The following is a 122,103-nucleotide window of genomic DNA, read 5'->3' on the forward strand; positions in this document are numbered from 1 at the left end:
AATACTAACTTTAAAAATACTGCAATCTCTCAGACTATAAATACATTTTTTACATAATACATTTAAGAATTAAGGAAGATAATATAGGGATATCTCATATAGAACCATGAGAATTATACGGATTCGTTTTCTATATTATGACCAAAATCTAAATAGAATAGCATTAATTTAATTAAGAAGAAGACTATACGACACTCCGTCACCGAATTGAATAAAAAACTTTGTGAGTATATTTAATATATAACTAATTTGTGCAAAGCAGCAAGACACACCATTCAATCGTTTTTGAGAAAAAAAAGCATTTAAGTTAAAGTTTCGCAAATACCTTAAGAATCAAGAGACACGGTAGTATCTCGCACCAAGTATACGCGCAGCATTCGCGCAGAGCACAGCAAGGTACACCCCGTGTATCTTAACGTGAGTCGAATAGTTAAGACCAGTGTTTTCCGTTATTTAGATAAAATTATCTAGATTTTCATCTAGATGCAATTATTGTTTATTTTATCTTTTATCTATATAATTCAAGTTTGTGGTATCTTTATCTGTATCTCAGATATAAAAAAGTGGTCTTTTATTAAAAGATCTAAGATAATGTAATCAGTGTACACTGAGTACAATTTTTCCAAACCATAGCAATTTACTGGCCAGCTACTCTAATCGGTCAATTTCAACCGTAATCGAGCCCACAACCTATGTAATACGGATTTAAAAGTGATCCACTTAATGATCGCGACACTCGTAAACATGATGTGTCTTTGTTTAACTTTTAGCAAACAACAAGGATAAGATGATTCTGCGAGCATTGCGATCGTTAAGTGGAACGCAGTCATAATCACATTGGTCGATTGACATTGACATTGTGGACACGGCCGATACTCGTTATTGTTGTCAAATGAATACATGCTTATTTTCTGTAATTTTTTGTCTCGAATGTATTATTTTTATATATCCTAAATTGTTTTGGTAATTATGCACTTTACGGATGACTTCACCGATTTCAATGATCTTAACATATGTTGTCAAGCTCACTTTCTTGAGTAAGTATCAAAAGGTTTTAAGTGTCGCTCACTATTTATTAGAAAGTTATTAACGAAAAAGTTTTACGAATTATGTGCAATTTTTAGACATTATGTACATTTTAAGAGTCAAGATGAAATGTACATGTGTGGATACAGTGTGTTCCGCCCCCCTACGGGGGGGCCCCACTTTCGGAAAATATAACCTAACCTAAACCTATTTCTGATTTAAAACTAAAATTTGGTTTGAGATGAACCTTGCTTCGCATGAAAAGTTGCAAACACATGTAAACTTCGTTTTATCTTGCAAAGTACATGTTTGGAGACAGTAGGTTACGTCCTCCCGTAGGTAGCCATAGGGGCCGTAGCAAGAAGGCTTCATTTTTAGAAGATATAACCTAACCCAAACCTATTCTAAAAACCAAATTTTAATTTTAAATCAGAAATAGGTTTGGGTTAGGTTATATCTTCCGGAAGTGGAGCCCCCCATAGGGGGGGGGGACCTATTGTCTCCAAGCATGTACTTTGCAAGATAAAACGAAGTTCACATGGGTTTGCAATTTTCACGCGAAGCAAGGTTCATCTCAAATCAAATTTTAGTTTTAAATCAGAAATAGGTTTGGGTTAGGTTATATCTTCCGAAGGGGGGACGGAACCCATTGTCTCCAAGCATGTACTTTGCAACACAAAACAAAGTTTACTCTACATTTAATGATGACCTTTGCTATATATTAAATATATATTCCATCAAATATATCTTCTTAAACGTACATGCTGTGGCAAAATCATATTATATTCATTAAACTTTTTTCGTTAACAACTTTTTAATAAATAGTGAGCGACACTTAAAACCTTTTGATACTCAGAAGAGTGAGTTTGACAACATATGCCAAGATCATTGAAATCGGTGAGGTCGTCCGTAAAGTGCATAATTATCATTGTTTTAAATATTATCTTATAAGTATCTAGATAAAATATTTAACTAATTCATCTTTTATCTAGATACACTCAAACCGAATTATCTTTATCTTATCTGAGATATATGAGTATATGATTTATCTAATCTGTATCTAGATTATTTTAAGTTATTTAAGCGCAACACTGGTTAAGACCTTATAAAATTATCGGATTTTAATAGTGACTGAACCGATTAAGTTTTTAATAAGCTTACTGGATAGCTTGAGTTTCATTTATATAAGAAAAGTATCTTCATTTTTGTCCTACGTATTCTATGAAAGGAGATATTTTGATGTAAAGTCTGAAACAGAAAATATTTATTGGATTAAGAAACGTGTTCGTCTCCGGACAAGATAATTATTTACTTATACGGATCATCTCCCGATTTCAATAATTCCTACATTTGTTAAAAAGATCATCACTCTGAGTAATGTTGTGAAGATTTTAATCGGCGGTCATTGTTTATTAAAAAAATATAAACAAAAGAAGTTTGATAAGTAAGAAGTTTATTAATACATTTATCGAAAGAAGAGTCAATTGTTGCATAATTCCACATAGATTTGTAATTTTCTATGCAAAATGAAGTGTATCCCGCATCACAAACACGGATTGGGTTGGGTTAGGTTAGGTTATATTTTCTGGAAGTGGAGCCCCTCGCAAGGGGGCGAAACATACTGTTTGTAACCATGTACTTCCTAAGATGAAGCAAAATTCTTAACGAAGATTAAGATTAAGTGAACTTCGCTTCATCTTGAAAAGTACATGCGTAGACACAGTGTGTTCCGTCCCCCTGCAGTGGGCTCCACTTTCAAAAGATATAACCTAATCCAACCAATGTCCGTAGTATGGGATATACCTCGCTTTGCATAGAAAGTTATAAATCCATAATATATGTACACGCACCGGCAGAAATGGTGTCCCGGTATGTCTGTGTGGCGGTCGACGTCATACGCAAAGCGCGCACGTACGTGAGCCACGAATTTATTCTTCATTAAATTTTATCTTTTTATATAATTTAATTATTATTTAATTTAATAGAATGAATGCCGACTTTTAGTGCACGCGGTTAAGCCGCATTTCTTAAAGAAAGAAAAGAAAAGTATGCATATCGATACTAGAGCGCACGACACACGTATAGAAACAGCGCGGTGTCTCGCGCGGTATATAGCTGTCTCGCTCTCTTCGAGCGTCGAGTGAGAGAGATGGTTATTGGACACCTCTAACTATCAAGTCTTGTAATGCTTTCTCTCTCGCTCTTATGTGCGCGAAGGACGCAACATCGAAACGCCTCCCACTACTTTACCCCCACATTCTCTTTCGCTGCCCGGCCCACGTACATGCGCGCTTCGCTTATGTGAGTATGACGTCTGTGAGCGTCAACACAAGCATACCGGGACACCATTCCTCCCGGTGCGTGTACAAGTAATAATATATATACATGGTATCCGAAAAATATGTTCTATATGTTTCATAAAGTTTCTTTTGTTTATAACTTTCAAATAAACAACGAGCGCCGACTAAAATCTTTTGAATGTTACTCAGGGTCATTACTTTGACAATATACAGGGTAGGGCAAAAGTTCCGGAACGGCTAAATATCTCAGAAAATACTAATTTTTTGAAAAAATGGTTTAGATAGAAAAAAATGGCTTAAAAAATCTATTAGCTGATGGTATTTATTTGACCTTGGGATGACCTTGAAAAGCGCAGTCAAGGTCACCATAAAAATCTTAAATGGCAACCCCTATTTTTTATTACATATTCTTATAGCTGAGGTCGAGAGCTTTCCAAAACACTATAATTAAGTTAGTTTTTATTAAGTACTTTTTGAGTTATGAGGCTTGAAATCATTTCTTAATTTTACATAAACCATAAAATATCTTGTAAAATATTCATTTTTCGATTATCTTACCTCAATACTTTTATGTACAAAATAATGAGAGGAATCAATTGGTGTAAAGAAAACACAGTTATTTTTAAGAAAAAATATGTAATTGTTAATAGTTCTATAGTTCTAGATAAGTTTCAAAAATAGTTCTGCTCAAAATACTACAAAAATTATATTTAAAGTTCTCGACTTAGAAGACGAAATGGCGATAACTTTTACAATTTTGGTTTTAACGCTTCGAGTCTTAAAAATAATCGTTAGAACTCGTGAGGGGCTACCCAGAATTTTGAATAGAACGTCGAATATCCGAAACAAATTTTTCGATCCGAGAAACAGAAATTTTCGACTTGAGAAACAAAAATCGGCGAGAACTCTTTTAATTTTGATTAAAATTAATTTTAATTAGCGCTTCAAGTCTTAATAATAATCTTTAGCACTCATGAGGGGCTATCCAGAACTCTAAATAAAGAATCGAATTTTTGAAAAAAATTTTTCACGTCTCGAGTCAAAAATCAATTTTTTTGGAAATCCGATGTTCTATTCAGAGTTCTAGGTAGCCCCTCATGAATTCTGACGATTATTATTAAGACTCGAAGCGTTAAAACCAAAATTGTAAAAGTTCGCGCCAATTTTCGTCTTCTAAGTCGAGAACTTTAAATACAATTTTTGTATTTTGAGCAGAACTATTTTTGAAAGTTATCTAGAATTATAGAACTATTAGAAATCTACCCAGAACTCTAAAGAAATTTGCTTTTTTCATATAAGCGTTGCGAAGTTAGCCCCCCATTTTTTAAATGGTTCTTTACTTTAAATGACGGAATTCTTTCTAAAATGGACTGGGAACTCTAGAACTCTACAGGGGGCACCCAAAATTCTAATAATTTTTTATGTTTCACTTAATATAATATCGAGAAAATAATGTGCATATATATACATATATACATATATATATGTGTGTATATATATATTGTGACGTGACGCCTTTTGCGCTCCGTCACAGTGACCCCGCCGGGGGGAGGAAGCGTACGGAGGGTCGTTCCTCGCACCTGAGGGGAGCCCCTTATCCGATCCCGTGATATATCTTTGTGTAGATTTTTGTGTTTTAGATTAACTTTAAGCGAGCAGAGCGCGGCAATCTGAGCGAGCGGATAGTAAGATAATGTACAGCAAGATCCCGGAGGTGGCAGTTACCGAAGAAAGGAGGAGGAGAGTAGCGAACCGATGCCTCCACTTCAAAGAAAGGTCATGTATCGAGATCCCGCTCCGCCGCTATCCATATGTAACCATTGTGTTGATATCCGCCACTTTTAGAGAGACGACGACGGGAAAATCCGGACGAAGAAACAGCGAACACTCTCTCAGACTGCAGACTGAGGAGAGGAGGTGCCTCTGGAGACGGACGAGGATACGGCCTGGCCAGCCCGACACGTCCGATCTACCGACAAAACCATGTCGACCAGACTACCGTCAACGTCGGATCTTGGCCCCTACAGAAGAGCAACCCGCCGTGCGGCAGGACGAAATTCGAGGGGGCGGAGAATATCGACCCCTTCTTGTCGAAAATCGATAGGGTGCGCGGAAAATCGGCGCGGGACTCGAGGGCCTCGAGGAGCCTTTATCACAAGTCACTGTTCGACGAGCTGCGATAGCGAAAGCACGATTCTCCGTTCAGGCTGCCGTATCGAGAGCACGACCGCAGCGAGAGCACAGCGAGGACCCGGACACCGAAGCTAGACTGTAAGCCATCGCTCAGGTAGCCGTAGAATTATTCCCGGATACAGCTGGCGTCGTACCTTTTCCTGATACCGTCGCGACGGTGATCTCGTTACCGAATTGTTGCAGAAGCCTGCGTGCTTTTCTCGCATTTCGTTGCCGGACGCCAGCTGGGCCCCGGGTATCGCGGATCTGTCCCTCTCAGGGGGTTCGTCGCCGACAGTCATTATACCGTATCGTTAGTGCCGTACCGTATCGTATCGTATCGTATCGTATCGTTTCGTTTCGTATCTTGTTATATCGTTGCGTGGAGCGTCGAATTTCGAGAGTATTAGTATGGTCACGAGATTCCGACACTGTCGTATTGCGTAAAGAATAGCGGGGTTTGCGTGAGATCGTTCTTCGCGAGTGAGAGTTACCGTATATCCGAAATCTACTCAGCAAGAATTGGATAATTCACGAAATCTCTGTTCAAAATTTACGTCCGTTAACGTTCGTGTTGTTTGAAATTGCGTGAGAGTCGAATTTGTTTTCGCCGAGAGCGAAAGGTCGTGAAGATACCGGAAAACATTGCGAGATAATACTTGTGCCCGCTGACATGGAATTACCGTTACTCATAACCGTCGTTACATTTGAATTGATTGCCGCAGATTACCGCTGACTATTATGGGAAGTTTAATCCGATTTATATCGTGATCTTTTATGAGGCTCGTGCCTTTTGGGGATTTCCGAAATCACATCCGTATTGTTACATTTTGTCGTTATATTTGATTTTTCCGTAAATTACCTGTTGACTTTACTCATCGCTGTCCGTGAAATTATATTCGTTATCGTTCCGATCTCATAATTATCTTTTAGTCGCGCGTATTATATGTATTCGTTCCCGTATAGATGATAATCGACCTTCGTATCTTTCGTATAACTCTGATGTTTCTTTTCTTTCGAAATTTATATTATCGATCTCGTTACTTGCGTATCTTCTACATTTAATCTTTTCTATTTTCCCCGTACCTTTAACCTTTTCTATTGTACTCATATCGTCTTTGTTATATACTTTGTCCATATACTCTATAACTGTTAAATATATTTATAATTATACTCGAAGGAGTGTCGATCATTTCTCTCTCCCGGAAGTTATTTAGCGCTCTCTCTCTAGCCTACAAAGAATCCTACCCCTCTGCCATCTACTGAGCTCTGGGTTATCGAATCCTTCCGTTACCGTAACAATATCGTGACGCAGGAGACCGCGCCTGGCGCCCAATACCGCTCTTCCTGTGAGAGCTGCGAGATACCGTACGCTACCGTATTCTGAGATACCGTTTTTTTTTTTTGTAAACCAGCTATTTTCTCTATCGGCCAAAATTGCACGCCGCCTCCTCCGGATCGGCGTTCCGAGGCGGACAAAGGCGTTGCAATATATATATATATATATATATATATATATATATATATATATATATATATATACAGGGTGACCCATTTTAACTTAGGCAGCCAAATAACTCGAAAAATAAGCAAGATAGAGAAAAATGTTTTAGACAAAAGTTGTATGGTTTCGAGGGGGCCATAAGATGGTATCATTGGTTTGACCTTGAAGAGTCATTTGAAGGTCACGTGAAGGTCACTTCAATTTTTTTAAATGGAACATCCTATATATTTTTGTACATTCTTGTAGCTCATCTCGAGAGCTTTCCAAAACACTATAATTAAGTACATTTTCGTTAAGTACTTTTTGAGTTATGAGGCTTGAAATAATTTCTTAATTTTACATAAACCGTAAAATATCTTGTAAAATATTCATTTTTCGATTACCTTACCTTAATAGTTTTATGTACAAAATAATGAGAGGAATCAATTGGTGTAAAGAAAACACATAGTTGTTTCGAAGAAAAAATATGTAATTTGCAATTAACAATTCCATATTTTTTCTTAAAAACAACTATGTGTTTTCTTTACACCAATTGATTCCTCTCATTATTTTGTACATAAAAGTATTAAGGTAAGATAATCGAAAAATGAATATTTTACAAGATATTTTACGGTTTATGTAAAATTAAGAAATTATTTCAAGCATCATAACTCAAAAAGTACTTAACGGAAAGGTACTTAATTATAGTGTTTTGGAAAGCTCTCGAAATAAGCTACAAGAATGTACAAAAATATATAGGGTATTCCATTTAAAAAAATTGAAGTGACCTTCACGTGACCTTCAAATGACTCTTCAAGGCCAAACCAATGATACCATCTTATGGCCCCCTCGAAACCATACAACTTTTGTCTAAAACATTTTTCTCTATCTTGCTTATTTTTCGAGTTATTTGGCTGCCTAAGTTAAAATGGGTCACCCTGTATATTGCGGGTTTGTCAAAAGTGTGGAAACCTCTAAATATCTCACAAACGGTGCATTTTAGAAAAAAATGTTTCAGGCAAAAGTTGTTTGGTTTCAAAGGGGCCATAAGACGGTACCATTGGTTTGACCTTGAAGAGTCATTTGAATGTCACGTGAAGGTCACTTCAATTTTTTTAAATGGAACACCCTATATATTTTTGCACACTCTTGTAGCTTATCTCGAGAGCTTTCCAAAACACTATAATTAAGTACCTTTTCGTTAAGTACTTTTTGAGTTATGAGGCTTGAAATAATTTCTTAATTTTACATAAACCGTAAAATATCTTGTAAAATATTCATTTTTCGATTATCTTACCTTAATACTTTTACGTACAAAATAATGAGAGGAATCAATTGGTGTAAAGAAAACACATAGTTGTTTTGAAGAAAAAATATGTAATTTGCAATTAACAATTCCATATTTTTTCTTAAAAACAACTATGTGTTTTCTTTACACCAATTGATTCCTCTCATTATTTTGTACATAAAAGTATTAAGGTAAGATAATCGAAAAATGAATATTTTACAAGATATTTTATGGTTTATGTAAAATTAAGAAATTATTTCAAGCCTCATAACTCAAAAAGTACTTAACGAAAAGGTACTTAATTATAGTGTTTTGGAAAGCTCTCGAGATAAGCTACAAGAGTGTGCAAAAATATATAGGGTGTTCCATTTAAAAAAATTGAAGTGACCTTCACGTGACCTTCAAATGACTCTTCAAGGTCAAACCAATGGTACCGTCTTATGGCCCCTTTGAAACCAAACAACTTTTGCCTGAAACATTTTTTTCTAAAATGCACCGTTTGTGAGATATTTAGGGGTTTCCACACTTTTGACAAACCCTGTATACATGTATATATCAACGTATGAATATTTGGATTTAATTTCTATACGGTTCACTTGAATTGATTTAATGTATTCTTATGTTATATTTAATGCATTAAAATCCAATGATAATTAAACATTAATTTTCATGTTTTTTCAAAATGAGAGTGCAGACCGATTCTTCTCTTTCAAATATGATTTTTTGAAATACATAAAAGCGCGTACATGGAAAGTACTGATGAGAACTACAGATTTTCTTTTTCTTTCTGTTTTATATCTTTTAAATTATCTTTTCAATGCAAACTAGAAAAAAAATAAGAATGGTAGCAAAAATATATAAAATTTTGTAACACTTAAGATTAGTACTTTTCTTGTCAATAAAAATATATTAATAAATATAAAAATATATTTTTCAAAAATTTAACATCATAATGATTATTTTATATACAGCATTGATATATTGTATACTTTTAAGTACCCTTATTATTCTCGAAATATTTGCCTTATTGTATTATCTGTTGATATATTACTGAATAGACGTTGTATCTTTGTTTATAAAATACGCAGCTTTCATGTTTTTTCTGGCATTATCGCCGTTTCGCCGCTTTATCGTTTGCACGCGTGTGATCGAGACTTCGAGATCAAAAAGTTTTCTTCTTCTTTTTTATTGTTAGACTTGCGGTACTGTGCATTTTCTCATATTTCCAATTTTTATTTATTCTTTTAGTTTTTGATTATATTTTTTTGTTTTTTTTCCTTCTTGTCTTTCCAATTTGTCTGCGTCTCCCTTTTATCTTCGTTTTTTGTGATCTTTTTGACATTTTATTTATTTATTTTATTCATTTTATTTATTTATTTATTTCTTTTTATTTTATTTATTTATTTATTTATTTTATTCTTTTTATTTTATTTATTTTATTCTTTTTATTTATTTATTTATTTTATTCTTTTTATTTTATTTATTTTATTCTTTTTATTTATTTATTTATTTTATTCTTTTTATTTTATTTATTTATTTATTTATCTTATTCTTTTTTAATTATTACTTTTCTCTAATTTTTTTAGTTAATATGGAAACACCCGATGAATTAAAGAAAAGATCAAAACAAACATTCTCGCTAGCTTGACTCAGCGATGATCGTTATAAATCTTGGATTCGCCAAACATCAGTTGACACGCTTTATTTTTGTATAATTTGTAATAAAGCTTTTTCATGTTCATCGCGTGTTTCCAGGCATGCGGATTCTGCGTGTCATAGAAAAAATAATGAAGAAGGTCTTATACATACTGATGACAATGTACAAGAAAAGAAAGCACAGTATAAAAGAAAATTCAGACAGCAATGGCTAGATATACAAGATTTTAAATCATGGTTACGCGAAGGACCCGATAATATTAGCCATTGCTTAATTTGTGATAAATTTATTGACAGCACTTTACATCATATATATCGACACGCAGAATCCGACATGCATAAAACAAAATCAGAGAAAAGTAATATTAATGCGAACAAATCGAATGAGAATTTAAATGCGCAAACTGATGAATCTCTGGGTGCCTTCCCCTTCACGCATTGAGCGCATAGTTCGCAATCAGTGTGATGCGCGCATTAATATCGTTCCGTTTCTATTAATGCGCAAATATAGTCTTGGAAACGGAATGACTTTTGATGCATTTAATGTGAAACAGTATGGCTGCTATCGAAGTAAATGACACACACATGTATCACATGTGTATATACACGAGGTTGTTAACTCTCTGCGCATACTCGCATTAACTTCTTCGGGTCCAACCTGTAGTAGCTGATGCGTTGTTGATGCGCTGGAAGTGGAAGGATTCTAGGAAATTCTATGCGCTATCAATGCGCGCATTAAATGAAACGGAATAGTTTTCTCTGCAGCTTATGCGTTTTATGCGTGAAACGGAAGGCACCCTCTTTTGACATTTGATGAGCGGAAAAAAATAGCTGAAATAAGATATGCGGCATTGATTACGGAGAAAAATATCCCTCATCAAACAGCAAAAAAGATTCTCAGTCTTTTTCAAGACATAAGAAAAGATCCTAATGTCTTGAAAAGCATGAATATGGGTCGAACAAAATGCAAAAATATAATTTCCAGTTTTATGTTCGGTTGAGACGGAACGTGTTGTTAATAATATCCAAAACACGAGATTTTCCATTTTTATTGACGAAACATCGGATATTACTAATAAAAAATGGATGACGTTTCCCCCCTCGTCTTCAACGCCGATTTAAACACGCAACTAGCATTAATAGTGGTCGATGATAGTCTATTTCTTGTTTTTGTTTTTAAATTGGAAAGGACAGAAAATGTTCTTTCAGGATCCGCGTTAGAATTTGGCAGTGATCTTACTGCATTTACAAGTGATTTTAAATTCGGATATTTAGGATTGCTAATGGATTGACGTTTCAAAATTTCCTTCCACATGTTATCAGAATTAATTTTTGAAAGATTTTGTTTCTCTTCCATAGTTAAATCAAAATATAAATTTCGATTGAAACCATTCTTTCTTTAAACCGTCTTGATCGAAGCCGTTAAAGGTTTCCGCGATAAGAAAAACATCGTTAAAAGATGTTTCTCTGTTATTATTAAATAAAGCTATATGTGATTGAAATACTTGTAATTTATGTAAAAATATATTATTAATAGGTAACCTCTTTCTAATTTCTTCAGCCGCAGTAATATAAAATTGCAAACAGTTTTGTCGAATAATTGTTATAACATTTGCATGTCCTTCTTTTACTAATTTACAAAGATATTCTTCACATTCTGATCCTATAGTTACGTTATCAAGAGACTTGTAATTTTCCTTTTCATGAAATGAAATATTTGTAAGTGAATGTAATAATTCTGGCTTTAAAAAGTGTTCGGAAATTTGCACAAGAAAATTAACGGATTTCGATTGTAATAAATGAATCCTAGTTTAATAAGCTTGGAAAAAAGCATTAAAAGAATTGAAGAAATTTAAACATATTTTAAAAATAAATAATATGCTTTTATATCTATATTTTCCATTAGAGATAATAAATATTCCTCAGATTTTGTTTTCTCGCTCACGACTATTTCATTAAGAAAATATTTTATTGAATCCCATGACTCAAGAAGTCTCTCAATACATTAATAATGCGAAAGCCATCGAGTATCACATAACTTTAAAATTTTGCGATTCGTATCTTGAAAACATTCTCAAAATTCGTTAAAAATGGCTAAACGTTTTGGACTGCTGTTAATGAAACTTGCAATTTTTCTCAGAAATTCTTCGCAACATTCAGGCATCTTAGCGCATGCAGCGTGTGCAGCTAATGCAGCAGAATGGCAAGGACACGAAAATGTTAATAAATTTTTGCATTTGGATTCTAGATTTTTTTTAAAAGATAAATGTTTTCCTGTCATGACGGATGCATTGTCGCATGACAGCAATAATATTTAGAAATGGAATCTGTAGTTTAATCATTTCTAATTCAAAAGCTTTAAATAATTTTTCTGCGCTACAATCTTTAGCATCGATATTAATTAACTTTAAACTACCTTAACTTTTAACTACTAATTGCGTTCGAATATCTAAAGTTTCGGGATCAACATGTCTAACGAGAAACGTCATTTCATAAATGTTATTAACTACAAATTAAGTCTTAGCTGGACATGAAACTCTTTCTGATCTTTGGTACATACATGTACCCTCACATTATACACATGCACACATATATACACATACGCACACAGGTAAAGGGGGTTTGGAGTTATTAAATACTGTGGGAGTGACGAACCACGGGGTCCTGATCTTTACCTGTAACACTTTTTGAACTTTGTATACTCATATTATTAAACGCTAAAATATGAAACGTTCTATTTGTTCGTTATCGTTTTCTCTAAATTTCTTGGATTAAAATTTCATCTGAAAAATAAAATGATATCCGTGTTACTCAAAACAGAGAGACTTTTTACTTCTAGGGTGAAATTTTTCAATTATGAAAATTCTACTCACTTTGTGAATGAAGTTTTTCACGCTAGATGATGCAATACAGAATTTTCTCGAAAAAGTATGAAAAATTTAACCCTTACCGTGTAACGTCTTTTTCGGCACCTTAAACGTGTAACGTCGGGTATCTCGTGTCCGATGCTTAAAAAAGTACATTAAAGTGTTCTAAAAAATCTGAAAAAATTCATGTTACCTTATTAACTATCCTACTTTAAGGATCAATTGATATATTGCCGATTTTTTCATTTGTTTAAACAATATATTTATATAAACAAATAAAAACGTGAAAAATATTTTTTTTTTTTCAAAAAATCGTAACTTTGGCAAAAATTAATACATTTTAAAAATTCGAACGGGAAATTAAAGCTTAAGAATAGTACTTTAAAGAAAAAAATAGTAGAAGTATGTGTAAATTAATGGGATGCTTAAGTTTTGAGCATCAAAATCACGTTTTTTGAAAGTACGTAAATAGGTACTGTTGAGTTTATTGCGAGGGAAGGTGCCCTTTATTCTAGAAGGGTATTTGGCAACAGAATGTAGCAGTACACTATTTAAATTCACTCTTTTATTATAGAAAAGCGTTTAGAACAAAAGAAGTACATCGACTAACAATACGTAGCGAACAACGGGGAGACAACCGCGCCACATATATAACTAACAGAACGCTATCTATCGGTTTTCTGCAGTAACTACTGGCGCTAAGACCCTCAAAAAGATACCGGACCTTTTAAACCGGCTCGAGGTCACAAAAGATATATCTACATTCCCCCACTTGAGCTCGAGGCAAGAACGACTAATCTTAGTTAAAGCAAACCAATATATTTGTTACAAAACTTATTTTTCTCTAACGTTACAGCTTTAGTTAGCACATCTGCTATCATTTCATTGCTAGGGACGTAATTGATTCTTATCACATTATCAGCAACCTTTTCTCTTATAAACTTATATTTCGTATCTATATGTTTCGATCTCGCATGATAATTATCCGAATGCGCTAGTTTTATTGCACTTTGGTTGTCAGAATGCAAACGAATTGGCTCGCGAACACAAGAGTTGTCTATATCTTTAATCAGTCTTTTTAACCATAAAAGTTCTTGAACTGCTAATGCAATCGCGATGTATTCTGACTCGGTGGTCGATAACGATACAGTTTGCTGTCTTTTTGAGCACCAAGATACTGCACAATTTCCTAGCAGGAACACATATCCACTGGTGAAACGACGGCTGTCAGTATCACCTGCCCAGTTGGCATCACAGTATCCGACTAGCTCCATGGATCCAGAGTCGTTAAACTTCAATCGTAAATCCTTGGTCCCTTTTAAATAGCGCAACGTGCGTTTGAGCGCATTCCAGTGCGCCTTTCCAGGATTTTCAGCAAATGAACTCAGCATTGTAACTGCACTGCCTAAGTCAGGGCGTGTGCCTTGATACGCGTACATGAGGCTGCCAAGCGCTTCTCTGTAAGGAACACCTTCCATTTCCTTCTTCTCCGCTGCAGTTTTTGGTGACATATCTTTGATTAAGGTTTGGTTAACGTCCAACGGTGTTCTCACTGGATTGCAATTTTCCAGATTAAATCGACGCAGAATATTTTCTATGTATTCCGTTTGATCTAGGAATATTTCTTTGGTTTGCCGATTTCTGTGTATATTGATGCCTAAGATCTTCGAAACCGGTCCGAGATTTCTCATTTTGAATTTTTCTTCCAGCTGGTTTATGATTGTCCGCTTTAGTTCTTGATTATTCGTAAACAATAAGAGATCATCCACATATACTGCCAGATACACGACGCTCCCATTGTTTTCTCTTTGTATATAAAGACTTTGATCTTCGAACGTTTAAATCCCAGCTCAGTCAATACATCATGCAATTTCCTATTCCATGCATGAGCTCCCTGTTTAAGTCCATACATGGCTTTCTTTAGCTTGCAGACTTTCCCTTCAGATCCTCGTTTAATGAACTCTTCGGGTTGTTCCATATATATATATATCTTCCTCTAAATCGCCGTTGAGAAAGGCCGTCACCACGTCCAAGTGATCTATATCATAATCGTACTTGACAGCCACTGCAAAGAGACATCTAAGAGTATTAAATCTTACAACAGGGCTATAGGTTTCATGGTAATCAATACCTGGAATTTGTTCGTATCCTTTTATTACCATCCTTGCCCTGTACCTCGGCGAACCATCCTTGTGGCCTTGTTTGATCTTGAAAACCCAGCGTGATTTTAACACTCTTCTATTTTCAGGTGGACTACATAATTCCCATGTTTGGTTTTGCATGAGTGCATCATACTCGTCTCTCATTGCTTGCTTCCACTCCTTTTCATGTGGACCTTTCAACGCTTCTTGAACATTTATGGGTTCGGTTTGTGCAGATTCCAACGATGTATTATATGTGATATAATCTTGAAACTTCCGAGGCTTTGGCATACGACTGCTACGACGAATTGCTGTTTCCTCTTCTCTACGTAGCTGTGAGTCATCTACATCATCGTCTTCTTCTTCAGGTGAACTTTCCGATCCATCAGGTACAAATTACAGTAAAATACACATTTTATTCATTTTTAATCAATTTTATTTATGAAAATGACATCAAATACAATTATTTATTACAAAATTTAAAAAAAATACAAAAGTATGAAAAAATTATAGTAATATCGAGGCTAAATTATTGCGCACAGTCAAAACATAACTCGTATCTGTGCTCTTCACACACAGGCATTCGGCATTTGGCACAGCAAAGCAACGTTTTTTTTATCCTTATTGGAATCGCAGACAGCACAGCGCTTTCTTTTATCCATTTTAGTCGGCTGAAGAGTATTATTCACAACGTCGTTTTCTCCCAAGATAATCCGAATGTTTGATTTCGTTGCTTTAGGCAGTCGTGTTAGCTGCATCCGATCATTCAAATGAGGCTTTATCAAAGCAAGACTTAATTTAGCCAAAAAAGCGCTGCGATTCAAAACATCGTGATTAGCTAGTAAATTCCATAAAATGCAGGCATTGACTCCAGCTTGATCGATAATACCAAAGAATAAACGCAACGGCCATCGTGATGTTTTTCGTGCACACGAATAATTACCGCACATCTGGTCGAAAACATCTGTCCCACCTTTATTTTTGTTGTAATATAAAATAGGAAACTCTAATAAATTGATATTTATAGATAACTAAGATTAATTTATCAATTCCTAATGAAAGAACATAAATTTTTAGTAAAAAAAAAACATCCAAATTAAAATAAACATTTTACTCACCTGCAATTTTAAATCAACGTAACATGTAACGTCGGGTCACTTGTGCACTTTTAAAATTTCGGTTGGCTCTCACGACTGCTGTTTACACACTAGACCGTCGGCGCTTGGGGAGCTAGTAGCTTAGTAGTATACAATTTTTTTCAGTATAGTTTGGTCCCGCCCCTCCCACCCCCCTTCGAGCTACAGGGGACAGTCACTTTTGCCAGGGCACGAGTGACCCGTCGTTACACGGTAAGGGTTAATAATGAAATAGTTTGAAACATTAGTTTATATAAATTGTAAATTTCCTCTATAGGTGTAGTTAAATATTTGTTTTAAAAAAAAGTGAAAGGTCAGTTCTTCGGAATAGTAATATTATCACTATTGCATCAAGTAAAGTCTCATTAATTTCGAATGAAATTTCACTTCAAAAAATTTAGAGAATTTATGTTTTACTTAACATAATGCAAATTTCTTTTAAATTTCTATTAAAAAAGAAATCACATATAGCTCTCAAACAATATAGGGAATACTCTCTCTTTTCTTTTAACAAAGATGTTTTATTTAAAATTATAATTTTATACACTACATAATGTTTAGTAAATTAAAAAAAATTGTTTGATATAAGAAGAACAGTTTCAATATTATTTCTTACATCTTTATAAAAATTATGTAATTTACAATTTTAAAGTTGACTATATTTTTATAAAAATAACATGTACCGCCGATTTTAACGTTATATGATATGCACTGTATGAAAATTTGTTCATTCAAATTATACATGTTTATATATATGTATGTTTGTGTATATATATATATATATATATATATATATATATATATATATATATATATGTATATTAATTTATATTATATATATATATTTGCATACATATTTTGAATTATATTAGCCTGCATTTTTGTAAAAGTGATTCTCCGATTTGCTAGTTTTTTCATCAAATGAAAAAAATAAAGAAATAGTCACCGAAATAATAATATATGAAGATAGAAGAGTTTATAGATGGATTCGTGAGAATTGTATAAACTCCTCTGCATTCTTCTGGCTCTAGATTTATACACAGTCTGTAACTTTCCCCAATTGGCGGAAACTGCATTTATTTTCTGTGTCCATTCTGCCACGTCTATGACGTGAGATCGCACCACGGTGATATTGACCACATATGTACACATACACACACGCGCGCGCGCGCGGGGGGGGGTGCAAGGGGCCCTTCGGCCCCCCTCCCGCAACCACCCCGCCGGTAGATAAGGTGGACAATCGCAACGTGGTCAATATCACCGTGGTCAATCGGGACTGTGGTCAATATCACTGTGGTCAATATCAACGTGGTCAATATCATCGTGGTCAATATTAACGTGGTCAAATGGGGCGCTCCCGTCCCAACCACCAACGGAGCAGCGGACGGGGTATTCACTTCGGCGAAGAAGTCTGACGGGGGTGCGAGAAGGAGCCTACGGAAGGCAGCCTCCGCAAAGTTCTCCCGCCTCAGCAGGGTTCGCGGGGGAGGGAAGAAGGTCCATTTCGAGCCTGGACCTCCTCTCCATCCCGGAAAAGAACCCAATTACAGTGGGGACCCCCCGAAGGACTAGGACGGCATTGAAGCGATCCGCCTCTGAGAGGTCACCCCCGGGATCGACGTCTAGGACGTCGCAGCGGGGGAAAGAAGTTGTGAGGATGGGGCCGGGACGTCTCTGCAGCCAAAGACTGAGGGCGCCCCGACCTCTCCCCCACCGGAGAAGAAGAGAGACGCAAAGGGGAGGTTCAGGGCCAATTTAGTGGTCCCGTCCCTCCCGCAACCCGGTTTAGGTGTCGGGGGGGGGGAGACCGGTGGATTGTTCGGCCCACCGGTCTCTCCCCTCCGTCAAGAGGGCGGATTAACCGCCGCAAGCCGACTGGTTCGGGATATTGTGATAAACAGGTGCCCGGACCAATCAGTCATGGTAAGGGTTGGCAGTGAGAGGGGGTGGTTTTAGTTGGTAGACCCGGCATTCCACGCCTGGGGGAAGGACTAGCCTTCCCCTAAGGGCCGGGGAGTCCAACACTACCCCCGACGCGCCGAATGCGTCGAGGGTGTGCATAATGCATTTCTACCTCCTTTGCAAAAGAAAAAGGGGTGCGCGGATGCGCGGTCAATCGCGCCGCTACACGATAGATTTCGCAACGCCCCGCGACACGCCGTATCGGGGATCGTACGGACCCAATAATTTAAATTTTCCAAATTTGTGGCGACCCTTTATCGACGGTCTTCTCCAGCCGATCTTTTGTCTCCGTGTCTCGGAGGGTAGCGCCGACCAGGTCCTGTAATCCCGGGCCTAGACAGCCGTTTTAGGGATGTTCGTCCTCCTTTTGCTGAGGCGAACGCCATCCATGATTCTGTGCTGTCCTGACTCGAAGATCCTCGGATGCTATCTCCGCATTTGAATCTCCGGTTGGAATGGAAGTGCCGTTTCGTCGTTGTCGTGAAAGATTCCTCCTCGTCCTCTTCCCGATATGCTCTGACGGGTTGTCTAATGTACAAAATGAATATAACACAAAAAATAACAATTAAGAACGCAAAATAATAATTATCGCTCGTCTCTCCGGAGATTTTGATACTCTCGCAATCCCATCCGGCGCGGCCGCTCAGCTCGCGGCCCATTAGAATTTCCGGAACGGATGGACGCGCGTCGGGACGGCAACGTCATTATATACAGGGTGTCGCAGACCACCCGTATCAGCCGAATATCTGAAAGAAAACATACAGTTGTTTTTAAGAAAAAATATGGGTTAATTGCAAATTACATATTTTATCTTAAAAACAACTGTATGTTTTCTTTACACCAATTGATTCCTCTCATTATTTTGTACATAAAAGTATTAAGGTAAGACAATCGAAAAATGAATATTTTACTAGATATTTTATGGTTTATGTAAAATTAAGAAATTATTTCAAGCCTCATAACTCGAAAAGTACTTAATGAAAAAACGTTCAATTATAGTGCTTTGGAAAGTTCTCGAAATAAGCTACAAGAATATGCAATAAAAAATTGGGGTTTCCATTTACAGAATTCAAGGTGACCTTTACGTGACCTTGACAATACTCTTCAAGATCATACTGAAATCGACATGTAATGCGTTACTTGAAACCTTACAACTTTTGTCTGAAATATTTTTGTCTCCCGCGCTCAGTTTTTGAGACATTCAGCTGACGGGTGGGTGGTCTGCGACACCTTGTATACAGGGTGTCCTAGACCACCCGTACACCCCTTTTCTTTCAAAAACTAAGCATTTTAGAGAAAAACGTTTTCGACAAAAATTGTATGGTTTTGAGGGGAACATAAGATGGTGTCATTGGTTTGACCTTGGATGGCATCGTTAAGGTGAGGTCAAGGACACCTTTAATTTCTTAAATGGAACCACCTATTTTTTATTGCATATTCTTATAGCGTATGTCGAGAGCTTTCCAAAACATTATAAGACTGTAAAGAAAACACTGTAAAGAAAACACATAGTTGTTTCGAAGAAAAAAAATGTAATTTGCAATTAACAATTACATTTTTTTTCTTCGAAACAACTATGTGTTTTCTTTACACCAATTGATTCCTCTCATTATTTTGTGCATAAAAGTATTAAGGTAAGATAATCGAAAAATGAATATTTTACTAGATATTTTATGGTTTATGTAAAATTAAGAAATTATTTCAAGCCTTATAACTCGAAAAGTACTTGATGAAAAAATACTTTATTATAGTGTTTTGGAAAGCTCTCGACATAAGCTATAAGAATATGCAATAAAAAATAGGTGGTTCCATTTAAGAAATTAAAGGTGTCCTTGACCTCACCTTAACGATGCCATCCAAGGTCAAACCAATGACACCATCTTATGTTCCCCTCAAAACCATACAATTTTTGTCGAAAACGTTTTTCTCTAAAATGCTTAGTTTTTGAAAGAAAAGGGGTGTACGGGTGGTCTAGGACACCCTGTATATACAGGGTGATTCAAAATAAAACTATTGTCCTTGAAATGATACATTCTTGAATCAATTCTAAGACGATTTTTTCTTTGGCAAAATTTTGTCCGACGCTTAGTTTTTGAATTCTTAAAGAAAGTAATTAACTTATGATGGGTCGGATATAAGATGCAGGCAAGGATCAGAGCTGCTGGGACGTAAACAACATGCAACACGTAGTGGAGGGGGTAACAGACATGTGAGCGTAAGCGTACGTGTGAGCTCGGCGCTTCGGCTAGCTTCGGGTAGTAGAGGAAGACAGAATACAGTTTTCTGTCTCCTTCCTACCAAGCTGACAACGAAGGCGATGGCGAGGGGCGACGCTGCTTACTTCTCGATATCTCGATATGACCCACAGCGTTGAATGTTTGTCTCTTACAGCTTTTTATATTATATATTTTTTCATATAAAAAATCAAACCATGTAATATTTATAAACGAACACACACACAATAAACAGGGTGTCCCATTTTAATGTCCCACCCCAAATAACTTTCTTATTTTTAATTTTAGAAAAAGATGTTTCAGACAAAACTTGTATGGTTTCAAAGGGGACATAAGGTGGTGTCATTAGTTTGACCTTGAATAGTTACTTGAAGGTCATGTAAAGGTCACCTTCAATTTTTTAAAACGGAACTGCCTACTTTTTATTGCATATTCTTGCAGCTCATCTCGAGAGCTTTCCAAAACACTATAATTAAGTTAGTTTTCATTAAGTACTTTCCGAGTTATGAGACATGAAGTAATTTCTCAATTTTACATAAACCATAAAATATCTAGTAAAATATTCATTTTTCGATTATCTTATCTTAATACTTTTATTTACAAAATAATGAGAGTAATCAATTGATGTAAAGAAAACACAATTATTTCGAAGAAAAAATATGTAATTTGCAATTAACAATTACATATTTTTTCTTAAAAACAACTGTGTGTTTTCTTTACACCAATTGATTACTCTCATTATTTTGTACATAAAAGTATTAAGGTAAGATAATCGAAAAATGAATATTTTACTAGATATTTTATGGTTTATGTAAAATTAAGATATTATTTTAGGCCTCATATGCTCGATGTACATAATTGTGCGCATCAACTTTTGCGCATAAAATGCTTTCCATTTATTGTATTTAAGGTTACTAACTCCAGTTAACATAAGTTGACACAAGCTAACACAAACGTATATAGATGGAAAGCACCCAATATATAAAATAATATTATTTATGTAGGATGTTATTTAAGAATATAATTTATTTAAAGTAATATACAACGGAATATGTGTAGTTACAAAGTTAGGGTACGGTAGAGCGTCGTGATTCTTTGAACGATCGTTAGGAACTATCTGCCTGAGCTGTCTTGCTACAGCTCATGCTCGTTCTTCCGTCGTACATACGTTAGTTATAAAATAATCTTAACGCGCAGGACGTTCTAGGAGCTGTGCGGGGCGTCCCAAAAGGTCCACACGCGGAAGACATAACGCCGCGCGGGATGCTTCGTGTTTTAGTACTGTGTGACCGTGCACAATACGCGATCGGATGGTCAGCACATGCACTCAAAATATCCTACATTTATTCAATTTAAAAACGAAAAATTATTTAAAAAATAATAAATTTTTAAATCAATTATTTATCACTACATAATTATATTTTATTGTACACAATACAAATTTTAACATGAAATTTCTGATAAAAGTAAAACCCTTTTCAACAAACGTGCTCAATAATGCGTTCACAATTCATTTATATATATATATATATATATATATATATATATATATATATATATATATATATGTATACGTATGTATATATCGTTTTTAAATATTATATAGTTTGATTTTTTGTACGTAAAAATATATAATATAAAGAGCTGTAAGAGACAAACACTCAACGCTGTGGCTCATATCGAGATATCGAGAAGTAAGCAGCGTCGCCCGTCGCCTTCATTGCCCGCTCGATAGAAAGGAGACAGAAGATAGTATTTTCTCCTCTTTTACTCTCTTACTCTTTTACTTAATATATAATTAATCCGAATTAATATATAATTATAATTATACATTAAACTTTCTTTCTATACGTATATATTTATAACACACAAACGATATACAAATGTATACTATACATACGTTTACGGCAATTTTTAAATTATAAAATAATGAGTGGTGATTTTCCACACCACCCATGGGGTATCACCAGTGACGCGTTAGGTTTTTATATGTGGACCTTCGCCTGAAGCCCTATTATACCACGTTATATTGTATTAGATAGGAAGAAAAAATATCTAGGAAGAAAAAAAGATAAAGGAAGAAAATGGGATAAATAAATATTTCTTGAATTATTATTTTTTGTATAATTTATTTTTTGAAATATTTGAAAGAATAATTATATTTAATAATAGTAATAATTTTTTATTACTGTGTTCCCTCCTCTACCTCGGCCGTCTCTGCCTCGACCTCGGCCGCCTCGAACTCGGCCGCCCCCTCTGCCTCGGACGCCCCATCCGCCCCTGGTGCCCCTATTTTTTTGGTACCAGCGGGCACGGGACCGTCCGCCTCTTCTTTTTTTTGTTTGTTTTCTAAAAAATAAAACAAATAATAAATAAATTATAATAATACATATATATAATTTGAAAATAAAATTTAATATAAAAAATAATATACTATTTTGCTGCTGCTGCTCCTCCTCCTCTCCTCTTCTCTCCTCTCCTCTTCTCTCCTCTCCAATCCTATCCTCTCTCCTCACCCCTTCCTTCTCTCCTCTCCCCTCTTCCTCCTCTCCCTTCCTCCCTCCTCTCTCCCTTCCCTTTCCCTCCTCTTTCCTCTCCCTCCCCTCTCCCTCCCGCCTTTCCCCTCTCTCCTCCTCTCCTCCTCCTCCATATATGTTTGCAGCTGTTGATGCAACAATTAATTTTGATGAAACAATTGTTGCATCAGCTGCTGCATATTTGGCCTTTCTTGCAGCACCAGCGCATCCATCTCGGCGTTTATATCTTCTATAAAATTATTAATAAAGAAAAAATGATAACAGAATAATTAAGGATTAAAGTTTTTAAATATTTGTCTACAAATAAATGATTTACTTACGAGACATGTTGCTCTTCGATCTATCACCGTGCTTCGACCTGTCACCGTGAACTGACACTGCGGCATTTATTTGTTTCATGCCGTTTCATTTGTTTTATGCCGTTCATTTGTTTCGCGGCGTTTTCATCAGATAATCTTGTCGCCTTGTACACTCAAGTAAATGTATTTTTTTATACGTGCTCTAAAATCTTGGTGTTCAAGAAACTGTCACAATCCCGATTGTGAGTTCCGATTATTTAAAATATCTATATATATCTTTATCTTTTTTCGTCTTTACCTTCTTTTATCCACTCTTCTTTGATTCTTTGATTCTTTCTGTCCATTTTTTGTTTCATAAAAATGTGTGATTTGTCAAGAAAAATACTTAAGCGAAGCTTTTCAAACGCTTGGCTCAATGACGATCGAATTAAACATTGGATACGCACAGTATCTTTAGATGAGAGCTTATATCATTGCATTATATGCAATAAAAATATTTCATGCAACACACATGTTTTAAGACATGCGGATTTTGCGTGTCATAAAAATAATATTAAAGAAAATACTCCGTCTTTATTAAATATTGATAATAAAAATTCAAATAAAAAAATATCCGCAACAATTAACATAAATTTAAAGAAGAAAGAACAATGGTTAGATGTCGAATTATTTAAGCCATGGTTACGCAAAGTGTCACACGATGAAAATTCATTTTTTTGTTCATTTTGTGATAAATCTATGGTTGGTGGTATATCGCAAATTTATCGTCACGCAGAATCCAAAGCACATATAGAAATATCTAAAAAACATGAAACAGAAATAAAGAAGGAAAATATAAATATAATAAATGATTGAGTTTTGTCGTTTGATGAGCGAAAAAAATCAACAGAAATTCGGTATGCGGCATTAATCGCTAATAAAAATATTTCGCATCAAACTGCAAAAGAAATCCTTAGCTTCTTTCAAAACATAGGAAAAGATCCTAATGTATTACAAAACATGAGCATGGGCAGGACGAAATGTAAAAACATTATTACAAATGTTCTATGTCCAGTTGAAACAGATCGTGTTGTCAATAAGCTTCAACATACAAAATTTACAATTTTTATTGATGAAACATCTGATATAACAAATAATAAATAGATGACATTTCTTGTTCGATATGTTGATCCAGAGACATTAGATATTCGCTCACAATTAGTTAAATTAATCGACATTGATGCTAAAGATTCAAGCGCAGAAAAGTTGTTTCTGGCATTTAAATGTGAAATGTGGAAATTACAGATACCTTTTTTAAATATTGTAGCCTTATCATGCGATAATGCATCTGTTATGACAGGAAAACATTTATCGTTTAAAAAAAAATTGGAAGAAATATGTCCACATTCATTAACATTTTCATGCCCATGTCATTCCTCCGCATTAGCAGCGCATGCTGCTTGTTCTAAAATACCTGCATATTGCGAGGAATTTCTAAAAAAAATTGCTACTTATCTCAATAGCAGTCCAAAACGTTCGGCTATTTTTCTTGAATTTTGTGAATGTTTCCAAGAAACAAATCGCAAAATATTGAAATTATGTGATACACGCTGGCTTTCGCATTATTTATGTATCGAAAGGCTTCTTGAATTTTGGGATACAATTAAATACTTTATTACTGAAATGGTTGTGAGCGAAAAAATAAATTCTGGAGAATATCTACTGTCTATGATGGGCAACGTAGAGATGAAAGCTTATTTTCTGTTTTTAAATATGTTTTAAATTTCTTTAATGCATTTAATGCATTCTTTCAAGCATTAGAGGATTCATTTATTACATCTAAAATCTGTAAATTTTCTCTCCCAAATCTGTAGAAATTTTTTAAAAGAAGAATATTTAAAACCATTTTCTACAAATATTACATTCTCACTGAAAGAAAATCAAAAAGCTATAAATGAAATTATTTTGGGATCAGAATGTGAAGAATATTTAAATGAATTAACGCTGAAAGGTCACATAAACATGGTTAGAATTATTCGAGAGAATTGTTTAACATTTTATGTGACTGCTGCGGAAGAAATTCGTGAAAGATTACCTATAAATAACATATTTTTATCAAAATTATAAATTTTTCGGCCATACATAAGTTTATTTGATAATAATAGAGAAACATCATTCAATGATATTTCTTTTATAGCTAAAACTATCGGCGGTTTTGACGAAGATGGTTTAAAAAAAGAATGGATTGCCCTACCATTAGATTTTACAATGGAAGAAAAACAAAGTTTTTCTAAATTAAATTTCGACAGCATGTGGAAAGAAATTTTACAAAATCAATACAATAATTTTGTTAAATATCCCAATTTAACAAATGTTAAAAATAATATTAGATCGCTTCCAAATTCAAATGCCGATCCAGAAAGAATGTTTTCTCTTTTAAATAATTTAAAAACGAAAAAACGGAACAGTTTTTCGTCGGCTACTGTTAATGCAATTTGTGTATTTAAATCTGCATTAAAAACGAGAACAGCTATGAAAATGAAAATTGACGAAAAACATTTGTCACTTATGTCAGCGGACAAATTATATGCTCCCGCTGCTAAGAAAGATGAAAGTATTTTAAGATTACATGCTGCAGATACTACTGATATAGCTGGTCCTTCATGTCATAAATAATAAATTCTGTCTGTGTAACAGACAACATATTTGTAAAACATAAGTATGTGAAAAACATCTTGTCTGTATAACAGACAACATACATATTTGTAAAACGTAAGTATGTGAAAAATATCTTGTCTGTATAACAGACAACATATTTGTAAAACGTAAGTATGTGAAAAACATCTTGTCTGTATAACAGACAACATATTTGTAAAACGTAAGTATGTGAAAAACATCTTGTCTGTATAACAGATAACATATTTGTAAAACGTAAGTATGTGAAAAACATCTTGTCTGTATCACAGACAACATACTTGTAAAACGTAAGTATGTGAAAAACATCTTGTCTGTATAACAGACAACATACTTGTAAAAGGTGTATCAAAGGTAGGTATATCATAGGTGTATAAAAGTTTTGTCTGTATAACAGACACACTTGTAAATGACGAAACAATACAATATAACGTGGTATAATAGGGCTCCAGGCGAAGGTCCACATATAAAAACCTAACGCGCCACTGGTGATACCCCATGAGTGGTGTGGAAAATCACCACTCATTATTTTATAATTTAAAAATTGCCGTAAACGTATGTGTAGTATACATTTGTATATCGTTTGTGTGTTATAAATATATACGTATAGAAAGAAAGTTTAATGTATAATTATAATTATATATTAATTCAGATTAATTATATATTGTAAGATTATTCTACTGTTTTTGTCAGGAAATAAACAGATTTCAAAATCCAAGTAATACGCGTTCTTGATTACTATTCAAATTAATATTTACACTATATACACTGTAGTTAGATATATTTATTCAATACAATGTCAGAATAATCGCTAATTAACAATTTACGGCCGAGGATGAATACTCAGCGATAGACGAAGCCGCAAAATCTAATTATAGTAACCGCACGAACAAAGGCAAGAAGCCTGAACAAAGTGCGAAGGCAATTTTAAAGCTTTTCTAATTTGCGTGTATGCGCGAAGACTTTTCGGCAAGCGAATGCTCCCCGATCCGTTATCGGAGCTCGAACGACCCCAGTTTGTAGATCGATGGTGGGGATGAGCAAACAGGGATAGATGGCCCATCGATCAATTTGCTGCCGCTTCTTACAGCGCGGATTCAAAATTCTTATAGCTTCGTCCATCCTGCATCAACGTTCGTCTCGAATGTTACGGAATGCCGACGTCATATTACATCAACCTAAATAAAAGAAAAATTTATTAACAAAAGACAATTTCTTAACAATGTTTAATGACAAAGGTATCCGCTTATCTTAAAAGAACACATAAACTATTTATTATTTTTTCTCCACCGGTTTTATCCACGGTTTCAATTTATCGGGTGAGAGAATAGAATTGTAAGGTTTCTGTGTAATATTAAATCCAGGAACATCTTTCACCACATAACGATTTTTGTTTAAAACCTTCGCTATCATATACGGTCCTTTGTAATTCGGCCTTATTTTCTTACTAGTTCCAGTTTTCGCCTGTAAGTCTCTAATCAAAACAAGATCGCCCGCTTTGTACAATGTTGGTTTCTTATGATGCTTGTCATAATAAATTCTATTATATTCGCGGAGCTTGTTGCTTGCTTCCACGGCAATACCACGTGCTTCCTCCCTTTGTTCACTCGGATTGTTATCGATCTAAATCAATGTGTCAATATAATTCTTAATGTTTTTGTCACCGTGACTTCGCTGATTATATCCCAACAGCAGCCTTGAAGGAGACGTACTTATTGCCGAGTTATGAGTGTTATTTATCGCGTACTGTACTAAACTCAATTGACCTTCCCAATCTTCATCCGAATTTACGGCCTTTGTCAGGCTGCTTTTAAGATATCTATTTACACGTTCTATCATTCCGTTAGCCCAAGGTGACGCTACCGCGACCTTTCTTAGTCGGATATTTAAGTTATTTAGAAATTCGTTAAATTCTTTCGAAGTAAATGCTGTACCACGGTCAGAAACTAATGTAACGGGTGTACCGAAAATATTAAATAAAAATTTTAAATGATCACAAACTTCTTTTGTATTAGTGGTTTTCGTGGGGAAAAGCCAAGTATAACGCGTGAATGCATCGATCATCGCAAATATATATTTAAATCCGTTAGCCGATTCTTGGAGGGGACTGAAATGATCTATGTGCATTAACTAGAACAGAAATGTGGGAGGAGAACTTTCTGGTTGTAATTGTCCTTCAAATCTATTTGACGATGAGTTTGCAAATAAGCAAGTGACGCAATTTTCTAAATAGTCACGAATGCGTTTACGCATATTAGAAAACCAATAGGAACCATGTATTCCGCGAAAAGTTTTTTCAAATCCACAATGCGCCATGTCGTCATGGTACACTCGTATTATGTTATTTACCATTGAATCCGGTACCGCGAAACGAGCACGATCTTCTCCTTTTCGATATATTAGACCATCGATCATCTCAAATTTATCGTTATCTCCGAATTCTAAATTATCTGCTATCTCTTTTAATTGCACATCTTGCAGTTGCCGAAATTCTAACTCGCGTTCTAGGGGTAGTACCTCTAGATAACATACTTGTCGGCTAAGGGCGTCAACATGCGCCATTCTTTTTCCGGGGCGATGTGCGACTTTAAAGTCATAATTTTGTAATAATAATGTCCACCGTGCTATTCGCGGATTGAGATTAGCTTTATTTATAGCATATACTAATGCATTACAATCTGTTATTATCGTGAAATTCATGCCATACAGATAAATGTGAAACCGTTCGACTGCGCGTACTATGGCAAGCATCTCTAACTCAAAACTGTGATAGCGTGTTTCTGCTTGATTCGTTGCTTGACTAAAGAAGGCTATCGGTGCCCATTTCGAATTTGCCTGTTTTTGTAGTAATATTGCGCCGAGCTCTTGAGAACTTGCATCCGTATGTAATTCCGTGGGAGCTGCCGGGTTATATAAATGAAGTACTGGATACGCGGTCAATTCCTTCTTCAATGTATCGAAAGCTGTGATACAATCTTCGTCGAATTTAAATTCCACCGACTTTTTTAACAAATTATGCAACGGTCTAGCTTTTGTGGCAAAATTTTGTATGAATTTACGAAAGTAACCGGCTAAGCCCAAAAAGCGTTGTAACTGGTGTACGCTTTTCGGAACTGGAAAATTTTTAACAGCTTCCGTATGCCGATCGCTCAATGTGAGTTGATTGTGCGAAATTATATATCCTAAGAACTCCACTTTTTTTCTCAGAAAGTTACACTTAGCCAGATTCAATTCGAAACTGTATTTACGAACCGTTAACAGTACCTCTTTTAAGACACTCAAATTTTCTTCAACCGAACTTGATGCTATTAAAATATCGTCTATATATACGAGAATTTTATTCCCTCTAATAAAAGACTGCAATATTTGAACCCCCCGTTTTTGGAATTCCGCGGGTGACTCCGAGTAACCAAAGGAAAGCCGCACGTACTCAAACTGTCCGTCGGGCGTCGCGAACGAGAAATATTTCGTGTGTTCTGGATTTACTTTTATTTGGTGAAACCCATCTTTTAAATCTAATAATGAATATACTCGCTTGTCGCTCAATCTCGCGAGGCAATCCTCTATGAAAGGAAACGGATATTTTTGCTTAATCACACGCGCGTTTAACGGTCGCAAATCAACGCAGAGTCTCAGTTTGCCATTTTTTTTCCTTACCGGTACGATTCTTGCGCAGTACGGCGAGGTACTTGTTTTAATAATGCCGCGTTCTAATAAATTGTCTGTTATTTCGCGAATCTGTTCGCGTTCTTTTAAAGCGAATTTTCGTGGTGCGTACGCATACGTGGAATTATCTTTCAAATTTACGCTTACACTGTAGTCGTCATCGACAACACTCACATCTGCTTGCGAACATTCTATTATTATTTCTTTGAGACGCTGTTTTTCATTTTTATCAAAATCTATCTCGCAATCATCTATTATTGATTCTATACTTATATTAGTGAAATAAACGTTCATTTGCATAAATAAAGGTTGCATGAACGTGTCCGAGCTTACTTTAGACGGTCGAAAGATTAACGTTAATTCGTGTTGTTCAATAAAATCGCAACCGATTATCAAGTCTAGATCCGAGAAGTCTGATTTAACTACGTGTAATGTAATATCGAAAACACGATCCGGGAATTCTCTGAATTCAATTCTAGATTTTATTTTACCGAGCACATTGATCGGAGTTTTAGGTAACGCGTTAAACTTTCGATCGACTGGATCCAAAGAATCAATTTTTAATTTAAACATTTTACTAAAATTCTTTAAACTAATAAACGATACCGGACTTCCGGTATCTATCAACGCGCTAAGATTACTATTTATATTATTGATACGATTAACAATGACTATAGAAGTAGAAAGATAAAACTTATCATTTTCGGGCTTCACGACTGCTACCGTCGCTGGCTGCGACGAGGACGATGCCTTAGCTGAGGATGTAGTTGTCGCCGTGGCTTGCTCTTTTCTCCTCAGGGCCATGCAATTCGCCTTCCAATGGCCCTTCTTCTTGCAGTAGTTGCACGTACTCTCCGTCGGCTTACCATCGTGCTGCCCTGTCGCCTTGTCATCGGTTGCCTTGAGACCGTCCTTGCTGCGGATGCTCCTGCTCGGATGCTGATTTTTCTTATCAATATCACCCATCCCAAAGGTGATTCTTCTCATTGCCTCCAAAAACTGATTCACAGAATGTGTGGGCAGAGTCAATGCTGTTGCGCGCAGCGAATGCTGCTGGATGCCTCCGATGATGAGGTTGACGTCGGTCGCAGGGATATCCAAACGATGAATTAGAGTCAACTTATCGATCGCATACTGATCGAATGATTCATTCGATGAATTCCATTTTCGGGCTTCAATACGCTGCATCGCGGCCGTGAATGAGATGCGTCGATCAAACATCTGGATCAGCGCTTGTCTGAGCGTAGGCCACGATTCCAGGACCTGACCTGATTGCATCTCATACCATTTTTTAGCGAGCTTGGTTAACTTGCTGGAAGCCGCTAATAAGGTTACGTCGTCGGACGCTCAATGCACTTGAGCAACTCTGTCTACCCGTTGTGCCCAAATTTGTATATTTTCTTCATCCGTGCCACCAAATTCTGGGATTTGCGGCGACAACAATGAGACGGCTTGCGCCGGTGACGAAGTGCTGATTGCCGGGGAACGCGGAGGTTCCTCAATTTCTCTCTCCTGCGGAGCATCACTCAACACAAAAGCTTCTCTTCGAGAGAGAGCTCTAATTTCCTCCAACATTTGCTGCTGCTGCTCCATAAACACACCTAGTGCTGCAGCGATACGATCCAGGGATCCTTGTTGCCCTGGAATCTCAGAAGCGGGTGCCGTCGCTTGCTGCGACGGGCCCGGGAAAACTGCTTGACTGCTCTCTCTTCTTGAGCGAACGCCCTGAGTGCGCGAACGCTGCATCGACTGGAGCATTTCTTCTGGCGGATTATTCCGCTCAATGTGACTCATTATCGCTTCAATTATTAGATCTCGATCGGAAGAGGCTGCCGCCGGTAGCTGATAGCGTAGTGCTTCTTGCTTGGACTCTTCCAAGGTCATGGCTTCAAGCCGTTCTCGCTGCATTATTATATTCTGTGTCGACTTGGCTCTTGTTCCCACCATATATGTCCACTCGTTCGTTAATTAGAACACACAGTATATTCGCTTTTGAATATTACCACTGCGTATATAACGCGTGCGTCAGAAAAACAGCGAGAGGTGACTTTCGAAAAACTCAGAATCACACAAACACCGGCTTGCCTCGTTCGAATTCCAACGGTAACGTTGATACGTATCCCACTTCTGATATATTTAACTGTAAGATTATTCTACTGTTTTTGTCAGGAAATAAACAGATTTCAAAATCCAAGTAATGCGCGTTCTTGATTACTATTCAAATTAATATTTACACTATATACACTGTAGTTAGATATATTTATTCAATACAATGTCAGAATAATCGCTAATTAACAATTTACGGCCGAGGATGAATACTCAGCGATAGACGAAGCCGCAAAATCTAATTATAGTAACCGCACGAACAAAGGCAAGAAGCCTGAACAAAGTGCGAAGGCAATTTTAAAGCTTTTCTAATTTGCGTGTATGCACGAAGACTTTTCGGCAAGTGAATGCTCCCCGATCCGTTATCGGAGCTCGAACGACCCCAGTTTGTAGATCGATGGTGGGGATGAGCAAACAGGGATAGATGGCCCATCGATCAATTTGCAGCCGCTTCCTACAGCGCGGATTCAAAATTCTTACAATATTAAGTAAAAGAGTAAGAGAGTAAAAGAAGAGAAAATACTATCTTCTGTCTCCTTTCTATCGAGCGGGCAATGAAGGCGACGGGCGATGCTGCTTACTTCTCGATATCTCGATATGAGCCACAGCGTTGAGTGCTTGTCTCTGACAGCTCTTTATATTATATACTTTTACGTACAAAAAATCAAACTATATAATATTTAAAAACGATATATACATATGTATACATATATATATATACGAATTATGAACGCATTATTGAGCACGTTTGTCGAAAAGGGTTTTACTTTTATCAGAAATTTCATGTTAAAATTTGTATTGTGTACAATAAAATATAATTATGTAAAGTGATAAATAATTGATTTAAAAATTTATTATTTTTCAAATAATTTTTCGTTTTTAAATTGAATAAATAATATTATTTTATATTTTATTTGATAATAACAAATTAAAAAATAAATTTAATTAGAAATAAATAATTATTTTTTTTATTAAAAATAAATTATTACAATACAAATTTTAGCATGAAATTTATCATAAAAGCAAAACCATTTTCGACAAACGTGCTCAACATGTATTCTCACAATTCGTATATATATATATGTATATATATATATATATATATATATATATATATATATATATATATATATATACAGGGTGTCCCATTTTAAGTGTCCACCCCAAATATCTCTCTCATTTTTGATTTTAGAGAAAAATGGTTCAGACATGTTTTGTATGGTTTCGAGGGGGCCATAAGATGGTACCATTGATTTGACCTTGAAGAGTCATTTGAAGGTCACGTGAAGATCACTTCAATTTTTTAAAATGGAACACCCTATATATTTTTACACATTCTTATAGCTCATCTCGAGGGCATTCCAAAACACTATAATTAAGTTAGTTTTCATTAAGTACTTTTCGAGTTATGAAGCTTGAAATCATTTCTTAATTTTACATAAACCATAAAATATCTTGTAAAACATTCATTTTTCGATTATCTTACCTTAATACTTTTATGCACAAAATAATGAGAGGAATCAATTGGTGTAAAGAAAACACATAGTTGTTTCGAAGAAAAAAAATGTAATTTGCAATTAACAATTACATTTTTTTTCTTCGAAACAACTATGTGTTTTCTTTACACCAATTGATTCCTCTCATTATTTTGTGCATAAAAGTATTAAGGTAAGATAATCGAAAAATGAATGTTTTACAAGATATTTTACGGTTTATGTAAAATTAAGAAATGATTTCAAGCTTCATAACTCGAAAAGTACTTAATGAAAACTAACTTAATTATAGTGTTTTGGAAAGCCCTCGAGATGAGCTACAAGAATGTGTAAAAATATATAGGGTGTTCCATTTAAAAAAATTGAAGAGACCTTCACGTGACCTTCAAATGACTCTTCAAGGTCAAATCAATGGTATCGTCTTACCCCCTCGAAACCATACAAAACATGTCTGAACCATTTTTCTCTAAAATCAAAAATGAGAGAGATATTTGGGGTGGACACTTAACATGGGACGCCCTGTATATATATATGTATTGTGTGTGTGTGTGTGTGTTCGTTTATAAATATTACATGGTTTGATTTTGTATATGAAAAAATATATAATATAAAAAGCTGTAAGAGACAAACATTCAACGCTATGGGTCATATCGAGATATTGAGAAGTAAGCAGCGTCGGTTGTCGTCGTCGCCTTTGTTGTCAGCTTGGTAGGAAGGAGACAGAAAACTGTATTCTGTCTTCTTCTACTACCCGAAGCTAGCCGAAGCGCCGCGCTCACACGTCCGCTTACGCTCACATGTCTGTTACCCCCTCCACTACGTGTTGCATGTTGTTTCCGTCCCGGATCTGGCAGCTCTGGCAAGGATGGCGCGATTCACCGTCAGACGCGGGTGCTTACGCGGGGCGCCTGCTGCGATCAGCTGATCGCTACATACGATATACACACATGCAAATACATACATTCTCTCTCTCTCTCCCCTCCCTCACTCCCTGCCCCTCTCTCCCTCCCCCTCACCCCTCTTTCTCCCCCCTCTTTCCCTCTTTCTCTGCCCTCCCTCCCTCACTCTATCACTCTATCACTCCCTCTCTCTCATTTGCTCTCTCACTTGTAGTCATTTTTACTGTTACTTTAATTATTATGTACTTTTTATTATTATTTACACTTTTGTTTTAATTATTAAAAAAAACTAATTTTCAAAAATAATAATTAAAGCAAAATTGTAAATAATAATAAAAAGTAAATAATAATTAAAGTAACAGTAATAATGACTACAAGTGAGTGAGCAAATGAGAGAGAGAGTGAGGGAGGGAGAGAAAGGGGCAGAGAGAGAGAGAGAATGAGAATGTATGTATTCGCATGTGTGTATATCAGAGTGAGTCCCGATTGTGCACATTCCCGATCGGACACGACGATATCTCCCAATCGGACACAGTCCCGATCGGACACAGACCCGATCGGACACAGTCCCGATCGGACACAGACCCGATCGGACACAGTCCCGATCGGACACAGACCCGATCGGACACAGTCCCGATCGGACACAGACCCGATCGAACACAGTCCCGATCGGACACAGTCCCGATCGGACACAAACCTATGTAAAATCGTACAATAATAGACCTCGTTTCGCCCTGAAAGCACAGGGCGGTATGAATTGAACTCATTTCGCGTGTGAAGTTGCAAACCCACGTGTAACCGTACAATAATAGACTTCGTTTCGCATTAAAAGCACAGGGCGAAAGCATCTGTCCGATCGGGTCTGTGTCCGATCGGGTCTGTGTCACAGTATATACAGTAGCGCAACTCTCTGTTGGCACCTTTGATGTACGTGTAGCACAAAAAGAAATACGCATGCGCGAAGTCAGGGAGTATAACTAGTACTGCCATCTAAACTTTTATCTCATTCTCTCTTGGCTCATCTCGTCTTGGCTCTCTTTCTAGCACATTACCGCATGTAAAACTATTAATAATATAAGATATAATATATACAATATAAGATAAAAAAATAGAAAATATAAAGTAACATATTATATACATATTAATTAATAAAAACCTACAATAAACTTATGAAACATATTTTTTTATGAAAATTTATTAAATTTTTATATTAATTTTATTTTACAATTAAAAAAATTAATTACATATGTATAATTAAATTAAAGACAACACATTATATTAATTAAATGCATTATTAAGAATTTATTATATTTACAATTTAATTATAATAGCACATACATTAATTACATATAATAATACGTACACACATACACAAATTAAAAATTTAATAAATTTTCATAAAAAAATATGTTTTATAAGTTTATTGTAGGTTTTTATTAATTAATATGTATATAATATGTTACTTTATATTTTCTATTTTTTTATCTTATATTGTATATATTATATCTTATATTATTAATAGTTTTACATGCGGTAATGTGCTGGAAAGAGAGCCAAGACGAGATGAGCCAAGAGAGAATGAGATAAAAGTTCAGATGACGTTACTGAGTATACTCCCTGACTTCGCGCATGTGCACTCCATTTGGTGCTACACAAAATTAGAGAAGTTACGCTACTGTATATACTGTGTCTATGTCTGATCGGGTCTGTGTCCGATCGGGTTTGTGTCCGATCGGGAAATGTCATCGTGTCCGATCGGGAATGTGCGCAATTGCAACGATCTCGTATATCATATGTAACGATCAGCTGATCGCAGCAGACGCCTCGCGTAAGCACGCGCGTCTGACGTTGAATCGCGTCATCCTTGCCTGCCTCTTATATCAGACCCGTCATAAGTTAATTACTTCCTTTAATAATTCAAAAACTAAACGTCGGACGAAATTTTGCCAAAGGAAAAATCGTCTTAGAATTAATTCAAGAATGTATCATTTTAAGGATAATAGGGTTATTTTGAATCACCCTGTGTATAAAATTATTTTTAATTATATATAAGTAGATCGCATTATGCATCCTTTATAATATATAAAACATTTGGCCCAACAAAAATAAATAATAATATAATTTATCTATTTCATATAAAATTTTACATAAAAATTTTATTTATAATTTATACTTGCATATCCCCCCCGAATGGATCTCCACCTTGGCGTGGTGGAGGGGCTTACGGTCGCATCCGGGCCCACCCGCTCAGGGGTGGAGCCAAGCCGCACAAGATCTTTTGACGCAATGGTCTATAGAGAAGGAAATCGAGATAGCAGCCATACAGGAACCATGGTCGACGCTTAACCACGACTACTGGTTCTGTAGCAAAAATGGGCTTGCTGCTATCTATTGGAATAGGGGAGTCACCAAAACCCCGTGTAGACTTATTATGGAAAGAAAACACTCGATTGCGGTTAAATATAAAGAAATTATTCTAGTGTCATGTTACTCGTCACCAAACGTGACACAGACGGAATATGAAGATATGTTAAATGAGATCAGTTTGATTGCACAGAAGGTGAAGTGTGGTATTGTGTTATGCGGTGACTTCAATGCGAAATCACCGATGTGGTCCTCTAAGATCGAGAACAAAAGAGGGAAGGAGCTAATCGAGTTGGCAAATATGTTAGACCTGCGATTAGTAAATGTAGGATCGGCGGCCACATGCGTTCGACCACAGGGAACTTCAATTGTGGATGTTACCTGGTCTTCAGCAGATATGATAACCAAAATTTCTAATTGGAAAGTTGAGGAGGATGAAATCTCCCTTTCAGACCACAGGTATATTACGTTTGATGTGGTCAGACGTAATATTACTCGAAATGAGACCCAATCTAAGAGAATAGCTTGGTCTTCGAAGAAATTTGATATCGATCTCTTTCATTCGATATTCGTATGGGAGTGTCCGCAGATGCTGACAACAGAAACGATAGAGCAGTCCCCTCAGTCTGCCAGTATGGAAATTGATAGAATAATGAAGAGAGCATGTGATGCTGCGATGCCGCGGCAATCGCAAAATTCATGGAAAAGGAAAGCTGCATATTGGTGGTCTTCCGAAATAAATGTAAAAAGGAAAGAGTGCATACGTCTTCGACGAAAATGGAAAAGAGATAGGAGGAAAACGGATAGTGATGTAGAGAAAGAAAGAGAATTTAAAGAAAGAAAGAGTTGAGAGTTCTTATCCGAAAAGCGAAGATATCCGCTTGGAAAGATCTTATACGTACGATAGACGAAGATCCTTGGGGTCTTCCGTACCGTATAGTGATGAATCGTTTGCGTAGGACTGCCCCTGCACTAACTGAAACATTAGAGAAAAGGGTATTGGACGATACTTTATCGAAACTATTCCCTAAATCGCGAATAGATAAAGGTGAACCGATAGAGATGGACATTGACTGGCAGGAAGAATGGGACATCTCTATACAAGAAGTCATCCGATATATTCATAAAAGAACGGCGACGAATACAGCACCTGGAATGGACGGTGTCAAGTTTCTTTACTGGAAGCAGATTACCGGTGATATGATAGCTTGCGTAGCTAAGGCACTTACAATTTGTAGTCGCCACGGCGTCTTCCCGGATCAGTGGAAATTGGCACAATTGGTATTGATACCCCAAAGGGGTATTAAATCCCGAGTGTCCTAAAGTGCGCCTGATCTGCCTTCTTCCAGAGATAGGGAAGATCTTTGAAAGAGTGCTGGCGGAGAGAATGTACACCTGGATGGACGAACACCCGGAATCGTCGTTGAGTCCGAATCAATTCGGATTCAGGAGAATGCGTTCAACGATCGACGCAATAGTGGAATTGCGCGAATTTATCGAGTTTGCACATAAAGAAGATGGAGTGGTTATAGCGGTTGCGATTGATATCGCAAACACTTTTAACTCGTTGCAATGGGCAGATATTATGCTAGCCTTAAAAATAAAGAAATTTCCACTATATATACAGAGGATAATAGATAGCTACTTATCAAATAGATTGATAGCGTACACAAATGAGGACGGCACACAAGTGACTAGAAAAATCGAAGCAGGGGTACCCCAAGGCTCAGTCTTGGGGCCCCTGCTTTGGAATATAACCTTCGATAAGGTATTGAAAGCGAAAATGGAAAATGGATGTAGTCTTCTCGCATATGCGGATGACACCTTAATAATATCTACAGGAGAATCCGTTGAAAGCGCCCGACGCAGAATGGCGGTACAAGCAGCACGAACAGCGAAGAATATTAAGGATTTAAAATTAGAGATAGCTGCATCCAAAACAGAAATTGTGGTATTTACGCCGAAGAAAATACCACCTCCTATAATCGAGATTACGATTGATCGACAGAGAATATCTTCCAAGAGAACAATGAAATATCTAGGAGTTGTCATGGACGACAAACTCACTTTTTCCGATCATATGGAATATGTGAGCAATAAAGTCCGCAAGATCACTCGGTCACTTTGGCGTCTCATGCCAAATTTGCATGGTCCCACGGAAAGACAGAGACGATTATACGCGAATGTTTTATCGTCCGTAATCCTGTATGCAGCCCCAGTGTGGGCACACAGAGCTACAATCAAAGGTAGAGTACACTCGGATTTAAAAGAGATGCATAGAGCTATAGCTCTACGGGTTATCGCAGCATATAGGACAGTGTCCCAAGATGCAGCGGCTATTTTATCACGGATCCCGCCATATTACCTTACGGCGGATGCAAGAAAACGTGCGTATGAAAGGATACGCGATTTGAAGATAGCTAAAGAATGGACTCGTAAAGAGGAGAAGACTATCATTGTAGAAGAAACTGATAAATCTATTAGTAAATGGAAGGACTACCTCTCTAGTCAAAGTACAGCAGGTGCAAGGACACGAGAGGCAATTATGCCCATCTGGCAAGAGTGGCTTGGTAGCATGGTCACATGGAAATATGAGTTTCCACTTGACCCAGATCTTAACAGGTCACGACGTATTTTATTCATACTTGAACAGAATTAAGAAGGCTAACACCGATAGGTGTCCACATTGTAAAACAGGTATGTCCGACACAGCAGAGCATACGCTCTTGATATGTTCAGCATGGGAAAGAGATAGAGCTGTAATGCTAAACAAGACGAAATTAAATGCTAGTACATTTTCTCTCAAGACAATGGTGAAGGTCATGGTCGACTCACGTGAAGGTTGGACGGCAATACAAGCCTTCGTTGAAAAGATCATGTTTGAAAAGGAAGAACATGAACGTCAAATTGAAAGAGGAGCCCCCGAGAGTTCAGATCTCGATGAGGCAGACGACGAAAACTCGAACTAGACAAGATAAAGATATAAATCTCATTAGTATCACAATGAGGTTTGAACCGGACTTGACTCACTATACACTTACATTTACACACATCCTCACACACATTCACACTTACAATGCCATACATACCATAAAACTAATATTTACCTCCGGACTATGACTAGAAATAGGTTCATTACTAGAATCTATTTAGTATTCCCCGAATACAGAGACGCGCGCTGGGTGGTTGGGTGGGCGCGGGAGAGGATGGAGCGCACGGATGTGCGCTAGCCAGTTCGGGCCCGGATGTCATGCGCGAGCGGTTCCCGGGACCCGGACACGAATGGCCCAGGATGGGCACCGAGGGGTTTTAGTTGGTAGGCCCGGCTGACCTTCATTGGTCGGCTGGGAGAGCCCAACATAACCCCGTCCGACGCGAAGGGTCGAGCTTGCCTTAACCGGCCGGCCGACCTGTCGGACGGGGTATCCATAAGGCGGATTTCCCCTCGTTAAAAAAAAAAAAGGGGGTGGAGCCAACGAAGAGGGACCCCCCAAGCCAAGGTGTTAATGAAACCGTGCCGACGGCTGCGTGGCGCAGGGGGTGCTGCGTCTCGAACGGTTCCCCCGGATACCGGGCGATCCCAGGGGTATTTAGTCAAGCCCCAGCCTTTCGCGGCTCTGGTTGGGTGATATCGCGCATCCGCGGTTCTCGTGGGACGAAAATGGACATGACGAACTCACTTACAAAAAATACTAAAGACACCACTATGGACAAAGTCCTCCAGGGCGTGGCTTCCTTAGAGAGCGGGCGGTCTCGTCTGAAGACCACCCTAAAACCCGAGTTAGATTCAGCGGAGCAGCAAGGAGACGCTATAAGAAACAGCTCCAGAGGGAGAGAGAGGCTATTAAAGCCCAAATCGCTCCCCCTGAAGCTGATTCTAGTCCTGGGCCAGTAGCGGTGGAGCCCCGACTGTGGCGCTTAAACGCGCCCGGCCGGAACTAACACCCCTAGCCCCATCGAAACTCGCCAGGGCAAACGACCCAAGATCAATGATCAAGGGTCATATGCCCAAGCGACCAAAGGGTTTGTCAACCCTCATTTTGGAGGGCTTCTCTGACAAGAAGCTAGGAGCCGCGGAATGTGAATTGATCAGGAAGATGATCAGAGGGCGTATCCTCGAGTTACCCGAGGGCACAAAAGCCCCCACATTCTCCGGCTCCTGGGGGAGAGACGGAGCCTACGTTTTCACGTGCGACGGCGAGCAGTCGGAGAACTGGCTCAAAAGCCTATCCTCCGACCTGAAGGTGGGGGGAAACTCCTTACGTGTAGTGCTGATGAGCTGCCTAGGTGCCATCGAGTAGTGGTACACGTGGAGGAGCCAGACTTGTCTGCTGAGGAAGCCTTGAGGCTCCTCTGCAGACAAAACACAGGACTGGCGACCGGAGATTGGATCGTCACCAGGGGGAGTGTGAGTAGGGATGCCACGAGCACCCACTTCGCCTGCCTGATTGGGGATCAATCTCTGAATGCCCTGAAGTCCTGTAATTTCAGACCCTGCTGCAGTCTCGGTCAAGCATCCGTTAGGCTGCTCGAAAGGGAGTGCGGCAGGAAGTCTGAATCCGTGGAAGGGACACCAGAGGGGACTGCTTAATTATGACAGTCTCCACGGTACCCATCACCCAAATTAACTTGCATCACAGCAAAGGCGCCTCGGCTATTCTTGCCAGGAGCACCGCTGCGATGCTCACACACCTTGCCATTATCCAGGAGCCATGGCTCCTGAATAATGCCATCAAAGGTTTGGGCGGCTGTGGAACTATTTTCAGAGCCTGCTCGAACCACAAATTAAGGACATGCATTGCTGCTAAAGGCCTTAATATTACTTTTCTGCATCAGTTTAGCAGCGAAGACCTGACTGTCGTCCAGACGAGCATAAAGGACAAGGGACTTGCTTATAGGGTCAGCTTACATGCCCTATGACTCCTGCGACCTACCACCTCAAGATAACGTTAGGAAACCTAATTGCCCATGCTGAGAAGGCAGGACTCGAATTTCTCCTGGGCTGTGACGCTAACTCCCACCATATCGGTTGGAGGAGCACGAACATCAACCCGAGAGGAGAGAGCCTGCATGACTTCATCTTGGACAAAGGACTTATCATACTAAACAAAGATACGGAACCCACCTTCATGGATGCTAGAAGACAAGAGGTAATTGACATTACTATCTGTACCAAGGGCGTGTCTGAACTGGTAAGAGACTGGAAGGTCTTAGACGAACCTTCAGGATTCGATCACAGACAGATACGTCTCACCCTTCGCCAGCAACCTACGATCTTGCGGAGGCGGAATCGCAGGAGGATTGGGATGGCTTCAGGTTAGAAAAACAGACTAACTACCGTTCCAACCAGATTTCATACCAGCGATAACCTGGAAACTGCCGCGGCTTGTCTGAGCAACTCCATCTCGGATGCTTTTGAGGCAAACTGTCCCCTGAAACTCATACGGTCTCAGACCAAAGTCCCCCCCTGATGGAACAAAGAGCTGTCAAAGCTCAGATCAGAGACCAGGAGACTCTTTAACAAGGCTAGAAACTCCTGCTTGCCTTCGCACTGGAAAGGAACGCCCAACGCAGGTATAGCAAGGAAATAGTTAGAAGTAAACGTAACAGTTGGAGAGAGTTCTGCGAAAGCGTCGAGTGCTCCAGAAGCCTCCAGGCTAAACAGAATACTCAGCTCTGACAATCACACCCAGTTGGGATGCTTTAAACTTCCCGACACGGATTATACAGTCAACCTCACTGAATCTATCGAACACCTTGTGGAGACTCATTTCCCAGGTTTTCGAACGGTCGACAATCTTCCTACCGCTCGTGTGAGACCCAGGGAAGCTTCCAAACCCAGGGATTGGTCACTAGCGGCGAAGATAGTTCATCCCAAGGGCGTTGAATGGGCCGTCAAAACCTTCAAACCCTATAAATCACCCGGACCAGACGGGATCTATCCCGCCTGTTTACAAGAAGGACTGGGCCTTTTGATAAGCCCCCTAGTTAAAGTGCTCAGGGCTAGCATAGCCCTTAGACACGTGCCCCTTGTCTGGAGTGACACCAGAGTCACTTTTATACCTAAACCAGGCAGGAATGGTCACATCTTGGCCAAAGACTTCAGACTCATCAGCCTTACCTTCTTTGTTCTGAAGACATTGGAGACAAAGCTGCCAGATCTCCGCCGCAAGCAACATGCAACGTCGTGGAAGGGGTAACGAGGATGCGAGCGTAAGCGTACGTGTAAGCTCGGCGCTTCGGCTAGCTTCGGATAGTAGAAGAGGACAGAATAGTCTTCTGTCTTTTTCCTACCAACGAAAGCGACAAACTGCTCGCTCCTCGATATCTCGATATGCGCTCAATGTTTCTCTTACAGCTTTTTTATCGTATAATATGTTTATAATATGTATGTGTCTATATATATATATATATATATATATATATATATATATATATATATATACAGGGTGATTCAAAATAACCCCCTTGTCCCTGAAATGACACATTCTTGAATCAATTCTAAGACGATTTTTCTTTTGGCAAAATTTCGTCCGAAGCTTAGTTTTTGAATTATTAAAGGAAGTAGTTAACGTATGACGGGTCGAATACAAGAGGCAGGCAAGGGTGGCGCGATTCACCGTCAGACGCAGGTGCTTACGCGGGGCGCCTGCTGCGATCAGCTGGTCGCTATACACATACAGACACACATGCGAACACATACATTCTCTCTCTGTCTGTCTGTCTCTCTCTCTCTCTCATTCGCTCACTCACCTGTAATTTTTTTTTTTTTACGAGAGAGGGGAAATGCATTTTATGCATACCCACCGGTCGATCCAGTGAGTTATGTGGGACTCGAGTACCAAGTCGAATTACCAACTCGGTACTCCCTACCCACTAAAAACCCCTCTCTTTTCACGAATTTTCTTTGACACACTGTCCCTCTGACTTCCCGAGATCTGTTTTCACATAACGTCAAAAAATAGTTATTATTACCTTGTTCGATGACTTTTGATGTATTGCTGTAATTGCTTGAAGGAGAAATGAATTTTCCGATAGATCGTACGTTCTCAAATTTAACGTAGATATCACGTTGCAAAAGACAAGAAATCCACACTAAATTATTAACTGAAAGTTTTTCTTCTTTCATGAACTGTATTCTTTTATAAACTTTAACGTAATCACATTTATTTACTCACTCGATGAGACGAGAAATTTACTAATGACTCTATCACTAATCACTATTAATCACTGTCGAATAATAACTGTTGGCGATTAAAAATCACTCGATGAAAGAAACACGCGCGGACACGTTACTACACGACGCGACGACGCGACAATGCGACGATAATTATTCGGCGACTGCAAGCAGTTTTTTATCATGGTAGGTTGCGGTAGGTTAAGGTACTACTGGCGCTATCAAACGCGATCATGTGTTCGATTGAAGAATGCGGTAAACATAATAAACATTTAACATATTAATATTATTATTATCATGAATGTGTGTGATATCCATACATCGTATGATATCTATTTAAAAATTAATTAGATTAAATAAGTATTTTTAAAATATTTATTACTTTTACTATTATCATATAAAATATTAATATTAAATATTTATATAAGATAATAGTAAAAGTAATAAATATTTTAAAAACACTTATTTAATCTAATTAATTTTTAAATAGATATCATACGATGTATGGATATCACACACATTCATGATAATAATAATATTAATATGTTAAATGTTTATTATGTTTACCGCATTCTTCAATCGAACACATGATCGCGTTCGATAGCGCCAGTAGTACCTTAACCTACCGCAACCTACCATGACAAAAAACTGCTTGCAGTCGCCGAATAATTATCGTCGCATTGTCGCGTCGTCGTGTCGTGTAGTAACGTGTCCACGCGTGTTTCTTTCATCGAGTGATTTTTAATCGCCAACAGTTATTATTCGACAGTGATTAATAGTGATTAGTGATAGAGTCATTAGTAAATTTCTCGTCTCATCGAGTGAGTAAATAAATGTGATTACATTAAAGTTTATAAAAGAATACAATTCATGAAAGAAGAAAAACTTTCAGTTAATAATTTAGTGTGGATTTCTTGTCTTTTGCAACGTGATATCTACGTTAAATTTGAGAACGTACGATCTATCGGAAAATTAATTTCTCCTTCAAGCAATTACAGCAATACATCAAAAGTCATCGAACAAGGTAATAATAACTATTTTTTGACGTTATGTGAAAACAGACATCGGGAAGTCAGAGGGACAGTGTGTCAAAGGAAATTCGTGAAAAGAGAGGGGTTTTTAGTGGGTAGGGAGTACCGAGTTGGTAATTCGACTTGGTACTCGAGTCCCACATAACTCACTGGATCGACCAGGGGGTATGCATAAAATGCATTTTCCCCTCTCTCGTAAAAAAAAAAAAAAATTACAGGTGAGTGAGCGAATGAGAGAGAGAGAGAGAGAGAGAGAGAGAGAGAGAGAGACAGACAGACAGAGAGAGAATGTATGTGTTCGCATGTGTGTCTGTATGTGTATAGCGACCAGCTGATCGCAACAGGCGCCCCGCGTAAGCACCCGCGTCTGACGGTGAATCGCGCCACCCTTGCCTGTCTCTTGTATTCGACCCGTCATACGTTAACTACTTCCTTTAATAATTCAAAAACTAAGCTTCGGACGAAATTTTGCCAAAGGAAAAATCGTCTTAGAATTGATTCAAGAATGTGTCATTTCAGGGACAAGGGGGTTATTTTGAATCACCCTGTATATATATATATATATATATATATATATATATATATATATTGTAACGTGACGTCTGGCGGCCCGTCACAAGGATCGCGAGATCCGACCGGGAGGAATTTTTGGGCCCTCGTTCTCCCCTGATTTAGGGAGAGAGAGCGGATGTTGGAGGCGGGGGTAGCCTCGCCTCCCGTGCGTAGAGATTCATTATATTTTTTTTTGCGGTAATAATATTAAGATTAGGCGCTACTGTGATGGGGGACGCTAGCGGGGTCTCACCCGGTGACTCGACCCGGCGCGGAAGACCAGGCCAAGAGATACGGGACGAGCGGAGGCGCCGACTGGAAGGAGAACGCCGAGCTAAGTACCTCTCTTTCTACTTTCATAAATGTAACGTCAATTTAAGACTTCGCTGCCGCCCCTGTAAACCTCCATATACTCAGCAGGTACGAGGAACAATTGCGGGGAAGGTCGACCAGTAAATAAGATCGAACTCCGGAACCCCGAAACGGAGCCACTTCGACCGAATTAAGCGCTACCGAAGAACGATAACAGTTACGGCGAGCGGCTACCGTAAAAACCCCTCACACCGGGCTTCAACAGGAGGGCCAAGAAAAATAATCAGAGAAGAGACAGGGTGCGACAGGCGCGAATACGGCCCGGGAGGCCGCAGGATTAATTAGGACGCGTGACGATCCTGAGGGTTGCGGAAGCGCCACAAGTGGCCCAGTTACGCATTAACTTGCCGACGTGAATCCGACGGGCCTTCCGCTCGTCACTGTTCGGCGGACCGGCGAGGAGTACGACGGCCCAAATCCATCGATTTCTCACGCGGATGCCGAGAGCGCCGAGGACCTCACGGAGTCATCGGTGAGACGAGCGTCGACCCCATCAGGCCGTTTATCGTTTAGATTATCAGGTAGAAGTAGCTCGAACAGGATCGCTGCCGAATTGCTGCCGTTAAAAATTCTTTTCGTGAGACGAATTCATGCTTTCGGTAATTGCGCATTAACGTATGGCGGCCGGCCGACATGTCTTGTTCGAGCTCAAGTAAAATTAAGTGCCCTCTCTCCCGAGTATGCGCCGACAGTCAAATTAATTGTTTTTCTTGTTGCGTTTATTGTGATTTTGTGAAAATCTTTGCCTGTTAAACTTTCGATACGACGAGCTCACGCACAAAGGCGATTGCGATATTCGATAACCGGCAACTACGTCGCGGCGTCGGCTCGCATATTTCCGAGGCTCAAATCGTTTGATACTTTATTGTTATTTATAATTTTTCATGTCTAGATTCAACCGTCCATGTTAGATACGTTAGTAGTCGCTCAATTCTTTCGTTAAAGCAGCAGATCTGTATAATCGACTCGCATCTGTAATCGATTCTGTTAACTGTGTGGGCGGCGAGTAGATCCATTATTATAATTAATTATTTCTATTTACGAAAGACGGATGTCATTAAAGGAATCGACACCGCGGTGCTCATTATTAAAAGTTATTTGGGGATTCGTAGCTGCCGAGACTCTAACAAGTCTCGTTTAGCGCGGAATTCCGGGACTTTTCTCTTACGCTTTCTTCTTGCCGCGTGACACGTGATCCCGCGGTGATCGCGCTCGAATGCCGGCCCGTCGCCGCCGGCTAATAATCCGATAATCAATTGTATAGATCCGTTCTACATCCACGCGAATTTGTGTGTCATTGAAATTTATTCATGTATTAAATATATCAATTCTTGTTATTATAATATTGTTTTATTTGCAGCCACCTTGTATTCTCGATTCTTCCTTGTGAATTATTAAAACGGACCGCCCCTCTACCAATTTCGAGACGGGGCTAGCCGAGCGTCCGTCGCGGTTTTTCTGAGAGCTTTGCATTTTTTTGTGTGTACTGCCGATACGTTAAATTTTATTAGAGTGGTGCGGATTCCCGCACCTGGCGCCCATATATTTTACTTTGGAGAAGAAACACTTTTCTTTTATATTAGGAGATCGCGCCGAAGGTGTGCCGTGGGCCATTATCACCGGTCATTTAATGTCATTAGCCCTTAATAAATTAACGGTCACAATATATATATATATATATATATATATATATATATATTATAAATATATTATACAAATATATATACAAATATAAATATTTACTAATTATATTACAAAAATATATTATAAAACTATTTAATATAATAATTTAACTTGTTTTCTCCATACATACACATTTAAAATAATAAAATAAAAAAATTTAATGAGTGGCGATTTTCCACACCACCCACGGGGTATCACCAATGGCGCGTTAGATTTTTTTATGTGGACCTTCGCCTGGAGCCCTATAATACCACATTGTATACCCAGATAGCAAAGTCTGTAGAAAGCATATCATGCCAAGTGTCCGCTATCAACTAATGTTAGCAAAACGGCTACAAATTTGGTACTGAAGCTGTTATTACCAATTAAGTTGACAAATTAATGTCAAAAATCGAACAGAGTCTGCTCACAGAATCTGACGCAGATTGGTGGCAGAAACCAAGCAGAATCTGCTAACATGACTTGATATCAGATTGTCGGCAAAAATCAAGCAGAATCTGCGTGCGCGCAATTTGACTGCAGATTGACAGCAGAAGTGGAACAGGGTTTGCATGCGTGATCTGATGGCAAATTGGCAACAATCTGCATTTGATTCGATAGTTCCTTCGCTTACCGCTATGTGATGTATTTTCTCGCAATCAAATTTCTGTCAGAAATATATATAAAGTCGCTATTATTAATAAAAGATCAAAAATATAATAACTATTTCTATCACTTTAATTTCTGATATGTGATACAAGCAGATAAGATTCAGAATATTAAACTGATTGGAATCAATAGGATAAATGGATAATTATTCATTTACTGCCTATTTGAAGCATAAAGGAAGAATTTAATTCTAAATAAATTATATCTCAAGTTTTATAAGTTAAATTAAATTATTTTCACCATTTACTTTATTATTAATTTAATTAAATTGAGTCCTTTACTATGTGAGATATAACTATGATATAACATATTACATATTATATGTTGTATTAGAAGAAAATTGTAATTAACCGATAACTCGCCGATAATAGTCTTATTTAACATCTGTAGTAATTAAGTTTATTGTATTTATATTACTTATTTATATGAATGACCAGAAGCTGCAGATTCTGCTCGGGATCTGCTGCCAATCTGCCGTCAGATTACGCGCGCGCAGATCCTGCTCGGTTTCTGCCGACAATTTGACATCAAGTGATGTTAGCAGATCCTGCTTGGTTTTTGCTAATAATCTGCTGTCAGATTCTGTGAGCAGGTTTTGCTAGCAAATCGTGAGCCTATTGCGGACATAACGGATGCCAATCTGCTAGCAACTTTTGTGGAAATCTGTCGCCAATCTGCTGGCAAATTGCGCGCATTTTGCTTACCGGGATATATGTATAGGAGGAAAAAATATCTAGGAATAAAGGATAAAAGGAAGAAAATATTGGATAAATAAATATTCTATAAATTATTTATTTTTTTATTATTTATTTATAATATTAATAATAGTAATAATTGTTAATTATTTTTGCACCTCGGCTGCCTTCTCGGCCTCGGTCGCCTCCTCGGGCCCGGCCGCCTCTTCGGCCCCGGCCGCCTCCTCGATCGTCCCAGCCGCCCCTGCTACGCTGAACGTACCAGCGGGCACGGGCCTGCCCGCCTCCTCTTTTTTTTTTGTTTATTTTCTGAAAAATAAAACAAATAAATTATAATATATATATATATATATATATATATATATGTATATAATTTTATAAAATATAATCTAATATAAAAAATAATGTACCATTTTGCTCCTGCTGTTGCTCTTCCTGCTGTTCCTGCGGCGGCGGCTGCGGCTGCGGCTGCTGCGGCTGCTGCTGCTGCTGATGCTGCTGATGCTGCATAAATATTTGCAGCTGCTGCTGAAACAATTGTTGCTGCTGCAACAATTGTTGCAGCAGCTGCTGCATATTAGGTGCATCCTGCAGCACCATTCATCTCTTCATTAATCTCTTCTATAAAATTATTAAGAAAAAAGATTGTTGAGAGATACCTATTTTCATCTATACTTATAAGAGAAAAGAAATATCGATCCGTATTACGCGCGACGATCTACGGATATGCGCGCGTTGGAAACGCGAATACGGCGACTAACGTTAGCGCGCTCCGATCAGCGCTCGGGTCGCTCTTCTTCTCTCGCGAGCCACGGCACAATACACATCTGCTCCGGCAATTGTAACTCCAAAGACTTATATCTCAAATATACTTGGTTTATAGTGAAGATAGTGCGAAATACTTATTAAATTCTCCTGCCGCATAATCCCATACACAACAAAGATTATAACAGAAACATTAAAATTTCTTAATAATTTTGTATAAATAATGGTTTACTTATATACGAGACATTATGTTCAATCTGTCGCCGTGCTGAGCCGTGGTGAACAGACACTGAGGCACACTCGGCATTTGTTTTATGCCGTTTCATTTGTTTTATACCGTTCATTTGTTTCGCGGTATTTTTTTTCATCAGATAATCTTGTCGCCTTGTACTGTCAAGTAAACGTATTTTTTTATACGTGCTCTGAAATCAAAATGCTCTGGTGTTCAAAAAACTGTCACAATCCCGATTTGTGTGTGAGTTCTAATTATTTCAAATTTCTATACAGGGTGATTCTAAATAACTTTATGCTTTTGCAAAAACATAATCTTGACCGAATTCTAAGACGATTTTTCCTTTGGCAAAATATCATCCGAAGCTTAGTTTTTGAATTATTAAAGGAAGTAGTTAATGTATGACAGGTCGAATGCAAGAGGCAGGCAAGGGTGACGCGATTCACCGTCAGACGCGGGTGCTTACGCGGGGCGCCTGCTGCGATCAGCTGGTCGCTATACACATACAGACACACATGCGAACACATACATTCTCTCTCTGTCTGTCTGTCTGTCTGTCTGTCTCTTTCTTTCTCTCTCTCTCTCTCTCTCTCTCTCCCCCCCCCTCTCTCGCTCATTCGCTCACTCACCTGTTTTTTTTTTTTTTTTTTTTTTTTACGAGAGAGGGGAAAATGCATTTTATGCATACTCACCGGTCGATCCAGTGAGTTATGTGGGACTCGAGTACCAAGTCGAATTACTAACTCGGTACTCCCTACCCACTAAAAACCCCTCTCTTTTCACGAATTTCCTTTGACACACTGTCCCTCTGACTTCCCGAGATCTGTTTTCACATAATGTCAAAAAATAGTTATTATTACCTTGTTCGATGACTTTTGATGTATTGCTGTAATTGCTTGAAGGAGAAATGAATTTTCCGATAGATCGTACGTTCTCAAATTTAACGTAGATATCACGTTGCAAAAGACAAGAAATCCACACTAAATTATTAACTGAAAGTTTTTCTCCTTTCATGAACTGTATTCTTTTATAAACTTTAACGTAATCACATTTATTTACTCACTCGATGAGACGAGAAATTTACTAATGACTCTCACTAATCACTATTAATCACTGTCGAATAATAACTGTTGACGATTAAAAATCACTCGATGAAAGAAGCACGCGCGGACACGTTACTACACGACGCGACGACGCGACAATGCGACGATAATTACTCGGCGACTGCAAGCAGTTTTTTGTCATGGTAGGTTGCGGTAGGTTAAGGTACTACTGGCGCAATCGAACGCGATCATGTGTTCCATTGAAGAATGCGGTAAACATAATAAACATTTAACATATTAATATTATTATTATCATGAATGTGTGTGATATCCATACATCGTATGATATCTATTTAAAAATTAATTAGATTATATATATATATATGGAATAATATATATAATCTATATATATATATATATATATATATATACATATATATAGATAATACTAACTCTGTTGATGCCATCGGTTGTTCTTAGTATTCCTATTTTCGGATAATTATCTCCTGTTGAAATAGAATTCTTTGCATTTAGAAACTCTTCAACTCTATCTAAAAATTTAAATAAATAAGTATATACAATTTTTTTTATGTTAAGTATTTAAATTAAATTAATTAAGTTTTTATTACCATTATACTCCTTGCTTTTTTCTATGACAGTTTGTTGTAAATCCATATTGAGGTCACTTAAAGTTTTAATATATTTATCTTTTTCATGAAGCTTAAGACGATAATGTTTCAAATTTGAACTTAACTCGTTGTTTTCTTCTTCTAATTCTGCAACCTTTTTCTTCAGACTCTTTATTTCTTTTTGCATCACTGCAACTTTTGCAGTACTGTACTGCCCTTGCAAAAAATTTAATTTATTTACTTTTGAAAAAACGATGTACACTATATTACATGATTTAATTATTATTTAATTATTTAATTATTATATCTATATATCTATATATAGAATATGTTTACCTTTGATTCGCAATAACTATTATTTTCTTTGTTTTCAAGGCATTTAGAGGTCGATTCAGAGGCATTATCCATATTATCATTAGGAACAGTACGTATTTCAGTTGCACGACTTGGCGTTTGCTATAAATATGCAAGTAAATATTTTAAATTAAAAAAGGTCAATACTTTTCAAAATTTTCAAGAAACATGAAAAGATTAATATAATATACTTTTAATATTCTATGAATATAAAATAAATATTACCATATGTCGAGTAATATCTTTTGAAACAGGCTCTTGAAAAATGAAATATTATTTATAATGATCGCAAAATGTAAAAGAGAATATAATTGTTACCGTAGGCCTGCATCGGTTTTCGTTGTCTATCCTTCAAAGTATTTAGAGGAACTGTCGTTGACTGTTGATGAATCAATAGATTTGTCAATAGTACTTGAAGTTTGCTACATGAATGAAAATATTTTCAAATCGATTGAACTTTTAAAAAAATAAAATTTCAAATAAATTTCAAAAATATATTGTGTATATATACCTTATTATTTTCAAGTAGTGAGATTTTCCTTTCTGCTAGACCCTTTAATCTCTTTGCCTTAATTAAAAAAAAAAACAATTTATTTATGTTAGATTTGTTTGTCAAATGAAAGATTTGTAATGTATATTATATCATACTTCTAATTCATCCGAATTTAATTCAGAATGGCAGGCTCTTTTGAGAATACGTTCTTCTTTTTTTTCTGAATCTGAAGCAGATGTTAAAAATTTCGAAGGAACATTGCAAATTCTTTTACTACTACTACGAGTAATGCTAGTATCATCATCTTTTGCTGTACTTTTTGGAGAATTAATTTTTTTTTCAATTTCTTCTCTAGAACCTAAAAATAAATATAAAATTTAACACACTATATATATAACTTATCACACTTCATAAAATACCAGCATTGAATGACAAAAAATATATTATAAATATATACCACCAAAAAATAAAACTTGTATTTTGTATGGTTTTTGTCCTATTTTTTCACATAATACATTGTATTTTTTAGTACTTTTGTGCGTAGATGGATTCAACACCGGCGAAAATAAACTTGTTTTAATAATACGCTTTTTACCGAGTCCATCTCCACTGATTACTTTTACATAAGCAAAATTATACGGATCTTTTTCCATAACGACGATGCAAGATAACCTATATAGTTGAAACAAAAACACGTGTATTAATCACTGCATTATTTATATCATTTATATAGACCAGTGCTCGGAGTTAGTTGCCCTTTTCGGGCCGAAATCGTAGGCGTCGCCTCCGATTTCGGCCCGAAAAGGGCAACTAACTCCGAGCACTGATATAGACTATGTAATATGCTCGGTAAAAATGTCATATTATACTCACTAATACGTTATATTCTTATTTCTTATATAAGTAAAAATAAAAGACACGTTTTAACTACACAATTAACACTTTTGCACATGCACACTTTTAGAAAATTTTAACGAACTACAATCTGCCGAACAATCATCGGTATGTGTAGTGTGATTTCCTTTGTTATATTGTTATTTCCAAGATTTCAAAACAAAATTATATCAGCTCCAGTTGCGACTGCGCAATAGCACGTATGTTTTCGCTGCACGGCAGTAGTAGCAAAATAGCACAAAATTTAAATTTTTTGCTCATTATTTGTAGTGTAATAATTAATTATTATTGATAATTTTTTCAATTGCCTAAAAATGTTTTTAACAAATATATGATAAAAAATGTATAATCCAAGTATTCGTGTATTACTTATACAATTACTTATTTAGTAAAAGTGTTTTCTTTTTAATTATAGTTTTTTTAAGTGTCGATAATACAGTTCTTTGATGTTACCCGTTTTTTTTACATGTATTTGTATTACGTGTTCATGCAGTCTCTATCATGTAGCAATATTTACATCATGAAAATATGCGATTTATTAAACAGTTTTGTTAATTACTTTTTTTTAATCAGTGTCCCTGGCAAAAATGAGACGTTTGTTTGGCGTTTACATGAACGTTTGTGGAAGTTCGTCGAGAGTTTAAAAACGATTAGTAAAGAGTTTGTAGAACAAAAATTGCAACACTGCAGCGTTTAAAAGACGTTTGTACGTTATAGCGTAATCGTAAACGTTTGAAAAGTCTGAGTAAACTCTGTACACGAAGATGTATCAACGTTTACTGAACGTACTCTGAAAAATGTTACCTCAGCATTGCAAAACTTTCATGTAACATTATATAAAGAGTTTGTAGAACAAAAATTGCAACACTGCAGCGTTTGATAAGCATTCAAAACCCAACAGCGTTATGTAAGTGCTCTTACAAAGTTTGAAAAGCATATAAACTCTCAGAAAACCCTCACTCAACGGTTGTTAACGCTTTATAAAGTTTCTTATTTTCGCCAGGGGTATGGAGATACAATTTATGCAAATATTGGTGGTAAGTATAAGAATATATAGTGAAAGAAAAATTGTAATTATTCTGATTTTCATATTAAAATAAAATCATTATTATAAGATTATGTTAAAATTTTTTATAATCATAATATTTACAATTTAACATGTAAAGAGTAGAAGAAAAAAATATTTTTTATCAAGTTTTTAATTGTTTTACGTATATATAGTATATGACAAAAAAAAATAATGAATTAATTTTATATATATTTAAATTTTTTCAGACCAAAGTTATATTCTATACTTGCTATTTTTATTATTTTCAATTGATTATAATCAATATTGGAACGTCATGAGTGATTCATCTGGGTCAAGTATTATTGAAGATCTTGAGCATTTGCAGCTACCAAAAAGAGCAAAACGCTACAAAGTAGGCTTGTATAAAGATTATGAGAATACTCATAGGAATAGTATACGTGATTTTCGAACTTTGGCTAAATGGGATTTATTTACAAAGCAACCGTCTCATATCTCTGGTAAAGAAATCAGATGTATTTTTTTTAGAATATAATTTATACTTATTTAAATCTATGTATCATACATTTATAAATTTTAAAAATTTATAGATTTCAACGTAAGATCAATATGTCAAGAAAATATCAGTGAGCGGTATATTGACAATACACCTAATATGCAATGTGATGAGCAGTCACGTCAACAATATGACATCTTAATGACAGGTAACGTCTGTACATTTAAATTAGTTTTGAATGTAATTTTAATATAAATAAAATCTCTTTAAATGTTCTCTATGTTTCACATATTTTTGCAGATAATTTTATAATTAATGAAAATAATGATTCGGAATTCAATAATGATAGGACAAGTATTAGCTCATTATCATCAGTATCAACAAGAAGTACAAGTAATAATAATAGAATTATCAGTGAACTAGATGATTCTAGCGATAGTGATGATGGCGATGATGCAGATGATGGCGAACATCCATTTTATGATACTGTCATGTTTGAAAAAAGTAATAAGACAGTTAAAGATGTCATGACAATGCTTACAGGAATACATATTCGACATACAATAACAGATGAATGCAAGCTAAGTATAACAGAAATGATAAAAATATTAGCAGGACCTGATTTTTATCATTTAAATATATCAAAGTATAGATTTAGAGAGATGTTTGATCCTCCAGACGAAGAGATAATGTTTCACTATTATTGTGATAAATGTTATAAATCTATTCTGTATTCAACATCAAAAAAACAGTTTAAACGTACCACAGTAGTTTGTTCTCGGTGCAGTGTGCAATTTGTACTAACTTTAAAATCAACAAATTATTTTATAATACTTGACTTGAAATATCAGTTGTCTTTGTTATTTAAAAATTCATCAAAAATTCTATCAAAAAAGAAATTTTAACTTACATGAATCAAATAAAAGAAAAACGTTGCAACCCTGAAAGATCAAAAAATATTTGTGATATACATGATGGTGATTTATCAGAAGAAATTAATAGTTCTGAAGATTTTTATTTCACTTACAACGTCGGAAATGATGGTGCACCTTTGTCAAGTAGTGGTAAACAAGGAGGTTGGCCTCTTGGAGCAGTGCCAAATTTTTTATCTCCAAAATTAAGATCAAAGTTTTATATTCTTTGCGGTATGCTTACATGTTCAGAAGAGCCTAAAACTGACTTATTGGCCAATTTATTTTTCGATAAATTTATTGACCAGGTAATAATTTTACATGAAGATGGACTAAAAATAACTAATTTAGACAGTGAAGAAGAAACAATAAAATTTTGTCCAGTATCGTTTGACGTAGACTCCGTTTGCAGACCTATTTTACAAAGTAGACTACAATTTAATGGTCACTACGGTTGTAGCTGGTGTTACCATTTTGGTAATTACGTAAAAAAATTAGGTATTAGATATAAAAATAAAGAAAATGATTCTGATATAAGAACTCATGAAAGTCACAAGCAAGATGTAGCTGCAGTTGAAGAGTCACATAAAAGAGATGTAAGAGGAGTAAAAGGATATAGCTCTTTATTAAGAATACCATTTATAAATATTGTATGGTCATTTCCTTTAGATTATTTACATTCTTCTTGGCATTGATCAGTATTTGTATAAATTATGGACACAATCTAAATCAAAGTCTCCATTCAAATTAAATAAAAGAGACATCAAGACTATTGACGAACGTTTGTCAAGTATTAGACGATCTCAGGACATTCATCGACATCAAGGCGAGTTTCGAAAAAAATTAAAATGGAAAGGGTCTCAAATAAAATTTTGGATGTTAGATTGCGCTATTCCTTGTTTAAAAGGTGTGCTTCATGTTGATGCTTTACGTCACTACGCTTTACTGATAACAACTTTACATACATTACTTAAAACTAATATAACTGAAGAGGATTTGAATAAATGCGAGAGAGATGCTATTACATTTGTTACTTATTTTGAAATATATTATGGAGGCAACAACGTTACTTTTAATGTGCATAGTCTATTACATGTAGTAAGATCAGTGAAATATAGTGGTCCTCTTTGGTCACATTCTACTTTTCCATTTGAAAGTGAAATTTATTATTTAAAAAAATTAATAGGCGGACCTAGCAAAATGGACGAGCAAATTAGTAAAAAACATTTAATAAAATGGCTTTTTAAAACTGGTAATGTTACCTGTTTATCGGATGAAGTAAAAGACTTCTGTGAAAATTTATTCAAAGCTAAAAGATTATCATCACATTTTATTTACGGAGAAGATGGTGTAGTTGTTTACGTTGGAAAATTTCGATGCAGAATAATAGAAGAAAAGTGTTATAAGGTTTATAAAAAAATTATATATAATGGAAAAGTCCTACACAGTAAACAATATACAAAAGCTCAGTGTACAGACGATACGAATATCCAATTAAAATCCGGAGCTTATGCCAAAGTTTTACTTATTTTAGAACATGAGAATAAATGTTACTTAAAAAAATTTCAAAATACCGAATACACGAAGATGATATATTTAATTTGACTTATATAAAACAAATTGAATGTGAAGATGTTGAAGAATGCATTATTTCTATCTCAGAATTTGATTCCAAAGTAATTCTCATAAATATAAATCATGAAAAATTTTTATCACGATTACCAAACGATTTTGAAATTCAATAAAAATTTCAATACATGATTCGATACATTATGTATTACATGCATTTAATTATACGATTACATGTTAATTAAATATAAGTATATTTTGTTTTAATAATGTAAATAATTATTTAAAATAAATTAATTTAAAAAACTACCAAAAAACTGTTTTAATTTTAATGATTATATGTTTTTGGTTGATAAAATATATTGTGACTATTCGAAATAAAAATATTAAATAAATAAAATAATCTAATATAAATGTTTTGCAGTCACCAATAATAGCTAGTAAAATAAAATTAAAATAATGTATTAAGAAATGAAAGTTAGTAAGGTGAATTTAAACGAATATGGTACTATCGTACTAATAAACTGTTTCACAATGAAACCGATTGAAATAAAATACGATTATAAGTAATTGTCTTGATTACGAATAGATACCGATTAACATGAGTTGAAGTTAATCAGGAATAACCGCACTGAATCTAATTGACTGCATATGTTTTTGCAATTTCAATTCAAAGTTAGTAAGGTCGGATTAAAATGAATACGGTATCATCGTAATGATCCATATTAAAAATTGTTTCAGAATAAAACCGATTGAAATAAAATACGATTATAAATAATTGTCTTGATTACGAATAGATACCGATTAACATGAGTTGAAGTTAATCAGGAATAACCGCACTGAATCTAATTGACTGCATATGTTTTTGCAATTTCAATTCAAAGTTAGTAAGGTCGGATTAAAATGAATACGGTATCATCGTAATGATCCATATTAAAAATTGTTTCAGAATAAAACCGATTGAAATAAAATACGATTATAAGTAATTGTCTTGATTACGAATAGATACCGATTAACATGAGTTGAAGTTAATCAGGAATAACCGCACTGAATCTAATTGACTGCATATGTTTTTGCAATTTCAATTCAAAGTTAGTAAGGTCGGATTAAAATGAATACGGTATCATCGTAATGATCCGCATTAAAAATTGTTACGGATTAAAACCGATTGCAGTTTAATACGTCAGAAAAGCAAAACGGATTGACCTCACTAAAATCGTATTGAAACCCCATAAAAGAGTTACCATAATCAATGCAAAATTAATCGTATTTAATTACTTATTTTCCACAGGGGACATAAATCGAATAAATGTAGTTAAATATATAATTAAAATTTTTATTATGAGACTCAAATTAAAAATTATCCGATTTACGTCGTGTTTGATATCATTTTAATCGCAAAAATCTCATTAATTCATTAAAATTACTTCCCACCCGATACAATAAAAAATAAAAGTTTTAATTTTTATTTTATAACATGTTTACATTCTCGTGAATTACGAATGGATAGAGGAAGCGAGAAAGCCGATTGTGCGAGACTTCGGAACTCTTGGATGACAGGTCGCGGTCTCGCTCTCGATTCTTGGCTCTGCTTATCTTTCCGAATTGTCCAACACAACTGTCAAGTGTGACAGAGAGAACAAGATCGCGAGTAGAGTGCGAGCGAGATAACCTGTCATCAAAGAGTTCCGAAGTCTCGCACAATCGGCTTTCTCGCTTCCTCTATCCATTCGTAATTCACGAGAATGTAAACATGTTATAAAATAAAAATTAAAACTTTTATTTTTTATTGTATCGGGTGGGAAGTAATTTTAATGAATTAATGAGATTTTTGCGATTAAAATGATATCAAACACGACGTAAATCGGATAATTTTTAATTTGAGTCTCATAATAAAAATTTTAATTATATATTATAACTACATTTATTCGATTTATGTCGTGTTTGATGTTATTTTAATCGCAAAATTCTCATTATTCCACTAAAATTACTTTCAAACGAATGAAATGTGTATTTTATTTTCTATAATAAGATAATATACTCGTGAAATACTATAAAGATAAATGAAATCTCATGTAAGATGTTTTAAAATCCTCGATATGGGGAACTTTTCGTTATCTATAATGATTTGTGACTTTTTAAATATCCATTAAAAATTAAAACATATATATATATATATATATATATATATATATATATATTTATTTATTTATTTGTTTGTTATAGTTTCACGCTTGTCAGCGACAGGCTTGATAGCAAGCGAGATGAACATGAGAATATATAAGACGACTATGTAAGAGTGAGCGAAACAATAACAGGAACGAGCGAGACAATAATAGGAACGAGCGAGACAGTAATCGAAGAGAGCGAGAGAAATAGTGTGCAAGGAAGACTCGATTCTCGAGTCCTCATCGCGCGTGCTATTTCTATCTCGATCGCTCTTATCTTCTCGTTTGCTCACTCGCTTAACTCTTGCGTATACTTTTATATATATATTATATATAAAATTATATTGTTTTATATATATTAACAATTATACACACACACAAACACACACGCACGCGCGTGGACGCGCAATACATATAAATGTTGCGTACGCAAATAAAATACATTTTACTATATAATGTATCATATATATCTGCATTAAAAATTATTTTCACCTTTTTTATTACCTTTGCAATAAAAATATAAGCGTAAAAAGCAATATAAGTTTGTAACATCAGTAGGGATTAAATAGATCTTCATTTAAATGTTGTATAGCAACTCGATGGAAAGCATTCGGTCTTACATGCTATAAGATGCAGAATTCGGAGCCGAGTTTCTTAAGAATTTTTTTGTTTTATTTATTTAGGTCTATCGTATGATCGCACGCATTTGGAAAATGCAATTATATTATAAACAAAGAAAAAGATGTATAAAAATTATTTCTTTCATATTTATAATGTAGTAAAATTAATAGCTTTTTACTAGATAATGTAGTAAAATTAATAGCTTTTTATAATGTAGTATAATGTAGTAAAATTAATAGCTTTTTACTAGATGTAGTAAAATTAATAGCTTTTTATAATGTAGTAAAATTAATAGCTTTTTATTAGATTATAAAAATGAAAGAAATTTTTATACATCTTTTTCTTTGCTTATAATATTATGCTACAATTGCATTTTTCAAATACGTTTCGATCATATGATAGATTTAAATAAATAAAAAAAAAAAATTGTCGAAAAACTCGGATCCGAACTCCGCATCTCATAGCATAGTACATCATGTAAGACCGAACGCTTTCCGTCGAGCCACTACACAACATTTAAACTATGATTTATTTAATCGATACTTATGTTACATATTTATATTGCTTTTTACACTTATATTTTTGCAAAGATAATAAGAAAAGGAGAAAATAGTTTGTAATGCAGATATATGATACATTATAGAGTAAAATGTATTTTATTTATGTACGCAACATTTAACAAAGATAACTATAAAAATATACGATATAAATTATTTTATCTTAGAATAATTATGTTTCTTTCCGAAATCGTTTTATCGAACGTTTACTTTAAATGTAATTAAAACATTAACTTATGATACATTTATATATGGGACATAATCGTCATCCACAATTATGGACGTAGCACGGACACACACCAAACACGGTGTTTTATCATGCTATCGAAAGTGGATGTGGCCCTGTAGTTCCAAGCGGCTGTAAAATGGATGTAGAGGCGCTGCTGTACGAGACCGAAAAGCTATCGTAAGGAAAACGGCCGGATGGCCGCTCTCAGGCTTCTCTCTGTTAAGGCCATCACACACAAAGGCTGCGTTCCAAAATTGCATAGCTGCATATGCATAGCATAAGACCATATGAACCAATGAGCATCGAGTATTAAATCGCCATATTGACTTACATAACATAATACTCGATGCTCATTGGTCCATATAGTCTTATGTTATGCATATGCAGCTATGCAATTTTGTGTGTGATGGCCTTTAAGGTGAAAGCACATAAAATTGCATAGGCGCATAACCATAAGCATAAGGAAATTGATTGGTTCACAAACATATGCATAAGAAAATGAATCAATCAATTTTCTTATGCTTATGGTTATGCGCTTCTGCAATTTTATGTGCTTCCACCTTTAAGGCCATCACACACAAAATTGCATAGCTACATATGCATAGCATAAGACCATATGAACCAATGCGCATCGAGTATTAAATCGCCATATTGACTTACATAACATAATATTCGATGCTCATTGGTCCATATGGTCTTATGTTATGCATATGCAGCTATGCAATTTCGGCTGCGGTCAAGGGGACGCTGAAGATGCTTTGAAGCGTTTGATTGACCAATCAGGGTAAAAGGAGTAAAGATTTCTTTAACCTGATTGGTCAATCAAACGCTTCAAAGCATCCTCAGCGTCTCTTTGGGTGCTTTCCATTTAGCGACACAAATCGACACAAGTGTCATTCTATCTTTGTTTGTGTTATTCACTGAAAAAAGATAGAATAATGCTTGTGTCGACTTGTGTCGCTAAATGGAAAGCACCCTTTGACCGCAGCCTTCGTGTGTGATGGCCTGTAGTCGGTATGACGGTTTTCTCAACCCTAAACAACTGTCGACTTTAGTGCTTCATAACTTTTTTCGTAAGTAAGAGCGACAATTTTAATTAACAGATTCGTGTTTTAAGCCTACGGCACACGGTACAATTTTTCGTACTGGATTTGATAAGATTTAGTAAAATATTAGAAATGCTGCATTCTGATTGGTGCATTTTTAGTATTTTACTAAATCTTATCAAATCCAGTACGAAAAATCGTACCGTGTGCCGTCGGCTTTACACTAAAATACACTAAATTGTTAAATTTCAGCGAAATCCGTGAGGACACCACTCTCCTTCATATTTACCACAATTTTTATTGAATGTAATGTTGTTGGATGATTTACAATTATGCGAAATATAAAGATATTATATCAGAAAGCTCTAAAAATGTATCCTATAAGTACACAGGCAGTACAATCTGGTAGTATAATACAATTCATTTTAATTTACACTGTACAATATATATGTATACATATAGTAAAGTATGTAAATATTGTAATACGATATTGAATAATAATATTGAATAGGAATATTAATGGGACTTAGTGATCAGATTGCACAAAATTTTATAGACAACTCAAAAACTATTGATTTGGTACGTACAATGCAGTTTACTGGAATTGGTTTGTTTATAAGCGTAAGTACATTTGTATTATTAATGTTGCATGACATATAAGAATTTTAAGTATTTTTCACAGATATTTCTAGTATATTTGCTTAATGTTTTTGAAATTTAATATTATAAAATATATAGTTTATAATAGGTAGATTATAAAATATTTAAATTAATATAGACTAATATAGATTATAAAATATATAGATAACATAACATTATACAAATATCAGAAATAGAATATATTACTTATTAATAAGTAAAAATTTATGCATTAATAAAATGCATAGGGTCCAGCAACAAGAACTTGGTATGGTATTTTAGATAAATATATAGGTTCTAAAGGTTATTCTGTTGCAATAAAAAAGATTGTGTGCGACCAGTTACTATTTGCACCTACATTCACAGCAGTTTTACTAGTTACTATTGGTATTTGCCAAGGAAAAAGTACTGAAAAATTAAAAATTAAAATACAAGATGAATATAGTGATATTTTAATGAATAATTATAAGGTAATGAATTATATATCTCATATAAATTTTCTTTTATTTGTTTTATGACATTATTATTTTACATTATTATTATTTTATTTTAGCTTTGGCCTATAGTGCAACTTGTAAATTTTTCTTTAGTGCCTTTACATTATCAAGTTTTAGTTGTACAAGTGGTTGCTGTATTTTGGAATAGTTATATTTCATATAAAACAAATTTGAATATATAAAACACATTGAATTTAAATAAATTAACTGATTGACACACAAATTGTAATTGAGTATAGTTTTTACATGTATGTAATAAATATTTCATAATAGCAATAATTAAAATATTTTATAAAAATATTTGTTTATAGTAAAACTAAAATTCTATCGATTTTATATCTATCACATTAATATTATTTTTTTATATATAATAAAAAAAAGGAAGACATAAAAAAAGAAATAATAAGAGAAAAAGTGAAAGACAATGTTGTAAAGATATGGTTAATGCTTTATTGATATAATAACAATTTTTTGTTTTATTTAAAATAATCTATCAATTTGTAGAAATTATAACAGCGTGTGTGTGTGTGTGTGTGTGTGGGCGCGCGCGCATGTGTACACAACATAAATAAGTTATAACATAAATTATATACATATTTTTATTTATTTCATAACTTATTGTATTATATTCTGAAAATTAATATTTCAATAGAAATATATCTTTGTATAATTTGTAAACATAAATATATATTAAGTACAAGTCTCTATTATAATGTATACTTCTTTAATCACACTTATATCATCATCTAATCTTAAAAATGGTGTTGCTTAAATATTTGCATCCTTTACACTTTGCCAAATCAATTCATCAATATTTAGTATATGTTAAAAAAGATATAATATTGTTTGAGTAATATTTTATAATTTTTTATAATTTTTTCAGTAATACTATGTACACACACTATTTAAAAACACTGTGTATACTATTATTTAAAAGTATATTGGAAGATAGTTAAATAACAACTCGTATAACTATAATACTTAATATATATATACTTTAAATACTTAAATTATCTTATATAAACATTAAATTAAAATTTATTATTTTTTTTTAATGTGCCTGCATAAATAACTTTTAAAGGACTTGCTTGAACACAAAACAGATTTTTAACATAATATAAAAACTAATATTTTTGTAAAATTTTAACTGGTTTGATTGTTGTTATGTCACCATTCTATCTTTTCATATATATCGAATAGTATATAACATACACGTATTTTAAATATACTTTATCTTTCAAAATAACAAAAATAACATTTATTTATATTAAAAAATGTGATAATCAAATGTAACTCTCATTAATCATCATCGATCATTATGTAAAATTAATAAAAGAATAAATTAATTTTAGAATAAAAGAAATTATAAAAAAATAATCATATTGATAAATCATAAAAAATAGATTACACAGGTCTACAAAAAATGGGATCATGATTGTTGTCGGGCAGCTGGGGGTCATTTCCGAAGTAATTTTCTGCGTAGAATCCGAATCCGAGGTCAGAATTGGCCCATCACGTCAGGATTTTGAGATATTTGAGGTTATATACTCGAAAAATGGCTTTTTGGGTTACTTTTGAGGTTATGTACAGGACGCACAAAATTTTTTAGCTCTTTTCTTCTAATTGCATCATTTAGTACTACTCTTTCCCTTCAAAATGAACTGTCGAATGGTCATCTACGATTTTTCTTTGCAAAGTTACGGCCATTTTAAGATGACATGATGAATTCCAAACCCTGCGCCGTTATAGCCCAACAACCTCATGAGCATTCACATTAAACCTGTAAACTTTGAACTATAAACCCGAAAACCTGGACTGAAAACTGTATATATGGGTATATATTCGTAATCAGCGACCCCAAAAACCCATATATACAGTTTTCAGTCCAGGTTTTCGGGTTTATAGTTCAAAGTTTACAGGTTTAATGTGAATGCTCATGAGGTTGTTGGGCTATAACGGCGCAGGGTTTGGAATTCATCATGTCATCTTAAAATGGCCGTAACTTTGCAAGGAAAAATCGTAGATGACCATTCGACAACTCATTTTGAAGGGAAAGAGTAGTACTAAATGATGCAATTAGAAGAAAAGAGCTAAAAAATTTTGTGCGTCCTGTACATAACCTCAAAAGTAGCCTAAAAAGTCATTTTTCGAGTATATAACCTCAAATATCTCAAAATCCTGACGTGATGGGCCAATTCTGACCTCGGATTCGGATTCTACGCAGAAAATTACTTCGGAAATGACCCCCAGCTGCCCAACAACAAAACCTTGTAAACCTGTGTTATCAATTCTTGTGTTAACAAATTAAAATTCATGTTGATTTTAACTACATACATACATACATGTATTACAAAATTAAACTTTTTATATTACTGTGTTTGTGTTCAATTAAAGAATTTTTTAATATATTATAATAATATTTTAAGCAAGATTGAAAAGTAACGCGTTACTTTTAATGCCGTTAACATTACAATTTTTATTTTGATAACTATAATAGTAATGGTGTTAAAAATTTTGTGTGTAACAGAAAAAGTGACTTTGTTACTTGTGACTTGTTATTTTTTAATTATGACTATCGAATTTATAGTAGTTACTTTTATCGTTACTTTTTTCGAACTTATTCAATATTGATGTAAAGAAACTTTTCTTTCTCTCTTTATAAGAAACATTTTGTTACAGATAATTCGATGATTGGTCAAGAATTCAAGATAATAAAAATTATATAGATATTAGTATATCATGTCATCTAATTACAAAAATTTTTGATTATTTACAAATCTATTGAAAGAAAACTAACAGTAAGAAAATTGTTTCTATTTATAACATATTTAGAAATCTAAAAAAAAATAATTTGCAAATTTAAAAAAAATTTTTTTATTCAAAATTAATTATTATCAAATTATTATACAATTCATATCAATAACGATGTTATTATCATAATATCGCTTTTTTTATATCTTAATATAAAATGATATTTGAAAATGTAAATTTATAAAATAAATGTAAAGTATGGAAATAATATTAAAAATTTGAATTTTAGATGTTTAACTTAATTTTGTATTAATACTAAAAAAAAGTAACGGAACGATTTGTGTTAGTATTTGAGTAATGATAACAAATAACAGTAACGAGTTACTTTTCAGAAAAAGAAATAGTAATGAGTTATTTTAAAATTAACTTTCCTAACCCTTATATTAAATAATACATTTAAATGAATTAAGCACAAATTCATTAATTTGTGGAATGCACTTTTATGTGGAATGATAATTTATTGTCATACCAATTCTAATTCTTTTTTGTACTCAATACTATTCCTTTTCTTTTAAAATTTGAAAATTATCTTTTTTAGAATTTTGAAAATTATGTTGCTCTCTTATATATTTATATTTGGTAGATAAAAGTATAATACATCTCTAACAAATGGAATATAAAATTACAAATATAAAATTTTATATTGTGCTACATTTCTTGTTTCTTTTATACTGTTTTAATAAAAATTTTGACAATTGTGAACGCAAATATATTTATCTAATTACAAAAATTAACAGTATAAAATATGTGTATATATAAGGACATTAAAAAAGAGATATTTACTGATTTACCTGAAAATGTTTCAAAATCGTTATCATTAACAATTTGTTGTTGAACATTTTTCTGCTTTTGCAACAGCAGCAGGTATGGTATCAGTAGTTTTAGATAATATACACTGTCCGAGTAGCTCTGGACATAATACATCATTGGAAACAATGCTATGGATTTTTTTTAGCAAGTCATAGTTGATGCGCTGTGTTATTACAGCATCCTGCCTGTTTTTGCATTTAATATTTTATTAGAAGAATATCATATTTATATAAATATAGGGTTTATTTAAATTTACAATACTATTTATAATTTAAGGAAAAAATATACATGATATATATTGCTTACTTATATTCAGGATGTGAAGTGACCTCTTTCCTTAGCCAGGCTGCAGTTGTTAAAAGTTCCCCAGAAGCTCGTTTTTGTATTAATTTTATGTATCTTTGTATAGTGCAATGTGTATCTGCATCTACATCCATATTAGCAAGATACGAATTAACTAATGGCACAAGACCAGGAAAAATACCATCCTAAAAAATACGAAAATAATAGATTACATTAAAAATAATAGAATTTATTACACATAAAAATTATATTTACACGAAATTTATATACAAAAGTGTATATTTATTTAAAAATATGTATTATACAATAACACAAAATATTCTTATATTGCATATTTTTTTCCTAAAATAAGCACCTTTCCGTTAATAATTTCATTAATCGTAAATTCAGTGTATTCTGATTGAGCATCATCAGATTTTATGTCTGAAGTAATATCACGACGAAACCAAAATTTCTCCACTTTGATCGCATCTCTTTTTTGCGCCTTGACCATATTTTGATCAACTTTACTGATTGGAATTAAAAGATTTAATTTGTAACTCAATATGACTCTCGTCAATAATACTGTAAAACAAACTATTGCGGCATTTTCAAAGTCCGTGATTTGAACTTCACATGGACGGAATTCTACACGCCAACCGATAGAAGAATTTGGCGGTGGTGGTTTAAAACGCATCGTTTGCCAGTTTGTAGACTGTATATTCTAAAATAATAACATATTTTATAATTGTTTTATTTTGCAATTGCAATTAACATCTGTAAGTTAGTATTACATCCATAAGCTAGCAATTGTAATTTTACCTCAAAGTGATCAGTATCTTTCAAATCGTCCTGATGTACTTTTTCGGAGAATAAAGATACGCTATCTCTGATAAACAAATGAGCTATATGTTGCGCGAGTAAATGATCAATGTCGTTATCCAAAAGTTGCTTATATATTTCGTCATCATATGTCACAGGGACATCATTATATCTCTCCCCTTGTTTGCTAAGATACGAATCGATAGAATCGTATCTAGATTTACTGATTCTAAATTTATTTTCCTTAAGAGGTTTCAATCCACGTTCCTCTTGAGTTCTGCAGTCCACTGATGAAGATATGACGCTCCATCGACAATCAACATCACTTATATAACCGCGATAAAATGGACTAGCTGCAGTTAAAGCTAACTGTCAAATGTTAAAGAAATGTTCTGTAACGTATGCATGAAAAAACATTCTGACAGTACATTATTGTAAAAAAAAAAAAAATTATTTAATACTAACCATAATTGGACATAAAGGTGTCAATTGATCATATAATGTTCTTGCTTCTTGTATATTACATGCTTGAAAAGTGAGTTGTAAACAACAACATCCCATCCCAAAGCCCATTGCATCCATGTAGATGTGATTATCTTTAGATGCCTTAGAGGAGGATCCATCATCTCCCTTATCGATAAGATCTTCTTTAAATAACAATGGCACATTTTTATCTCTGTAAACTAAAAAATATCCTTGGATCATAGAATTACATACAACTTACTCATCCAAGTATTTTAATATAAACAATAAAAAATTTTCAATATTATCTATAATGCTATCACATACTGGGAATGTTTATAGCAACTTTCTCTCCACGTCGTTCTCTTATGTTTCTAGTCAATGTTTTGAAACGTGGGTGACCAGGATATATAGCTTCATCAGGAAAAAATAAGCTCTTGGAGGCACCAGTATTGAATGTCGGATAAGCAGGAGGATCAGTAAATTCAGGAGCTCCTACTCTATAACAGAAATAATAAAATTTATGAAATGACTAAATATTTATATATGTATACATATATATTTTTTAATGATTTATTCTGCTTAAAATTACCTTGGAAAAACAGTTAATGACATTAAAACTTCATTAGGTTGTAATAATTTTGTTGCTTCTTGTCTTCGATATCGCATGTTAGCTTCAACAACATTAAAATGAGCTAATAATCCTCCATATGGTTTTCCTGGAGTTCCTTCAATCATATAAGCACCATATTCTGGTCTCCAAAGTGACTTTACATTTCTGTGAAAATAATTATGTATATGTATATATATGTATATATGTGTATTTATATATATATGTGTGTGTGTGTGTGTATGTGTGTGTGTAACAATTTGATATTTATTAAAAATCAATTATTGCATAAATAAAATAACATAAAACTGGAAGTTTTCAGGCTTTTCCAGAGATTTATAAAAATTTTTTATATTTTAAAAATGTTTTAAAAATTTTTTATATTTTATTTTAGTTTTAAATTTTTTGTAACAAAATTTTATTGAGAGAGAGAGAAAGAAAGAGAGAGAGGATTCTTTGTTCTTTGACAATTTCTATTTTTTACTCCCGACTGCTGCCAACCTACGGTTGTTTCTATGTTGTACACTTTCATGTCAATAAAAGTGAAATTAAAAGTAAGGATTAAAATTAGCAAAAAAGCATGCTGACGTTTTGAAACTTATTCAATAATTTTTATTTAATATATATTTACAGTATATTATTAAATACAAATCAAGGAAAAATATTATTTTAATATCGATATGTATTATGTAGGGACTTACTTTGGATCTTCATTTTCTTTTTCATTTAAGATTTTTAATATTTCCATAGCTCTTAAGTTGAGTTTTGCAGTTTTTGAATCATCATCAAATTTTATGAGCATGTACTCTACCTATATAAAGATAATTATGCTATATATATATATATAAAATAAAATTCTTAATGTACTTACACAGGCCTGCGAAATTTGAGGTTTGGTTAGTTACAAAAAGAAAAGTAATGAATAATAGATTTTTTGACGCTGAAAACGAATCTGGCCGCAGAATTTCTCCAATACGTCCAGTAAGTTTTTGAGTAATTTGTGGTTACAAAGTCTAAAAATGGTTATTTCGATCAATTTCATGAATTTAATATGAGAAAATCTAATTTTTTAAAATATTTCTGCCAATGGCATCGTATAGTATTAGTCTTCACCTTTCAAATTCATTTTTGATTGCTGTCGCACGATTTTTTTTCGCTCATATATACAACCCATACGGAAAATAATTGGTATTAGAGAATATCCACTAGATATTCTTCATATGCATTGAAGATATCCACGAATATCCACGAATGAAAAATAATTATTAGAGATGCTGTAGATATTTAAATGTCCGCAATTCGAGATTTCATAAATTTTTACAGGATATGTAAACCAATATCCTACAAATATCCATACAATATTCAGTGGATATTTATTATATATAGATACATTTATTATATGTATATTGATATTTATTTTTGGATGGATATTCATTCAATGTTCTGTATATAGATACATGTATGACAGAATTAAAAAAAAAATTAACCGGTTAATTTATAGAGTTCTGGAACTCCTCGCAAAAGCTAGAGGAGATGCGACTATAATAGTCTCCGCTCTTTGATCGACAAGTGGCTCGTGGGACTTGTGCTGAGGCCTTATAAGCCTCCGCTACAATGACTCTCGAGTGTATCTACAATTCAGTCGTACAGTTGTATTGATGGTCGCTTGAGGTGATAATTTCGGTTGCAAAACAGTCGTAGTCGCAGTCGTTTGAATTCCTATAGGTTCAATTCCTATTCGAGCGACTGCGACTACGACTGCTTTGCGACCGAAAATAATGCGGAAATAAGGAAATAACCATCTCAAGCGACCATCAATACAACTGTACGACTGAATTGTAGATACACTCGAGACTCTCGAGAGTCATTGTGGCGGAGGCTATATATTGTCTTAGATGGAGTCCCACTCTCAGGTTAGGCGCTTTCCTTTTCGCCACCTAGCGGCGAAGCTCGTGAAAGTATATGAATATCCATTGAATATGTTTGGTAGCTACTTGGTGAATATACACTTACACGTAAAAAAACGGGCCACTAAATTTTAGCAAAATTTTTCAATAGCAACAAATCAGCAAAAAATCACCGTATTGATGAAATAAAGCTTAAATTAAACAATCCTCTTAAAAACTAAAAAAATCAAATTTGAGACAATAAATGTTATACAAAATGAATGCTAAAGATAGACTTTAAGAAATAGAAAACAAATTTTTTTTTAACTGCTGCATTGCTCAGGAGAATCGGCTCTCTGGTACACACAAACATGTTTTTAAGCTTATTTATTTCTTAACAAATCCATATTTTAATAAATTTTTTCTACGACTTTTTTTGATAAAGTTATATCGTTTTGAAGAAAATGTTACAAAATAAAACTTTCCTTGTAAAATTTGCAATTCAGAAGCAAATTATCATGGAAAACTTGTTCAAAAAAGAAATTAAAGTGTAACTCAATCCAAGATGCTTCACATAGAGATAGACGGTCATATTTAAATCTTTCCTCAAAACGATATAACTTTATCAAAAAAGATCATAGAAAATTGATTAAAACATGAATTTATTAGGAAATAAATGAGCTTTTTTTAAAAACCCATACATTTTTGTACTAGGAAACAAAAATTTTTGTAAAATTTTTGTACCAGTTAAAGAAAAATTGTTTTTCATTTCTTAAACTATCTTCAACGTCCGTCATTTTGTAAAGTATTTTTTGTAAGAAATTTGTATTTTTGCTTTTTAAAAAAAATTTTCAAGCTTTAATTTGAGTTTTTGTTTCATCTTAATACGATGATTTTTCGCTGATTTATTGTTATTGAAAGATGTTAAAAAATTGTGTTAAAATTTAGTGGCTCGTATTTTTTGTATGTGACTGTAAATATATGGATAACATGTGTATATCTAGTGGATATCTCTGGTAGCTACTTAGTGGATATAGATATGTGGATGATATATATACATCTACTAGTTATCTATAGAGGATATGGACTTCATATAGACATTTAGATATTTATTAGATATCTATTAAATAAATTTTTCCGTGGGAAGTTATAAAACTGGTTATGCATAATGGTCCAATAAGCCATTCCAATTCAACTGTGTTATCTCTCTGTCTTATCATGAATCAAAATTTGGATAAAAAGATAAATTTTTGAACGTTGCCTGTGATTTCTTGAAATTAAAAATGGCGACAGAATCACAATAAAAAGGTATAAAATTTAGAAAAATTTATCAAAATATGTAACAACTGTATTAGATATATTTTTACAGGACTTTTTTGGACAACCAAACCTGACATATGTAAGACTTTTTAAATTTCGAGATAGTGGATCTACCATGTTGATACCTGTGTAAATTTTCCTTAACGTAAATTTTCATATAACTTCCCAGATAGCAAAGTCTGTTCAGGCAGATTTTGCCAAACATCTGCGACAAATTTTTATCAGCAGAAAGACTACAGATTGTATACAAAACCTGTTACATTAGATAATAAAAGCAGAATGGCAGAAAATTCTGCAAAACCTGCTGACATAATTTGACAGCAAGTCAGTAGCAGAAATCGAACAGGATTTGTACAGAATCATCATAGCAGATTGGCAGCAGAAATCAAGCAGGACCTGCGCAACGCAATTTGATGTTCGATTGGCGGCAGAAATTGAACAGGGTCTGCGCAATGCAATCTTCTCACATTACCTGTTAGCAGGATTTGCGCGGTTTCTGTTGCCAATCTGCTCACATCGCCTGTCAGCAGGTTCCGCCGACAGAACACGAGCTTAATGCGGACACAGATAGCTACGGTTTTGGTGTGAGATTCTGATCAAATCTGCTGCCAATCTGTTGCCAATCTGCTTAGCATTTTGCTATCTGGGTTCATACTTGTATATTTCAGCGAAAAAAATCGTGCAGCGGTAATCGAAAAGATGAAGACTAGTACTATACGACGTCATTGGCAGAAATATTTCAAAAAATTTGGTTCTTTCATAATAAATTCATGAAATTGCCATCTTTGGACTATTTAACTATAAATTATTTGGAAACCTGATGTGCTAGGGAAATTCTGCGGCCAGATTCGTTTTCAGCGTTAAAAAATCTATAAGATTTACCTACTTTGCTTTTTGTAACTAACCCTCGCAGGCCTGTTATTAATGAAATTGGAAACAAAATATAAAATAACAAATATTAGAAACAAATATTAGAACAAATATTAGAATACATAAAAAAATCAGATTGCAAAAAAAATTTTCTGTTTGTAACATATTGTTTTGAAATATTTTATATATCGAAAATCATAACAATATTTGAACCAAATCAAATATTCAATAAATAAATAAAGCCATGTTTTATAACAACACATAAGTATCGAGATACAGATGTTTTACATAAAGTGTTACAAGATATTCAAAACTTAACACCATATAAAAATATTTGTTTAAAAAATTTCAGCTAAAATTTATAATTTTTAGAAAAAAATTAATTGAATTTCAATTAAGATTATTTTTCAAAATTATGTAAATGCAAACTTAATTTTTTTTACATATGTTGATTTCTTGCACTCTTCAGTATAAAAAATAATAAGAATAAAATAGTTAAAAGTTAAATAGTGAGATATTTAAATAATGATATTTTATATTTTAATTTGACACAATTTCATATAAATTTTAAAATATCTTGTAAAATATTCATTTTTTGATTATTTTGCCTCGATATTTTTTAAAAGATACGTAGCATTGTGCAATATATATATATATATATATATATATATATATATATATATATATATATATATATATATATATATATATAACTGTTTTTTTTATACTTGATTTATATATATTTACTTGATATATATATATTTTATATATATATTTAAAACTGTTTTTTTTTTACACTTGATTGATTTATCTCATTAGTTTGTGTATAAAATTGAGGCAAGATAAAAAACGAGTATTTTATGAAATATTTCATAGTTTATGTAAAATTATATAAAATTAAATATATATATACAATGTATATATACAATATATATATATATATATATATATATATATATATATATATATATATATATATACACAATATGTATATATATATACAATATCTCATAAACTATTCAATTTTTGACCATTCTATTCTTATAACTTTTAATGTCAAATATTGTGAGAAAACAATTTGTATAAAAAAATTAGGATGATTCAGTTGAAAAAATCTTAATTCACATTCATATAACCTTAAAAAAAGGATTTTAATTAAATATTAAAGATTTTCAACATTTCTCTCTCGAAATCCTATAAATTTTGAATAAAACATTTTATAATGATGTCAAGTTTTGGAGGAAATACCTTACAACACTTTATATAAAATACCATATCTATGTTTTAATTTTAAAGAATATCGAACATAAAAAATATTTATAAGTTTTTGAAAATATCAATTATATAAATATTATAAAACTATTCAAACAACTAAATATAGGAAATTTAAGAATAATAAGAACATAAGAATATTTGTTAAAAAAAATCAAATTTTAATATAATATTGATCTAATCATATGTTTATATGTATAATATCAAATTTTGCAAACTATTACATGTTGTGTATCTTTTAGTAATAGTTTGTACAATATTAATTCAAATTTAAATAAGTTTTTTATTAGTATTTTTAAATATTAATTTTAATTTTTTGCAAAAATTTTATTTCTCATAAATGTTAATGATTGAAATCTTAAATTAAAATCTGAACTTGGCAAAAAATTTCTGAGACAAAGTATCATAAGAATCATTATTTTAAATCACATTATTATTTTAAAATATAAACAACCTTGAAATGTTATCTTGTTTTGATAATAAAAATCTAATAATGATTTTATTTTTTCTCCACTTTTCTTTTTTGAAATTTCAATATTATATTTATCTTTATAAAATCCAAACAATAAACAGGAGATTTCCAATATTAACTTTCTAATATTATTTTCTCAAGTATTAAATATTGAATTCAAATAATCAAATGTTCTATTACTGATCTGATTTGTAATTATTACTAATTTTGAATTGGAAATATTTCTGCAGTTTTTTATTTTTGTGATAACACTATAAAGTATTTTTTTAATTGTACAAGGAAAGAGAGTGAAATAAATATAGCTCATTAAAAGTATCTCATTAAAAGTATAACAATAAAGAATAAAAGCTAGAAATGAGATAAATTGATATCTCGATTAAAAACTTAGTTAAAAAGAATTATGACAGTGTAACAAGTATGAATTGTGAATCATTAAGTGATTAAGTAGTAATGACATGCGATAATTACATGATGTAACATCAGGAAATTTGTATAATATGCATGCAATATATGATGCAACGCGAAATCTCGAGAAATGTGGAAAATATTGTACAAGTTTGATCAATTTTTCAATGATACTGTAATAAATATTTGAATAGCTATACCAGTTTGATACGTATGACGCACATGATATACCATCGCGACGAATCGATGAGAAAAATCAAAAGACAACATGATTAACGATCAAAATCACGAATGCAATTTTTCAGGAAAAATAATAGTGCAAATTATTATCATTATTATCATTATTATCATATTATCATTTCCAATGCAACCTGTTGTAAATCATGTTGAATTTTGACTCAATGTATACCTCATCACCCCACTTGAGAACATCTCCTTGTCTATCTCTGAGTCTTTTGTAAAGGTTAATAAATTGAATAACTCCATGTTTGCGCACATGATCGGACAATTTCTTCGTTTCTTCCCAATTTAAGGGACTTCCTTCAGAAAGTAGGCCCATCTTCGGCTTATTAATCGATAAATAGTCTTCGGAAATTGACGTCGAAAACAAATTTCCGCGAAAAACGGATACAATGTCCGATTTACGCTAACTCGTACCCACAGACTACCCATAGACTCTTATCAGAATATATATAGGCTGTGATCGGGAAGACGCTAAGAATACTTTGAAGTTAGGAATCCTCAAGCGAGGAATAAGACACTGGTCTAGTTTCCACCGAAGTCTTCAATCCGATTTTGCTTCGGTGCGCATCGGATTTAACATACTGTTTCCAATGGCTGCGTTCAGCAGAAAAAGCTGCTTTGCAACTGTTGTAAAATGCGTGAGCCTGATTGGTGTATGCTCTTAATTTTGACTGAATCTAAGAGCATACACCAATCAGATTCACGAATTTTACAACAGTTGCAAAGCAACTTTTCCTGCTGAACGCAGCCAATGACAGCACCCTTAGGGTGGGGTCCCATGGAGCGTATTATGGGGCCTGTTCTTTTTAGCTGCACTGCTGCACTAGTGCAATTAGTTAGAGTGAAAGAAAGTATGTTTGTCTCTTTCCAACTTATTGCACTAGTGCAGCAGTGCAGCTAAAAAGAACAGACCCTCTGATGATACGCGCGTATCGGGCGTATTGAAAATCTGACCAATCGCAGACGTTCCGCTGTTTGTGATACGGGAAAGTTACGTCTGCGATTGGTCAGATTTTCAATACGCCCGATACGCGCGTATCGTAGTACGCTCCATGGGACCCCACCCTTAGGGTGCGTCCCGATGAAGAAAGAAATAGCGGAACGGAATAGTAACGGAAAAGTAACTATATGATGGCTAACCAATCAGAATGATTCCGTTCCGCCTTTACATGGCCGGGTTCCCCATGGCAAACATTTTACGGAACGGAATAAAAACGAAAATTATGTACTACATAATGTCATCATGTATTAATATAATATAATGAATATTTACCATGTCGCGTTAATAATAAAATTAATTAAAAAATCATTAATGATAATATTAATGTTAATTATATAATATAATGTTAATTATTGATAACATAATGTTAATTATTTTATTACACGTGATTTCAGTAAATTGCTTCACCAGGTTTTAGGCCGGTATTCATAGTCCGTTCTTATATTTAAGATCGTCTTAAGAACCCATTCAACCAATCAATGACCGCATTGCAGCTATTTGATTGGTTGAATGGGTTCTTAAGACGATCTTAAATATAAGAACGGACTATGAATACCGGCCATAGGTTATCACAGACATGATATATCTATGTAATACATGATGATATTATGTAGTACATAATTTCCGTTTTCATTCCGTTCCGTAAAACGTTTGCCATGGGGAACCCGGTCACGTAAGCCGGTTATACAATAGCTGTCGTAAGTCGGGTGTCGTAAGAGTTGACCAATCGTATTCGATTATTCTTCTCTAAAATCAACTGTGATTGGTCAACTCTTACGACACCCGACTTACGACAGCTATTGTATAAAGCCGGTTATACAATAGCTGTCGTAAGTCGGGTGTCGTAAGAGTTGACCAATCGTATTCGATTATTCTTCTCTAAAATCAACTGTGATTGGTTAACTCTTACGACACCCGACTTACGACAGCTATTGTATAACCGGCTTAACCGGCTGTAAAGGCGGAACGGAATCATTCTGATTGGTTAGCCATCATATAGTTACTTTTCCGTTACTATTCCGTTCCGCTATTTCTTTCTCCATCGGGACGTACCCTTAGGGCTACTGCACACAGGACACGGCAACGCGTTCCGCGCGGCGGAAGCTGACGCGATAGCCAATCAGCAGATACATAACATCCACCGCGCGTCAAAGTTAAACTCAATCCAACTTTTGTATTGGCTTAGGGTCTATCCAGACAAACTTGCATAAGTGCATAAGCATATGCATAAGAAATGGACCAATCACATGTCTCTATAAGGGATACTATACTATAGCATAAAATATATACATAGGTCCATATTCTGAATCCTCTTTTATCGATAAAAGTGCCTATAAAAGTGGCTTATAAGCCTTCTGATTGGCTATAAGCTACTTTTAGAGGCACTTTTATCGATAAAAGAGGATTCAGAATATGGACCATAATGTCGAAAAATTTTGTGTATCCAGGTTACATTCCAAAACGTAAGTAATCGAAGGAAATTTTACTCGATGGCCGATTTGAACTAATCAGAAAGGCTTAAAAGAGTTTCGGAACGGCCATTCGAGTAAAATTTTCTTGGTTACTTACGTTTTGAAACGTAGCCCCAGAAAGCTTGCATGGCGTATGCATAGGCCGGTATTCATAGGCCGGTATTCATAGTCCGATCTTATCATGGACCTAAGAAGATATGGATGGAGTCTAAAGCGCTCATATGGGCGAGGGGGCTGTGAAATTTGCGGTAAGGGAGGTGTATAGCTCTGTCTCTTTCCAAAAGCAACCTTCGGGTGTTTCCGTCGCATATCCGATAATTCCCGAAAGGTTATATATCCCATATTAGCTAACTTTCGAATAAAAATACATGTATTTTTATTCGAAAGTTAGCTAATATGGGATATATAACCTTTCGGGAATTATCGGATATGCGACGGAAACACCCGAAGGTTGCTTTTGGAAAGAGACAGAGCTATACACCCCCCTTACCGCAAATTTCACACCGCCCCGGCTCTAGACTCCATCCATATCTTCTTAGGTCCATGGATCTTATATTTAAGATTGTCTTAAGCGTCGTCTACAATGAGATTTTAAGGAGACTTAAGGCGTAAGACTTAAGAAATTGACCAATCACAGTCAAGTATTAAGAGAATACTCGACTGTGATTGGTCAATTTCTTAAATCTTACGCCTTAAGTCTCCTTAAAATCTCATTGTAGACGACGCATTAAGTCTGGTCCGAGGTTGACTTAAAACCTCATTCAACCAATCAAATGGCTGCGTAGCATTTCAAGCTCGAACTTAAGACGATCTCAAATATAAGATCGGACTATGAATACCGGCCATAGTCCGTTCTTATATTTAAGATCGTCTTAAGAACCCATTCAACCAATCAAATAGCTGCAATGCGGTCATTGATTGGTTGAATGGGTTCTTAAGACGATCTTAAATATAAGAACGGACTATGAATACCGGCAATAGTGAGCTAAGCCAATCACGTCTTTTATAGAAAATCGTGATGAAACATAAATCAACATAAATGTAACATATGCACAAGCAAAAGTAAAGTCACTAGATTTCATATCGTTGAAATTTTATGCATATGTATATGCAAGAGCTAATGCCATTTTATAGGACATTACTGTGACATTGTTCTAGAATATCACCCGGTAATCTATATACTTATTATAATCTATGATTAAGAGCCGCTTCGACCAAACTCCGATTAAAGCCCCTTGCACAATGCTAGGCAACAGGCAATAGAAATAGGGAATAGAAACTATTCACCAATAAATACGCGGAATAGAAAATATTCGCCAATAGGAGCAGAGAATACATACTATTTCTGTTCTTATTGCCTGTTGCCTATCATTGTGCAAGGGGCTTAAGGGCCTGAGCACAAAGATGTCGTAACTGTTTCCGACAAAGGGCCTGAGCAGAATGGCTGCCTTATAATTTTAAGACTATGTTTTATGCCTTAAGTCTTTGTCTTAGGTAACGCACAATACTGTGTGTTATGTCTCGAGTCTTATGTATACGCGAACGTTTATTTCTTACAAACGTTCACGTATACATAAGACTCGAGACATAACACACAGTATTGTGCGTTACCTAAGACAAAGACCTAAGGCATAAAACATAGTCTTAAAATTATGAGGCAGCCATTCTGCTCAGGCCCAAAGTCGTATGCGTAAGTCGGAGACGTTAGTCAACGCACAAGGATTTTACGTAAACGTAGGCCGTATCTTGTATTGCATGTTATGCGATACCTAAGTTTACGTAAAATCCTTGTGCGTTGACTAACGTCTCCGACTTACGCATACGACTTTGTCGGAAACAGTTACGACATCTTTGTGCTCAGGCCCTTAATCGGAGTTTGGTCGAATCGGCCCTTAATCATAGATTATAATAAGTATATAGATTACCGGGTGATATTCTAGAACAATGTTACAGTAATGTCCTATAAAATGGCATTAGCTCTTGCATATACATATGCATACGACTTTATCGGAAACAGTTACAACATCTTTGATTCGTATTAAGTTAGCCGGAAATTTTTCAGCCAACCAAAAATCTCCTTATGGAATCGTTTGTATTTCGTATGAAGATGTTTGAAGTGTGATTAAAAACGTTTGTGAGTAATTAGAATAATTATAAAAAATTAATCATTTTTACAGTATGTAGTTAGCCAACATAACTAAATATTAAAAATTCTCCTTATGAATCGTTTGTATTTCGTATGAAGAGTTTTGAAGTATAATTAAAAAGGTGTGTGAGTCATTCGTTTAATTTTAATTAAATTTTTTTATATTGTGAAGTTAGCCAGAAGCTATATAAAATGGACGCCGTCCTGTGATTGGTCGATTTGCTTATGGTAAATACTAAAATTTTCTCATGTGTACTGACTTTAAGTGTAAGCAAAACGAGCAAATTTATCTCTTTTGTAACTTTTAATCCATGACTAATTTATTATTAATTCCGCATAATCGCATAATATATCATGGATCGTGGATAAGCGTAGATAATTGAAATATGTTTTTCTACCAATAAATAAGTAAATCTTTTATAATTGTTTTATAATGTAGTCATCATTCAGAAAATGATCACAATTTGTGATTATGGTTCATATTCTGAATCCTCTTTTATTGATAAAAGTGCCTTTAAAAGTGGCTTATAAGCCTTCTGATTGGCTGTAAGCCACTTTTAGAGGCACTTTTATCGATAAAAGAGGATTCAGAATATGGACCTATGTATTTAATTGTTATTTTATATTCGCTTTCAAATAATAAACTATATAATAATAAAATTTATATAAAAAGATGGTAATATATGTAATCCAATTAATTATAATTGACAAAATAATTTCTTGTGAAAAAATAAAAGTAAAAAATATAGAAGAATTTTTTTTATAGCTTGTATAAAAAATCAGTTTTATGCTAAGTATATTATAATTTTCTGGACTGTAGTAATATTTAATATATAATTTTTGCTATATAAATATATATTTCTGATATAAAATCTATTTCTACAGATAGTAAGATCGGCTGAGTTATGTCACAGAATATCGGAAAGCTTACATCAAAATGCGAGAGAGAGGAGATGGCATATATCAATATGAATCCATTGCTGATGTTGTAAGAGCAAAAATAGATATCTCTGTAGATTTTATTATTTTTGCATCTGAAAACTTGAAAATTGCCCATGCCTTATCGGAAGTAAGTCTTCTTTTGTATTTTCAAATATATATAAGCGCACATTTTTAGCATATTCTTTTATGTTATCATTTTTTTTGTTAATTATTATTGATTATTATTGATTACTTTGTTAATTATTGTCAATTAAGAAGAAATATATATTTATATAGCAAAAATTATATATTAAATATTACTACAGTCCAGAAAATTATAATATACTTAGCATAAAACTGATTTTTTATACAAGCTATAAAAAAAATTCTTCTATATTTCTTACTTTTATTTTTTCACAAGAAATTATTTTGTCAATTATAATTAATTGGATTACATATATTACCATCTTTTTATATAAATTTTATTATTATATAGTTTATTATTTGAAAGCGAATATAAAATAACAATTAAATACATAGGTCCATATTCTGAATCCTCTTTTATCGATAAAAGTGCCTCTAAAAGTGGCTTACAGCCAATCAGAAGGCTTATAAGCCACTTTTAAAGGCACTTTTATCAATAAAAGAGGATTCAGAATATGAACCATAATCACAAATTGTGATCATTTTCTGAATGATGACTACATTATAAAACAATTATAAAAGATTTACTTATTTATTGGTAGAAAAACATATTTCAATTATCTACGCTTATCCACGATCCATGATATATTATGCGATTATGCGGAATTAATAATAAATTAGTCATGGATTAAAAGTTACAAAAGAGATAAATTTGCTCGTTTTGCTTACACTTAAAGTCAGTACACATGAGAAAATTTTAGTATTTACCATAAGCAAATCGACCAATCACAGGACGGCGTCCATTTTATATAGCTTCCGGCTAACTTCACAATATAAAAAAATTTAATTAAAATTAAACGAATGACTCACAAACCTTTTTAATTATACTTCAAAACTCTTCATACGAAATACAAACGATTCATAAGGAGAATTTTTAATATTTAGTTATGTTGGCTAACTACATACTGTAAAAATGATTAATTTTTTATAATTATTCTAATTACTCACAAACGTTTTTAATCACACTTCAAACATCTTCATACGAAATACAAACGATTCCATAAGGAGATTTTTGGTTGGCTGAAAAATTTCCGGCTAACTTAATACGAATACATCTTTGTGCTCAGGCCCCAACTCAATCGTTGATTAAAGGGTTGCCAACATGACAAAATAATTCAGTGTGACCAATTGTATTTCTAACAATATACAGAGAGAAGCCAATATAATTGTAGAAATACAGTATATCGTCAGAAATACAATTGGTCACACTGAATTATTTTAATCAACGATCAAGCCCTATGCACAATGAAAAACACAGGCAACAGGAACAGAGAATAACACAGGCAATAGATTTCAACCTATCGGAAGGCGTGTATCAATGCACAATGAAAAATATAGGAACGTAGAACAGGCAATAGGAATAAAATTTTCGACGCGTTGGATTTTTATTCTCTATTGCCTGTACCTGACCAATCACAGTGATTTGATTTTATGTACTTTCTTTAGCGCTTTTTCGAACGAGCTCTTCGAACGAGGTTATATGGGCTCCATGAACTTAGCCGGCCAACTTCGATTTTTTCAATTTTTTAATAGCGAATCGTTTGTTGGTCGTTTGTTGGTGATTGTTGGCCTAATTACAGCGTTTGTTGGTTTATATTTTTTTGTAAAATAAAGAAACAAAAATCAGCGTGAAGTTAACCGGCGAAATCTCATTTTCGTTTAAAAAGAGGTTCAATCGATGCGGAATCGTTTGGAGATGATTGTTTGCCTAATTATAACGTTTGTTGGTTCATTATTTGCTTAAAAAACGAAAAATAAACTTTTACATTAAGGCCGAATCTACAATAGGAATAAGCCTTAAGTAATTGATCAATCACAGTTGAATGTGAAATAGTAATCGTATATGATTGGTTAATTTCAAGTTGCAAAGCGAAACCTCGCTTCGCGTGGAAAGTTGCACCCTCCTGCACCCACCCCGCCGGTAGGGGTGCCTACGGTAGGGTGCAACTTTCCATGCGAAGCGAGGTTCCACTTTGCAACTTTTCACGCGAAGCGATGGGGACGGGGTGGGTGCGGGAGGGGGGGCCAAAGGCCCCCCTTCCACCCCCCCCACCCGTGTGTGTGTGTGTGTGTGTGTGTGTGTGTGTGTGTGTGTGTGTGTGTGTGTGTGTGTGTGTGTGTGTGTGTGTGTCAGCTCCATGCTTGTCGTAAGAAATTAACCAATCATATTCGATTACTATTTCACATTCAACTGTGATTGATCAATTCCTTAAGGCTTATTCCTATTGTAAATTTGGCCTTAATGTAAAAGTTTATTTTTCGTTTTTTAAGCAAATAATGAACCAACAAACGTTATAATTAGGCCAACAATCATCTCCAAACGATTCCACATCGATTGAACCGTTTTTTAGACGAAAATGAGATTTCGCCGGCCAACTTCACGCTGATTTTTGTTTCTTTATTTTACAAAAAAATATAAACCAACAAACGCTGTAATTAGGCCAACAATCACCAACAAACGACCAACAAATGATTCGCTATAAAAAAAATTGAAAAAATCGAAGTTGGCCGGCTAAGTTCCTGGAGCTGGTTATATGTGCATTCGCGATACATTCAGTAAACATGACATTTAATCACGATTATTATAAAGAAAAAAGTTTTGACGATAGGATGGAAGATATTACTTTCGGAGACATTGACGACATGGATACAGAATACTTAGCTCAAAGTGAAAAATGTGGAGACGAGCTTTTGATAGATCTGGTACGATCTCGCCCATTTCTTTATGATAAGAAATTAAAGGAATATCGAGATAGTGAAAGAAAATGCATGGGCAGAAGTATCTTCTATTTTGAAAACTTCAAGTAAATTACATTTAATTGAATGTTTTTTTAAATAAGTTTTTCCAATAGCTAAGGTCCGAATTCATAGGGTCTGTTCTTTTTAGCTGCACTGCTGCACTAGTGCAATAAGTTGGAAAGAGACAAATATACTTTCTTTCACTCTAACTAATTGCACTAGTGTAGCAGTGCAGCTAAAAAGAACAGGCCCATAGTCGTTTCTCAAATCTTAAGACTAGAGAATTTCTTAAATCTATCCTAATACGACCATTTCATTGGTTGAACTATCCTATTCAACCAATGAAATGGTCGCATTAGGATAGATTTAAGAAATTCTCTAGTCTTAAGATTTGAGAAACGACTATGAATTCGGACCTAAGTGTATATTGCACTGACAGTAAATATTACTTGTTTGATGTAAATAAGTTATTTGAATAATTCTAATAATATATTCTAATAATATCCAGCACTTAGTTTTTTTCTTTCTCCACTTGTTGTACAATCCTAGCTCAAATACTTGCGTAGCAGCAAGAAATAGCAATAAATTATCCTCAAAATTATCCATTGCGAGGAAACCTATAAAAAGCAATCATTCCCGTGTTATATTTTATGTTTAATAAAAATAGTTGTTAATTGCCGAAACAGAGAAATTGATCAAAATTTAATCTCTCTGAAGAAGGTACTGGTCCATATTCTGAATCCTCTTTTATCGATAATAGTGCCTCTAAAAGTGGCTTATAGCCAATCAGAAGGCTTATAAGCCACTTTTAGAGGCATTTTTATCGATAAAAGAGGATTCAGAATATGGACCACTGTATTGACAGTTCGTATTATTGTAGGTTATGTATGGAATTTATACCGCTGAGTTCTGATTGGACGGCTCTTGTCGCTATCGCCGTCATTGTGAATTGACGGCGATAATTTCTTATTTCTTGTTCCCTGTTTCCTGTTCCTGTTGCCTGTGCTTTTCATTGTGCATAGAGCAAGTAATAGGAACAGAAAATAGTATCTATCTCCGCTCTTATTGGCGAATATTTCTATTCCGCGTATTTTGGTGAATAGTTTCTATTCCCTATTCCTATTACCTGTTGCCTAGCATTAAGGCCCAGTTCCACAACTTAAGCCGACGGCACACGGTACGATTTTTCGTACTGGATTTGATAAGATTTAGTAAAATACTAAAAATGCACCAATCAGAATGCAACATTTCTAATATTTTACTAAATCTTATCAAATCCAGTACGAAAAATTGTACCGTGTGCCGTAGGCTTTACTTTAACCGAAGTTCAGCTCGTTAAAGGAAGATTTACATTGCGTCCAATGTCCGATGTATGACGTCCGATTGGATACAGTGGGCTTTGGATGCAATGTAAATCCTCCTTTAACGAGCTAAACTTCGGTTAAAGTAAAGCCGACGGCACACGGTACGATTTTTCGTACTGGATTTGATAAGATTTAGTAAAATACTAAAAATGCACCAATCAGAATGCAGCATTTTTAATATTTTACTAAATCTTATCAAATCCAGTACGAAAAATTGTACCGTGTGCCGTAGGCTTAAGTTGTGGAACTGGGCCTTAATGCTAGGCAACAGGTAATAGGAATAGGGAATAGAAACTATTCACCAAAATACGCGGAATAGAAATATTCGCCAGTAAGAGCGGAGATAGATACTATTTTCTGTTCCTATTACTTGTTGCCTAGCATTGTGAAAGGGCCTTAAATCAAAATCTAGAATTCCATTAAATACAATCTTCAAATGTTATAAAAATCAATCACAAAAACCGTATTAACATCTTAAAAAGTTACATTCCAAAACGTCATCTTTGAGGAAAATTTTACTCGATAGCGGAAACGTTAGAAGGATTTAGAAACGGCTATAGAATATAGAATAAAAGAAAAATTTTCCTCAACGAGAAATGTAACCTAGGACATTATTAAGATTTTAAAATAAGAACTATGAAGGCTTATAAGCCACTTTTAGAGACACTTTTATCGATAAAAGAGAATTCAGAATATGGACCTTAATATACACAACACACAGACACACACACACATACATTACGCGCGCGCGCAGATACAATCCATGTATACGCACTACATCTATGTATACGATACGTACATACAGACTTAAAATACACACACTATTGAATATTAACGCATACTACTGCGCAAATGTTCTTTATCTATTCTGTTCTATTTTATTCGTATAAAGTGACAATTTTGTCATGTAGAAGCATATGTAATAAGACGTCGTTTGAAATAATATATCGAAGTGTGATTTCAAATCTGTTACGTGTTGGATTTTACGATAGAAGTGTCGAAAGTCACTGCTACAATTATTAGTGAAGCAATCGTGAATATAACGTACATGCGTTTCACACTTATATTGGTTGTACAATTTGTTTTTCGTTTTAAAAATTGAGGCGCATAGTGTTAACGATTCTTTGATCCATCGATATTTTAAACACATTTATATTGAAATATAAATATTACCGATTACATTATATTGATATTATGCATCAAATATAAACCATATTTTTAATTATGAAGATTATTAATATTGATTAAATCGCGCATATATGGTTATGGATACTAAGTATGCATAGAACTGCTTAATAAATTTGTACAGTAAAAACCTCAATTGATGACATTATGGAGAAGTTTGTGATTGACTTGGATAAAGTTCTCAATGATTTCGAATTCAACGAAGGTAAACAATTTTCAAGCCAATTACAAGTCTTTACTGTAGATACTTTCATCTTTTAATTTCTACATTATAATTAAAAGAATAGAGTTTTTATCATATAAAATTATTATTAAAAAAGAGAGAGAGAGAGAGATTCCTGGTGGAAATAATTTTACAATTTATGTATTTATACAAAAATTAATATTTAATTATAGAAAAATTAATATTTTCAATAACAAATCGCAATTTTCTATGAATTTGTAAAAATTTATATGAGCATTTTATGATCGATATAATAAGTTATAGAAGTTGTAGATTAAAAATTATAACTATATATATAAACTTTGTAATGTTGTAAAAAATTATAACTTTCTATATAAATTTATGAGAAACATACCTCAAATCATTATTTTGATATGAAAATAATGTAGAGATAATTTAAGAAATTATAATTACATCATAGAAAATTTTAATTTTTACAAAATTTTTGAAAAGTATAATTATTTCTACCAGAGATGTGCAAATATAGGAAGATAAGAAAAAATATGTTGCAAAGCTTATGCATTTTTATGAGTTTTTATTTCATATATACATATGTTGTAATATAAAATTGTAAAGTGTGCATGATATTTGCAGATTGTGCGGAACAAGTAGCATCAGTAGCAACTTCTACAATTAATGTATCAGCTACAGATAAGCATACTATTGAATGTGTGCCTCCGAAAATATACAATATTAATTCTGGAAAAAGTATAGCTATTGATACTTTGCCATCTCTAGAAAAACACAGAGACACTAGATCAATAGATGTCGATTCCAGATATTCATTAACTGAAAAGAGTGTAGCAGACAGTAAAGATTCTATAAACAATTTTTACACATATGATGCCGATGACAAGTCAGAACAGAAATCATGCGTTCATACTGATACTTCTGATCAAATGTCTTTAACAATATACAATGACATATCAGGTAATTTAATACAGAAACAACAGAATGGAAGTAATGATTCAAAGGATACTAACAGATATGATAAAAAGTTAAATCAATCAAGTTTCAAGCCTAGTATTAGCAATGTGTTTAATAGTTTGAATGAATATATTAATGCTCCTACTGGAAGTTTAAGTTATGTTCAGCCTATGTTAGATGATCTACCTAAAATGTCCACGGGTAACATAATGGAGAAAGATTTTATATTGAGTAAGGATATAGTAACTAATAAATATACAGTTCCAAAGAAAAAAGACATAATGGATGTAACTGATAAAAATATCTTGGATTGTAAAAATATCTTACCAATGGAAGCAAGTACATTTGTAGAAGTAGAAATAGATAACAAACAGGATAATGCAATGCAGAATGTTATATCACAAAATTCTACACTGATACAGTCAGAAAAAAATAATAGCAATGCTACAATCTTTGTATCAAATACAACTGTTTCAAAAAATGAACATGATAACATTACCACAAGTACAGAAATGTTTAAAACTGATATTAATGAAGAAGATTTGATCAATGATGGTATATTTGAAGAAATTTATAAAAGTATTCCTAGTGAACAAAAGCATCTAGATTTAAAGGATCAAAATTTTATTGATAAATGTGTATTTATTGAAAGTAAGGAAAGCAATTCTGTATTAGAAAATGCTATCAAATTAGATACAAGTCTAAAGAACAGCGAAGATCATAATGAAAATGTGGAAACGACTAAGAGCTGCAATATCTTATCTAATATGTTGCATACAATTGATACTAGTGATGACTTTTCCGAGGAGAAACTAAATCAATATTTGTTAGAGTTGGAAAAAGAAGAAAAATCTATGACGGAAGATATATTACATACAGATGATATTTGGTCACTAAAAACACAAGATGAATTAAAAGAAAACACTGCGAGTCAATGTCAGCAAGATGATATTAATGAAGCACCGATATTTGAAAAAATTATGATTGATGAATTTTCAAAAATATCTGAAGATGATGTTCAAGAGAAAGTAAAAAAATTTTCTGTAATTGATTATATAGATGTACATAATGAAAATATAACAAATGTAGAATGTAATGATACAATAAAAATTGCTTTACATGAAAACAATAATTCAAACAGACAAAATGAATTGGATAAAATTATAAAAGATAAGGATATAATTGAGGCTATTAATCAAGAGATACCAGAAAATACTTTGCAGTCTGTATCGAGTGCTGTTGAAGTAAAAATCACATCAAAATTTGAAAATGTTAAAGAACAGGATAATCAACAAGATAATATTAATATGATACAGAAATTACAAGATATCAATAAAGATATGCAATTACAGAGTAACAATAGTGGTGTTGTAGAAAATTTATCAGACAATAAAGATTATAATGAGATACCATCAAGAGTATACCATCAAGATATTAGCGAAGAGAGTAAAGATATTGTTACATTAATTGATAATAAAGCACATGATAGTGATTTGGTTCCTAAGATGGAAATTGCTAAAATTACTGATGCTTGTACAATCTCTTATACAAATGAAAATAATCAGGAAAGCGAAAAACCAGCTCGTCCTCAGACATTGGATATTATTTCGGCACATAATAAAAACGACTGCCATATTCTTGGTATGTTGTTAAAAAATTTTAGTTTTATGTTTTCATATACTCATTGGTCCATATTCTGAATCCTCTTTTATCGATAAAAGTGCCTCTAAAAGTGGCTTATAGCCAATCAGAAGGCTTATAAGCCACTTTTAGAGGCACTTTTATCGATAAAAGAGGATTCAGAATATGGACCATTGTGTCGTTTATTATATTATTATATTATATATTATTATAGTTTTATATTTTCATTGTGCCATTTATATTGGATTAGTGCATGATTATATTTAATAATATTTAAGTTAAAAAAAAATATATATAAATAAAAAAAATATATATATATAAAATGATAAGAATTATTATAATAGGATCTCCAAGTGCTACACCAGCAGAACAGGAACATTCAAATATCGGAGGCATTGATGAGGATCGAGGTGCTTCATCGGATGTTTCTGATAATTCCTTAGTCGAATGTAATACCATATTGGGAAAGCAACCTCCATTTTGGGTTCCAGATAGCGATGCATCTAGTTGTATGTTATGCGATATTAAGTTTACCGTACTTAAAAGACGTCATCATTGTCGGGCTTGTGGTAAGGTATGTAAAAAAATAGATAAAAAGGCTGAAGAAAAATCAGTTTAGCATATACTTATTGAAATACTGAGTAATATTGTTTATTTTTATTAACTGGCTTTGCAATATTGATTTTTTTATAATAATTAAGTGTTTATTTGAAATACATTTCACAGGTATTATGTAACAAATGTTGTAATATGAAATATAGATTGGAATATCAGGGAAATATCGATTCTCGCGTTTGCGTTCCGTGTTATCATTTACTCACAAAAGGTAAAAAATAGTCTTGTTAATAAGAAATATATATCTTATAATAAATTTTTCTTATTGATGTGTGATTCAAAAGTAATGAATTTATGTTATACAAAAAAAATGCTTATATATTAATATATATTTGCCCTTTTAGCTGAGAACGAGCAGGGAACTAGTTATAATTGGTCAACTAATTATAATTCATATGCAGATTCTAGTGATGCCAATTCCTCACAGGTATATTTATGAGATGATTTTTTTCATTAACAGTGTAATGAAAACTAATATATTGAATATCTTTTTGAGAATATTTTGATAAAATTTAAGAAAATAAGTTACACATTTAAATATATATATTTAAAGTCATTGAGAAATTATTTTTATAATTTTATCTATTGATAATAGACTACAGATATACTCATCTAATAAAATACTAGCTTTTGAATCATTATAAAAATATTAATATAAGTCTGATCAAATCCTATAAGAATTTGTTGAATACTTCTATTTTTTTTTAAGTTTCATGCTTTACTATATAAATGATTTATCTATATAAAAAGAGAGTAAATTAAATTAATGAATATTTCATATTCATTCTTATAATAAACTATTAATACATAGATATAAATTAATATTATAATATTTTTGTTTTAACATGAAAAAGGAAGATTTCTTTATGATATAATATTTTATAATAATATTTATGACATAATAATATTATATAAAATTATTTATAATATGTAATAATATTACATATAATGATACATTTACATTGGACGAAAGAGACAGTTTCTTAGATTTCTAATTCTTATATAGATAAGAATATATTATCATGAAAAATAAAAAATTTGTTTTAAAGATATCAAATATATATTGCAAATAATTATAATATATTGCAAATGTGAAAAAGCAAGAGGAAAAAGCCTCATTGAAACGCTTATCTAATATTTAATTATTGATAAATATTTTTTGAGTATTTTTGTATACCAAAATATATTGTATACCAAATATTTTGTCAAGATATTTTTGTAATACTAAGAAATTGAACAGATATTTAAAATTCCACATTTTTTAAATACAGGAAAAGGAAAGGACTCCGCACATTTATATGAAAAAAGTGGCTTCGGTCAAATTGGCTAAAATTGAAATATGTTGTAGTTTAAGTGATGCTGATCAAAAGTTTCCTTGGGCAAAAAATTCAAAAATCTAAAGTATAAAAGATACAATGATTTGATGTGGGTGGTATCAAAGTTTAAAAAATGTTTTTGAATACATGGATTAAATTAATATATAAATGTTTGAAAAAAAAAATATATATATATATACATATAAATATATGTATATGTAGGGGTGTCAGGAAAATTTTCGCAGTCCCGAAGTGTGAAAGTAGATTGGCTCAAATTAAGAAGGAAGATCCTATACTATTTTGCGATATTCGCAATAATTAATGAAAAATTAATTAAAGAAGATCGGCCAATCTGCGTGAGTAGAAGCGCGCGGCGACGAAGGCGGTTTCACTGTAACATAATGGCGGCGCGCGGCGAAGCAGTGATTGGGGAGGGGAGGAGCGACCTCCTCCCACATATATCCCTATCTTTCTCTGGAGGCTTGCCCCGGCCCTATTTTAGGGTCCATCGGCCACTGCTATTTGGTACAGTGGGGATTTTAGTATATACTAGAGGGATCTTGGGGGATGTGGTCACTACGGCGTTGTGCTCGTTGGTGCCGTTTCATACAGAAGGCCAGTCGGAAGCCAGCATTTCGCGAATACCTCCACCGGCACTTATTTGGTCAGCGAGCGACCTATCAGGGATCCTCCGTGGCAATCGGCATTGCATTCATCGAGTGAGATACCAACATCGCTCTGGAGTCGCATATCACTGTGTTAAAAAGCAGCATTAGGTGTGAGGTCTGGATAGCTCAGTGGTCTAGAGCAGTTGCCCGGAAAGCGAAAGACTCGGGTTCGATTCCCGATCCAGCCACTTGCGCCTCACATATTTTTCTAGTCTGCGAATATTGTTTTCTAGCAATTATTCGTTAGACTGAAAAATGTGTGAATGCTCTCTCCACAGGATATGCGTCAATGCCGTTGCCACGGATGGATTCTGTCGCTCGTTGATCAAATGGGCGTAAAGACACGTCCGACCTCCTCCCACATACATCCCTATCTTTCTCTGGATATATATATATATATATATATATATATATTTGGTACACCCTGTATATATATGTATATATATATATACAGGGTATATTAGACCACCCGTGCCAGCCAAATATCTCGAAAACCAAGAACGACAGACAAAAATATTTCAGACAAAAGTTGTAGGGTTTCAAGTAACGTATTATATAGTAATATTGGTACGACCTTGAATAGTGTTGTCAAGGTCACGTGAAGGTCATCTTAAATTTCTTAAATGGAACCCCCTATTTTTCATTACATATTCTTGTAGCTTATCTCGAGGGCTTTTCAAAACACTATAATAAAGTATTTTTTCATTGAGTACTTTTCGAGTTATGAGGCTTGAAATCATTTCTTAATTTTACATAAACCGTAAAATATCTTGTAAAATATTCATTTTTCGATTATCTTACCTTAATACTTTTATGTACAAAATAATGAGAGGAATCAATTGGTGTAAAGAAAACACAAAATTGTTTCGAAAAAAAAAATGTAATTGTTAATTGCAAATTACATTTTTTTTTTACAAGATATTTTATGGTTTATGTAAAATTAAGATATTATTTCAAGCCTCATAACTCGAAAAGTACTCAATGAAAAAATACTTTTCATGTAAAACTTTAATGAAATGGTAAAATAGCTTACACGCTCAAACGCCACACATGCCGTGCACGCCGCCCCTGATTCAAGCGTAATCTAAAGCGCTTATTCGTTAGCTTAAAGTTGCTCTCATTTAAAAAGTAATGCTCAGACGCAATTTTCCCAAAGGAAAAAGTTGTTTGTTTTGATACGAACAATCACGCTGTGCATTCCACATGCGGGAATTTTGGTACACCCTGTATATACAGGGTGTTTCATTTTAATTTCCCCAGGCATTATTTCGGAAAATAATGAAAATTCGAAAAAAGTCAGACAAAAGTTGTATGGTTTTGAGGGGGATATAAGATTGTGCCATTAGTTTGACTTTGAAGAGTCACCTGAAGGTTACGTGAAGGTCACCTCCAACTTTTTAAATGGGGCACTATATACTTTTGCATATTCTTGTAGCTTATCTCGAGAGCTTTCCAAAACACTATAATTAAGTACCTCTTCGTTAAGTACTTTTCGAGTTATGAGGCTTGAAATAATTTCTTAATTTTACATAAACCGTAAAATATCTAATAAAATATTTATTTTTCAATTACCTTACCTTAATACTTTTATGTACAAAATAATGAGATAAATCAATTGATGTAAAGAAAACACATAGTTATTTTTGAGAAAAAATATGTAATTGTTAATTACAAATTACATATTTTTTCTTCGAAACAATTCTCAACTTCAAAACCTCATAACTCGGAAATTACTTAATGAAAAATAACTTGTTTATAATGTTTAGAAAGCTCTCAAGGTAAGCTACAAGAATACGTAATGAAAAATAAGAGGTTCTATTTAAAAAATTCAAAGTGATTTTTATATGACTTTGACGGTGCTATTCAAGGTTATACTAATATTATTATATAATGCGCCGCTTAGAGCCCTAAAATTTTTGTATGAAACATTTTTCACGAAGATGCGTTTCCTCAAAAAACTGCTGATACGATTACCCTGTATATATACAGGGTGTTCCCGGCATCTTAAAATAAAATAGTAAGTAGATCTCGTTAATCTGAACTAAAAAGTCTTTGATTATTTTGCAAAAACCACGTAAAATTTAGAAATATTAATTAAAAAAGATCGGCCAATGCGTATGGCTAGAAGCGCGCGGTGGCGAAGGCGATCTCATTGTAACATAATGGCGCGCAGCGAAACGGTGATTGGGAAGGGGCGGAGCGATGAGTGTGCTGACGAAGCGGCGAATGGAGAGGGAGCGGTGGGAAGGGACGGACTCTCCGAAACATGATGGCGCCACGCCACGTATGGCCGATCTTTTTTAATTAATATTTCGAAATTTTACGTGGTTTTTGCAAAATAATAAAACACTTTTTAGTTCAGTTTAACGAAATCTATTTACTGGTTTTACTTTAAGATACCGGGAGCATCCTGTATATATACAGGGTGTCCCAGGTATCTTCCGTCCAAAAAAAAAGTCAGATTCTCTGGCCAATTTAAAAACGATTTTTCCTCAGCGAAAATGTCGCGGCACTAATAGTTTTCGAGTTATAAACGATTGAAAATAAAGGGTTTTTCGCAAACTAAGGCTTATGGGAATAAAATATTAATAAAGTCACATTCTTTAGTTAATTTTAGGTAGAGTTTACTTTAATAGAATTTTAATTTAAGGCTTAGTTAGAAAGATACATGATGACAAAGATTGGAAATATGCAAAAAATAATGATCTCCCTTGACATTTTCGCTGAAGAAAAATCGTTTTTAAATTGGCCAGAGAATCTGCCTTTTTTTTTGGACGGAAGATACCTGGGACACCCTGTATATATAAATATGTATATATATATATATTTTTTTTTTCAAACATTTATATATTAATTTAATTTATGTATTCAAAAACAGGCGTTTTTTAACTTCAATACCACCTACTTCAAATCATCGTATCTTTTATACTTTTCATTTTCGTACTTTTTGCCCGAAGAAACTTTTGATCAGCACCACTTAAACTACAACATATTTCAATTTCAGCCAATTTGACCGAAGCCACTTTTTTCATATAAACTGCGGGGTCCTTTTTTAACTTTTTCGTACCTCCGGGACATATATGTCCCATCTACGAAAAAAATAACTTTTAAATAAATAAACCTATCGACTTCTACCTTGACTTGTTTTAAAGAAGAAGGTTCAAGCTATATGTAAAAAAATCGCGCACTTTGAAATGTAATGTTTACAGTAAAATATAATTATCTAAACTTTGCAAAAAATCAAACTTTTAGGGAATGAAAATTAACCGCATATTAATCGAAGAATCATATCATTTATACGCTAATTATAAACTTAAAGTTTTATTTAAATGTGATTACAACTCTATTATGATAAATATTATCAGGGATGGGAAAGTTACTTTTTAAAAGTAACTCGTTACCGTTACTCGTTACCGAATAAAAAAAAGTAACTCGTTACCGTTATTAGTTACTTATTTTTAAAAGTAACTAGTTACCGTTATCGTTACTTCAAAAGTAACGATTCGTTACTTTTCCCGTTACTTTTAATGTTAAAACAAGATAGAATTAAATAACAAATTTACTTTGGTAATATTTTTTATTAAAATATTAATATAAAAGCAACAAATTCTTTATTTTAAGTTTACAAAACCGTAAAAAATTTAAGGAGATATAGATTTTAAAGCACTTAACATGTAACCATATGTAAATAAAAAAATTTTAATTTCCATTAAATTTATAAACACAGCTAAATTTACATTCTTTTTGTGTTCTCGTCCGATATTACGTCAAACTTAAAAGCTGGCCAATCACATCCATTCCTCAGAATGAAATAATTGTGATTGACCAATGATGTCATTAATCGCTCCAGAGGTGTCTGTGAAGCTGATACGACAATCTACGAATTTAAAAAAAATACTAAAAGTTCTGATAGCACTTTTCATAGTTCTACAGTTCCTGATAAAAATTAAAAAGAGTTCCGCATTCCTTATATTAAAAAATCGAAATCGAAAAAATGTGCTAACTTCGCGAATCTAGCACGACACTCTTCCCTCCAAAGTACCAAAACGCGTTGAATATTATTTTTAGCAAGAGTTCTCGATAGTTCTGCTATAGTTCAGCCTATATATGTAATTTCAGATCGATATTCCAAAAATTAATAATTTTTTATGAATTTTTAATGTTCTTGACCAGCATGACATTTAGTGAAAATGTGTCGTGCTAATAATTTTCCGTATTTTTAACAGCAGTTCTGGACGGTTTTATAAAAATTCTATCCTTTAGAAACATTTTTACGCAGAGTTCCGACCGTTTACTATTTTTTAAACAATTTTTTACAATTACCCAGCGCGACACTCTCCCTCTAAAGTAGTAAAACGCGATGAAAATTATTATTTTTGACAACAGTTCTCGATAGTTCTGCTATAGTTTAGCCTATATATGCAATTTTAGATCGATATTCCAAAAATTAATAATTTTTTATGAATTTTTAATGTTTTTGATCAGCACGACAATTAGTGAAAATGTGTCGTGCTGATGATTTTCCCTAGTTTTAACGGCAATTCTAGACAGTTCTATAAAAGTTCTGTCCTTTAGAAACATTTTTACGCAGAGCTCCGACCGTTTACTATTTTATAAATAATTATTTAAAAAATCTCTCTGCTTAAAAAATGTTTCTAAAGAATAGAACTTTTATAGAACTGTCCAGACCTGCCGTTAAAATTACGGAAAATCATCAGCACGATACATTTTTACTAAATATCGTGCTGGTCGAGGACATTAAAAATTCATAAAAAATTATTAATTATTGAAATATCGGTCTGAAATTGCATATATAGGCTGAACTATAGCAGAATTATTGGGAACTCTTGCTAAAAATAATAATATTCAACGCGTTTTGGTTCTTTAAAGGGAAGAGTGTCGTGATAGATTCGCGAAGTTAGCACATTTTTTCGATTTTTCAATATAAGGAATGCGGAACTCTTTAATTTTTATCAGGAACTGTAGAACTATGAAAAGTGCTATCAGAACTTTTAGTATTTTTTTGAAATTCGTAGATTGTCGTATCAGCTTCACAGACACCTCTCAGAGCAATAAATTTCATCCGAAATATTATCGAATTTTATATGAATGTCGATCGATGACTAAAAATTGAATATGACAGAAATACGATGTCATAAGTATTTTCAAAATATGAAAAGTAACGGTAAAAGTAACTGTTAAATTCGTTATCGTTACTAAGAAAATGTAACTACGTTATTGTTACAGTTACAGAAAAAAAAATGTAACGCCGTTACCAGTCCGTTACAAAAAAAAAGTAACTATAACGGTAACGGCGTTACAAGTAACGCGTTACTTCCCAACCCTGAATATTATAATAGTTTATATGTGTAATCAAAGTAAGACAACGCATCCAAGTATCGCGGCAGATGCGCGGCTTGCAAAAGAAAGTGTATAACAACGCTACGAGTCGAACGTGTGTGTATATTCAGAAAAAAACAATATATATTTTAAAAAATAAAATCTAAGTTTATATTTTAAATATATTGATATTTAAACTTTTCATAGTCGTCATCTTGAATCTGCCATTTTGAATTTAAATGGTAGTTTAATTTAATTGGTAGTTTAATGGTAGTTTAGTTTAATTTTGATGCTAAATTTGGAATCAGCCCCCCCAAAAACCTATAAAACTGTCTTCATATGAAACGCATCTTTTTTGGGAAAGCCGGAGATACGAAAAGGTTAAATGATTATATGTTTAATAAATATCATTATAAATATCATTATCTATATTACTATAAACTATTTGCAATGTATACTTTGTAATAGTTATAAGAATATGATTTTTTTATGATTCCTCAGCTTTTAAAAGAATATAGATAAAAGAATATATATATGAGAATATATTATGAGAGTAAAGGATGTGTTAGAGTTGATAAAATATAATTTGCTTTATATTGCGATTATATTTAAGATTTAGCAAACATATAAACATAAATGCTTTTCACCAAGAAATAAAATGTTATATAATCTGATTATTGAATCAAATTTTTGATATCTCACAAGAACTTTAATTAATTTAGAAATTTTTTATTTAGTAACCAATTGCATGACACAATATCTACTTGTCTTTGCTTCTTGCTTGTTAGAAAACATTTGTTTTATTAAAATGAATTAAATAAATTAAAATTTGGTTCAAATCATAATAATTAAAAATTAAATCAAAATTGGCAAATTAGAGCCATAGCGCGGTAGTTCGAGCGCAGGGAAGAAACAACACTTTCTTCTTTCTGATTACTCGTGTATTTCAAATTAAAAATGATTACATTAACAAAAAACGGACGTATGATCTTTTGATCCCTCTTCAGCGCGATGTTAACAATATGTATTACAAATTATTATGATGACGCTTAAATTATAAAAATTTCTACCCTCGATGTAGATGATTTCATCATTGAATCTGAAACCAACATGAGAGATACATAACGACATACCGTTATCAATTGTAAAAAGTACGGAATCTAATCTGCTGTTACTTAACACATTAGCACAGTACAATTGTAATAATTTGAAAGATTATTGGAAACAATGTGCTTACCAGATCTCCGCGGGATATAATTTAACGTCACGCGTCGAGAATAAAAAATTTTATAATTTAATGCATCATCGTATAATAATTTGTAATACATATTGTTAACATCGCGCTGAAGAGGGATTAAAAGATGATACGAAACGTTCGTTTTTTATTAATGTAATTATTTTTAATTTAAAACGTACGAGTAAGAAAGAAGGAAGTGTTGTTTCTTTCCTGCACTCCAATTACCGCGCTATGGCTCTAATTTGCCAATTAATAAAATCTGATTGTGATATAATAAATACTAAAAAAAAACAATGGTACTTATAACAGCTAGAAACTTAAAATATTTAGTTTTTTTAAAATTTATATATATATATTTTTTTATTGATTTTTTGAATTTATTGATTCTTTTTCTTCTATATATTAATGATAAAAATTATGTTATAAATGATTTATAAAAGATATGAATAAAAACATCAACGCTTTTAATAGAATAATATAATTTTTTTTATTAACATTACTTTAAAAATGTTCAAAAAAAATAATCACTATTTGAGAAAATAATTTTTATATTTATTTTATTGATTATCATTAGAAATTATTTAGTATACATATTTAGTATACAAACTATTAATTACAAATTATAAATTTGTAAAAATCATATTTATTATTTATATATTTAATTAAATAAATGTTTATAATAATTAAACGATTGAGAATGTCGATGTTAGAAGTATTCAACAAATGGTTATAGGGGAGACAGCCTAATCCAAATAATCCTATGGAGTACTGCTCAACTATACCACCCTTACAACAGTTAGCTGGCGGTTTACCACCACCACCAACAGTGATGGTACCTGTGGGCGTTCTAAAGAGAGAAGGTTCAAAACATCGTACAGAAGGACAGAAATCTGTAATGTTCAGTGACGGTATGTAGATGTTAATTAAGTATTAGTTTTCATCTTTCTTTTTTTCTTTCTTTTAATTATTATATGTCATAATTTTAAAATGCTATTAAATATATACAACTAAATATATACTATTAAATATATACAATTTAAATTGTTTAATATATACATTTATACACATTGCATTGGTCACAATTATAAATCCATGAAAACATAATTTTTCGTGTCGTATAATGTGTTAAATATTACACACACGCACACATACAGGAAACACAGTGTCCCCCCGTTTAAAATGTCCACTCAAAACTCTTAGAATTATGGCGTTATATAAAAATTTTTTTAAATAAAAGTTATTGAATTCGAAGGGGGTAAAAGATAAGAATATTAATTTGACCTTGAGTGTAAGTACTATTAAGACCATTTAAAGATCAATTTAGTTTTTTTAAATAGAATCTTCTATATACAGGGTATCCTGTCTTGTGTTAAAAAAAAAACCATAAGTAGATCTCGCAAAACTGAACTAAAAAGTCTTATATCATTTTGCAAACAACCACGTAAAATTTCGAGATATTAATTAAAAATGATCGGCCAATTCGTGTGAGTAGAAGCACACGGCGAGAAAGGCCATCCCACTGTAACTTGATACTAGACGCGCGACGAAGCGGTGGGCGGGGCACTCATCAAACGCTGAAGCGCCGCGCGCCACTATCACGTTTTGGAAAGCGCCCCACCCGCCACTTCACCGCGCGTCTAGTATCAAGTTATATGATATTATAGTGGGACTGCTTTTTTCGCCGCGCGCTTCTACTATATCTAACCGATCTTTTTTAATTAATATTTCTAAATTTTACATGACTTGCAAAATGGTATAAGACTTTTTAGTTCAGTTTTGCGAAATCGAATAAAGACTGATCTACAATGTGTTTTTTGCATACTGTTTCTTGCTTCTTGTCTATCCTTTTTCTTTCTTATGTAATGAAATCTTGTGAAAATCATTTTTTGCCACGTGTTTCTTGTCTCTTTCAGAGTTAACTTTTATCTCAAGCGATAGAAAACAAAGAAATGTAAAACAGGGCGTGGAAGACAAAAAAGCAATAAACAAAACGCAAAGAGTACATTATAGACGAGCCTTACGATAGTCAAAAATTGAAAAACATATATATGTACACACACACACATACACATACACACACACAATATTGTATATAATACACATATACAGGGTGTGTCATTTTAAGTGATGCAGCTGAATATCTCTTAAAGTAAAAGAGATTGGGAAAAATGTTTCAGACAATAGTTGTATGGTTTCGCGGGGGACATAAGATGGTGCCATTAGTTTGACCTTGAAGAGTCAGCTGAAGGTCACGTGAAGGTCACCTCCAACTTTTTAAATGGGACACTCTATATGCTTTTGCATATTCTTGTAGCTCATCTCGAGAGCTTTCCAAAACACTATAATTGAGTTAGTTTTCATTAAATACTTTCCGAGTTATGAGGCTTGAAATCATTTCTTAATTTTACATAAACCGTAAAATATCTTGTAAAATATTCATTTTTCGATTATCTTACCTTAATACTTTTACGTACAAAATAATGAGAGGAATCAATTGGTCTAAAGAAAACACATAGTTGTTTTGAAGAAAAAATATGTAATTTGCAATTAACAATTCCATATTTTTTCTTAAAAACAACTATGTGTTTTCTTTACACCAATTGATTCCTCTCATTATTTTGTACGTAAAAGTATTAAGGTAAGATAATCGAAAAATGAATATTTTACAAGATATTTTATGGTTTATGTAAAATTAAGAAATTATTTTAAGCCTCATAACTCGAGAAGTACTTAACGAAAAGGTACTTAATTATAGTGTTTTGGAAAGCTCTCGAGATAAGCTACAAGAGTGTGCAAAAATATATAGGGTGTCCCGTTTAAAAAGTTGGAGGTGACCTTTACGTGACCTTCAAACGACTTTTAAAGGTAAAACCAATGACACCATCTTATGGCCCCCTTAAAACCATATAACTTTTGTTTAAAACATTTTCATCGAAACCGCCATGGTTTCGAGATATTCGAGTGTGAAAGTTAAAATGGGACACCCTGTATATGTTACGGGCGAAATCCGCAAGGTGTGCAGAGCCGACATTGCCCGGGCGATGCCAGTATTGCATAACGTTCTTAGGCAAAGCCCGCTGAAATGGTTTATTAACTGACATGGCTCGGTTTGATGTAGGCAAAGTCGACACTGCCTACTCAGCGATAGCAATGTCAATAACTACTATTATATTGCGAACTTCGCCCAATTCTAAGTGGGCAAAGTCGACATTGCTAATTCTTCATGGGCGAAGCTGCGCTAGTCTGTATTGTGTAGTCCTGGTTTCTCAATTGTTAAGTGATGATTTAATAGATTGACTAGATACAAATCTAAAAATATTTATTTAAAATATTTATTTAAATATAAATGAGAAAGCACAAATATTTCTAGTTATTACAATGATCTTAATTCTTAATCAGTCGCAAACTAAAACAAAAATATAACGTATATATTAAAACAATATGAAAATTCAACATAAGGTACAAAAATTAATACTCTTCTAAACATTTGCCTAGCTTATGAAAACAGCAATTAATTAGTTTTAGTTTGCGACTGATTAAGATAAAAAATTTGGTAAAACTTTAGAAAAAGATACCATGCTCGAATCGTCTTGGCCTTGCCATATGTTATCAAGGTCACTGTCCTGAGTAACATTCAATAGATTTTAGTCGTCGCTCATTGTTTATTAAAAAGTTATTAACAAAAGAATTTCCATGAATTATATGCAACATGCGACTATATGAATTCCTAAACAATGTTGATTTGACTTCTAAGAAGGTCAAGGTTATTTTAACTTTCTATGCAAAACGAGGTCCACTCCACATCACCCCTGAGTCAGCGCGAAACGAGGTCAATTATTGTACAGTTCCACATGGGTTTGCAACTTTCTATGCAAAACGAGATCTACCCCACACCATCTCTGAGTTAGTGCGAAACGAGGTCTATTATTTTACAGTTCCACATAGGTTTGCAACTTTCCATGCAAATCAAGGTCCACCCCACACCATCCCTGAGTCAGCGCGAAACGAGGTTTATATTGTATGGTTCCACATGGGTTTGCAACTTTCCATGCGAAGCGACGAATCATAGATCTCGCACTGACTCAGAAATAGTATCGGGTAGACCTCGTTTCGCGCTGACTCAGAGGTTGTGTGGGGTCGCTTTACATAGAAAGTTAAAATAACCTTGACTTTCTTAGAAGTCAAATCAACATTGCTTGGGAATTCGTATAGTCGCGTGTTATATACACACTTTTGTTAATAACTTTTTAATAAACAACGAGCGACGGCTAAAATCTTTTGAATGTTACTCAGGACAGTAACCTTGACAACATATGTCAGACGATCAAGACGATTCGACCCTGGTGTCTTTTTCTAAAGTTTTACCTATATACAGGGTGATTCAGAACTCATGATACAAACTTTAAGGGGTGGTAGAGCACACTCTAACAATCATTTTTTGTATAGGAATGTATGGGCGCAAGTGACGCGTTGAGGCACAAACAAAGGAAATAGACATGAAAGAAAAGATAAATTGTTTATTTACAGCGTCGTTGACAAGTGCTTTTTTATAGCAATGTTTACAATAATTGCTCAAAATTGCGTTCACCAACAGTAATACATGCTTGGCAGCATCGATGGAGTGATTGGCGTACAATTTCAAAGATGCCAGGTATTTCTCGCACACGTGCAGCCGCAACGGATATTCGAGCGACGAGGTCCTCAAGAGAGTCAACTGGATTCTCATAAACGAGGGTCTTCAGATGTCCCCATAAGAAGTACATTGCTATAAAAAAGCACTTGTCAACGACGCTGTAAGTAAACAATTTATCTTTTCTTTCATGTCTATTTCCTGTGTTTGTGCCTCAACGCGTCACTTGCGCCTACCCAGTAAGCAAAATGTTAGCAGGTTGGCAGCAGATTGGCAGCAAATTCGATCAGAATCCCACACCAGAACCGTAGCCATCTGTGTCCGCATTAAGCTTTTGTTTTGACGACAGAGTTTGTAAAACATAACCTGTCAACAAACTGTCGGCAGAAATCGAGCAGGATCTGCGCGATGCAATTTGATGTTAGATTGCCAACAGAAACCGAGCAGAATCTGCGCATGCAACCTGATGACAAATTGACAGCAGAAACTGCACAAGATTTGCGCTTACTTTTATTAATGTTATATAAATGCAACAAAATTGATTATTACAAGTGCTAAATAAGAATATTATCGGCAAGTGTTAATTACAATTTTCTTCTAAAATATATGTCATATGTTATATCGTAATATATCTTAATGTAATATATGTTATATCGTAGTTATATCTCATATAGCGAAGGACTAATTTAATTTAATTTAATTAATAATAAAGTAAATGATAAAAGTAAATGTAACTTGTAAAACTGGAGATGTAATTTATTTAGAATTAAATTCTTGCTTTATGCCTCAAATAGGCAGTACATGAATAATTTTCCATTTATCATATTGATTCCAATCAGTTTAATATTCTGAATCTCATCTGCTTGTATCTGATATCAGAAATTAAAGTGATAGAAATTAAAATGATAATTACTATATTTTTAGTCTTTTGTTCATATTCGCGACTTTATATATATTTCTGACAGAAATTAGATTACGAGAAAGTACAGCTCACGTAGCGGTAAGTGAAGGAAATATCAAATCATGCAAACTCTGTTCCGTTTCTGCCGTCAATCTGCTATCAGAGATTGTGTGCACAGATCCTGCTCGATTTTTGTTATCAATTTGCTATCAAATTGCGCCTCACAGATCCTGTTAAATTTCTGCTATCAATCTGCCGTCAGTTATATCTGCAGGTTTTACTCGATTTCTGTCGATAATTTGACATCAAATTTCATTGCGCAGATCCTGCTCGGTTTCTGCCGACAATCTGTTGTCAAATTGCGTCGTACAGATCCTGTTCAATTTCTGCCATCAATCTGCCGTCAGTTATATCAGCAGGCTCTACTCGATATCTGCCGAGAATTTGATATCAAATTTCATTGCGCAGATCCTGCTCGGTTTCTGCCGACAATCTGTTGTCAAATTGCGCCGCACAGATCCTGTTCAATTTCTGCTATCAATCTGCCGTCAGTTATATCAACAAGTTCTGCTTGTTTCTGTTGACAATCTTTTGTTTAGTCATGTGAACAGATTTTCTTGTATTTCTGCTGACATGCTGGCAACATAATCAAATATATCAGTTTTTTTATACAAACTGTAATCTTTCTGCCTTTAAAATTTGTAATGGGCATTTGACGAAAATCTGTTCTAACAGATTTGGTTATCTGGGAATGATGCCAGTTCCTGTTCGGTTTTTGCTAAAAATTTGATATCAAACTGCATAGCACAGATTCTGTTCGGTTTCTGCAATCAATCTGACATCAAACTGTTTTGCGCAGGTCCTGCTCTGTTTCTGTCGCCAATCTGTTATAATAATTTTATACAACTTCTGTTCGATTTCTGCCAACAATCTAACATCAAACTGCATTGCACAGATTCTGCTCGATTTCTGCAATCAATCTGACAACAAACTGTTTTGTACAAGTCCTGCTCTGTTTCTGTCGCCAATCTTCTATAATAATTTTATACAACTTCTGTTCGATTTCTGCCAACAATCTGACATCAAATTGCATTACTCAGATTTTGCTCGATTTCTGCAACCAATCTGATATCAAACTGTGTTGCGCAGATCTTGCTCGATTTCTGCCACCAATCTGCTATGATAATTTTAAACAAATCCTGTTCAGTTTCTGCTATCAAATTATATCAGCAGGTTTTGTAACATTTCTGCTGACATTCTGTTATCATTACTTGATATAACAAATTTTTTATACAATCTGCAATCTTACTGTCGACAAAAATTTGTAGCAGAAATTGACAAAATCTGTTTGAACAGACTTTGCTGACTGGGTATACATTCCTATACAAAAAATGATTGTTAGAGTGTGCTCTACCACTCCTTAAAGTTTGTACCATGAGTTCTGAATCACGCTGTATATACAGGGTGTTCCTAAAAGGTCTCGTCAAACTTTAACCATAGATGCTACGTATCAAAACAAAGCAAAATGTCCATATAAACATGGGTCCGGAAATGCACCCCTTCTGAGATAACACAGGGTGAAGTCACGTATCTTCATAGGCCTATTTGGCTCAATCACTGTAATAATGATTTGCATCAGATAAGATGTTCAAAGTGGCCACCATGAGCAGCAATAGTGAGCACGTACTTAACGTAATACGTACAGTAGTAAACTTGAGTGTAACACAATTCGGGGTACTCCCAAAATTCTCGAACATGTTCGACAATCCATGGTGCGACGCTGTGGAGCGTGCATTGCTGCTCATGGTGGCCACTTTGAACATCTTATCTGATGCAAATCATTACTACAGTGATTGAGCCAAATAGGCCTATGAAGATACGTGACTTCACCTTGTGTTATCTCAGAAGGGGGGCATTTCCGGACTCATGTTTATATGGACATTTTGTTTTGTTTTGATACGTAGCATCTATGGTTAAAGTTTGACGAGACCTTTTAGGAACACCTTGTATATACAGGGTGTTCAATCGACAAATGTTCAGAGATTGTCGGGGGCACCATAAGAATTATTTTTTGCAAATGAATCTGGGGTCGGAAACGTGTCATTACATCGCTATGACATACGGAGTGTTCGAAAGAGTCGGGACCTCGAAATATCACAAAAAATAGAAGTTTTACAAAAAATTGTTTCAAACAAAAGTTGTAGGGTTTAAAAAGGTCTATTTACTGGCGCCATGTGTTTGACCTTGAATGGCGTCGCTAAGGTCACGACAAGACCACCTTGAATTTTTCAAATGGAACCCTCCACTTTTTATTGCATATTCTTGTAGCCCTTCTCGAGACTTTTTCAAAGCACTAATTTTACCAACTTTAAGTAAGATGTAATGACACGTTGCCGACCCCAGGTTCATTTGCAAAAAATGATTCTTATGGTGCCCCCGACAATCTCTGAAAATTTGTCGATTGAATTTCCGAACACCCTGTATATATATATATATATATATATATATATACAGGGTGACCCATTTTAACTTAGGCAGCCAAATAACTCGAAAAATAAGCAAGATAGAGAAAAATGTTTTAGACAAAAGTTGTATGGTTTCGAGGGGGCCATAAGATGGTATCATTGGTTTGACCTTGAAGAGTCATTTGAAGGTCACGTGAAGGTCACTTCAATTTTTTTAAATGGAATACCCTATATATTTTTGTACATTCTTGTAGCTTATTTCGAGAGCTTTCCAAAACACTATAATTAAGTACCTTTCCGTTAAGTACTTTTTGAGTTATGATGCTTGAAATAATTTCTTAATTTTACATAAACCGTAAAATATCTTGTAAAATATTCATTTTTCGATTATCTTACCTTAATACTTTTATGTACAAAATAATGAGAGGAATCAATTGGTGTAAAGAAAACACATAGTTGTTTTTAAGAAAAAATATGGAATTGTTAATTGCAAATTACATATTTTTTCTTCGAAACAACTATGTGTTTTCTTTACACCAATTGATTCCTCTCATTATTTTGTACATAAAACTATTAAGGTAAGGTAATCGAAAAATGAATATTTTACAAGATATTTTACGGTTTATGTAAAATTAAGAAATTATTTCAAGCCTCATAACTCAAAAAGTACTTAACGAAAATGTACTTAATTATAGTGTTTTGGAAAGCTCTCGAGATGAGCTACAAGAATGTACAAAAATATATAGGATGTTCCATTTAAAAAAATTGAAGTGACCTTCACGTGACCTTCAAATGACTCTTCAAGGTCAAACCAATGATACCATCTTATGGCCCCCTCGAAACCATACAACTTTTGTCTAAAACATTTTTCTCTATCTTGCTTATTTTTCGAGTTATTTGGCTGCCTAAGTTAAAATGGGTCACCCTGTATAATACTTTTTGTGTATGTGTATATGAGTGTATGTATGAATGTGAATGTCGATATAGGCATGTGGGTGTGAGTGTAAAAAAATTTGTTATACAATTATATATCTTAAATCATATAAATTATTTTTTCCTGTCACATTATATTTTAAGTTTGGTTTTCCTTTTGAGTTTGTTATTCCTTCATCCAGTACATCCAATACAAAGTTATTTATTTCTATCTCTCTGGAACGTGTCGTCACGTTGTCAACCCCCAACCCTTCCTGTTCGTTTTATTTTTACGCACCTATAACTAAAACACAGGAATAAGGCCTGGCTGTGACCTGACAGAGCTAGACACATGTTGGGATCTGAAGCCATCGTATCGCAAGCAAGGAAACAAACGGATGTTTGCATCGGGATCCACGTTGACAGACACTGCGACGAGGAAACAGAGTCATCCTCTTCTAGACAATATGACTAACAGTTATATACCGCATGATCCTAATTTGTTGCCCCCGAACGTCACTATACACAAAGGCCGTAAGGATGTTATATTGTATGAAAAATTTCTAATCTCTCTCTCTCTCTCACAATAATATATTTTAATATCGCTTTCTTTTCTTTTCTATGAACAGAAATTACATACTATCCATCCATGGATGAAAGCGTACTTTATAAAACGTTAAAAAACGAATGCGAATCACCGGTAATGTTCGCGATTAATCGGAATCTGTATGCGTATGTGAAAATAATTAATCGTAAGTAAAAATAAGATTTTTTCGAATAAAATTTTTATTTGTTTCATTTTAGTAGGAGATTTTAAATTCACAATTTTTAGTAAACTGCTGTGTAAATAAGATCTGTTGGAATGTGACATCGAGAGGTCTTGCTTGCGTTGGCCAAGACGAAGTTATTTTATTAGTTGAAATTTTACCGGATGAAACGCGAATTCCAAGGGATCTTCTCATTTATATCAATCAACTATATCTTGAAGCTATTAAAGGTAACTTGACATATCTTATATATCTTACATCAATTATATAAATTTATGTAATATCTCAATAATAACAATATTTGTATTCTACATTACAATAAGTTATCTTTTATACTCTCTCGTAGGTAATACAATAACAGAACTCGGATTCTCGGTATATCAAGGTAATAATCTGTTGGGTTCGCGTGAACATTCGGGATTTCTTTTTATTCGTCAAACATTACAATGTTTACAAAAAATTATTTTACCGCCTGCACCTTTCCTAATTGGACTCTTAATTCATAGGTAAATATAAAATATTACCAGTATATTGGTATGGCATATTTTTATTTTGTCAGAAGATCTCTTCATTGTTAATACTGTTAATACTGTTAGTACTGTTAATTATTCATTGTTAAAATTTTAGTTTTGAAATAGTATATACTATAAACTGAACCACATACAAATGTGTATTTATACATTCATGCATACGAAAAGAAATCATATATAATAAATCTGTTAATTTTTTTCTTGCATTGTTTATCTTGAGTTATTTCATTAATGTATATTCATTTATGTAATATAAATTACTATAAAGTTTCTCTCTTTTTAAGTATTTATTCAGTTTTGATTTAATTATATATATAGTTATATTTATAGTTATAGTTATATTTATTTAATTATTTATACTATTTATGTTTATTATATAACAGTTCAACAGAATTTTGCGACTTGAATTCATTTCTTATAGATTTTTTGATGCTGAATACATATCTTAATTTTGAGAAAAATAAAGTAGAAAAAGACTCTAAAAAGATATATATTGGCAATATTAAGAGTATTCTATAATTTTGAAAGCAAATATTAATCTATGAAATTTCAAAAAATTATCGATGATTATACTTTAATATAAAATCTAAAAAATTCGAAAAAACAAGATATTTTCAAAATAAAGACAATTCCAATGTGGGAATATTACGTGATGCTGTCGCTTATTAAATCATGTAGACCTAAACCATGTATAGCTAAACCATGAACGATGACGGTTCGTACATATCCGATCCTGTGCATTAATTCGAAAGTTGATTTATAATGTAAAAATTTTTTGTCAATCATATCATTTTTTGTCAGTCTGCTTAAGCAATCATTATTAAACAAAATATCAAAATTGATGATCTCATTCGATTCATGCATTTATTCACTCCTTATTCTCTCGTCTATTTTCCTCATTCGCCAATTTACTTTCATGTATCCATTGCACTCATTTATCATTTGTTCCTATGTTACTTTACTCTTGACGATATAGATCTATATCTAAAAAAAATCATCAATGATTACACTTTAAAATACGAAAAATTCATTAGAACATATAATATATAAGGATTATAAGGATAACATAAAAACAAATAGATGAGTAAAGTAGGTCTATGAATTATATTTGCTTTCAAACTTAGTAGTATTTTAAATATTGTCAAAACATCCCTTTCTAGAAGAAACATCCCCTTCTATGCAATTTTTTTTTTAAATTGTGACGTGTTGTAACATGTTTAAAATTGTGACAGAGTAATTCTGCAGCCAGATTTGAATTTATCAAAAAAATCTACAAGAAAGATTCAGTTCGCAAAAAAAAGTTAAATTTTATTATATTATGTAATTAATTATGTCTATTTTAGCTATATTCTTATTTTAAATCTGAAAAACTAAATGAAACTATTCAGTTTACATTATAAGAAAATTTAATAATTATAAATAATAATATAAATAATTATATTTTGGGATTATATATATAATAAATCTTTATATTGTATGATATCACAAAAGATTTCTTTATGTTGTAATTTATTATTTGTAAAATTACAGTTGATATTATCAATAATTAATATCAATAATATTTTTTACAATTAAATATACAATAAAATAAAGTTCATATTTTAATTTAGAGGAAAATATATAATATCCCTTTTAATTAATAAATATGATTGCATGTTTTATTGTAGATGAAGCTATTTAACTTTGCAGTTTGTTTCAATGATTATCTTTGCTCACAATAATTTTACTTATATTTTCTATTTATTTTAGGTGGGAAACTCCATGGGCTAAAGTATTTCCATTAAGACTTCTTTTACGTCTTGGTGCAGAATATCGTTATTATCCTTGTCCATTGGTATCTGTGCGTTTCCGCGATGCATTATACTTCGAGATTGGGCATACTGTCATGAAAGTACTAGCAGATTTTAGAAATTTTGGATATACTTTGCCAGGAGTAAGAGGCTTAACAATTCATCTCAAGAATCGAACGACGGACGTTATGTTTCCCAGAAATCGATATGACCAAGTTATAAAAGGACTTTATAATTCGAATGATCATGTATTGGCTTATGCTTCAAATTTTAGTATAGCCGCAGATTCACACTTAGTTTGCATTCAAACAAATAGTGGCGATGAAAGCAATTATCAAACACAAGCAATAAATATTCACAATAAACCGAGAACAGGTGAGTTCATATATATTAAATTTCTGATGTCATAGATAAAATTTCTACATGTGGAATGTAAAAAAAGAATTAATAAGGATTCATTAGATAAATAGTACTCATTAAGCCAAGTAAAGAATGTTTAATAGAATTATTTTTCTCACTTGGATTTTTAAGAAATGAACATATAATGCTTTGAATTCTGCAAACTTTATAATAAAGAAAATTTATATATTAATTAATTATATATTATTTATGTATGAAAACATTTATATATTAATTTACAAACATTTATATATTAATTTAATTTTTTGTATTCAAAAACAGGCGTTTTTTAACTTCAATACCACCCACTTCAAATCATCGTATCTTTTATACTTTTGATTTTCTAACTTTTTGCCCGAGTAAACTTTTGATCAGCATCACCTAAACTACAACATATTTTAATTTCAGTCAATTTAACCGAAGCCACTTTTTTCATATGAAATGGGGTCCTTTGCTTTTAAATTTTGTATTTCTGAAAATCTGAATTCTAAAAAAAAATAGGAAATATGTACAAATAGAGGAAGAACACATAGAATATTATTTTTTATATTTTTTAATATAATATAATAATATAGTAATATAATATAATAAGAAAGTAATATAATAAGAATAATATAATTAAATAATAGAATAAGAATATGTACAATAATTTTTATTTTGTGTTAACATGGTAAATAGAAGCAAGTAAATTATTTGCTTTATTAAAATTGAAAATTGCTTCTGACATTGATTTTTTAACCTGTGTTTACTTGATATTTCTTATTTTATTTTTAATGATACTAAATTTTTAATATTTTAATTTTTAATGTTTTACATTTAATACTACTATTTAATACTATCATACTTATAAGTATGATACTATTAACATCTTGTATAGAGAATAGTGTTTATATATTTTTCACTGTTTATATATTGTTTATATATTTTCCTCTATTATATAGTAACTGGTGCTAGTTTTATTGTCATCAATGGTGCTCTGAAATCATCAATGGGACTTTCTGCCAAGTCTAGTATTGTAGAGGATGGATTAATGGTAGAAATAATGCCAGAAAAAATGGAAGCTTTGAAAGCTGCTCTTAAAAATATGCAGGATTTTTCAATCGGTTGCGGACGTCAAGGAGCACCGGAACCGGACGAGATTGTAAATATAAAGTGGGTCGATAACGATGTGCTGTTTAATTTGGGGTAAATTATCTTGATAAATCTTATCTAATTAGTATATGAAATAATTACAAACTATATGGTCAATTTTTTTTCTCTTCAATTCGAAATTTTCTAAATAACAAATGCTATTTGTGCGTGTGTGCATATTAGCGTATATATTTCTGCATTTTTAGATTACCTTATATTGTGAACTTTGTCTCATTATTTAATAAGACATTGTGTTTTTTTATTATCAGAGTCAAAAGTCCTATTGATGGACAACTAATGGACGGTATACCATCTATTAGAGTACACAATGGCAGTGATTATAGAGGTACAACTCGATTTATACGCTGGACAGAAGTATTTATTATAAAAGTATGTATCATAATAAGATAAAAAATATTAATGTATATATATATATATATATATATATATATATATATATATATATATATATATATACATTAACCAGATATATATAATTAATAAAATAATATTATTTTATAAGTCGGATGATTATTCGAATGGCGTAAATGATCCTGTGGATATAAATAAACTATCTGGAAATATAGCAAAAGCAACATGTGCAGCATTGGTTAAACTGTTGGATCTTCTAGCGACAGCAGGTTTAACAAAGCTTGGGGTGCGAGCAACTATTCATTCAGACAATGTAAATATAATTCTTGTTTATAGTTTATAATTCATTATAAAAATTCATAATTTTTCATTCATACGTATACCTCATTTTAATAAAAACAGTTATAGTATATCTCTAAACTTGATATCATAAAAAAAAATGTTTTAAACAAAATTTATAGGATTTTGAGGAGAAAAAACTCTTGAATTATAACTAAGATTTTCCAAAATATAAAGATTAATTTAATTTTTTCAATGAAACCATTGAATTCTTTTTTAAATAAATCGATATTTTATAATATTTAGTGTAAAAAGTTATAAAGATAAGATAGCTAAAAATTGAATTGTTTTGCGAAATATTTTATATATTTTATTTTTTGATATAATTTTATATAAAAAATAAAGTAGATATTTTGTAAAATATTCATTTCTTGATTACTTTTCAATTATATTATTTTTATGCATATAATAATGAGAAATATCAATTGATGTAAATAGTTATTTTTAAGAAAAAATACAGTTCATTGCAAATTATACATTTCTTTTATTCTTCTCTTTATTTCAATATTATTTTGCAAGTATTGAAATAAAATCACATAGAAAAATTAATATTTTAGAGATATTTTACAGTTTATGTAAATTATATCAATTAAAATATCTAATAAACTATTCAATTTTTAGCCATCTTACTCTTATATTTCTTGCACCGAATATTACGAGGATTCAATTTATATAAAACAATTAGGATGATTCCATCTCTAAAAAAACTAGATTAACCTTAACCTAGATGACCTTAAAAAATGACATTAAAATTCAAGATTAAATTCAATTTTTGGTAATTATTTACTTATACGGACCACCTCCCGATTTCAATAATTCTCACATATATTATCAAGATCATCACTCTGAGTAATATTGTGAAGGTTTTAGTCATTGTTTATTAAAAAGTTAGAAAAAATGTCTAATGAATAATATGTAATTTTATGACACCGTATATAAACTATGTTGTCGTTTGACATTGTTTACCTTTCTTATATTGAAATCAGATAGTGGAACAATGATAGGCTTCTATGTTTTTGATATTTCTTATGACTTTGAAAATATTTAAGAAAAGGTGCGTTAGTACAAGACAGATTGTTGTACAGTTAACATGAAGTTCTACGAGTTTCTCGCTTTAACAACAAAATATGATGAGTTATTAAAAAATTTGTGCGCGAAAAATGTTACATTTGTAACTTTCTATGCAAAGTGAAGTGTATTCCGCATCACAAACACGAGTTGGGTTAGGTTATATCTTCTGAAAGTGGAGCCCCTCGCAGGGGGACGGAACACACTGTCCACGCATGTATTTTTCAAGATGAGTCAAAGTTCACTTAATCTTGACCTCCATTAAGAGTAAATTTTGCTTCATCTTAGGAAGTACATGCGTAGGTATAGTATGTACTTCCTAAGATGAAGCAAAATTTACTCTTAATGGAGGTCAAGATTAAATGAACTTTGATTCATCTTGAAAAATACATGCGTGGACAGTGTGTTCCGCCTCCCTGCGGGGGGCTCCACTTTCAGGAGATATAACCTAACCCAACCCGTGTTTGTGATGCGAGATCATAGACTTATATGCGAGATACACTTCACTTTGCATAGAAAGTTACATATCTATGTGAAATTATACAACAATTGACTTTTCTTTCGATAAATGTATTAATGAACTTATGAAACTTCTTTTGTTTATATCTTTTTATTAAACAATGACCGCCGATTAAAACCTTTACAATATTACTCAGAGTGATGATCTTGATAACATATGTGAGAATTATTGAAATCGGAGTGGTCCGTATAAGTAAATAATTACCCAATTTTTTTCCTTTATTAAAACTATAAATTTTGTTTGAAACATTTTTCTATGCGATGTTAAGTTTGTATAGAAGATGTACAGCTGTTTGTATTAAAATAGGACACTTTGTATATTTGCGCGTATCCACGTCTGATAAGATGTCCTAAAATCACGTTCTTTTAAAGATAATTTTTCCTCGTTAAAAATATCGAAGTATCAATAATTTTCAAGTTATAAGCAATTGAGAAAAAGAATTCTTTGCAAATTAAACTTTATGAAATGTAGAGATTAATTCAATTATATTCGATACTTAATTTCAGATGAAATTTGTCGTAATAAAATTTTAATTAAAGGTTTAAAATCATTAAGATATATAATAGCAAAAATTAGAAAATATTAGATAATGATTTTCTCTTTGACATTTTCACTGAGGAAAAATCGTTTCCAAATTGATCATAAAATTTGATAAATTTTATAAAATTTTTTTATGAATAGAACATCTGCTAGTTTTAAGACGCTCTGTATACATGATACACATCACATACACGTACACTCGCACACGCGCACACATACACATACATACATTCTCTCATATATATGTTTACATTGATATATGTATACAGGGTGTCCCTGAATGGTCTGTACAAACTTTGTGAATAAGTTCCAGGGACTTAAACAAGCAGAAAATGTCCCATAAACATGGGGTCGGAAATGCTTGCTTCTGGAGTTACGACGGTTCGAAGTTTTCCTGCAATAGCTGGAGAAATTATCACGTCAAATCGCATAGGTGTTACAAAACTGTGTTTATTTATTTCTTCGGTTTTGCCACGGACATAACAGGACAGTACACTTGCTATAGCAAATGCTCGAAATGGTCTCCGTTCGCCAGACAATGCGGCGACGTGCGCAGGCTTCCTTGGAATCTAACGGAGGCCATTTCGAGCATTTGCTATAGCAAGTGTACTGTCCTGTTATATCCGTGGCAAACCCGAGGAAATAAATGAACACAGTTTTGTAACATCTATGCGATTTGACGTGATAATTTCTCCAGCTATTGCAGGAAAACTTCGAACCGTCGTAACTTCAGAAGCAAGCGTTTCCGACCCCATGTTTATGGGACATTTTCTGCTTGTTTAGGTCCCTGGAACTTATTCACAAAGTTTGTACAGACCATTCAGGGACACCCTGTATATACGCATACATACACTCCGCGACAACGATTCGGCCCCTCTCGCGGGGCAAGGGGGACGTAGAACTGGCCAATAAAGGCAGCATAGCAGCGGCTGATTGACCAGTTCTACGCTCCCCTTGCCCCGCGAGAGGGGCCACGGAACGAATCGTTGTCGCGGAGTGTACATACATACTTATACAGATGTTGCAAAATTTGAGAGTAATAAGATTGTAGCATTAAAGTTTATGCAAAAATTAAGTAATGAAAAGTGCGTGCTATTTTTTATTGCAAATAGTTTTTTAAATATAAATGTTTAAAATTTTGTCCAATTATAATTATTTTTATTTTTGTTCAATTATAATTATTGTTTAAAGAGTCATCTGTTATCTATGAATCACACATATAATGGTATTAATTGCCAACACAAACTTCTATATATTATACCAGATTACTAACAAGGCTATAATGATAATATGCGAAACAAGGGCAGCCATTTACAATTAAACAAAATTTTTACGGATATCAAAATTTAATATAATATGTTACTTGATAAGATGTAATCATATAACTTGTGATTTCTGCTTATATTTATTTTAATTAGCATATTTATTTTAATTGCAAGCAAATTGAAATATGACAGTGTATATTAACATCAGCCAATCCGTGTGAATAGAAGCGCGAGAAGAGACACCCCACTGTGATACTAGATGCACTACGAAGCGGGAGGGGCGCTCACCAAACTCATTCCTACATGTTAATTTGCAATTAATAGTTACATATTTTTTCTTGAAAACAACTGTTTTTTTTACATTAATTGACTCCTCTTATCATTTTGTGCATAAGATATTGAAGTAATCATCAAAAAGTGTGAATATTTTATAGTTTATATAAAATTAAGAATTTTTATTTCAAACTTTATAACTCGAAAAGTACTTAAGAGAGAAATACTTTATTATAGTGTTTTGGAACGCTCTCGAGTTGAGCTACAAGAATATGCAATAAAAAATAGGGGATAAGTTAATAGACATTTAAAAAGTTAAAAGTGACTTTTAAAATTAAAAGTAATCTTCGAACGACTATTCAAGGTTATACATATATACAGGGTATATCTGAAATGATGCACTAAACTTTAGGAGCGTATTCTAGAGGTCAAAATAAGACTTTTTTTTCTTATGAACATGGGTCCGCAAATGAACCTCTCTCCGAGCTAAAATTCGAAAATGTGTGAAATTGACCAAACACCCGAACCCAAATTTATTTATCTTTCAAGAGAGGGTGATAGGTAACGTCAAAACTTTTTTTTTTCTGAAATACAGCCAATTTTTAATTTTTTCCCCAAACTTCAGGGGTCTCTAGCTCGGAGGGGGGTTCATTTGCGGACCCGTGTTCATAGAAAAAAAAGTCTTATTTTGACCTCTAGAATACGCTCCTAAAGTTTAGTGCATCATTTCAGATATATACATATATATACAGGGTGGGCCATTTTAATCCGTCCACGGAAATATCTCCTCAGGTAGGGGCGATAGCGAAAAATGCCTCAGACAAAAGTTGTATGGCTTGAAGGGGGCCATAAGATGGTGTCATTGATTTGACCTGGAAAGTCGTTTGAAGGTCACGTAAAGGTCACTTGTAATTTCTTAAATGGGACTCCCTACTTTTCATTGCATATTCTTGTAACTTATCTCGAGAGCTTTCCAAAACACTATAATTAAGTTAGTTTTTATTAAGTACTTTCCGAGTTATGAGGCTTGAAATCATTTCTTAATTTTACATAAACCATAAAATATCTAGTAAAATATTCATTTTTTGATTATCTTATCTTAATACTTTTATGTACAAAATAATGAGAGGAAACAATTGGTGTAAAGAAAACACATAATTGTTTCGAAAAAAAAATGTAATTTGCAATTAACAATTACATATTTTTTTTAAAAAACAACTATGACTACTTCTTTACACCAATTGATTCCTCTCATTATGTTGTACATAAAAGTATTAAGGTAAGATAATCGAAAAATGAATATTTTACTAGATATTTTATGGTTTATGTAAAATTAAGAAATTATTTCAAGTTTCATAACTCGAAAAGTACTCAATGAAGAAATACTTTATTATAATGTTTTGGAAAGCTCTCGAGATAAGCTACAAGAATAAGTAATAAAAAATAGGGGGTTCCAGTTAAAAAATTGAAGGTGACCTTCACGTAACCTTCAAACGACTTTTCAAGGTTAAACCAATGACACCATCTTATGGCCCCCTTCAAGCCATACAACTTTTGTCTGAGACATTTTCCGCTATCGCCCCTACTTGAGGAGATATTCCCGTGGACAGATTAAAATGGCCCACCCTGTATACACACACGCACACGCACACACACGCGCACACACACACACACACACACACACACACGAGTAAAGCCATAAGTAGATCTCGTTAAACTGAATTAAAAAGTCTTTTATTATGTTGCAACAATCACATAAAATTTCGAAATATTAATTAAAAAAGATCGGCCAATACGCGTGGCTAGAAGCACGCGCCGCCATCATGTTTCGGAGAATCCGTTCTCTTCCCACTCACCGCTTCACCGCGCGTCGCCATCAAGATACAGTAAGGCCGCCTTCGCCGATCTTTTTTAATCAATATCTCGAAATTTTACATGGTTTTTGTAAAATAATAAAAAACTTTTTAGTTCAATTTAACGAGATCTACTTATCGCTTTACTTTGTTCTGAGATACCGGAAACACTCTGTGTGTGTGTGTGTGTGTGTGTGTGTGTGTGCGTGCGTGCGTGTGCGTGTGTGTGTTCATACATACATACAGGGTGTCCCATTTTAAAAAACGCACCTCGATAATTCTTCAACGAAGCATTTTCAGCAAAAATGTTTCAGACAAAAGTTGTATGGTTTCAAGGGGGACATAAGATGGAGTCATTAATTTGACCTTGAATAGTTACTTGAGGGTCACGTGAAGGTCATCTTCAATTTTTTAAATGGAACCGCCTACTTTTTATTACATATTCCTGCAGCTCATCTCGAGAGCTTTCCAAAACACTTATTAGGTTAGTTTTCATTAAGTGCTTTCCGAGTTATGAGGCTTGAAATCATTTCTTAATTTTACATAAATCGTAAAAAATATCTTGTAAAATATTCATTTTTCCATTATCTTACCTTAATACTTTTATGTACAAAATAATGAGAGAAATCAATTGGTGTAAAGAAAACATACAGTTGTTTTTAAGAAAAAATATGGAATTGTTAATTGCAAATTATGTATTTTTTCTTCTGTATATGTATACAGAGGGTGTAAGGTGTCTCACCGAAAATATATAAGTAGATCTCATTAAGCTGAATTTAGAAAATCCTATTTTGTAAACAACCATGTAAAATTTCGAGATATTAATTAAAAAAGATCGATCAATGAGCGGGATCCGTGATTAGACTATAAAATGTACGCTCTAAGCATGTCAGCGGCGAGTTGTCACATAGCAATAAAAAGTTGAGTTGAACCTACTCCGAACCCTTGTCTTTTCGTTGCCGTGCAACATTTATGATTAGTCAAATTCTTTAAGTTTTTATATTTAAGAGTTATTTTTCTTGAGATAAAAATAGCATCCACTTTCTTGAACTTTTGTACTTAATAATCTTATCATTCTTGAATTTCAGAACATTGTATATACATATATATACAGGGTGTCCCATTTTAACTTGGACAGTAAAATATCTCAAAAACTAAGCCCAGCAAACAAAAATGTTTCAGACAAAAATTGTATGATTTCGAGGGGGCCATAAGATGGTACCATTCGTTTGACCTTGAAGAGTTATTTGAAGGTCACATGAAGGTCACCTTCAATTTCTTAAATGGAACCTACTATTTGTCATTGGTGTAAAGAAAACACATAGTTGTTTTGAAGAAAAAATATGTAATTTGCAATTAACAATTCCATATTTTTTCTTAAAAACAACTATGTGTTTTCTTTACACCAATTGATTCCTCTCATTATTTTGTACATAAAAGTATTAAGGTAAGATAATCGAAAAATGAATATTTTACAAGATATTTTACGGTTTATGTAAAATTAAGAAATTATTTCAAGCCTCATAACTCAAAAAGTACTTAACGAAAAGGTACTTAATTATAGTGTTTTGGAAAGCTCTCGAGATAAGCTACAAGAATGTGCAAAAATATATAGGGTGTTCCAAAATGTGTTTAAAAAAATTGAATTGACCTTCACGTGACCTTCAAATGACTCTTCAAGGTCAAACCAATGGTACCATCTTATGGCCCCCTCGAAACCATACAACTTTTGTCTGAAACATTTTTGTTTGCTGGGCTTAGTTTTTGAGATATTTTACTGTCCAAGTTAAAATGGGAGACACCCTGTATATACACACACGCGCGCGCACACACACACACACACACACACGCACACGCACACATACAGGGTGTATCTGAAATGATGCACTAAACTTTAGGAGCGTATTCTAGAGGTCAAAATAAGACTTTTTTTTTCCTATGAACATGGGTCCGCAAATGAACCCTTCCTCCGAGCTAGAGGCCCCTAAAGTTTGAGGAAAAAATTAAAAATTGGTTGTATTTCAGAAAGAAAAAAGATTTTGACGTTACCTATCACCCTCTTTTGAGAGATAAATAAATTTGGGTTCGGGTGTTTGGTCAATTTCACACATTTTCGAATTTTAGCTCGGAGGGGAGTTAATTTGCGGACCCATGTTCATAAGAAAAAAAAAGTCTTATTTTGACCTCTAGAATACGCTCCTAAAGTTTAGTGCATCATTTCAGATACACCCTGTATATATGTATATATATATGTATATATGTATATATATATATATATATATATATATATATATATATATATATATATATATATATATATATATATACAGGGTGACCCATTTTAACTTAGGCAGCCAAATAACTCGAAAAATAAGCAAGATAGAGAAAAATGTTTTAGACAAAAGTTGTATGGTTTCGAGGGGGCCATAAGATGGTATCATTGGTTTGACCTTGAAGAGTCATTTGAAGGTCACGTGAAGGTCACTTTAATTTTTTTAAATGGAATACCCTATATATTTTTGTACATTCTTGTAGCTTATTTCGAGAGCTTTCCAAAACACTATAATTAAGTACCTTTCCGTTAAGTACTTTTTGTTATGATGCTTGAAATAATTTCTTAATTTTACATAAACCGTAAAATATCTTGTAAAATATTCATTTTTCGATTATCTTACCTTAATACTTTTATGTACAAAATAATGAGAGGAATCAATTGGTGTAAAGAAAACACATAGTTGTTTTTAAGAAAAAATATGGAATTGTTAATTGCAAATTACATATTTTTTCTTCGAAACAACTATGTGTTTTCTTTACACCAATTGATTCCTCTCATTATTTTGTACATAAAACTATTAAGGTAAGGTAATCGAAAAATGAATATTTTACAAGATATTTTACGGTTTATGTAAAATTAAGAAATTATTTCAAGCCTCATAACTCAAAAAGTACTTAACGAAAATGTACTTAATTATAGTGTTTTGGAAAGCTCTCAAGATGAGCTACAAGAATGTACAAAAATATATAGGATGTTCCATTTAAAAAAATTGAAGTGACCTTCACGTGACCTTCAAATGACTCTTCAAGGTCAAACCAATGATACCATCTTATGGCCCCCTCGAAACCATACAACTTTTGTCTAAAACATTTTTCTCTATCTTGCTTATTTTTCGAGTTATTTGGCTGCCTAAGTTAAAATGGGTCACCCTGTATATATATAATAGAATTATAGTTAATTATTTTAAGCTATTTAAATATATCATTAAATCTAATTTTAAATGCATATATAGGTGGGCTATGAAGCTGGAAGCGAGGGTATAAAATTACCACCTATCTATATGAAGAGCTTAGATAATGAGTTAATTCAAGTTCTACATAAAGCTGCACAAAGCAGTCAAGATGCACATACAGTGCTCGAGTTGATATTTTATGTACTTGATGATTGAAGAGTAGTATGTAATCTATATTTTTTAATTGGTGATGCTTTAGGATGACATTGAATAACTTTATTCAGTGAAAAAGATGTGCAATTACTGAATATTATAATATAGCGAAATATGATATGTAAGTTATTTCTTACTGTATATACACTTCGTTTTATAACTCAAGATATTATTTTTTTAAATTTATTTTTATCTAATTTTTAATTTCTACTTACCAAATTGCAAACAAAAATTTTTAATTTTATTGCGAAATTTAACAATAATTAACGATGATTTGTATAATATTCAACAATATAATTACGATTTTTATATAAATAATATCTTTTACAAATATAGGTAAAGAAATAGTAATAGCAACATATAGTGATGAGAAAAACTTTAATGTTGAAATCCTACCTTGTCTTCCTTGCTTATAGAAAAATAATATTCTGCAAATTTATACATAAGAATAAATAATAAAGTTATGCAAGCTTAATTTATAGGAATAAATAATAAAATAAGTTTATATATTAGAAAATATTACAAAAAAAAATATATTTTTTTTTGTAATGTTTCCTAATATATAAACATATGCAACATATATATATATATATATATATATATATATATATATATATATATATATATATATATATATATATATATATATATGTTGCATATGTGCTCATTTCCAATCTTTCTTAATTATTATTTCAGTTTATTACGCTCTACTCACTCACTTATGTTGGTCCAATCTTCATCAAACACTCTGTGTGTGTGTGTGGGGGGGGGGGTGTATACGTTTATAAGCGAATAGAGCGTAATAAACTGAATAGAAAAAACTATTTTACAATTTTTACAATAATTATTAAAATATTAATTAAAAAGGATTGGCAAATTAGCACATGTTTTGCGCGCCTAGATTGTGAGATGTGTTCTCTAGATATATCAACGGCAAGTGTCATATGGCAACGAAAGTTTGGCCGTGCGTTCTTCGACTTTTGTCTTTTCGTTGCCGTGCGATATGCGCTGTTGA

At 33.3% G+C, this 122,103-nt stretch overlaps 7 protein-coding genes and 2 long non-coding RNA genes across 26 annotated transcripts in view; 5 read left to right on the forward strand and 4 right to left on the reverse strand.

The window, feature by feature from the left end:
* Window positions 1-6,677, forward strand: part of Sirt2 (Sirtuin 2) — a 22,389-nt gene extending 15,712 nt beyond the window's left edge. For both annotated transcript variants that reach the window (XR_014439942.1, XM_083105647.1), the window contains one exon: window positions 4,952-6,677. Coding sequence is in view for 1 of the 2 variants with exons in the window: in XM_083105647.1 (XP_082961773.1) it covers window positions 4,952-5,000 (49 nt within the window). In the remaining variant the exon portion in view is untranslated. The remainder of the gene's footprint in view (window positions 1-4,951) is intronic.
* A 16,229-nt stretch (window positions 6,678-22,906) lies between these two features.
* LOC145975481 (uncharacterized) lies at window positions 22,907-23,562 on the reverse strand. Its single transcript, XR_014439991.1, has 2 exons — window positions 23,123-23,562; window positions 22,907-23,031 (listed from the first exon to the last, which is right to left on the reverse strand). It is a non-coding gene; the product is annotated as an uncharacterized LOC145975481 (long non-coding RNA).
* Window positions 23,563-48,474: 24,912 nt separating this feature from the next.
* Window positions 48,475-50,064, reverse strand: LOC145975754 (uncharacterized). Its single transcript, XR_014440079.1, has 2 exons — window positions 48,871-50,064; window positions 48,475-48,769 (listed from the first exon to the last, which is right to left on the reverse strand). It is a non-coding gene; the product is annotated as an uncharacterized LOC145975754 (long non-coding RNA).
* Window positions 50,065-50,340: 276 nt separating this feature from the next.
* Window positions 50,341-55,298, forward strand: LOC145975706 (uncharacterized). Of its 4 annotated transcripts, none has more exons than XM_083106368.1 (5): window positions 51,510-51,553; window positions 53,444-53,907; window positions 54,146-54,397; window positions 54,488-54,601; window positions 54,694-55,298. In XM_083106368.1, the coding sequence occupies exons 3-5, from the start codon at window positions 54,214-54,216 to the stop codon at window positions 55,296-55,298; spliced, it is 903 nt and encodes a 300-aa protein (XP_082962494.1). In that variant the 5' UTR covers window positions 51,510-51,553; window positions 53,444-53,907; window positions 54,146-54,213. The 4 variants fall into 4 exon arrangements, with proteins under 4 accessions (XP_082962497.1, XP_082962494.1, XP_082962495.1 ...); XM_083106369.1 differs by lacking the exon at window positions 51,510-51,553 and having other exon boundaries at window positions 52,946-53,777; window positions 53,857-53,907; XM_083106370.1 differs by lacking the exon at window positions 51,510-51,553 and having other exon boundaries at window positions 52,946-53,777; window positions 53,874-53,907.
* Window positions 50,448-53,235, reverse strand: LOC145975708 (uncharacterized). Of its 5 annotated transcripts, none has more exons than XR_014440062.1 (8): window positions 52,850-53,235; window positions 52,434-52,648; window positions 52,132-52,334; window positions 51,995-52,051; window positions 51,802-51,905; window positions 51,466-51,585; window positions 51,130-51,340; window positions 50,448-51,051 (listed from the first exon to the last, which is right to left on the reverse strand). XR_014440062.1 is itself a non-coding variant. In XM_083106372.1 (5 exons), exons 2-5 carry the CDS (start codon window positions 52,627-52,629, stop codon window positions 51,828-51,830), a joined length of 534 nt encoding a protein of 177 aa, XP_082962498.1. In that variant the 5' UTR covers window positions 52,630-52,648; window positions 52,850-53,235; the 3' UTR covers window positions 51,748-51,827. The 5 variants fall into 5 exon arrangements, 1 of the variants encoding a protein (XP_082962498.1); XR_014440063.1 differs by having other exon boundaries at window positions 51,130-51,345; XR_014440065.1 differs by having other exon boundaries at window positions 50,957-51,006.
* Window positions 55,299-55,303: 5 nt separating the features above from the next.
* LOC145975709 (uncharacterized) lies at window positions 55,304-57,065 on the forward strand. The gene is given in 2 exon segments (XM_083106374.1): window positions 55,304-56,002; window positions 56,004-57,065. Coding segments are annotated over 2 exon segments (1,605 nt in total). The 3' UTR covers window positions 56,910-57,065.
* Window positions 57,066-61,379: 4,314 nt separating this feature from the next.
* Window positions 61,380-63,335, forward strand: Mpv17 (Mitochondrial inner membrane protein MPV17). 2 transcript variants are annotated; one of them, XM_083105904.1, is made up of 5 exons: window positions 61,380-61,521; window positions 61,747-61,899; window positions 62,006-62,115; window positions 62,382-62,603; window positions 62,687-63,335. In XM_083105904.1, exons 2-5 carry the CDS (start codon window positions 61,827-61,829, stop codon window positions 62,810-62,812), a joined length of 531 nt encoding a protein of 176 aa, XP_082962030.1. In that variant the 5' UTR covers window positions 61,380-61,521; window positions 61,747-61,826; the 3' UTR covers window positions 62,813-63,335. The 2 variants fall into 2 exon arrangements, with proteins under 2 accessions (XP_082962030.1, XP_082962031.1); XM_083105905.1 differs by having other exon boundaries at window positions 61,393-61,525.
* On the reverse strand, window positions 63,058-75,395 carry Gclc (glutamate--cysteine ligase). 3 transcript variants are annotated; one of them, XM_083105902.1, is made up of 11 exons: window positions 69,915-70,430; window positions 69,541-69,768; window positions 69,299-69,440; window positions 69,129-69,238; window positions 68,410-68,595; window positions 68,145-68,317; window positions 67,821-68,038; window positions 67,356-67,724; window positions 66,910-67,257; window positions 66,558-66,739; window positions 63,058-66,436 (listed from the first exon to the last, which is right to left on the reverse strand). In XM_083105902.1, exons 4-11 carry the CDS (start codon window positions 69,227-69,229, stop codon window positions 66,259-66,261), a joined length of 1,755 nt encoding a protein of 584 aa, XP_082962028.1. In that variant the 5' UTR covers window positions 69,230-69,238; window positions 69,299-69,440; window positions 69,541-69,768; window positions 69,915-70,430; the 3' UTR covers window positions 63,058-66,258. The 3 variants fall into 3 exon arrangements, with proteins under 3 accessions (XP_082962028.1, XP_082962029.1, XP_082962027.1); XM_083105903.1 differs by having other exon boundaries at window positions 69,299-69,768; XM_083105901.1 differs by lacking the exons at window positions 69,299-69,440; window positions 69,541-69,768; window positions 69,915-70,430 and adding an exon at window positions 75,062-75,395.
* Window positions 75,396-85,087: 9,692 nt separating this feature from the next.
* On the forward strand, window positions 85,088-121,447 carry Sara (Smad anchor for receptor activation). 7 transcript variants are annotated; one of them, XM_083105789.1, is made up of 16 exons: window positions 85,088-85,339; window positions 86,051-86,131; window positions 86,744-88,717; window positions 89,062-89,291; window positions 89,444-89,543; window positions 89,677-89,759; window positions 98,627-98,801; window positions 107,117-107,335; window positions 107,431-107,553; window positions 107,634-107,798; window positions 107,915-108,074; window positions 109,848-110,263; window positions 111,229-111,472; window positions 111,688-111,808; window positions 111,939-112,103; window positions 120,936-121,447. In XM_083105789.1, the coding sequence occupies exons 2-16, from the start codon at window positions 86,074-86,076 to the stop codon at window positions 121,089-121,091; spliced, it is 4,389 nt and encodes a 1,462-aa protein (XP_082961915.1). In that variant the 5' UTR covers window positions 85,088-85,339; window positions 86,051-86,073; the 3' UTR covers window positions 121,092-121,447. The 7 variants fall into 7 exon arrangements, with proteins under 7 accessions (XP_082961915.1, XP_082961919.1, XP_082961921.1 ...); XM_083105793.1 differs by lacking the exon at window positions 85,088-85,339 and having other exon boundaries at window positions 85,381-86,131; window positions 98,690-98,801; window positions 107,144-107,335; XM_083105791.1 differs by lacking the exon at window positions 85,088-85,339 and having other exon boundaries at window positions 85,382-86,131; window positions 107,144-107,335.
* Window positions 121,448-122,103: the final 656 nt, after the last annotated feature.

The sequence above is a fragment of the Camponotus vicinus genome, unplaced genomic scaffold (genome assembly GCF_025532165.1).
Source record: "Camponotus vicinus isolate PSW18456_S1 unplaced genomic scaffold, iyCamVici1.0 SCAF_8, whole genome shotgun sequence".
In the NCBI taxonomy this organism is placed as follows: domain Eukaryota; kingdom Metazoa; phylum Arthropoda; class Insecta; order Hymenoptera; family Formicidae; genus Camponotus; species Camponotus vicinus.

Excerpts from the sequence above, each read along its gene's own strand:
- Sara (XM_083105789.1), top strand. The coding sequence starts at position 86,074 with ATGGAGAAGTTTGTGATTGACTTGGATAAAGTTCTCAATGATTTCGAA. Across the intron at positions 89,544-89,676 it reads TTATCATTTACTCACAAAAG|CTGAGAACGAGCAGGGAACT; the intron begins GTAAAAAATAGT and ends TTGCCCTTTTAG. Across the intron at positions 111,473-111,687 it reads GATGTGCTGTTTAATTTGGG|AGTCAAAAGTCCTATTGATG; the intron begins GTAAATTATCTT and ends TTTTATTATCAG.
- LOC145975708 (XM_083106372.1), bottom strand. The coding sequence starts at position 52,629 with ATGGAAAAAGATCCGTATAATTTTGCTTATGTAAAAGTAATCAGTGGA. Across the intron at positions 52,335-52,433 it reads ACAAGTTTTATTTTTTGGTG|GTTCTAGAGAAGAAATTGAA; the intron begins GTATATATTTAT and ends ATTTATTTTTAG. Across the intron at positions 52,052-52,131 it reads TAAATTCGGATGAATTAGAA|GCAAAGAGATTAAAGGGTCT; the intron begins GTATGATATAAT and ends TTTTTAATTAAG.
- Mpv17 (XM_083105904.1), top strand. The coding sequence starts at position 61,827 with ATGCGAAATATAAAGATATTATATCAGAAAGCTCTAAAAATGTATCCT. Across the intron at positions 62,116-62,381 it reads GAATTGGTTTGTTTATAAGC|GGTCCAGCAACAAGAACTTG; the intron begins GTAAGTACATTT and ends TAAAATGCATAG. Across the intron at positions 62,604-62,686 it reads TTTTAATGAATAATTATAAG|CTTTGGCCTATAGTGCAACT; the intron begins GTAATGAATTAT and ends ATTTTATTTTAG.
- Gclc (XM_083105901.1), bottom strand. The coding sequence starts at position 75,211 with ATGGGCCTACTTTCTGAAGGAAGTCCCTTAAATTGGGAAGAAACGAAG. Across the intron at positions 68,596-69,128 it reads AAAGAAAATGAAGATCCAAA|AAATGTAAAGTCACTTTGGA; the intron begins GTAAGTCCCTAC and ends TTATTTTCACAG. Across the intron at positions 67,725-67,820 it reads CACCTTTATGTCCAATTATG|TTAGCTTTAACTGCAGCTAG; the intron begins GTTAGTATTAAA and ends AACATTTGACAG.
- LOC145975706 (XM_083106368.1), top strand. The coding sequence starts at position 54,214 with ATGAGTGATTCATCTGGGTCAAGTATTATTGAAGATCTTGAGCATTTG. Across the intron at positions 54,398-54,487 it reads GCAACCGTCTCATATCTCTG|ATTTCAACGTAAGATCAATA; the intron begins GTAAAGAAATCA and ends AAAAATTTATAG. Across the intron at positions 54,602-54,693 it reads ATATGACATCTTAATGACAG|ATAATTTTATAATTAATGAA; the intron begins GTAACGTCTGTA and ends ATATTTTTGCAG.